Source organism: Neofelis nebulosa, chromosome 1 (assembly GCF_028018385.1).
Source record: "Neofelis nebulosa isolate mNeoNeb1 chromosome 1, mNeoNeb1.pri, whole genome shotgun sequence".
Taxonomy (NCBI): Eukaryota; Metazoa; Chordata; class Mammalia; order Carnivora; family Felidae; genus Neofelis; species Neofelis nebulosa.
In genome coordinates this window covers 231,838,452-231,982,630 of record NC_080782.1, presented here as the reverse complement: position 1 = coordinate 231,982,630, position 144,179 = coordinate 231,838,452, and the positions used below count along the sequence as shown (strand labels likewise).

General features: G+C 42.7%; 1 protein-coding gene across 1 annotated transcript; it reads left to right on the top strand.

The window, feature by feature from the left end:
* Nucleotides 1–83,352: 83,352 nt before the first annotated feature.
* KL (klotho) lies at nucleotides 83,353–130,355 on the top strand. The gene is made up of 5 exons (XM_058687861.1): nucleotides 83,353–84,207; nucleotides 120,919–121,429; nucleotides 122,173–122,441; nucleotides 128,217–129,318; nucleotides 129,878–130,355. Exons 1-5 carry the CDS (start codon nucleotides 83,392–83,394, stop codon nucleotides 130,213–130,215), a joined length of 3,036 nt encoding a protein of 1,011 aa, XP_058543844.1. The 5' UTR covers nucleotides 83,353–83,391; the 3' UTR covers nucleotides 130,216–130,355.
* Nucleotides 130,356–144,179: the final 13,824 nt, after the last annotated feature.

The following is a 144,179-nucleotide window of genomic DNA, read 5'->3' as shown; positions in this document are numbered from 1 at the left end:
AGGGGGGCCCCCAGCAATGTAGTCTTTTAGCTGGTAATCTTTACTTGTCAGATCAGATCATATTTCTGTTGCTAAGGAGGGATGGGAGAAGTCTCTGCCACAGTGACCCGAAGTATAAAGGACATTAAACAGAGTGATGGCAGAGAGGGACCAGGGGCAAGGCCACATCCAGGGATTCTGTGTGCCACTGGATTGGTCCCTTCAACAGTAGGCAAAGCCAACACTGAAAAATTCCATCAGCTGCATTTGGCGACACTGGGGATTCTGGTGCCTGTGGGTCTGTGCCATGAGAACAAATCAAGGTGAGGCAAATTGCACCAGCTGAGATCTTTTTCTTCTGAGGCTGATAGAGCCAGGTTGTCTAGAGCAGCCTGCAGCTACAGTCCCCCATGGCCTGGTGTAATTCAAGTGGAGCTGCTTCTAGAGAAGGAGGTCTTAGGAGATCTTGGCCAACCCTAACGTGAAGTGACCCTAGAAGTTGTCTTCAAAGTTCTATTATTTTTTATCAGGACCGTGGAAGGCAGGAGGTAGTGGGTGCTGGCAGAAGTGAAATAAGATGGGAATCTGGATGAAAGTGGAAGTCAAGGTCCAGTGTGATCCAAAAAATGAAGAAAGATGCTACTCTTATGGGGCAGGGCTGCCAGCACCAAGAAGACAGTAGGGTAAGAAGAAAGCCAAACAGGGGAGCCTGGGTGGCTCAGTCAGTTGCGTGTGCACCTCTTGTTTTGGCTTGGGTCATGATCTCACAGTTCATGGGTTTGAGCCCCGCATCAGACTCTGCTGACTACGGGGCCTTTTGGAGAGTCTCTCTCCCTTTTTCTACCCCTCACTTGACTGTGTTCTCTCTCTCTCAAAATAAAAAAAAAAAAAGAAGAAGAAATCCAAATAAAGCTGGAGTAACAAAATGGGGTTACCCAGAGGCTTTTAGAAATGGGAGATGAAAGCAAGGCATTGGGAGCTTGACCTGTGTGGAAGTTTTCCTTGGTTGTGCCTTAGGGAGCCAGAGGGGATCCCCAACTAGAATGGCTTGATTTTTTTGGGGGGGGGGGTTCAGTCATTCTCCCTCCCTAATTTTGGATATTACTTTTTTTTTTTTAAGATTTTATTTTTAAGTTATCTCTACACCCAATGTGGGGCTTGAACTCCCAACCCTGAGATGAAGAGTTAGATGTATGTTGCTCTGACTGAGCCAGCCAGGTTACCCTGTATATTACTTTTAAAATAAAACAATCTCTGGAAAATAAAACACTCAGTATTATTGATCAGTTAATACCCAAACAGGGACTAGTTGATAACTGCTGAAAACAATAGAACAATGATTATGGGGTGTGAGGACATGGGATGGGCATCTGGAGAGAGGACCCCAAAATCTTGGAGAGAAGGAAAGAAATTACTAGCCAAGGCCTGGCTCAGATTCACATGTTTGATTCCCTCCCCTAAGCAGTTTGGCAACACCCCAGAAGGTTAGAGAGACCAGAAAAAGTACAAACTGTGTCAGTTATACTACAAACCATTAGTCCAGAATCCCTGTGCAGCCCAGGTGGGTTCAACAATGAACAAAGCCAGGCTAGACTGTCTAAAGCATAATTTTGTTAGGTGCTTCTCAAAGTACAGAGATAAAGGACAAAACCAGATAGGGTGCGTTTGGCTGCAAATAACAGAAAAATCTAGATTCACTGCTCTTAAATAATATGGCTACTTTCAAGGCTGGTTATTCAGATACTCAACAACATCTTCAGGCTCCCACTGTTTTCTTTCCATCCTTCTGCGCTGCTCTGCCATTTTCAGTCTGCCAAGATGACTGCCACGGATCCAGACATGGAGTGGAGACATAGAAATGTCTGGTGGAAGAAAAAGTGTTTCTTTTCAAGTTCTGCTTGTGTCAGTACGGAAACTCATTTCCGGAGGCCCTTTGGTTGATTTCCTCTCATGTCTCATTGACAGAATTGCTCCTGCCTAAGCCACATACTGGGGGAGGCAAGGAGGTAGCAGCAATGGCTTACACGGATCATGAAGACACTCTGTAGGGCCTACCTCCCATGGCGATTAGCCATGTGGAGGAGCCTGGATACCTGAGGAAACATATCCTGTCTGAGCCTCAGTTCATCTGTAAAACTTTACAAATTGTTTGCAATGAATAAATAAAACCACATACATGATGTGTGAGCCACACAGCAAACCCTCAGTGATTATGGGTGTTTTCCGTTCCCTACCTTCAGTTCCGGAATGTGAATCCCTCTTGCCATGCACCAAAGACTTTACTAGGTGGAGAATCACAGAGAGAGCCATAGTGTCCCTGGCTTTCAGAGAAGATGTTCTTTCTGTTTTCAGTGCTGAAGCTCTAGCTTTGGCTCTTGTGTTGGAGCTGTAGTCTATTATCTCCCTTCAAGAACTCAGGGACATTTCAAGATGCTGGCATTATAATTCTCTTGTCAACTTCTCCACAACAGATGACACATAGGCTGCAGAATTTGTCCAGGAAATTAATGGAGGATTAAGCATATATATTCCCTGTGTACTGCCCAAAGGAAAAGCAATATTCTCTGGGGTCTCAATCACTGTGACTGAAGGTTTCAGTGAGCTGGCCTGGCAGATAAAGACCCTTCAGTAAATGAGTTCATCTTTGTGTATATGTATATGTGTATATATATTACGTATGTATATATATGTATATATATAAGTGTATATATGTGTAATACACACACACACACACACACACACACACACACAGGTTTATTGAGGTTTAATGTATGTATAATAAAATTCATTCATTTTAAGTGTATGGTTTGGGGAGTTGTAGCAAACATATATCCATATAATCATCACCATAATCAAGATCTAGAATATTTCTGTAACCACTCCCAGAACTTTCTTTGTGCTTCTTTAGAATCAATTTTCGACCCTCACCCCACTCCAACCTTCTATACCTGGCCTCAGGCAATCACTAATTTACTTCCTGCCATTAATGTTTTGTCTTTTCTAGAATTACATAAAAATAGAATCATACACTATAATCTTTTGTATCTGGCTTATATATCTTCACATAACGTTTTTGAGATTTATCCATATTGTGTGTATGTTAGTAGTTAGTCTTATTCTTTTGCCGACTAGAATTCCATGTTCCAGTTGATGGACATTTGGATATTTCCAATTTGGAGCTATAATTAATAATGCTGCTATGAACATTCATATCCAATGTGTGCACATTGCCTTAATTTCTCTTGGGTAAATATTTAGGACTTGAACTGGTAGATCATATGGTATATTTAATTTGGTAAGAAAGTACCAACTCTATTCTAAAATGGCTGTAGCATTTTGTATTGTCGCTAACAATGCAGACATTTATAGTTGCTTTTACTCCTCACCAGTACTTGGTATTGTCATTTCTTTTCATTTTAGCTGTCCTAGTGTGTGGATGGAGACACCTTATTGTGGTTTTAATTTTTCACTTCTTTCATAACTCATATGCTGAGCATCTTTTCATGTACTCATTGGCCATTAGTGTATCTTCTTTCGTGAAGGGTCCAAACTTTTGTCCATTTTAAAATTAGGTGGTTTGTCTTCTTATTTTCATGCTATAGAGTTCTTAGATATTCTGGATTCAAGTCTTTGGTCACATAGTACATTTTACAGAAGTTCTCTCCCATTTTGTGACTTGCGTATTCATTTTCTCAAGAGTATTTTTCAAAAAGCCTGTTTTTATTTTTTTATTTTGACCAAATCCAGTGTATTAAATTTTTCTTTCATGGTTTGTATTTTTTTTGTGTATGTCCCATTTAAGTACTCTTTGCTTATCCAAAGCTTACAGAGATTTTCTCCTACTTTAGTTTTAACATTTAGACTTATGATCCAGTTCAATTAAAAAAAATTTTAAGATGTATTTTCGAGAGAGAGAGACAGACAGACAGACAGACAGAGCACGAGCAGGGAAGGGGCGGAGAGAGAGGAAGACACAGAATCCGAAGCAGGCTCCAGGCTCTGAGCTGCCAGCACAGAGCCTGACACAGGGTCTGAACTCAAGATCATGACCTGGGCTGAAGTCTGTCACTCAACTGACTGAGCCACCCAGGTGCCCTGAGTTCAAATTAATTTTTATGTATGATGTGAAGTAAGGGTCAAGGGTCTTTTCCCATATAGATAGTAAGTTGCTCTAGCACCATATATTAAAATCCCTTCCCTATTCAATTACCTTGATATCTTTTTTTTTTTTTTAAAGAAAAAATCAGCACCTGGGTGGCTCAGTTGGTTGAGTGCCTGACTCTTGATGTAGGCTCAGGTCAAGATCCTGGGGTCATGGGATCCCCTTGTCACGCTCTGAGCTAGGTGTGGGGTCTGCTTGGGATTTTCCCTCTCTCCCTCTGCCCCTCTCACCTGCTCACCTGCTCTCTCTCTCTAAAAACAAAACAAAACAAAACAAACCAAAACCAAAACCCAAACCAAAAAAAATCACCTGACCATAAGTGTGGGTCTATTCCTGGACTATCTGTTCATTTTCATTGATCCACACACCCATCCTATGCCAGTATGACACTGTCTTGGCTAAGGTAGGGTTATAATAAGTTTGAGATCAGACAGTGGAAGTCTTCTAATTTTTCTTTTTCAAAATATTTTGGTTATTCTAGGTCCTTTGCATTCCCAAATACATTTATGCCAATCAACCTGGGGTTTTCTACAAGAAGTCTGCTGGGATTTTGATGGGGATTACATTGAATCTACAGGCTAACTTGAGAAATGATATCTTAACAAGACTGAATCTTCTGATGCACAAACATTTACCTGTTTATTTAAGTCTTCTTTAATTTCTCTCGGTGATGTTTTGTAGTTTTCACTATAAAGCTATTGTATATGTTGAATCAAATGTATTCCTAAGTATTTTATTTTTGGTGTTATAAAAAGAACTGTTGGGGTTTTTTTTCCCCTCAATTTCATTTTCTGCTTGTTGCTGGTATATAGAAATGGAATTGATTTTCGTATGTTGACCTCGATTACTGTGGCCTCACTAAATTTGCTTACTAGTTCTAGGAGCATTTCTGTGGATTCTTTGCATTTTATATATCCTTGATTTGGTTATCTGAAAATACAGATGGTTTGATTTATTTCTTCCTTTCCAAACTACGTGGCTTTATTTCCTTTTCTTGCCTATTGCATTGACTAGGACCTCTAGTAAAGTGTGTAATAGGAGTAGAGGTGTCAACTAAACGAAAGGCCAACCTCAAAAGAGGTTAGCAAATGCTTTACTCAGTTGTCTTACGGAGGACTGTGGCCTGGGAAACAGTCTGTGAGATTGCTCTGAAAGAACTGTTCCAAAGCTCACCGGTTAACAGGTGATTATATGCAAAAAGGGGAGGGGCTGCGGGCTTGCAAGCAGTTCTCCAGGGTATAGTTGCACATCACAAGGTACAATTTGTTCTGTTGTAAAAACTGGGGTTGACTGATTTCCGTGGGGACATGGGAAAGACCCTTCGGTCATCTTAATACGTTGTTTCTATCATTTCTGATTGTTCAAAAATGCCTCCACTGCATGCCTCCACTCAACTGGTTTTCTGGTTCTTGTTTTGGGTTTCTTCTTGAGGTTACTTGAGATGGTCACAGGAGGCTGACACCAGCCACCTACTGCAGTTTGAATGTGGGGGTGGGGGGTAGGGTTGGGGGGTGCTGGTGGCAGTGGTGGTGGGAGTAGTGGTGGGAGAGGTGGGGGTAGGGCAGAGGCAGTGGAGAGGGTGGGGGAGGGCAGGCATCCTTGCTTGTTACTGATCTTAAGTGGAAAAATTAGAGTCTTTCACTGATAAGAATGATGTCATCTGTAGCAATTTAATAAATTCAGTTTATCAGGTTATGAAAGTTTCCTTCAAGTTCTAGTGAGCTCAGAGCTTTTATTGTGAATGGGTGGTTAATTTTGTCAAATACACTTTCTGCATCTATTGAGATGATCATAGGGTTTTCCCACTTTACTGTATTAATATAGTGAATTATAGTTGATTTTCAAATGTTAAACCAACCTCACATTCCTGAAATAAATGCTACTTGATTTTAAAGTATCATTCTTCCTATCTATTGCAAAATTGGATTCGCTAATATATTGTAAGGACTTTTGTATCTATATTCATGGTGATGTGATATTGTTTTCTTTTGATGTCTTCAAATGTTTTTGGTATCGGTAATACTGGGCTTATAAAATAATGTGGAAAATGTGGTGTGGTGAAAAATAAGCAAAACAGTGGCCCTCAAAGATATGTCCAGGTCCAAATCCCCAGAATCTCTGAATATCCTCTCCTATAGAAAAAGAATCTTGCCAAAATAATGAAATTAAGTTTCTTGAAATGGGGAAACAGTCTTGAATTATCAAGATTGTGCTAAAGAATAAAAATTCAACTAATACCTTTGAAGATCTAATTGGCTTTCTTCGAGGATTCAGGAACCATTCCTTCTAGTAAATAGGCATTGGAGGAGCTATATGAGACACAAAGCTTTTATAGGGGGATCAAGACTAGAACGTTATTAACAAAAGAAAAGGAAAGATTATTTCAGGGGAGGTTGCCTTCCCTTAGGGGAAGGCAGGGGGTCTTATCAGGCAGATTACCTCACTGGTGCTGACCAGGAAATTCCAGACTGATTGGTTTAAAATTCCACTGCTGGGAGAGGCAGAAACTGCCAATTAAGACTTCATTTGCTATCCTGGAAGCAAGGGACTCCACCTTGGGCCTGTTATCTCTTTTCTTTTTCTTTTTCTTTTTAAGCAGCTATAAATGCAATCATAAATGTCCTTACTAGTGACAGGCAGACAGAGATTTCACACAGTCGGAAAAGGAAAAGGTACACAAAAGAGGTGTCAGTGTAACCATGGTGGTGTAGATTGGAGTAATGGGGCCACAGGCAGAAGAATGCTGGAACGGTCAGAAATGTTTCTGCCCTAGAGCTGCTGGTGGGAGCAGGACACCTTAATTTTGATCCAATGATGCTGATTTGGACTCCTGGCCTCCAGAACTCTGAGGGCATAAATTTCTGTTGTTTTAATATAGGAAATTTGTGGTAATTTGTAAGTAGCCCCAGGAAACAGAGGCGCTGTTTCCTTCTTCTGTATATTTTGAAAGATTTTGTATAGGCCTGGTATTATATCTTCTTTAAGTGCTTGGTAGAATTCACCTGTGAAGCTATCTGGGCATATATATTTTTACGCAAAGGATTTAAATGACAATTTCTAGGTTTTAAAATTAACATAGAGCTATTTAAATTTCCTATTTCATCCTGAGTTAGTTTTGGTGATTGTGGCTATTAAAGATTTTGTCCACTTCATTTATATAGTTGAATTTATTGCCATAAAGTTATCCATTATATTTCTTTATTATTCTGTTAATTTCTGTAGGATCTATGGTAACATCCTGTCTTTCACTCCTGTGATCATTCATATCTTCTCTTTTGTTCTTTGTATTGGCAGCTTTTAGGCAATAGGCTTGAGCAATGGAAATTTGATGAAGGCAAAAGGGCCCACAGCGACCACCTGGCTGAGTACAGACAGGCCCATCAGGCGACGCACTTCAAAGTATCCAAAAGCCTTAACTAACCAGTGGGCTACATATAATCAGGTGCAGTTAACCAAAAAAGGGAAAATTCCATAATCCCTGTACCTCCTAACCTTCCCCCTTTAAATTCAGCCCCCACCCACTCCCTCAAGGCAGTGTCTCCTATGTTGTCCTGCCCACCGCTCCCTTGTGGTGTATTCAATAAACTTCTATCTCCTTTATTCTGCCTCAGGTGAATTCTTTCACTGCCCCAGATCAGGCTGGCCCACATCTGGTGGCACCCATCTGATGGGGAGAGATACACATTTGGTGGCTCATGCAGGGGCATTTTGTGCGCACCCTCCAACCCCCCCCTCCCCCCCCCCCCCCATTTGGGGGACCCTGCATGAGGAGACTTTGCTGACCCAAAGCTCTCCTCAGATTCTCCAGGAATTTCCACGTACTTTCCCTTCGTGGACTGACTCTAGTAATCCTTGGGGAACTGACGACCTCCGGCAGAGGGCGAAGGTTACTCCTTGGGGAGAATCGGAAGCCCCAGTGGAGAACTGGCCAGACTGCCCTTGCCAGAAAGGGTGAGGGAGTTTTCCCTTTTGCCCTTCAGAGGGATACTTCTGTCCCTCTCCTTTCCCTTTATAGTACCCCTAATACTTCCCAGACAACTGAAGACCCCTGGCCAGGGCAGCTCCCTGCTGTGGTCTGAAGGTCTGAGAGCGAGCAGGTTGGACCGTGTGCACCTGTGAAGGAGAAGGAGCCCTTTCGTCTGATTTCTCATTACGTCCCCCTGAGTCTGTTTCCAAAGTCTGGCACAGCTGGCAGCAGAAGCTCTCTCAGGGCAAGTCCGCACATGTTAAGGACTTGGTTGGGACCCTCTCCTCATGCTGGCTGACTCTCAGCTGCCTTGTTCCTTATGGCTCCCGCCCTTTTTCCTTTGCTCCTGACGATCCAGCTGCCACCTTGATCTGCAGGCCAACCTGTTCCTGTGCATTTGAGCGGTGAGTCCTCCCCACTCCTTTTTCTAACCTGTTCTGCCAAACTCATGTCCGGCTCTCCCTGTTGTAGGGGATGCCCCAATAGGAAGTGCGGTGGCTATTTGCCATCTGTCCCCGCCCTCTCCTTGGTGGGACGCCCCAGAAGAGAGTTGTCTTGTAGAAGGTCAGGTCCTTTTTCAGGACACCCTAAGTGAAATTTCGGTCAGGAGTCAGAGCTCCATTCCCTTTAGTGGGTTGCCCCTTTGGGAACCGGCAGCCAGTCTTTCCCACTATTCCTCACTCTTCTGTGGAACTCTTATAATACTCTTTTCCAGCTTAACTTCCTTTGCCATAACTCCTCCGAATGGTTGGAAATCTTATAAATACAAGCCTTCATGTGTCCTCAAACCCTGGCCTTCACAAAAACTGTCTAGCTTGGTTTCATGGCCCTAAATCAGGATCCAAACTAAAGGCCTCTTGCAGAATGTGTTTGGCCACTAACTGGGCTAAAAAAACTCCTCCCAATATAATGGATGATTATCTAAATAGGCCTTCTAATAGACCCAAGTTGCTGGAGGAATCACATGCCATCCTTGGTGAGGGGGCACTCACTCTCATACTGTTCCTCCTAATGCACCCAGGATACTCTTGCTGAATGTGGGGGCTTCTCCCTCTTTCATTTCCTGGCTTACTGGCTGTGATAATTGGAGCCAACTGTTTCCTTTTGTTTCAGGGAAGCTCCTTGTCTTCTCTAGCCTGACATGGACTGCCTATTTCCCTTCGTTGGTAGAACAAACACCTGCCTTTTCATCTATCTATCCAAGCTGGTGAACTTTAGAAACTGGAGTCCCTTTTTTTCTGCTCCCTGGGTTTTTATCTGCTTCCAGCCTTGCTGTTGGCACCTCAGCTCTTCTGCCTCCCTCTTCCCCTGTTTCTGTACCACTTCGAGTGTGGTCTTCATAACTGGCACCTCTACCACCCCTGTTGCCTCCAGTGCCATTGGCTACTCCTCCTACCCTGACTCTGAAGGAGTGAAGAGCACCCCCTTGGGCTTCCACCGCCCACTTCAGATTTCCCTACCGGTGCTCCAGGTGAAAATTGACACCGGGGAACCAGTTGATTGACTTTTAGGTGGACCTAGGTGGCACATAATCAGCATTTAAACTAATTTAAGTTTGTTGATTTAATTAAGATAAACCTGTCTTTAGAGTTATAGCATTAATGATGAAACTTTTATTCTACCAGGGTTTACTGAAAGGTGAATAAGCTAATGATCTCTGCTGCAATTTGTCAGCAAAAAGACGACTTTAAAATGATGGTTAAATTTGTCTGTCTCAAAGTTCTCACGGGTAATTGTTAAGCTAGATTTCAAAGTCTTTGGTAACCTGAAACTTTAGAGTTTTGCTTGGGTGATGGATTGGATTGAATTCATTCATAAGTCTTTTTCAAATGAAATAAAATAGTAAAGCATTGGTTACTAAACGTATGTTTGTGCTTTTGGCTTTTTATTGCAGAGAAGCTGAAGATACTTGAGTCTGTTGGAAAACATGTTTTGTGCTTAACTGATTCATAAATTTGCCATATAAAGAATTCTGATGTAACAGTTCACAATTGATTACTACTTAGTTTTCACTAGAGAGTATGGTTTCTAAGAGTTAAAAATCTGCTAAAGGTAATTAAAACTGATGTAAATAAGGAAAACAACTCTGTATGTAAGAAAATAAGAAAGAGATGTGTAAGAAAGATGTAAAGAATGAGAATACATTGTGTTGTGGTAAGGGAAAGTAATTTTGTTCTAAAATGAGACTGGTTGTTTGGAGAGAAATAACTTGGGATAAAATCTGAATGTAAAAGAAAGTTGTAAAAGGTTTGTGAAGGGAAATGTTTGGAAGAAATTTTATATGTGGTCAGGATGGACTAAGATTGAAATGAATGGATTTTAAAAGTACACTGGTATAAGATTGAAATTCTGCATTTCTTTTTGTTAAAAAGATAAAGTTTTATTGGATTGTTAGTCTGCTCTTGATAAGAAAATGTAAACAAAGTTTTCTCTTTATCTGCCCAGAAAACCAAAGTTTCTGTGTTTTTTTTAAAAATCAGGTCTTTGATTATCTGCAATCCTGTTTAAGCATGTGCTTTAAAACTTTCTAAGGTTTTTAATAAACTTTCCTGAGATTTGCTGTGTCATAGCAGTAACTGAATTTCCTTGCCAATTGCATCATAATGAACTTTCATACCAGAAATAATAATAATGTCCATTTCTGAGTGTGTTTTTTTTTTTTTTTGGTCATTTATAGTTATTTTTCTGATGCAAAATGAATTTTGTCATCAGGAAGATTCATGAAAAGGACTTTTTTGGGGGGACAAATACAGGTATTTGATATCTTTAAGATCATAAAAACTAAAATGGGTAAGAATGGCCAAAACTAACTAAAAAGTTGCATTCAAACTGAACAAGAATTAGTAACATGGGACTAAATGAACTGAAGAAGATGATTATAGTTTTGTGACTTGTTTAAAACATAGTGTTTGCTCTTCTAGATTAAGGAAATTTTCTCTTAAGATATCAATGACTTACAGAAGTGGGATAAAGTATTCATTTGTGAACAAATTGAAACATTCAACTTTGTCCCTACCTGAACCCTCTGAAATTCAGAAATTCTCAGTGAATATTCTTTCTTTTATGGCAAGTATAGTTATTTGAATAAATTCAGTAAGACTCTGTTCTCCTTGTATCCTTGTAACAGGACACCATTAGAAACATGTATTATTTTACCAAGGCTTTGACTGGAATGTCATATTTGAGAGACGTGCATACATTCAGATATGACCGGACCACTTTAAGGAATTAAGGTCGACTTTATGGAGCCAAAGAAACCCCTCAGAAATGTTGGCCTGATACCTTGCTTACAGAGTTCCCAGCAGCCTTACCAGGTGAGTAAAGAATGTTATTTTCTGGCAGGTACAAGAACCTCAGGATATTTTAGGAATCTCAAGAAGAGGAATTCGCCCAAATCTATTGCATCATGTCAGATGGCAAGTATTTGGCTTGGCTTCTGGGCTTACGAGCCTACTAAAAGTTCTATCTAGAGATTCCCAACAAAAAATTCCAGCAAAGCAGATTTTAAAAGATCTATCTGACCAATCACTGTTTTCTTGCTGAACTTATGTAAATAATTAGGTGAAATTTGTTAAAATTGGATTTGTTTTTTGAATGAATTAGTCTTGATTTGGCCATCTCTGGAAATAAGGGTGATTTTAGAGAGAAAAACTATGTTTCAATAACACACCTTTGTAGATGTTAAATTCTAGTTCTGATTTGTTGTTTGCCTAAGCTAGACAACTCGAAGGAAACTTCAGAGAAATTGCCACAATAGCTCATGTATAGACAATCTTCATGCTTGTTATTCTGTGTGGAAAATAAATAACAGGGCCCCATGGACATATGATTATTTGAACAGCTGGATTTCCCAGCAATTGTATAACTCAACTATCACCTTGACCAATTCTGTGTGTCTGGGATGACAAAATCACTCCTTAAAAGCCAGAGTGTACCCCATTCTATAGGGTTAATTATGGACTCATGGAGATAGGTAATAGATGGCCCAACTTTCCTTATAATTGGATTGGATAATACACTTGGGGACCAGTCTTCTCCCACTGGCCAGTGATCTCTCATAATTAGGATATTGTTAAGGCTAGACAGCAAACAAAGAGGACTTCTTGATGATTTTATCCCTTAGTCATTTTTGTCCCAGGAGCTGCCTCTATTGAGGCTTTAGCCAAGCACACAGCAGCCACATTTAACCAAACCCAGTTCGTAGTCACCCACCAACTCAGAAGGTAGCCCTCCAAAACCAAATGGCCCTTGATACCCTGACTGTGACTCAAGGACCTATGCTTTATTAAAACAGAGTGTTATGTGTATACCGCAGATTACCACAAAAATGTGACAAGGTTACTAAAAGACTGAAATTCTCAAATTGGCGCTTTAAACATGCCCTCTCTTTCCTTTAGTGATTGGTTAAGCTTCTGGATTAGAGGAGGATTTTTGTCAGCCATCAAAGGACTCTGATTTGGGGTTCTATTTCTTTTTGTTATTTTAATTATGTTTCCCTGTTTCCTCCCACGTTGCTCCACCAGGTGCAAGACTCCTTCGTTGCCAGAACTTCAAGCCAATAGATGATCCTTTCTACTCAGGGAGATTCATACCTCTGGTTTACCTTGGATTCAGCTGCCTCTGCCTTTTATAACATATATAATTCCGAACTGACCAGTGTTGATCCACAGGAAGGAACATCTCTTTGCCCCTATTCAACAGGAAGAAGACCTTTCACCTTCAGGAAACTTAAAGATGTAAAGGTCATCAGGGCACCTGGGTGGCTCAGTCGGTTGAGTATCTGACTTCAGCTCAGGTCATGATCTTACTGTCCGTGAGTTTGAGCCCCACGTTGTGCTCTGTGCTGACAGCTCAGAGCCTGGAGCCTGCTTCAGATTCTGTGTCTCCCTCTCTCTCTGCACCTCCCCTGCTTGCACTCCGTCTTTCTCTCTCTCAAAAATAAATAAACATCAAAAAAAAAAATTTAAAGATGTAAAGGTCAAAATTGTTCAGGCAATAGCCTTGAACAATGGAACTTGATCAAGGCAAAAGGACCCACAGCGACCACCTGGCTGAGTACAGACAGGCCTATCAGGTGACCCACCTCAAAGTATCCATAGGCCTTAGCTAACTAATGGGCTACTTACAATCAGGCAGGTACCAAAAAAGGGAAAATTCCGTAATTCCCATACCTCCAAACCTTCCTCCCTTTAAATTCAGCCCCACCCACTGCCTCAAGGCAGTGTCTCCTTTGCTGTCCTGACCACCACTCCCTTGTGGTGTATTCAATAAACTTATATCTCCTTTGTTCTGCCGCAGGTGAATTCTTTCACTTCCCGGGCCACTGGCGTCCACAGGATCAGGTTGCCCCACATTTGGGGCCCCCCATCTGATTGGAAGAGACACCATATTCTTTTTTTTTTTTTTTTTTTGAAGTTTTTAATGTTTATTTATTTTTGAGAGAGAGAGACAGAGACAGAGTGTGAACACAGAAGGGGCAGAGAGAGAGGGAGACACAGAATCTGAAGCAGGCTCCGGGCTCTGAACTGTCAGCACAGACCCTGATGCAGGGCTTGAATTCACAGGCCGCAAGATCATGACCTAAGCTGAAGATGGATGCTTAACTGACTGAGCCACTCAGGTGCCCAAAGAGACATCACGTTCTTGATCAGTGCACTTAGGTGTGTGTCACTTTTATCGATCTTTACAAAAAAAACTGCTTTTATTTTCATTGATTTTCTTTATTGATTTTTATTTTATTTATTTCTGATATTACCTTCTTTCTTCTACTTATTATGGGCTTAACTTGTTCTTTTTCTAGCTTCTTTAAGGGGAATCTTAGATAATTGATTTTCGATCTTCCTTCATTTGAAACTGTAAATTTTCCTATAGGCATTCCCTTAACTAAATGCCATAAGCTTTACTATGTTTTGTTTTCATTTTCAGTTAGAGCAGAATATCTTCTAATTTTTTTGTGTGTGTTTTATCTCTGGGATCTATGTGTTTAGAAATATATTGTTCAACTGATACATATTTGGGTATAGTCCAGATATATTTCTGTTATTGAGTTCTACTTTTACTCTTTTAATAGGTCAGAAAACACATGCTGTATGAATTTAATCCTTTTACATTTATTGAGTGTATTTTTTTTTGGCCTGGCATATGTGGTCTATCTTAGTGAATATTCCACATGCCCTTGAAAATTCTGCACTTGTTGGGTAGAGCACCAGTAAATCTCAATTTGGGCAAGTTCGCTGCTGGTTTTGTTCAAGTTTTCTACATTGTTACGGACTTTCTGTCAACCTGTTCTATCAGTTGATTGGGAGAATAATGTGAAAGTCTTGGTTCTGATTGTTATCTATCTCAGTTTAGACAGTTTTTGTTTTATGTATTATGGAACTTTTTTATTGGATGTCATATATTTATGATTGTTCTGTCTTAACTTGTTCCTGTCTCTGGAAGTTTCCTTATCTTAAAGTCTATCCTGTCTGATATTAACAGAGTCTCTCCATCTTTCTTGTGCTCACTGTTTGCATATGTCTTTTCCCTCATGTTATTTTCAACTTATTTTGTCTTTGTATTTTAAGTGCTTATATGATAGCTTACTGCTAGATATGGTCGCTTATGTAGTCTGAAAATCTGTCATCTTCTGATCAAAGTGTTTAGTCCATTACGTCCAATGTAATTAATGATACAGTTGGATTTAGGTCTTCCATTCCATTGTTTTTAACTTACATCATTTTTTTGTTGTTGTTCCTCTGTCCTTCCTTTTCTGTAAATGAAATGTTTTCACTGCCATTTAAATTCCTATTGGCTTTTGGGGCACCGGGGTGGCTCAGTCAGTTAAGCATCCAGCTTCGGCTCAGGTCATGATCTCGCAGGTCGTGAGTTCACGCTCCACATCAGGCTCTGTGCTGACAGCTCAGAGCCTAGAGCCTGTTTCAGATCCTGTGTCTCCTTCTCTCTCTGCCCTTCCCCTCTCGTGCTCTGTCTCTCTCTCTCTCTCAAAAATAAATAAACATTAAAACAAATAAAAAAAAATTCCTATTGGCTTTTTAGGTATATTTCTTTGTGTTAACTTTTGGTGCTTGCTCTGGGGATTACAATATGCATCTCTTACATATCACAATTCAAGTTACTACAGGAACCTTGCATCAGTATATGGACCCACATTAGTATTTTAATACTCCTTTTGGTTTTTATTTGGTGAAATGTTGATGAATTTTCTGATATATGTTGGTTGCAGAAGAGAATGATTAACCTTACACAGTGGAACAGGTGACCTTACATAGGAAAGTCTGAGGTCATTGGAATGAGGGGAGGGTAGGTGTGACTTTGTAAGTAGAGAGACCACAAAAGGCAGAGGAGCTTCCTCCCAGCACTGTGGCTGTTAGAGACCATGAGAGAGGAGTGTTGTTTCAGAAGGCGGAACGACTAAGTCCAAATGTGCATGAGCTATGGCTTCAGAAAGACAAGGAAAATTGGGAAGTGGGTGGGTGGGTAAAATTTAGAAACTCAGTTGAGGCAATTTTTTTGTTAAGTTTATTTATTTTGAGAGAGAGAGAGCAGGTGGAGGAGAGGCAGAGAGAGAGAGAGAGAGGAGGGTGGGGAGAGAGAGAATCCCAGGCAGGCTCTGTACTGTCAGCTCCAAGTGCCATACCCAGCTCGAATCCACAAACCATGAGATCCTGAGCTGACTCCAAAGTCTGATGCTTAACCAACTGAGCCACCCAGGTGCCCCAAGGCACTTTTTTATTAATAGATAAAATTAACAAAACATTTGTGTTAGTGTGGAAAAGTATGTTTTCCTGGGACTCTATTTACACCTGAGTGTCAGCTGAGCTAGGTAAAATCTAACGGGGAAAGTGCTTGGAGACATTTATAGAAAGAAAAGGGATGAAATGAAACAAATACACAAAAAAGAATGGATGTCACATTGCCGTGACTAGCAAATCTAGTCATTAGCTTCACTTTACAGACGAGAAGAACAACTTTTGTTTTTGCACAGTGTGTAAATTTAGAGTGAATTAACAAATTCTTCTCTTGTTATAGATTTTTTTTTTTCCAGTGGGAAAACACTAGCAAGTCAATTCGGCTTCACACTGGATTTTTTTAAATGTTTGCTTCTAAGAAAAGTCTTAACTATTGCACCTGTTCCTCTAGTCAAAAAAACATTTTAATCACCAGCAGATGTGCCCGTGGCAAAAGAAAACGTGAAGTCCTGAGCGTCTCATTAGATGAACCCTGTGATAGGATAGGTTACATTTAATTCCCAAGGCCCTCTCATTATATTTCTTTTTAAAGGGCTTGTTGCAATATAGGTCTTATGAACAGGGAGGCTGTCTTACCTTGGGAAATTTTAGCATTTCATCCTGTCCTTTAATGTGCCTGCCACGGTATTCAAAAGGCAAGTAAAAATTACAGGTATTAGGATGATGAAAAGTGTTTTAAAACATTAAACCATTTAACTAAACTTTAAACTCTTTAAATCAGTTACCATTGGAGGTAAATTCAGGAAGATAACATTAACAAAGGAGCCCAGCAATGCTGCTACATGGTATTGTCATAGTTGAAATCGGACATGGTGACGTTCCAGAATGGAGTGGTTGACAACTGAGTGTAATTGCCTGCTTGGGGAGCCCTGGACACACAAGACTCACCAGTCAGTGGCACTATCAGGGTCATATCAACATCAATGGCTTACATTTCATTGTCTCTTGCCCTCACCTGCTGACAGAGGGCCTCCCACCTTTACAAAGTCTTCCCAAGGCATGTTTGAGTGTTTCTGGCGGTTTCTTTCTTTTTTTTTATGTTGTATTCATTTTTTTGAGAGAGAAACAGAGCATGAGCATGGGAGAGGCAGAGAGAGAGGGAGACACAGAATCGGAAGCAGGCTCCAGGGTCCGAGCTATCAGTACAGAGCCTGACATGGGGCTGGAACCCACAAACTGCTAGATCATGACTTGAGCTGAAGTTGGACGCTCAACTGACCGAGCCACCCAGGTGCCCCATTTCTGGGGGTGTCTTGTACGCATTCTTGAATGAGTGTCCTCGTGAATTGTCCGCGTCTTCCCTCTCTTCTATGTCAAGGGCTGATATAGATGTGTGCGTGTTGGGGGTGGGAATGTCCCTTCGCAGCCCACATTACACTCTGTGTAAGTCTTGGTGGAATGTGGGATTACTTGTACTCTCTCATGTTTTACAGAGGCTATCAGGAAACAGATCTTTTATGTTCCTTGCAGCCTTTCTGGAATGTGACCTAAGGAAGGTGGACATGGAGTTGTCTGTAGGATAAGTATTGCTGTACTCTAAGTAACTGCCCTCCTCTGTTTCTCAGCTTTGATTACCTGCCCAAGTGAGATGTTTCTGGCCGCTTAGTCCCTTAAGGAGTATTTTCTACAGAGTTAGGGTCTCTGCTCTGGGAAGGCAGATGCTATACCTCTCTTGTTCATCTCTGCATCACCAGAGTAGGCACACACTGAACACTTGTTATCTCTTTGCCTGGGGCTCTTAAGTCTTGGCAAATTGAATTCTCTTAGGGCTGGCCCCACAAGTTTGTCAGTTGCCAACATTTTGTCTTAGGCACAAGCTAAAACCCTCCCTGCATTTAAATTTTCTCCTAAAATATCATAGTTACTTTGGGCTACATTGCTTTATTCCTAAAAAGCTTGGAAATTGTGACAAAATTTTATTGCCCATTTTGTTACTGTTTCAACTCAGGCACCTCTTGATTTGCATCGTTATGTATTTGGTTTCAATACAGGCTAATGCGGGCATTTCAACAATTTAATCATGGTGAAATACTTGTCCCTTGCCTTGCCACTAACAAATCGGGCTAGGGTTGCCAGAGAAAACACAAGAGGCTCAGTTAAATTTGAATTTCTGGTAAATATAATGAATAAGGTTTTAGTATTGTTAAGTCCCATGCATTTTGGCAACGGAGCGTAGTCCCAAATTTATACTAAAAATTAATTTTTCTGAGATTCAAACTTATTGGCTCTCTCGTTTCTATTTTTCTGGAAAAATCATTTTCTGTGGTCCTACTTCATCTATAAAATGGAATATCAACCTTGTGTACCTCATTAATCTAAAGCTCAAATGACATCAAGTACATGAATGTTCTTTGGTAATGCCATAAAACTGTGAAACACTGCTAGCCATTTAACAAAGGTTTACTGAGTATCTATTATTTGCTCTGGCTGGTGTTAGTGCACATTTGCTATAGTGAACTTAAAACAAGCAGAAGTCAGGTTTTGCTTCTAAGGAGCTTTTTAGATCACTAAGAAGATAATCTCTGTGGTCTTTTAAACACTCTAGAAGATAACAAGTATGTTGCAAGGTAGTAAGAACAGTGTATACCTCCTGGAAGGCCTGAGAACTAAGTCTTGCGTTGGACTGAAGGGTCTTACGGCTTCTGGATTCCCTGCTGGGAATCCTCAGGAATCCTATGAGTGCCCCTATAGAATGCCAGAAACATAGGAAGCATAATGAAGTCCAAAAACAAGGCATTGGAACAGGGAGGGAATTATCCTGGTAGCATAATATCAGGGCCAGTTTCCAGGTTCCAATGTGAGTTAATATATGCTCATTTTTAATTTTAATTTCACTTTAAACAATACCTTCGAAAAACAAATTAGCATAATTTTCTTTTAAAATGTGTAAAGTATCCCATATAATCCATAAAATATCCCATATAATCCATCTACTAGTCATATTTAAAATGGGAGATTATGTTGTTTTCATTCATTCATTTATTCGCTCATTCCTTCTCTACTCAGTAAATACCTATCAAACACCTGTTATGTGCCAAACCAAGTGCTTCATTTAGAGGGTACTTAGAAATTAAAAAAGGAGACAATCTCACGGAGGTGCTCACTATACGTGTTTCAATAAATAGGCCCTGAAATCTTTAGCGATTCTAGTAGGACGGGTAAGCTTTGAGTGTGCCCTTGATCTAGGAACCCTCTTCATTCCTGTGGGAGGAATATCTTTTCTCAATGAACCTTACATTTGGGGAGGATCACATGATCCAGATTAGCTGACCGACTCTGGTATGCTAGAAAGTGACTGATGTTATGGCCAGTCACCCTTATTTCTTCAAGTCTAGGAGAAGACAAACATATATTGCATATAGTTAATACAGCATGATGAAGGGTGATGCAAGGTGCCATAGAAGCAGAGGAGAGAGGGTCAATGAGGGGTTTCTGAGCAGCTTCCCAGAGTAGGCAGCCCTGGGTTTTCAAAGAGCTGGGAGATCACCAAGGTGTAAACGTGGGAGAACACTGCTGGCAGGATGAACATCATGTATGGAATTTATCATATGCTGCTCTATGGCTTTCTGCTGTCCTGCCTCAGACTGTAGGCTCCAGGCCTGAGAGGGCTGTCTTGTCTTTGCATCCCATCATCTAGGAGAATGGCTTTCGAACTGCTACTTTAGCTCAGTGGGCTGAAGTTGCAGGAATAACTTTTTTTTTAATGTTTATTTATTTCCAGAGGGAGAGAGAGAGAGAGAGAGAGCGCGTGCACAAGCTGGGGAGGGGCAGAGAGAGAATCCCAAGCAGGCTTCAGCTGTCAGCACAGAGCCTGAAGCAGGGCTTGAACCCATGAACTGTGAGGTCATGACCTGAGCCTAAATCAAGAGTCAGATGCTTAACCTACCGAGCCACCCAGGTGCCCCACACTAATAACTTTTAACATAGACTTCACAGTAGTGAGATGGCATATGATAACAGGCACCATGAGGTCAAAGACTGGTTCAAACCTTGATTCGCCACCCACTGGGTCACTCAAGGGCACTTGAGCATGGTGCCTTCCAAACTTATCCTTATAAGAAAAATGAGAAACATCATACCTACTTCATATGTTGTTTTGAAGACCATATCCGGTGATGAGCATAATGTGACTAATATAATCACAGACATCTCATTCCACATTAATTCCCCATCCCCACCAGAATATGCTTCTTAGACTGACTTGGAATTCAGTTGCTACATTTGTTGGAAGAAAAGTTTAAGAACCTGGAATATAGCCCACCAAACAGTAAAAATTCTGCTAGTGTGAAAAATAACTATGTTTACAGCTTTGTACGCATTCATACATGTTTTGACATATGCACACATTGCAAATAGATTGTGTTTGGATTAATTCTCTTGGGGAGGATGCTTTTGTTGGCTTATGGTCATGCACGAGTCCCAGATGTGTTCTGGTGTGGCAGCATCTGGAAATCAGGAGGCTATTTGCAATACACCATGAACATTTGAAGTGTTAAAAAAAATACGGAATATATACTTTGCTGTGGAATCACTGTAGATAAAGAATAACCCATGAGAAGTGTTTAAAACCATAATTTTTGGAAAAAAATCTCTGTGAATCGGAAATAGCTGGCCATCGATTTAGGGACATGGTAGGACACCCATATTCCTTGGCATCAGAATTTGACAATCTCTGGTCTGTTAGATTAACCAGTTTCAGTGAAAATCAGTTCTAAATCATTTTAAACATTTCTTAAACTGGTATCTTTCTAATAGACCAGCCTTGAGAGAAGTGGGCCATTTTGGGAAATAGCTAATTTCTGGAATAATATCAGAATACTTAGTTTAAGCACACAGAACATTATTAAAAGATATGAAAGGCCCCGTTCCTCTTACCTTCCCATCCAATTCAACATCATTTTATTTTATTTTATTTTATTTTTTTAATTTTTTTTTCAACGTTTTTTATTTATTTTTGGGACAGAGAGAGACAGAGCATGAACGGGGGAGGGGCAGAGAGAGAGAGGGAGACACAGAAGCGGAAACAGGCTCCAGGCTCTGAGCCATCAGCCCAGAGCCTGATGCGGGGCTCGAACTCACGGACCGCGAGATCGTGACCTGGCTGAAGTCGGACGCTTAACCGACTGCGCCACCCAGGTGCCCCTCAACATCATTTTTGAAGAGGGGAATAATTAATCCCATGGCAAGACTCCTTACCTTACGAATCCTTCAACTACTTGGGCCCTCCTGGAACCAAAGAGAGGAAATTGACTCAAAAGCACTGTCTTTGACAAACTTTTCCACTTTCTATCCTGGTTCAGCAGCATCTAAGAGTCAACCTCAGACTTGGTCAGTAGATGGAAGTGTTTTAATGTCTCCTCCTCCCCTTATGTCATCTCTCTTGATTAAAATACCCAGGACAGAGGGTTTAAGAGGCTTGATCTGTGTGAGTTAACATTCCTGGAAAACACTTCCTAAGTAATAGAGGGCAAGTGGATCCTGTGGGACTAAAAAAAGCCTTGTTCCTCTGAGGAATGTCACAGCATAACTCCAAATTGTATCCTCACTGGCCACATCTCCCAACACACCCCCTGTCTCCCAAACATCCTGTGTTCCAGCTATGCTGAGCTGTTAGTGATGATACCATGACCTCAGGAGGAATTTACAGAGCTGCAAAACAAATATATTCCAAACACATTTTGTCTTTGCATATGCTATGTCTTTTGCTTGGATTATCCTTCACCCCACTATCTATCGGAAAGCTCCTATTCATCCTTCAAAACCTTCCTCAAGTACCACTTCTTTAAAGTTTTCTTCACTATTCCAAGGCACTTAGTCAGTTCTTTCCCTGGGCACATTTAACATCTCAATCATAATATTTATCACAACATTTTATAATTTACCTGCTTACCTGTCTGCTGCCTGGGACACCCATTGTTAGTTGCCTACCAAAAACCTTTCTCCACCTCTTCTTACTGATAGAATCGTGGTGTTTTTCAGGTATGCAGCTTCAAGGAAGACTGGACCTCCTCCTCTGCCCCTGGGGGTGAATTTTGATTACCTTATTCTAATAATGTCAATTTTAGCCTGCCTTCCAGTAATTGGTTTTAGCTTGCGTGTGTGATGCAATGGCTGCCCATGAGGTCAGCTGTGGAGGAGTTTCTCAAGTTGGCTTGTGCATATGCATCACCTGGGATTTTGCAGATTCTGATGCTGGAGGTCTGGGGTGGGGCCTGACAGTCCCCAGGGGAGATAGAGCCACAAGCTGCCAGTCTGAGGACCACCTTTTGAATAGTAAGCTAAAGAACTTCTAGGTTAAGTTTCTTTACCTTTTTTAAAAATTAATGTTCGTTTGTTTATTTATTGATTTATTTAGAGAGCAGGGGAGGTGCAGAGAGAGAGGGGAATGGGGGATCCGAAGCAGCCTCTGTGCTGAGGGCGCAGAGCCCAGAGAGCCTGATGTGGGGCTCGAACTCACGAACTGTGAGATCATGCTCTGAGCCAAAGAGTGATGCTTAACTCACTGAGCCACGCAGGTGCCCCAAGTTTCTTTGCGTTTAAAAACAGACACGAGAGGAGAACAGGTCCTTTGAGGTCTCCTAAATCAGCCCTGTTGTATGTGTTGCCTGGAGCTGCTGTAGCATCCTGTGAACACCAAGGAACCAGCCAAGATGCTGGGGACGGCAGAATGGAAAGATGGAGAAAAGCCTAGACCTAGGGCTCATGAGGTTAAAGTGTTGAATCAGTCAACCTGGAGTAGCCCATCCTCTACGCATTTTATTGTTTGTGCTCTGGGAGGCATCATTTTATAAAATCATATATTTTATAATTCAATTGTATATGCGTATGTAGGTACAGGGTCAGGATGTAAAATGTCTTTCTAACTCTGGGGTGTGGTCATGAATGTTTGAAAACGCCAGCCTGGTCAAAGGGCCGGTTGTCCCTCCAGGGCTCTGTGCACGTGCACTGTACTCCCCCAAGAGGCAAAGCTGGTTCCCTGAGCCCTGCCTGCTGGCTGGGGTTCTGTTACACCCCCTCCCATTCTCTCTCTTTCCATCCCCCAGCGCCATGTTCAACAGCCTAGCTTACAAGCCGGTTCCTGACTCTGAGGAAACAGCACTCTGTGCTCTCTTCATTAAACTGCTTCCTGTCCTTGGTGCTGAGGCTTGTCTGAGCCACGTGAGTGGACTGGCCTCTTGCTGGATGACTTCCCTCCAGACCACACGGATCCCAGCCAGGGGTTGTTTGAGCCCTGAGTCTAGCTGTCTATGCTCTGCCCCGGAGAGAAATGGACCAGAGTCAGCATTTGTGGCCCAGGGGGCCTTAACCAGTTAGTGGCCTGGAGTTTTGAAGGAGATCTTACCTGCTTCTGGGAGTGCTGATGAAGGCGCACATGTAATGATAGGACTTTGGTCCTAAGTCTGAGACATCACTTGAAAACCATTGGGAGGAACGCCAGCCCTATAAAGCCGCTGTTAGGATGGGGACAGAAACCCAGCTCCCCATCTCTCTCCTCCTTCCATATACCAAGCCTGGCTTGCCATCCCTGTGCCCAGGGCTCTGCCAATCCGGGCAGGTGTCTGAGGTGCTGACTGACGGGAGAGACATCAGTAACTTGTTCCTCCTGTGCAGTCTTTTCAACATTCAACCTGTGTGCCAGACAAAGCCAGACCTCCGCGATTTCCCACCTCTGAGCATTTTCCCACGATGTTTCCCCCACCCAGCTTCTGCATCAGGAAACCCTATCGGTATGCTAAGGTGGAACCCACATGCTACCCTCACTATGAAAACTGCCCCACTATCCATTGCCAGAATTAACTGTCCTTTCCTCTGGACCCCTCAAGGTTTTGTTTGCGCCTTTATGTGAGCACATATCACATGCTGCCTCATTGCAGTTATCTGGGTTTCTCTCTGGCCTCCTCCGAAGGCCTCCTCCTTCTGAGTTCCTCGCAACAGTGTTTTAATCAGCTTTACTTCACAAACTCCTGAACATGCAGCAGGCACTACACACATTATAGGACTGATATGCTATTATTTTCAGGGTTCAAAATGATTAGTGACGTATATGATCGATTGATTTTTAACAGGGATGCCAACACCATGCAGTGAGGGAAAGGACAGTCTTGTCAACAAATGCTGTTGGGAAAAATGCATGTCCATATGCATAAGAATGAAGTTGGACTTTACCTCATGCCATATACAAGATTTAACTCAAAATGGATTGAAGACCTAAATATAAGAGCTAAAACTATAAAATTCTTCGAAGACAACATTGGGAAGAATCTTCAGGACATTGGATGTGGTGATAATTTCTTGGAATGATACCAAAGCCAAAGCCAAAGCCAAAATATAACAGATAAATCAGATTTCATCAAAATTAGAAATGGACAATTAAAAATTACAAAAGTAAAAGGACAGTATAAAGAAAGTGAAAAGACAACCCATAAAAATGATAGAAAACACTTGAAAACCGTATATCTGATAAGGGATTAGTAACTAGAATACATAAGAAACTCCTGGAGCTCAACAGGAAAAATGCACACAATATGATACAAAAAGGGGCAAAGAACTTGAATAGGCATGTCTGAAGAAGATGTGCAAATAGCCAACAGTATGAAAAGATGCTCCACATCTCTAATCATCAGGGAAATGCAAATTGAAAGCACAATGAGATGCTACTTCACACCATTAAGATGTCTACTATCAAAAAACCAGAAAATAACAAATGTTGACAAGGATGTGGAGACATTGGAACCTCTGTGCACTGTTGGTCGGATTTAACATGGTGCCTCTGCTTAAAAAATCAGTATGGGCATTGCTCAAAATTAAAGTGGAATTATCATCTTATCCAGCAATTTCATTTATGGATACACATTCAAAAGAATTGAAAGCAGTGACTTGAACAGATATTGGTACACAAAATGCTTGTAGCAGCATCATTCACATAGGCAAAGGATGGAAACCACCTAAATGACCATCAACAGAGGAATGGATAAACACAATGTGGCATATACATGCAATGGACTATTTTTCAGCCTTAGAAAGGAGGGAAAATCTGGTCTGTGCCTCCGTCCAAATGAACCTTGAAGACATTATGCTAAGTGGAATAAACCAGACACTGAAGGATCAACATTGTATGATCCCACTCTAGGAGGCACTTAGACTAGTCAAATTCACAGAGATAGAAAGTAGAATAGATGTTACCAGGGACTGGAGGAGAGGGGAGCAGGGGGTTACTGTTTAATAGGTACAGTGTTTCAGTTTGGGATGATGGAAAAGTTCCTGATGTGGAAGGTAGGGATGGTTGCTCAACAATATGAATATATGTCACGCCATTGAACTGGACACCTAAAGGTGGTTAAAATGGCAAATTTACATGACAGTCCCTTTACCACATTAAAGCAAAATAAGCAAATGATCCGTCAGTTGGTAGTCTAGGTTAGTAGGGATGAGATGGTTTCTATCTTACTGAATGGAGAGAAATGGGGCATTTTTCCAGAGCTCAGGATCAGGGATCTGTGATATGCCTGAAACACAGCCCACTTCTCTGTCTGCCCTCAGAGTCTCTGGCGTCTATAGAGATTTGGAAGTTCCCAAATTTCCTGGTTGTGCTCTAAGCCTATGGGTTTGAGAGAGTTTGGGACTCCCAGAATTCCCAAGAATCACAGTCGGGGGAGGGGGGCGGAGACGGAGTTCCGTACAGTGTGGTTTTGGTTCTGAAATTCTGCCGTGGAAGGAGGCTAAGACTACTCCACATCCTGTGTTAGCTGGAACACACAGGGTAACTGAGTATTGGTCCAGGCGTCTCCTCAGGACAAGAGCTTCATGTAGGGTGCTGGGAAGATTCACCTGCTGCTATGATGCCCTGCATGGAATGCTGACATTTCCAGCGCTCCAGGAAAGCCACCAGAATTTGTGACTGCTAAGTTGGCAATACTTTTGGAGTGAAGACCTGGCTTTGAATCCCAGAACTTGAGCCAGGCGAAGGAGTCAGAGTCGTAAGAAAACACCTATCTTTGCCTTTGAAAGAGAAAATGCTCCCAGTTCAGCCAAAATAAAATAAAATTGTTCTTGTTGCTGTTGTTTTTAATCCATGGCTTTTGGTATAACAGTAGGTTTGCATCGTCTTCGTGTAGTTCTATTGCTCTTAACTGGGAGCCTCCTCCTCCCTTCCCTGAACACGGTGCAACCTCCTACCTCACACAGATTCCTTTTATTTTCGGAAGGTCCTTCCATTGTGGCCTGATGCCATAGTTGTCACATTCATGGGCCTTGTTAAAACCAGATTTCACCCTTGATCTTGATGGATCCGGGTTCTGGGGTGGGGATGTATACTTTAAAAACAATTTTACTGACATATAATTCACGAGGGTACTGTACTTTAAGCAGCACCTCTGGTGATTCTGATGAGTGGCAAGGTTTGGGGACCACTGGCCTGAGAGGGAAATCAGCCAGACCCGGCACTGCTCCAGGAGATACAGAGGGAACAAGTCTACCAAAAAAATAAAAAAAAAAATAATAATAATAATAATAATTCCCATTCTCATGAAACTTGCATTCTAGTCAGGTAATGATAGTCTAGTTCAGTAGGTAAATGAGATCAGTACGTAATGATAATCTATTTCAGTAGGTAAATTTCAGATGCTGAGAAGTACTATGGAAAAAACAGGGTCACGTGAGATAGAGGGGTTCTGGAGGATGCTTTAGCTGGAATCTGGGAAGATGCTCTGAGCAAGGAGAAACCTGAATGATGAAAAGAAGCAGCCATGTGAGGAGAGAGGGAAGATGGTTCCAGCCAGAGGTAATATCTGGTGCTAAGGCCCTAGGGAAGGATGAGCTTGGCAGGTGCAGGGGCGGAAAGCAGTCCAGGTGGCTGGAACATGGCAGGTGGGAGGAAGAGCGGGAGAAGGTGAAAGTTCAGGAGCAGGCATGCAGGCCCTGTGGGTCTGAGAGTTTGCGTTTTATGATAATTGTAATGGGAACCCCCTAGGATATTTTCAGCAGAGGAGCAACGTGATGTCGTTTATGAAGGTCATATGGCTGCGTGTGAAGAATAGACTTGTGAAGAGGAAGCGCTGTTGCAGAAATCTAGGTGAGAGATAATGGGGGTTGGGTTAGGGTTGTGCCAATGGAGATGGGGAGAAGTGGTTGGATTTGGGATTGGTTTTATAGGCACAACCTATTAATGGATTAGATATTGAGTATAAGAAAAAGAGAGGATTCGGAGATAACTCCTGGGGTTTTGGACTGATCAAATCAACAGAAGACTCAGGGGGTGAGATGGCAGATGTGGATGTGTTGGTTTTGAGGGTGCCTATCGGACATCCAAGTCAAGAAGTGAATAGGCAGTTGGCTTTGCAAGTGTGCATCCGACGGAAGAGTTCTGGGCTGGAAACTCACATTTGAGAGTAAACAGTGTGGACAGTCTGCCAGGCTGTAGGACCAGATAACATGGTGGAGAGTATAGACCCGGAAGAAGACCACAGACCCAGGATGACTCCAACATTCGAGGTTTGGTGTAGAAGGCTGAGAGCAGGATATGGACAAGGGTGAGCACGAGGTAGAAGAGAACCAGGGGGATGCGTTATGGGAGCCAGACAAGGCAGTGTTCAAGGAGGGAGCGGCCAGCCTTGCTGCTGCTGAGACAATGAGTAAAAATGCAGAGAATACTGACCAACGCTCTGGTCAACATGCAGGTGTTAAGTGGCCCCACTAAGCATCGTGTTAATGATATGACAAAAGCATAACTTTGGCAGGATGAAAATAAAGTCCCTTGTCCTAGTTCTATAAGAATAGTTGCTTCTGCATTTTGGGGAAGCCTAAGCCATCAAAGATAGAGCTTGGGATGGGGATGGGGTGGGGTGGGGCATAGTGGGGGCAGTCAGGAAGACTCGCAAAAGAGAGACGATTCCCTCAGGACAGGAAGGGACAGAGACCAGAGGGTGGAGGACCGGCTGCCCCTCAGAGACAAGGGCTGGTGGAGGCTCCACATCTCTAGGACTTGGCAGAGATTCTGTGCTTCACCTGTGGGATGGAAGGCAAGAACTTCAAGAGACCACACAAACTTGGGTCTGAGAGTACCACGGCACTTATCATAGACTGGAGGTAAAGGGCCTTCACTCCATTTTCCAGGAAGTTCTTAAGCCTCCTGGATTCTAGAGCAGGAATTCGGAGAGTGGATTTCTTCTAATCCATTGGGATAGACCTTAATTCAGAATTAAGATGACCTAGATAGAGTGATATTTCCTTTGCACCTGAGATTGTGGACTGAAATTCATTTCCACTAAGCTCTACAGTTTTCTTCAATCTCTTTCTCTCCTCAATGAAAAGCAGTATAATTAACTTACACATATCAGAGCATAGGGGTTTATAGAGCATTGTGATAAAAAAACGCAAAACACTTTGAAAAGTTATAAACACAAAATAAATGGAAAGGAAGAGAGAGCAATGCCCTGCTCAGAAAGAAAACCACTATCTCATTAAATCAGAAAGCTCCAATAAACCTGAGACCAGGAAAAACTAGCGTGAGTAACTCTTTAATAGCGTATGATCAACAATATTAGCTTGAAAATGTTAATATCTTTTATCATCAGAAGTCTCTGGAGAGCAGGAGCTATTATGGAGCCCAGCTAAATAAGTCATCATCTTTGTGTTACGATGTTTTGTTCAACAAAAAGAAGGGAGGGAAGAAAGGAGGGCAAAAGGTTGTTTTCTTTACCTCCTTTGTGAAATTCTTTTTTTCTTTGCATTTTTTTTCCCTGTGCTAAGGGTTGTCCTTTCACTTTTTTTCTTTTCTCTTTTCTTTTTGTCTTTTGTTAATTTCCTTTGTGAAATTCTATCCTGCATCCTAATAATGTAAACACTCCTGGGGAGAGTAGGGAAGAGCAGTTTATCATTTATATTTATACTTGGCTCTAAGGACTTGAGCAGATTTGCCAGAAAGTGTAAACTCGGTGAGCAGTTAGAGGAAGCTCCCTGCTTGGGAAAAAGTACCTCCTCTTGCCCCCAAACAATCTGGAGTGATGAGAATAAACTTGGGCTACTTTGCAATCTGGCTCAGGGCATTTCAATCAGTACCAGACCAATCTGCCAGTGGATGCCGACGGTAATTTGCTAACTTCTACAAGAAACTGTTCAGATTCTCATCCTACACTCCAGAGTTCAGGCTGCAATCCCCACACAGTTTAATTTTTAGAGGGCCTTTTTTTTTTTTTTTTTTTTTTTTTTTTTTGCCTGGAGGCATTCTTTAGGTTGGTGGCCATGCTCACATGAGCAAGGGCGATCCTGCACGTCGCAGTTGCAGTGTCCAAGCAGGAAAAAAGTCCAGAGGAAGCATTAATCAGGTGTGAATATCGCGGATGAGAAAATTGTCGGGGCTGGCGTGCAGCGGCGGAGAGGCATCTGTCTAGTGTTTGCTGGATCACCAAGCCCAGGAGGATGGGTTGCCTAGCAGCTCCCAGTCACTTCTGGCCAGCGCTAGGCAACAAGATGCAATCTTTCAGCTGCAGGCCGTCCGTGTGTTCTCCCGGTGTTTAGAAAACATGTAGGTATTTCAGAAGCATCTAATTATCTTTGGTCTCATTCACTTCACTCTGTGCCTCAGGTTTCCCATCTCAGTGTCCCCTCCCCCCCTCCCCCCCCCAGAGGTCCAGATGCTCTTCTCACATAGGAGAGGACCTAGACCTTGCAGGAAATTGTTCACGCATTGCAGAGAACAGGAAAATGAGAATTTGTCTCTCTGGGTATATGAAGCCAGCTCTCTGTGGTCATTTTCTTTTTTTTCTTTTCTTAATGTTTGTTTGTTTGTTTATTTATTTTTGAGAGAGAGAGAGAGAGAGAGAGACAGACAGAGAATAAATGAGGGAGGGGCAGAGAGAAAGGGAGACACAGAATCCGAACCAGGCTCCAGGCCCTGAGCTGTCAGCACAGAGCCTGACACAGGGCTCGAACTCATGAACTGCTAGATCATGATCTGAGCTGAAGCTGGAAGCTCAGTCGGCTGAGCCACCAGGCACCCCTCTGTGGTCATTTTCTTTTCTTTTTGTTTTTTTTTTTTTTTAATTTTTTTTAATGTTTATTTATTTTTGAGACAGAGAGAGACAGAGCATGAATGGGGGAGGGCCAGAGAGAGAGGGAACGGGGGAGGGCCAGAGAGAGGGCCGAAGCAGGCTCCAGGCTCTGAGCCGCCAGCACAGAGCCCAACGCAGGGCTCGAACTCACGGACCGCGAGATCGTGACCTGAGCCGAAGTCGGACGCTTAACCGACTGAGCCACCCAGGCACCCCTCTGTGGTCATTTCAAGGCTCCTCACCCACATACAAATTGTTAGATGTGCAAAGAAAAATTCACTGATGGATGCTAGGGAAACCAGGATCCTTTTGTTATTGTGTGAGCAGCCATTCTACTACCTTCTTGCTCCCTCAAGAAAAGGAGAGACAAGGATGTGGTGGGGCAGGTCTCTGATTTTCGTGGCCAACTGAGCAATAGTCTTTCTTGTGCACTTTCTCTGTGTTAATCCTTTTTTGACTTTTTATTTCTCATGATAACCCCATTGTTTCTTTTTTTTAAGATTATTTATTTATTTTGAGAGAAAGAGAGAGAGACAGAAATAACGCATGAGTGGGGAGAGGGGCAGAGAGAGAGGAAGATAGATAATCCCAAGCAGGTTCCGCACTATCAGTGCCTCTAAAGTGCTTCTTCAGAAACTGGGTTGAAAAAAAATATGATATATGATATATCTATATCTATATCTATCTATCTATCTATCTATCTATCTACCTATCTATCTCAATCCTTCCTAGCATCACAGTGCCCAACTCCCTAAGTAGGAACCTGGAAACAAACAGAGGAGATCAGGTGACTCTGAGAATGGAAAGAGGTGGGGAGGAAGAATCAAGAGGCTTGGTTTAAGGTCAAAGTGAGTAAGGTGAGAATTTACAAAAATACAAGCTATCTCTTCATTTGTAAAACAGCTCCCTTAAAAGTTCACTGCTTTTGAATAGGAGTTTTATGACATTTGGTTCTTCTAAGGTCTGGGCACCATCCCCTATACACATGTACGTACACACACACACACACACACACACACACACACACTGTGGCTTCATTAAGTTATTGACTCTCAGACCACCTATGAAGGGTATTATATAAGGCAATGACTCAAACTTTAATATGCATATAAATCATCTTGTCAAAATTCAGATTCTTGGATGGGGCTGGCAGATTGAGGCTGGGCCCAAGTGTTACCACTTTGGGTAGCAAGGCTGTTGCAGCTTCTTGACTGGAGAAGGAATTGGCCTGAAGACCTCACAGGTCTTTCCTGGCTCTTACTTGGGACCAAAATGTGGCTTAAACGCAAACCATCAAAGGCACAAAAATTAGCAGACTCACTAAATTTCACCCCCTTTGGTTGTCTGGAAAACTCCTTGTCAATATAACTTAATTTTTTCTCCAGCGGCTATACGATTCGAAGAGACGCCTGATACACGGTGTGGGATCTCTGTGAATCTTTGCCACAACTGTTTGAGGTAGCTGTTGTTATTTTTATGTCCAAGGCGAGGAAATTGGCGGTAAGCACTGAAGTCAAGGCTGGAACTCAGATCATTTGCCTTCATGTCATGGATTGTGCCTGTAAACCACAGAAAAACACTTCGCAGACCCTAGAGAAAGGGATGGGTAACAGGTGCTTATAAACTCAGCCTTGATAAGTTTGCTGCGGTTGGGACAGATTGTTTGGACTGGGCGCGGGAGCTGCAGGGAAAGCATAGATCAGTCAACTCTAATGGGAAAGCCAAGGAGGTGAGATTGTGTTCAGTGTGACCCTCTCCTCCTGGTGCTTCCCTTTTCTTGCCTCACTTCCTCTCTCTACACAGCTGGCATGCTGCCTTCAGCCTGGCCGTGGAGGCCTGGCCTGGTGAGCCCAGCGCGATCGGGCTGGAATTCATTCAAAATGAGATGCATTTATTATATCTCCTTGTTACCCAGAGGTAATTCGAAGACATTAATAATACGCACTTACCAGAGGAGTTGGGTAGATATTTGAAAGGAGATTGTTCAGCTTCAAGGACAGAATTTCTAAAAGCGGACTATGAGAGATTTTCATCGGTGTGCGTGGGAGGGGGTTAGGGATGGGGGAGAGTGCCAGGCGGGAACAGGGCTGCCCGCAGGTGCTCAAACCCACCCCGGGCAGTGCCAGCCCAGGTAGAGAAAGGGCAGGGGCCCCCCCTCAGCAGCACCATGCACCATGGCTTCCGAACAGTGCTTGACACCATTTAGAAAAACAAAGTCATACTAGGTGAGTTTATTCAAATGGGTTTGGAAAATGTCCCTGACGTGCGAACGCAGGCCTTGGAGAAGTAAACAATGATTAATAGCAATGTCTGCTGGGCTGCTCAAGGGGTCTTTATTACATTTTATCTAACAGCCTCATTAATGGCCTAGAAGAGGTAGATGCTAACCGAATTTTAATTAAATTCACGGTGAATATTAAATTGGGAGTGATTGTGAATCTCAGGGAAGGCAGGAAGGCAACCTAGGAGTACGTGAGAAGATAGAAAATTCAGTCTTAGCGGGTGAAGAGAAATGCCTTCGAAATGATTTGTGTGGAAGTAATAAGGCTTGCAGAGATTGGCTTATTGTGCACCAGACACTGCCCCAGGTGCTTTGGAAGTGTGGCTCATTTGTTCTTTCCAGTAACATGACAGGGTAGGTGCAGGTGAGGAGGGGCAGGAAGGGGTGAAGTGGTTTGCAAAAGGCACACACGTGGCAGATGGTCTAGAAATTAAAAAAAAAAAACCACCTTGGGTCTTTCTATTTTATATTTCTTTTCCTCTAGAGTAAAGCCATGCTTTAAAAATGTTTCTGGTTCTACGGTTTTAGTGGAAATGCGTATTTTGTGTATTAGCCTCAGAATAACCTATTTAAAGAAATGCTTTTTCAAAAGGAGATGATCCTAGTATCCATTTCACGACCGCCGTGAATGTGGCCTCCCTTCAGCCTGCTCTAAAAGGGGCAGGGGCGCCTGGGGGGCTCAGTCAGTTAAGCGTCTGACTCTCAATTTCGGCTTGGGTCATGATCTCACAGTTGGTGAATTCAAGCCCCCCATCAGGCTCTGCCCTGACAGTGTGGAGCCTGCTTCGGATTCCCTCTTTCTCCCTCTCCTTCTCTCTCTGCCCCTCCCCTCCTCGCTCTCGCTCAAAATAAATAAATGAACTTAAAAAATAAAAAAATAAAATGAAAGGGCAGCCACCAAGGACTCCACCTACAGAAAGCACTCGGTGCGAGCAGGGTGTCTAATCTGCTTGGGTCACTGCTACGGTGACCCAGCTCCGAGAAGCGTGCCTGGCATGCAGGAGACATTCAAGAAATAATTAATAAATGCATTTCTATTAGTCCACATTGATTTCCCATCAGCTTCAATTTGGAATTCAGAAAGCATTAGGTAGTGGTTTTAATGGCAGGGAGGAGGGCTGTGGACGCCAGGTAAGGACACACCTCCGCTCCACGCACTTACAGGTTTGAGCTGTGGAACACTTGCTGTTTGTGATATGTAACATGGGCAAGAAACTCACTAGTTTCCTTGCTCATATGGGAGATGGTGGCCATGACCCCTCTCCTGCCTTCACAGGGTCTGGGGAATCAAATGAGAGGTGGACTGAAAAGGCATCTGGCAGCCAGGAGGCACAGCATAAATGCTAGTTATCATGCAGTTAGAATCTTACACTGTGTTTATCGAATTTAAGATCATCCCTAGGCTACCATTTGGAAAACAAGCTAGTTTAACCACTCAAATGAATTTACTGTAGTACTGAGATAGTCCAAGGTAGTGTGGCTCATCACTTAGGAACAGATGGTAACAGTCTATGCTTTCTTTCCAGGTGAACTTCAGAGCCTTTGGGCATGGGGCCCGGGAATGTCGTTATTGAAAAGGGTACATGTGGTTGTGATGTTCCACCAGGTTTGAGAAATTCAGGGAAAAGTTGCTTCCTGAGGGGATAGCAGAAAGGGGTAGGGCTGGGGGAACAAATGGCCAGAAGGCAAGGAAGTGGCCAAGGAGGCCAAACGATGGGGGTTACTGGGGACCTTGATTCTTGGCAGGGAAGAGCTCAGAGGAAATGATGTCAAAGTCAAGGCCAGGGACTGTGCCTTGCAGGGTGAATACAGGGCCTCCCGTTGCCTAGCTGAGGGCCATTTGGGGTAACTGGTGTCTGTATCAGGAGAGGACGCAGAATCAGTACTTCCTAGTTCCGATAATTGAAGATTATCTTGCAAATGGAGGTGAGTTATTTGTAGGGTCAGCTTTCATACTGCTGACTGTGTTCCTATACCTGGAGAGGTTAATTAGTTCCCCTTTTCATTGTACCCTCCGACCCAGCCATTTCCCCAAGACCAGCGGTGAGTATAAATTGTGGTCACTCGTTGAGTCAACAGTCATTGGTTGAGCACTTGCCAGGCTCTCTGTGTAGCCCTGGGAATACAAGAGGGAGCAAAACAGACACATCCTTGCCCTCTTAGAGCTCACGATCAAGTGGGAGAGATGGATGTGAACGAAGTAATCAAATAAATGCATACACAATTTAAAAATGTCTGTATGTGGGGCGCCTGGGTGGCGCAGTCGGTTAAGCGTCCGACTTCAGCCAGGTCACGATCTCGCGGTCCGTGAGTTCGAGCCCCGCGTCGGGCTCTGGGCTGATGGCTCGGAGCCTGGAGCCTGTTTCCGATTCTGTGTCTCCCTCTCTCTCTGCCCCTCCCCCGTTCATGCTCTGTCTCTCTCTGTCCCAAAAATAAATAAAAAATGTTGAAAAAAAAAATTAAAAAAAAAAAAATGTCTGTATGTGCCATGAAGAAATGTCTAGGGTCCATGAGAGCTTATGGCCAGGTGTGGTGTAGTGACAGTGTCTGTGATGGTATTCCTAAAGAAGTGACGCTTGAGCTGGTATTAAAGGGCTATTGGAAACTACTAGGTGAAGGGAGTCAGGGCAAGAGTGTTCTGGGTGGAGGAAGAACTTGTTCAAAAGTGCTCAGGTATGAGGGATATGTCACAGGAAGACCAGTGTGGCTGGAGGGGAGAGGCGGAGGGTGACTACAGTGGAGGCCTGGCAGGGCCCTGCATGCCTCACAGGCTGACTGCAGGGTTTAGGCTGTAGTCCTAAAAGAAATGGGAAACCTTGGAGGTTTGTAAGGAAGAGTGGCAGTAGGGGTAGGGTGTGTGAGAGAGAAGGAGAGGTTGAGGGCTGAGAGAGAGAGAGAGAGAGAGAAAGAGAGGCTATGCTGGGGCTGCCATCATAAAGTACCACAGACTGAGGGGCTTAAACAACAGAAATTAATTTTCCCACAGTTCTGGAGGCTACAGGAGATGGAGGTGTCAGTAAGGTTGGTTTCTCCTGAGGCCTCTCTCCTTTACTTGTAGATGGCTGTTTTCTTATGTCCTCATGTGACCTTTCCACGGTGTTATGTCTGTGTCCTCATGGCTTCTTACAGAGACACCAGCCATACTGGATCAGGGCCCACCTAATGACTTTGTTTTAAATGGATTACCTCGTTAAAGACACTATCTCTAAATACCTTCACATTCTGAGGTCCTGGGGGTTAGGACTTCAACATAGAAGCTTGAGGTAGAGGGACACAATTCAGCCCAGAACAGAAGTGTGAGTGGATTTATGTTTGAAAAGGCTTCTCTGGCTGCTGGATGGTGGATGACTGCAAGGGAGGAGAGTGAAAGCAAGAGGCCCCGTTGAAGCTGCCTTGATAGGCCAGGCTTGGCTTGTGCCACACACCGTGACATGGAACACCCATTCCGTGGAAAGAGGCAGCCTTTCCGCCTCTTGTTAGAACTTCATTGCAAGTTCACGCAGAATATTCTAATGCTATGAAAATCTAAACACTGCTCTAGAAGCTATACTTTTCAAAGTAGTCAGAAGAGGGAATAGAAAATTTTACATTGAAGCAGTACCTCTATGTTTGAGTTTAAAAAAGAAACCACCCCAGCCCCAAAAGTTCCCCAGTCCTCTAAAGGCAAAAGGGAATGATTTTTGTAACTTAGTTATGAAAACACCAGATAAGTAAAATGATGCAAAATCATTTTTCAAAGTGATCAATCATTATTGATTTTTCTGCTGAAAAGTCACTTGAAATAAAAATAAGTGAACAGATACTAGTTGTCCTTTAAAATATGGTTCTCTAATTTGTCAGTGTTTTAGAGAAAGGAAGATGAGAGAAAATGATATCATTTAGCTATTGAAAGCTCATTTTCTTTCTCTATACTTGATTATATAAAAATTTGGAACAGCAAATCTGAACAGATCAGAATTGTCTCCGGTTCAAATAATGATACTCCTCAGCACATATTCATCATAAGGAGATGCTTCTCTAAATCCCTAAAAGGTAGAAGTATTGAAGCACATCCACAAAATAAGCTGTGGCCTAGAATGGAGGAGATGACAGATACCAGAATCACTGGTCACTCAACCGTGTCTCCTTTCTAGGCACTGTGCACAAGAGCAGGTCCCAGATAAAGCTGATGGGCCACCTGCCTTATGATCACTTGGGAAACTCGTCCCACATGCAAATTCTTGAGGCTCATCTCAGCCCAGATCCACATGTCTGCACAAGACTCAAAGTATCAACAACTCTAAGCCATCAGAAAGCTCTCCAGGTGATTGTTCAGCCCAGTGAAGTTTGAGGACCGCTGTTAGAGACAAATGTATACTGTGCTATGTGGACAAAAAAGGAAAATCAATTCCTCATGTCTGCCCTGAGGATTTATTATTGGCTGGGGAAACTTCATGGAGATGTGAAGTCATAAGGCAACAACCCATAGCATAGAATCTCTTGACTTAAGAGACCACCACTGTCATTTAGCCTAATCCTGTCATTTTGCAAAGGGTAACTAACACAGAGAAGGCTTACGGACCCAGGTCACATGCTTAGGGGGTATGCTGGGGTTTGAATCCAAGTCTCCGGTTCAGCATTTGGTCCACTCTGTGGTGATATGTTGACTGCTCCCCTTGCATTGCCTCGAATACATTCAGATGGATACACAGCACATGGTCCTTACAGAGAGGAGAGGGCTAGCTTCCTACATAAGATGCTTGGTTTTTGTTTTATTTTTAATTTTTTTTAAACATTTATTTATTTTTGAGAGACTGAGAGAGCTAGAGCATGAGTGGGGGAGGGTCAGAGAGAGAGACAGAAAAACAAAGAACGTGAAGCAGACTCCAGGCTCTGAGCTGTCAGCACAGAGCCCAATGTGGGGCTCGAACTCACGGTCCACAAGATCATGACCTGAGCCAAAGTCGGATGCTTAACTGACTGAGCCACCCAGGCGCCCCATGGTTTTGTTTTTTAAGGGGGCACACAATCCTTGCTCTTTTCCAAGTTTGAAATAATAAAGTCATTCATGCATTCTGCAAAGTGTGGCTCTGGGAAAAGCTTACCATCTGTGCTTTGTTGTTGACTAGAACACTGACTGGAAAAAAAAAAAAAAAGAAAGAAAGAAAAGGTCACCCAGGCAGTGCATGTGGCCTGTTGAGCCTCACCAATTCCTGGAAGGCTGCAGTAGCCTCGTGGAATTATTTTTTAACTTATCTAGGTATGCTTCTTAAAATAAAATTTTGATCTTATTGAGCTAAAAATAAAGGGATTGGAGTTTGTTTGTGTTTTTTTGTCCTAAAAGATTGAGAGGTTAATATCGTCAAGAATGCAAAGTGCTTTACATAAGTTAGAACCAGAGAAGAAATTATTATACAACATCATGAAGGATTTCTGCTCCAAAGAAGGGGACCGCTGAAAGATGGTGCTGCCACCCTCTTTTCCAGTGGACTTTGAGGACAGATGGACTATCACCCCTCCTATAGTTTTCTCGGGTTTTCTCAACTAAGGTCATGGCTTCAATCACCCTCTACATTCTAAAGTCCTCCGAAGCCCTTACGGCACTGACGATGCAATGGGGATCCTCTTCTTGGCGTAATGTATCCAAAGTGCCCTGGTGGCAGATGTAGCTGAAAGTTCAGTGGGGTTCTGGCTGTGTCCACCAGTAGCTGTATCCCCCTTTGAGAGCCAGAACCTGTTAAGGTACGGAGTTCAGAGCTGCTGGGATGAGAAGCAAAACTTTCCCACTTGGTGAAAAGGGAGGCCAATATTGCTCTCATCCCTTGGTTCCTGAGCCCATGCATTTTCCCTACTTGGGACAAAACACTATACTGGTCACTGGTTTAGTGTATATACTGTGTCCTACAGGATGCAACACATCCATGCAGGGTAGTACATCCTAACAGGCTCCTCAGATGTACCTTCAGCAGATAATTTTGTCCTTCTGTTGGGCCAGCAACTTCCCTATGATGTAGAATGTGAGAGATCAGTGGGTCCTGTGGTCATGTGCTTGCTGACATAGCTCCTGCTATAGAGTGGGGCTCTTGATGTTATGTGGGCTACAATGTTATGTGGGTTGTGAGAATGTGGATCACTCTAGAGCCTTCCTTCAGATAGTAATGCTGATTGAGTCCCTGTGAACAAGAAAGGCAAACCCATATCAGAATATTGTGAGTTCTCTCAAGAAGAGTCATACCCCTTCCAGGGGCTGGGCTGGTTGGTCTCCTTGAGGGAAGGTGCCATCTTGGGGCCCGGTGTGGATTTGTTTTGTAGGGTTTCATCCAGCAGTGGCATAGCCAGATCAGCCTTGGTGAGAGAGAGGCTGTACTGTTGGGGCCATGCATGGCCTCTATCCCTGCCCCATGGCTACTTTGTGCATGTGACTATTGGGTCAGTACAATAAAAACATAAATATTTAAAAATTTTCTTAGTTTAAATGTCAAATGTGGTAAATATGTATAAATACAGCTCATATACTCCAAAACTCTTGGGGTCCTTCATAATTTTTAAGAGCGTAAAGTGGTCTTGAGACCAAAATGTTTGAGAGGCACGTCTCTAAACCAATTGTAGTATCTCTGGTGGGTCAGAGCTGCTGGGCCTGCCCCCACTTACAGGCTGGGGCTGGGGCTGTCCATCAGCCCCCCCTTGAAACACAGTGGACTGTAAATGAGGGGCAAGTGGCTCACGGAAAGGAAATCTACAAGCTATTGTCAGCAAAAGGGGGAGTTCTTACTGTTCCCTGATCCAAACAAACAAAATCCAAAACCAAACAATGGGTATTTACCACCTTAATGTTCTTGGTTTCATTGTTTTGAAATCCTCAGGGCCTAAACCATGTAAAACAAATACTGTTTGTTCAATGACTGAAGGAAGGAAGGAAGGAAGGAAGGAAGGAAGGAAGAAACAAGTGGATGAATACCTGAGTGAGGGAATAAGTGAATAAATGAGTGAATCAACAAAAGCTAGGGAATGATCCAGATAACCTTTTGAGGTCCTTCTGACAGTATGATTTTATGTGTCTCCCATGGAATAACCATTGGAGTGTGTGTGTGTGTGTGCGTTGCATACATTAAGCAGGTGGGAGGATGGTGATGATAACTTGGAAGGTGGCAATTTTGAAGCCCTCTTAGCCAAAGGGCTTCAAGATCAGACCACGGTCTAACCGGGAATCTAAAATGGGCGAGAAGGTGGGACAATGACAGCAACAGCTGGCTCACTGCCACCCTCTCCCCATGCCCCATCAGGACACAGGCGTAACTGATCAGAAAGCCAAATGCTGGTAGGAGGAAGCTGGGCAACCCGAGGCAGCTCTGAAGAAGAGGCCCCATGGGTTCCTGGGTAAAAGACAGGGTTGAATATGATGCTTAAAAATTACAGTGCAAGAAGGCAAGTCCATGGGTCAATGAGCCACAGTTGTGCACTGAAGAGAAATTGCCTTTTGGCAGAGCTTAGGTATGCTGTTTATGTATCTGAATATAAAAGAATCACATTTAGGGATGAATTTACAGGGACTCAGAAAAAAAGTGCAACTAATGGAGTCCTGCAGGACTGAGTGGATGCCAAAGAGCTATGGGAGGGAAGTGACAGCAATGCTTTTAACAAATAATTGCACTGTGGGTGCCCAGGGCCGGGAGACTGCCGAAGTGAGTCAGAGCATGATGCCGGGCCAAGAGGGGTTAGTTGAGATTGCTGATCACATCCCCAATGCCCAGCCCTGTGCTCCTGGCCTCATTGGTGCCGCTGTTGGAACTCAGAGCAAGTCAGCATCACGTGAGTGTTTGCTTACTTCTCTTCCTTCTTTAAGAGAAGGGCCAGTGACTTCTCGGTTTCTAAATGCCTCAGACTGAAATGTGTGAAATTGGGTATTGCTGGCAAATTTACTGAAGCGCGGCCAAGTATTTTGGAATTCTAATAGGGATTTCATCGCCCAGCAGAGATGGGCAACTCCTCTTAATTGTAGGGATGGCTCATGTGACAGCCAAACCCAAGAGAAGAAGCCTAGGCTTCCGGGGGCGTGCTGATAGAACACGATGTATGAACCGTGCATGGCCTTGCCATCTGGGCGAGACTGGAGCTTGATGACTGCAATATGCAGTGACGTTATGATGAAACTTTTCACCTTGATCTGTCCTCAAAGAATAAGCCTTTAAGAACCATCCTCTGTCAGAACCTAAGGAGATATTGTTAAAACTGAGCCTGTACTTAGCAGCCACAGGAGTGTTATGCCTTTCAATCCTAGGTTTTGGATTTTTATCATTTTTATGAATCTGATGGGTGTACACTTACATGAGTAGGGAGAGTTTAAAAATATAAAGAGGAAAAAAGTCACTGGTAACCCTACCTTTCACCGATAGCTACTGTCACCATTTTAATGCATGCCTTTTAATGACATGCTAATTATATGCATTTAAAAAATAAAATGGTAATTGTATTTTTTTTTTTTTTTGCCTTTGGTAATTGTATTTTGAACAAGCAAACAAACTAATAAAAGTATGGTAAGGAAATATATATAAATACAAAAATTCTTCAAGTGAAGGTCACCTCAGAAACCAGCACCTCCATCAGGATAAGGGCTTGGAGGACAAGGTCTTTGAACTGGATTTTAGACTTGCAATACTGAATTACCCTACGTGCTCAAATGATCTGTCCAAACAAACAGAAAATGACTTTTTAAAAAAAACTAATGGGTGTTTAAACTAATGGGTCTCTGCCTGGGGGTGTACATATGTGTAATTTTAAAGGTAATAAAATTTCACAGTCCACAGCATGGATGTCTGGGGATGGGAAGACTGAAGCCAACAGAATAGAATGACATGAAGTAGAGGCCTGTGGCAGCAAATGGCAGGGCACCCGGATGTAGGAGACACTGACAAGTGAAACATAAGATGAAGGCAAGCACCTGTTATAAATGGCAGGACCGCACAAACAGCATGGACAGACAAATGGGCTAGGAAATCTAGGTAGGGCCACTGTGGGAAATGAAGAAACCAATGTACAGAAATGGACAATAGACAATCGCCGATACAACCTGGCCTCCTCGGGCCTGATTAGTCTTCCGTGAGCTTACGTTGGCTCTATCCTCATTAACGCTGCTTGTAATACTCTCTCACCAGTTACTTATGGTCACTGGGAAGTAAAAGAAAGCTTTCAGGGCTTCTGGGGATGTTGGGCGTTGGTGCCTTATTGCATTTGCGGGCATTTTCAGATCACCCACAAACACTTGTTCTGTCATTAAACTCTAGTTAAGGGGCTGTAGATACATGTAAGAAGGTAACTGAAATTTACTGCAGTTTGTGGTAGATACCAGATGAAAGATTTGAATGATGGGGTCTCAGGAGTTCAGATGTGAGAAGAGATCTTTGTGGGCAACACAGCTCCAATATTTGTGTCATATCTGAGCCTAGTTCTGATGCTTGCCTTGTCCCTTCAAACTGTTGCCTTCCTTTTAGTATGCCTTGTAATTTTTTGTTGAAAAATTTGGTTGATGTACAGGGTAAAAGAGACTTTTGTGAATTGGCTGCCAGTAATGTAGTGGTGAGGTGTGGGGGAGGGGAAAGTTTGTATAATCATGTGATTGGGTCTCAGTCTTTTAGTGAGACTCTGCCTCTGGACTGTGAACATCAAAAGTGCTTTTCAGTACCTGATTCTCCACCCCATTCCCATCCCATCTTAGATGGGACAAGATGGCTAGAGGGAGATAGAGTTGGTTATTTCCTAACCCCTGAGTCACTTAGATTCTGATAAGAACCCAATAGATTAGGCTCTGGTAAAATAGTTTCTCCTGAGGGTAGACCTTATTAAGAAGAGAATGCCCTGGTGTATTTCAAAATGGTTACCTTTTCCCTCTCCAGTGGGAAGCTCAAAAGGAATTTTCTTCAATATTCAGTGTGAGAACCCAGTAGAGCTCCTGGAGGTGAAACTTACAGAAAGGTGGGCAAATCCCCCTAAAACTGAGCCCTCCCTGGAGATTTTGTCTTTCAGACTTGTCCACTGTGAACCTCCAGCAATTTGTTAATTATAGTTCAGGTGTTCCTATCCTGTTACTGGTTCCCTTAGGGATTTCTACCAGTAGGCTTCTGCTCCAGTAAACAGTTTCCCTGCTCCAGATATGCCTCTCTGTATCTACCCATCTGTCTCTAGTTTAGGGGGCAGTAGTTTGTCTTATGCCCCAATTTTCTGACAAATCTAACAAGAGTTGCTGATTTCAATTTGTTCAGTTTTTTACTTGTTAGGGTTCCATGATCACTTGTGAATCCTTTCAGATTGGAGTTGGGGCTCCATAATTCTCTTCGTTACTCTGTAACACTTGGAGAATACCAATAACAGTCCTCAGTATTCAACCAGCACAAACAACAAACAAGTATTTAAGGTAACAACTTTGAGATAGTGGGGCATATAGAAAATCAGTATGTTCTGAGGGGTTTGTGGATGCTCTCCCACCGATTTGGATGGTATTCCCTGCAGAAGCCATAGGGCTTCTGCCTTGTTTTTGACTAGATCAAGTATCTCTACCCAATGCTTAGCACCTCCTCTGCCTCAGATAGATATAGGTTAAAATAATTTCTCCAAGTCTCAGCTTCCACATACATAAAAAGGAAATAATAATAATAATAATAGTTATAATACTGACCCCAACAGAGTGTTGTGAGTACTGAGATAATGCATGTTAAATATACAACTCTAGTCCTGGAACATAGCAAACACTCAATAAAAAGCTAGTATCATTATTATTACTATAATATCATAAGTTGGTTGTATTAATAAAATTTGAGAATGTAAGAGCTAGAAGGGGGCTCAGGCAGGGCAAAGATACAGACTGTGGTCTCTACACACTTAAGTGGGAACTCTGCCTCTGCTTCCTCCCTCCCGGCAGGATGACCTTGGGCAAGTGACCCTCCTGCCCAATAATATGTTAGACTCACTGGGCTAGTTAAAGTTTAGAGTCCAAGGTTCCTTGCCAGGTATTTTGATTAAGTGGTTTTTTCTGTGGGGCCCAGGGATCTGCACTGTAGAACGTTCAAGGGGATTCTGATCTATGAACCCCATGGACCATATTTTGTGGAATGTTGACTCAGTTTCTTTTTCTTTTTTAAGTTTATTTATTTATTTTGAAAGAGACAGAGACAGCACAAGTGGGGAAGGGGCAGAGAGAGCGGAAGACAGAGAATCCCAAGCAAGCTCCACGTTGTCAGTGTGGAGCCCGATGCGGGGCTCGAACTCACAAAACTGTGAGACCTTGACTTGAGCCCAAACCAAGAGTCAGACACTTAACTGACTGAGCTACCCAGGTGCCCCTGTTGACTCAGTTTCTTGAAGTCTCAGGCTTTCTCCCATACAGAGGACCAGTGACACCTGCTTTGTGGTTTGTGTATGGAGAGTATCTGGCCATGAATCCAGCATATTGCAGGTGCTCGGAAGCATTGGCTTCTTTTCCTCCAGATATTGTCTATTCAAATATTCCATCCAACCATGTGAGTCCAGTGCCAAAGAGATTAGATTCTCTAGAATGTGCCAGAAGTTGACAGAAATCAGCTAACAAATGAGGGAGCATCACACTGTAAAGTGTAGAGTCTGTGAAGCACATAAGCATATTTTGAAGAATATAGGCCAGTGATAGAATGAGTGGGAATCCCACTCCCATCCCGCAGATCAGCCACGTGTGGAAATCAAAACTTTCCCTCTGATGAGTGCATTTCCATGCTTCCAGAGGCCAGAAAGCATATGAGTGGCAAACAGGACCTGCACTATTACCATCGGCAGCAAACATTTGTAATGAGTTTTGGAAATTTGACTACTTGCCGGCCTCTGATTCATTAATGTAATATTAGAAAGAAATTAACAGGGTATGATGACCTCAGAGGACATTTGGGGAGAAGGCCGAGTCCATGCTGAACTGGCTCAGCTACAAAGAAATGAAACTTGGGTTTGCCCACAAGCACTGGAACTTTTAAGGCCCTTGTTTGCTGTGTGTGCATCCCATTATCTCAGCAGACAGTTGCTCCTGCTGTTGCTATAGAATGGAAACTTTGAAGCCGTGGTGTCTATAATAAGCCAGATGAGCTCACTTGTCAGTGTCTTTCCTTCCTGTTATACTTTTCAGTATGGTAAGCTGCTATTTAACTTTGAATTGTCACAATCTGTGGCATTACATACTGATATAATGTCTTTGCTGTATAATTGGTAAAGAGCATCGTGATACTTCTGATTGGAGGGGATAAAACTATACGGAAACATAAGAGTGTTTATAGAAAATGAAAAAAAAAATCAATTCCACCAGCTATCCCAAAAACAAGTTGGGCAAAAACATTAAGCCTTCTTTATATATTTTTTCTTTTACGCCAAGAATTTACTTTCAAATGAATTTTTCCCCTTTTCATCCTCTGTGGACACAGGATATATAGCAGCAGGGGAGGAGATGAGAAAAATCTACTGAAAGCTGGTTCTGTTTAACAGATTAAATTCAAATTTGCTTTTAAAAAGAAAGAGCTTGTAATGTTTTATTCAGGTTCAGCAATGGCAACATCATCAGAGTGGAAGCCTGCCTTAAGGAAAGAAGTTTGAATTTTTGTAATTAGAAATTGCGAAATAAAGCTTTGAAACAGAATCTGATTTGTCTATGGGGATCTTTTTTGTTGGTTTGTTTGAATTTATTCATATATTTGCCGATTCATTCAGCCACCACTGGCTCCCGCCATCTGTGCTAGTCAGAGGAAAAGGGAGGAGAGGGACAGTGCCCTCAAGGACACTCTGAGCTCTTGAACCCGTGACTGTCCGTGGAGTTCTGTGCTCCATCACAGCTGGTGCGACATTTTATTGAAACTACTGATTCAACAAACGCTTGTTGAGTATTTCCTCTGTGTCCAGCACAGGGCTCTCTAGTCCTTGCTTCCTGCCCGGGGCTGTAGTGAGGATTATTGGGGTTATTGCAGGTAGGTTGACCACAGGAACGACCCTGTGGTGGTGGGCTTCAGTGGGTGGGATGTGGAGAAGGAAGAAGTTTTTACCATGTAACCCTGCGTCTCTCCTACAGTCATGCATTTTGACCTTCTGTCTCCTCACCTTGGCTTAGGTTTCTCCTTTTGGCTTCCATCACTCTGTGACTTCCTTCCTTCCTGTCTCCCTCCCTCCCTCCCTCCGGATTTCTTTCATACTCATTCTATACATACTGCTGCCATGAAACTCCAGCAATATTTCACCCCACCAACTTTATTCAAGGAAATATAAGAGCGGCCGGTAGAGGATAGGTTGCCCAGGAGGGTGCTCAAGGGCTCCGACTCCTTGGCCTGTAGGAGTTAGGGCAGGGGCCCAGGCTCCACCCCTTCAGATCGGACAGGTCTGAGGATGGGGAACATGATGTTCCTGTTTCAGCTTCAAGTATCTAGATACATACAAGCACATTGCTCTGTACAGCTACATGTGAATCTTTTTCAGGAGAGTTTTGATATTCTGAGTTATGGAACTAAAGTGCTGGCTCCTCTCATGAGAAGCACTGAACCCAGGATGAGTGACAAGGATATTTGAAGTATTTGAAGTCAAGGAAATGAGGAGTTATGGATTCTTGGGGGAGGGGGAGTATAACTTGAAGAGTTCAGCTGTCATTTCCTTTGCACGCATTTAGATATTTTAATTATACAGGATCATAGATCAAAGAAATTATATATATTCTTCATTTAAGAAAATTTTTTTTTTTTTAATTTTTTTTTCAACGCTTTTTATTTATTTTTGGGACAGAGAGAGACAGAGCATGAACGGGGGAGGGGCAGAGAGAGAGGGAGACACAGAATCGGAAACAGGCTCCAGGCTCCGAGCCATCAGCCCAGAGCCTGACGCGGGGCTCGAACTCACGGACCGCGAGATCGTGACCTGGCTGAAGTCGGACGCTTAACCGACTGCGCCACCCAGGCGCCCCTCATTTAAGAAAATTTTTAATGAAGACAGGACCTTGTTTATTGCCTCCCAGAGGGTGAACCTCTGAATATCACTTTTGCCCTTCGTGAGGGCTGTGTCTCCTCTCTGGGTCTGCCAGTTCCATAAGGGCAGAACCAGGTCTATTTTTGTCACTGTAAATCCCCAAAGCCTGCTATGGTGCCTGGTGCCCTAAAGTGCTCAACACACATCTATTAATGTAAAATAATGAGGCGTATGAAGTCATTCTGAAATGCTGCATTGTATAGCCCAAGTACCCTTAAACAGGATTCTTGACCAAGTGACAAACTAAAAACCTCTAAGAGAACATAGCAAACCAGAGCACGATGTTGAGGAATATTCTACCGATGGGATTTTAAACCACTGATTTAAGTACCAGCCACATATTCCATTTTGAGGTAATTGTTTGAAGAACTCAGAAATGACAGGATGACACCCACACTCCTACAGGGATATTCATGGTGGGGGCCCAAGGTTGGTTGTTACCATGATGATCAAAACATTTATTGTGAAGGTGGGTCCAGTTTTCAGATTGGGGGAAGAGTCATTTATAGGGGAGACGTGGGGAAAATAAAACAAAATGAACCCTGACTTCAGCTTACTAGGAAAAATTTTCTGGTTTTAGCATTATCAAGTTCAATGGCCATACCCATGCCATTTGAGTAATCGCTGGGTATATGGAGCCCAACAACTGAACTCAGCTGAGTTGATTTACTGACTGACTTGAGTTACTATGTCGTCTGTGTAGTCAGTGGTGCTTGGTTTTAAACCAGATCAAAATATACTTGAAGGGCAAAGAAGTTGATTCAGCGGCTTACCTAAAACATGCACTCTAGCGACGACAGAGAAATCTAATTAAGCCTAAAAGAAATTCAGATGTGTCAAAAATTTCTAAAAAGATACAAATGGGGGGCGCCTGGGTGGCGCAGTCGGTTAAGCGTCCGACTTCAGCCAGGTCACGATCTCGCGGTCCGTGAGTTCGAGCCCCGCGTCAGGCTCTGGGCTGATGGCTCGGAGCCTGGAGCCTGTTTCCGATTCTGTGTCTCCCTCTCTCTCTGCCCCTCCCCCGTTCATGCTCTGTCTCTCTCTGTCCCAAAAATAAATAAAAAATGTTGAAAAAAAAAAAATTAAAAAAAAAAAAAAAAAAAAGATACAAATGGAAAATAAATGCTCAGAATTGTATCTGTCAATGAATTTCTGGATTACATTGATAAACTACTGATGAGAGCAGACAAGTATTTTGTTCTATTGGATGGATTTTCTTCCCCACCTACTAGAAAACATTTTTCATGATATTATGGTATTAATAGAGGGTTCCAAACCATAACTAACAAATAGTTGCTTCCTGTGTTAAGGATAATGACTTCATATAGCAGAAAAGTTTGTTTTAGGGAACTAACAGAGTGTGTCTGTAAACAGGCAGCTGAATTGGACACAATTGAAAGATTTGGTTCTCAAATTTGCTATGGCTCATTAAAATTGTATTTGGAGCAGAGGGCCTATTACTTCTTGGATTTTTGTCTTCGCAGAGTTGTATAAACAGGCTGTTGAGAAATGGAACAATCAAATCTTCTCCTTGCATCTATTTAACAGTGCATATATGCATATGGCTATTGTCTTCAGTGCCAGTGAACTGGAACATGAAAATATTATTTCTAAATACAGCCAATATCCTTAATGGAACTACTTATAAAATCAATCTTACAAAATAAGACTGTACAGGGTAGTTTGCTATTATATTGTTTTAACTTTTGTTGTTGTTCAGTGTCAATCTCTAGCAGTTTTTTGTTTGTTTTTGTTGTTGTCTGCTTGTTTTTTGTTTGTTTTGTGTGTGTGTGTGTGGATGTGTGTGTGTGTGTTTGCTAATTACTGTTGAAATGTGTAGTACTCACAGACAGAAGGAAATGTGTCTAGGGCATCTTTGTGTAAGGGTACAAGTCTGAACTGCCAAACCTGGGCACAGAATCTTGAGTGAATTGGTCATGACCTTGTCCCAATATCTTCTCCTTATGAAACCAGGAGGGTCTTTACTTACAATTTTCTGAGGACAATGATAGCACTAACTAAGGATGACTAAAATCATACTATACATTAGCATGAAAACTCTACACAGTTTACAAATAACTCAAGTTTGGTCATATGAAGTGGGATCCCTTAATGGGGGGCCCACCGAGTCCAATTTATCATTGAAAAAAATATATACATACCTACATATATACGTGTGTGCGTGTGCACGTGTGTGTGTGTGTGTGAGTGTGTTTGAGGTAAATGTGCCAGCAGTTTCTCTTATGGGCAGGAATAGGTAGGGGTCACCTTGGAGCATCTTTTTTGTGTGTGGTAAAATATATGTAACATAGAAGCTATCATTTTACTTATTTTTAAATGTAGAGTTCAGTGGCACTAAGTGCATTTATGATGTGCCATCATCACCACTATCTATTTCCAGAACTTTTTCATTGCCTCCAACTGAGATTCTGTACCCAATAAACGCTAACTTCCAATCCCCTCCTCCTAGCCCCTGGTAACCTCCCTTCCACTTTCTGTCCCTATGAACTTGACCACTCTAGGTAACTCATGTGAGTGGAATCACACGGTACTTGTCTTTTCGCGCTTGGCTTATTTCACTTAGCACATTGTTCGCAAGATCATGCATGTTGTAGTCTGTGTCAGAATTTTCTTCCTTTTTAAGGCTGAGTCATATTCCACTGTTTGGACAGACCGCTTTTGTTATCCATTCATCCATTAATGGACCCTTGTGTTGCTTCTACCTTTTATCTATCGAGAATCACGCTGCTATGAACGTGAGTGTAGAAATATCTTTTCGAGACCCTGCTTTCAATTATTGTGCATACAAACCCAGAAGTGGAATTGCTGGATCATGTGGTAATTCTATTTTTAGTTTTTTTGAGGAAGCTCCATGCCGTTTTGCACAGTGGCTGCACCGTTTCACATTTGGAGTGCATCTTTCTTGATGGAGTGCAACTCCTCAGGGAGTTACTGTGGAATTTCCTGCCCATGGTCCTGTGGGCTCTGGTATAAAAGAGCTCTCAGGACACAAAATTAAAATGTTTCCTTGATAAAAAGTGTCATGACAACATCAAGATCCATATTAATGGAAGAAATGCTTTGCCTCTCAGTGGAACAGTGCTTTGGGTGTGAAAATGACACAAGGAATTGAGCCGCATTCTGAGTCCTATTAAACAAAAATGAAGCTACCGTTTCATTTGTCTGAATGAGACCTAATGCTGTGGAAAAAGCATTGAGGAAGAGATTTCTGTGCATATTTAGATCCTTAAGATTGGGTCATTTTATCTCTTTTAAATGAAGATTCTCATCCCCTGGCCCCTCTCCCCACAACACACACCAGAGTCTCATAAAATAGTTTTTCTACACGAGTGATTCATTTCTTCATACACATTTTTTTTGGAACTGTCGTTTTGTGCCTATGAAACAAAAGAACTTTTGATTAAGAAGGTTAAAAACACGTTCTTGCCCATTCTGATTACAAAGATTAAAACTATTGGGCCTTATCTCAGCCATGAACTCAGGGAATGAAACGTATGTTTCCCTAGATGTGTAGAAAGCTTGCAAGAGCACATTTCATTTGCCCAAAACCTCACAGGATAGCGTGTTCCAGGTACTTGACCCTGACACCCACACGCTGTTAAATAAATAAATATATATATATATATATATATATATGTGTGTGTGTGTCTAAAATATGTATATTTTATATATTATATATTTTATATTTTTATATATTTATATTTTACATAATATATATTTTATATCTTCTATATCTTATATCTATATCTATATCTGTATCTATATCTATATATATTTCAGACACACACGAGCCCTCCAGTGTGTGTGTGTGTGTGTGTGTGTGTGTGTGTGTGTGTGGTGGGGACAATGACAGTCACTCCAGAACCGGGGGCCTAGTGAATGTCAAGAGGCACTAGAGGTTGAGCTATTTAAGTGGCACGAAAAAAACCCATTAGATATGTTGTTTTGTAAATGTTTATCTTTATGTTTCATTGTACTCAGATGAATAGCACTTCTTTTCTATGTGTCTGAATAAATGAAATGATCAAGAAAAAAAAATGTGTCCCACATGTGTTCAAAAGCAGAGGAAACTGCTAGCTAAATTTAGAATTCAATACATAGGAAAAACACTAAAAATAGTTTTTAACTGGTCTAATTACTTCCTGATCATTGAGGGTTCCTATATAGTTTTTCAATTATCTAGGTTCCTGTGATGGTTGATTTTATGTTACTTGGAGGGTGTTTTTGGATGAGATTAACATTTAAATCAGTGAACTTTAAATATAGCAGATTGTCCTCCATATTGTGAGTTGGCCTCATCCAATCAGACGAACACACGAGTAGAACAAAAAGAATAATATCCTCCGGGCAAGGGGGAATTCTCCAGCAGACTGCCTTTAAACTTTATTTGTACTATCAGCTTTCCTGGGTCTTTAGTCTGCTGGCCCACACTGCAGATTTTGGACTTGCCAGCCTTCACAATTGCATGAGCCAATTCCTTGTAATAAATCTCTCTCTCTCTTTCTTTCTCTCTCTGCTTCTCCCTCCCTTGTCTATCTACCTAGTTCCTATCGGTTCTGTCTCTATAGAGAACTCTAATACAGTTTCTTTCTTATGTTTACATTTCCTTTCTCCCTGAATTCCTACCTTTTGTAAGGTGAACTCCTATCAGTGTTTTATGCTTTTTTTTTCTTTTAGTGGGAAATTAAAATAGCTTATCTTATAAAACTATACAAAACAAATGTAAGAGTATATAGGAATAAAAAGATAGGAAGGTATCAGTCAGGGTTCTAGCAAGTAGGATTCCACTGGAAAGAATTTAACCGCAGAGTGACTATTTATAGAAGTGCAGAGGGTGAGGAAGCTAAGGAGGCATGGTGAGCCCTCAGGGAACTAGGGTTAGCAGGAAGTGGTTACCACACAACAGCTTGAAGAGAAAGGAAGAGAAACTGTTTGTAGAGCCCAGGAGTCCTGGAGGGGCCACTGGCTGGAGCTGTAATAAAGGAAGAAGGCAGACTATGACTGGAGCAAGAAACAGTGAAGAAATGCCCTGATTCTTTCATCCACCCCTCTGATCTCCTGCCAGCACCTCTTGCCGAACCCATAGGGATCTCAAGGGCCAGGAGCTGGGAGATGCAGTTCGGAGAGGCCAGCTTCCTGGGGCATACAGTAGGGGAGAGACAGTGGATCTGGGGAGGCCAACAGAATTGCTAGCACACCTTGAAAAATATCCAAAAGGTTTTGCTAAGGACTACACAATATCACGCTTCACCACCAGAGGACCTTCCGGCTTTGACGGCTGCATGGACACAGAACCTGGAACATACGCTGCGTTGCCCACTGAGATTGGACCAGACTTCTGCTTGTTCTACGCCAACCATCACTAACCCCAAGCAGAGTGGACAGATGTCCATTACCCTCGCTCAGATTGGTTTTGGCCTGCCTTCTGTCCCTGTGGGCTGCTCTGGGCACCCGAGGCAGTTTTTACCATCTCCTCTGCAGGTCCCAGCCTGGCTCCAGCCAGCCCCCAGCAGCCCTGAGAACCGAGTGGTACCTCTCGTGACCATCACAGAGGATGTGAGAGATCGCGTGCGCACAAGTTGGAAAGGGGCAGAGAGAGACCCGGGGGGGGGGGGGTGTGGAAAGAGAGAATCCCAAGCAGGCTCTGCACCACCAGCACAGAGCCCAACCAGGGGCTTGAACTCATAAACCATGAGATCATGACCTGAGCCAAAGTCGGATGCTTAACCAACTGAGCCACTCAGGCGCTTTGACAATTTGGTATCTTTTAATCTGTCATTTTACTTCAAGTTGGTGCCATATATAGTCATGTGGGCATAAAAGACTATCTGAAGTTATTCTGAGGGACACAAAAATGGATAAAAATCAATGAGCTTTTTCTAAAGTTTTTGGGGAGAGGCGTATATGTAAAATTCCAAATCTTCCAGTTCAAACAAGTAACGTTGCTTTATTGTTGTATTGGCAAAAAAAAAAAAAAAAAAAAAAAAAAAAATCTCCCAGTTCATACATACAGTGTTTTAAAATTATTTATATCAGCATTACCCAGTAGGTATGCAACAAGATCATCTGGAAACCCAACTTTAAGAGAATAGAGCAGATAGAAGGGGCAAGGAGAAGAGATGTGTTACCCGAGCCCATGAGAGCTGGGGTCCCTTGAATGAGGTCCACAGGATGAGAAACGTAAGAGGTGCTCACACTCTGGGTGGTGCGGTGCCCATTCTCTCCTGAAGAAAGCCCCAACTAGAGCTGCCCACCAACTTATTCTTTCTGGTTGATGGAATTCTACCATCCATCCATTCCTTCAGGTAAAAGCATCTTTGAAAAGGCAGACACTCTCGTTTAAGCTGGGAGAGCATGGGTGATATACTTAGGTTGCCAACACTGTTACGAATTAAGAGTTGAGATCATTTTGGGGTGCTGAGTGGCTCGGTCAGTTAAATGTCAGCCTTTGGCTCAGGTCATGACCTCATGGTTCGTGAGTTCAAGCCCCATGTCGGGCTCTGTGGTGACTGCTCAGAGCCTGGAACCTGCTTTGGATTCTGTGTCTTCCTCTCTCTCTGCCCCTCCCCCACTCCTTCTCTCTCTCTCTCTCTCTCTCTCTCTCTCTCTCTCTCTTTCTCTGTCTCTCTCTCTCAAAAGAGTCGAGGGCATTTTGGAGCACCTGTGTGGTTCAGTCAGTTAAGCCTCTGACTTTGGCTCAGGTCATGGTCCAACGGTTCATGAGTTCAAACCCCACAACAGGCTCTGTGCTGCCAGTGCAGAGCCTGCCTGGGATTCTCTCTCTCTCTCCCTCTCTCCCCCCACCAAATAAATAAATATACTAAAAAAAGGAGGGGGGGAGTTGAGATCATTTTCCATAAAAGGGGAGGTTGTAAATTATGAAGATACATTTTATATTCTTCCAAATAGTATTTCCTATGGTGAGCACAAGATTCCAGAAGCTCCAATCAGCCAGCCAGATTTGTTTGGTTTTGTTTTCTCCTCAGTATAGGACTTCATATGCAGAGCGGAGGAAAAGTAGCCCAAGAAATATTGAATAAAAATTTACATTAAAGAAATGCTGGGGGCGCCTGGGTGGCTCAGTTGGTTAAGCGTCCGACTTCGGCTCAGGTCACAATCTCACAGTTCGTGAATTTGAGCCCCACGTCGGGCTCTGTGCTGATAGCTCAGAGCCTGGAGCCTGCTTCACATTCTGTGTCTCCCTCTCTCTCTGCCCCTTCCCTGCTCATGCTGTGTCTCTCTCTGTCTCAAAAATAAATAAACATTAAAAAAAATTTTTTTTTAAGAAATGCTGAATGTATCTGTTTCAGTCCCCATGGTTATCACCAATCACATGTGTCTTAGTCAGCTTGGGCTGCTAGAACAAAATCCAACAGTTTGGGTGGCTAGAACAACAGATATTTATTTCTCACAGTTCTGGAGCTTGGAAAGCCCAACCAAATCGAGGTGCCTACAGATTTTCTTCCTGGTGAGAACCTGTTTCCTGGCTTGTAGATGGCAGACGTCTTGCTTGGTTCTCACATGACAGAAAAAGAGAGAGAGAGAGAGAGAGCTCCGGTGTCTCTTCCTCTTCTTATAAGGGCACTAATCCCACCATGGGGCCCAACCCTCACGACCTTATCTAATTACCACCCAAAAGACCCATCCTCAAATACCATCAACACTGGGAGTTAGGGCTTCAACATATGAATTTTAGGGTGTTACACACATTCAGTCCTTAACGACACGGTACAAATAACATAGTGTGAAGATGTTTGCAGAAATACTGTCAGGAAAATGGCTGAAATGTTAGCTTTTTGACTCCAGCTTGACTCTGATCCATTGTTCTAGTTCTGTAGATAGTTGGTCTTACGCATATGGTGGTGAAATGTATTGCATCCTTCTTCACTTGCAAAGAAAATATGTGGTCCTCGCAGCTCAGCGACAGATGGCCAAAGTTTACAAAACCACTAAGAAAACAAACTCAATGTATGAAAACAAAGTTCACTGCTAACGTTGGACCCTTTCTTTCATGTTTTGATTCATAAGGTAACAGTGTTCTAAACCGGAAAAAGAAAACACCTGACAGCATTTTTAAAAGCAACAACACCCCTAGTTAGCTCCTAAGAGCAGTTTCTTTTTTTGGATTAAAATGCACAAAGTAAAATACTTCTGGGGGAATGGTTACATGTGGCAACCTTAAGGGGAATGGCTGATGTGAAGGGCATCCCACTGCATTCGCTGTGGGATAAAATCAGCTTCCTCCTAATATTTGTGGCTAAAACTTTGTTAGGCAATATGGTGTTAATGAGAAATATGGAAAAGAATTAGGAAATAATTATTGTTTACATGAAAGCTGTTCAACTACTTGTGCAAGAAAACCTCTTGCTTCCATATGACCCCATTCTCCAAACATAAAGGGAACAGATACACATTAATGTCTGCTGACTAAGTGTGTAATTACAGATAGCACTCTCTTAGTTAATCATAGTATCTCAGGAATTGTAAGAATGGGAAATCTAGCTAGAAAATGCCTTCCTGACATCATAATCAATGCATTTGCCTAATTATATTTAATCGACTGAAGCACGTTTTTGAAAAAATATGTAAAAAACTATTCTGTGCACAAACCTGTCCAAGTCTTCAATAGGATGCTCTGAACAGAAGCTTTGGGTGAAAACCTTGTCGTGTTACACAGACACCACCCGCAAATGTCTGTAATTCTCTTGGTGCACCATCCTGCCCATTTGCATGATACAGGGTGTTCTGATCATGATGGGGGGCGGGGCAAGGGCAATGAGCAAGTTCAGACATGACCAGGAGGCGAAGGTGCAGCTCTGCAGAAGGGCTGAGGGTCCTTGTGGAGATGACAGAGGGGATTTTTCTTGGGGACACTTCAGTCCTTCGTGAAAGCCCGTGTTTCTAGGAATTGAACTGTGACAGCATTTACCAGGGATGGGGAATTTAAAGTGAGGAAAGGGTCATATTACCTGTGAGTTCTTGTTTTCTTTTTTCTTTTTCTTTTTTTTTTGACAAGAAAGTGATTCTCAGTACCTGGAATAAGGAAGTAAGGGGTCACCAGTGCGCCGAAAGTGGAGAAGCAGAGAGATAAATGCAATGGAACAGAGAGGCCGAAACTATGCCACAGGGTATAATTCTTTCTTAAAAGTTGGAAGATGCTATGATTTCTGTGCCATAGCTAACCCTCCAAACCCTAAAGATGATACATGAGTTAAAACAGTGGACTCTGTCTCCCTTATTTTTTCTTGTCTTCTAATAAATTTACTAAATAACTGAATCATCTTTCCTGGTAAACAATTCAGTGGGGATTCTGGGTGGCTCAGTCGATTAAGTGTCTGTCTCACTCTAGATTTCGGGTCAGGTCATGATCTCACAGTTGGTGAGAAGAGCCCCACGTGGGGCTCTGTGCTGACGGTGTGGGGCCTGCTTGGAATTCTCTCTCTCTCTCTCTCTCTCTCTCTCTGAAAATAAATAAACTTTAAAAAAAGTTAAAAAAATTCATAGTCACCTAAATTTTCAATCATTTGAATGTATCCTAAGGCAATTATGCTAGGTAGGTCATGTGAGACAATTCCCCTCAAGAAACATAAATTTGAACTAAATATGTGATGACAACAGTAACATACGTTGAGTGCTGACCATATACCAGATTGTTCTAAGTGCATCACTCATGTGAGTTAATTTAATTGAAGGGACAGAACAGGCAACATACAATTTTTATTGTATGGCAAGGTGATGCATTTTTAAAATTTAGAATTACTAAATATAATAAAGTGACAATAAAACATTTGTGGCCCCATGGATCACGCGTGACACAAAAGGGTGTCTATGTCTAATCTGTAGATATTATGTCTAAACTGACAAGGGACTAGTAACCAGAATACACAAGGAACCTGTGCATATCAACAACAAAATACTCCAATAGAAAAAAACAGGCAAAATATAGAAGAAGCAGTTTACAGAAGAGGAAACTCTTTGAGCTAATAAACACACGGAAAGATGTTCAAACATTACTAATAAGAGAAATGTGAATAAAATAATGAAACGTCACTTTGTGCCCATTAATGAGGAATTAATCAGGGAGCTGGATGATGTCCACCTTCAGCAAGGGTGTGAGGTTAGGGGTACCTCTGCCTTGCTGGTGGAAAAGCAGACTGGAACAGCCATCCAGGAAATGGTACACTACTCAGTGCAGTTAAGCTTATGGACGCCCTAGGGCCCAGCCATTCCTCTCTGGAGTCGCCCCTGGAAAATCTCATTATAGACCCTTAAGCGACACATCTAAGGGCTTTGGTAGCAGATTATAGAGGCATCTGAAATCCTTCAAGGAGAGTAGGTGATAAACGGTCAGGGTAAACACTGAGGGAGGACTGTGCCATAGTCAGAAGCAACAGATTCAATTTTCATATAGGAGCATGGATAAATGTTAAAAATATAACACTGAGTGAAAAACAAACAGAATGAGACATATAACATAATTCTGTTTATACAAATAAAAATATACCTTAAAGCTATAAAATTCTTAGAAGAAAATATAAGGCAAAAAAACGTAAGGGAAAATCTTCATGACATTAGCTTTGGCAATAGTTTCTTGGATATGACATCAAAAGCACAGGCAATGAAATAAATAAATTGGACTTCATCGAAATTAAGAACTTTTGTTCATAAAGACAGAAAGTAGAATGGTAGTTGCAGGGTTTGCAAGGGAGACAGTGTCAAACAGGGACAGAGTTTGAGATGAAAAAGTTCTGGAGATTGATGGTGATCATAATCACACAGCAATGTGATTGTACTTAATATCGTTCAACCATGTACTTAAAAGTTGTTCAAATGGTAAATGTTTTATTTTTTATGTTTTAAAGACAGAGGGAGAGCATGAGCAGGGGAGCAGGGCAGAGATGGGGAGAGAGAATCTTAAGGAGGCTCTACAAGCAGCACGGAGCCAAAATGGTATATATTATGTTATGTATACTTAACCACAATTACAGAAATAAAAAATACATTCAAAAAGACAAAAAAAGAAGAAAAAAATATGTGATTTGGATAGTTTTTAAAGTAAGCATGCAATCCTTTTTTTTAAAAAGGAGAAGGGAGAGGGGCGCCTGGGTGGCTCAGTTGGTTGAGCGTCCAACTTCAGCTCAGGTCATGATCTTGCAGTTCACGAGTTCGAGCCATGCATTGGGCTCTGTGCTGACAGCTTGGAGCCCGGAGCCTGCTTTGGATTCTGTGTCTCCCTCTTTCTCTGCCCCTCCCCAGCTCATGCTCTGTCTCTCAAAAATAAATAAACATTTATAAACAAAAAAAAAAGGAGAAGGGAGATTGTGCTTATGTCTTTACTTATGTGAAACAAAGCAACATGTAATAATTAAGTGGTCAATATTGTGCAAATATTAAAATTCATTAATTTGTTCAAAAATGTTTTGAGAGAAAAGATGTATCTGCACAAAACAACAAATACACATTTTAGGACATTTGTAAAACACACTAGAATGCTTGATGGGGGAGGGGAACAGTTTGGCTACAGGATGAAAGGGAAGAAACAAGTGAACGGAACAGCAAAGGACAATACTTGTGACCTCTCAACTCAATTCAGTTTAATAAACATTTGTTAAGACTCAACTTTTTCCAGGCACTTTATTTGTATTTGCTCTTTCGGATGGTATCTGAGCCTAAATATGATTTATGTACATGAAATAATGAGACTCCTTTTTAATTTTTGTTAGAGAATTGCATGTGCCACAAGAACAGAGCAAAAAGTAAAAAAATTATCACTGGAAAAAAGTGTCTTCTAAGATTCTTTATCTTGCTTACATGGTTTGAAAAACTGATGTGTAATACTAAACAAGATGCTATCTTCAATATAGCTTTTGTCTCAAGTGTTGCCATTAAACCATTAAAAGCCAAGAAATAGAATTAAAAATAAGCCACAACAAAAATAATGTGATAGACTTGGAGAAGATTAAATGTTATTTAAATTATTTGTATATTAGTCTCTGATGAAAAATAGAAGTTTAGAGATATATTTAGATATTGCTAAGTCTCAAGTTACTACAACCTCTACATGTCCTAATAAAACTAACCCTTAGTAATCCCCAGTCATTCGTTAATTCAACAAATATTTATTAAACTCCTATCACCTGCCGGATACTGGGCCTCAATAACCATTACTTTCCAGTTGATATCTCCACCCCAGGTTCTCTGAATTCCAAACCTCATAGCACAACCTTCTCTACATTTCTGCTTGACTGGCTCAAGAGTGTTTCTAAACCAGCACGTCCAAAAACCTGTGACTCGTCCCCACAACTGTTGTTATTTCTGGGTTTTGCTCTCAGAGAATGGCTCCACTTAACAGACACTAAGTGATCGTCCATGACACCTCTCTCCATCTCTCTCTGTTACTTAGTGACTTCAAGTCCTGTTGATTTTAACATTTAAATATTTCTCAAATCCATTCACTTTCCCCCATCTTCAGTCACCGTGAGTCCAAACAACTATTATTATGTCATTTCTTGACGGACTCCTGGCCTCACACATGTGTGTCCAGCCCTCCACCTCACTCCACATTGAAGCCAAATCTCGTCATGTCATTTCCTATCCTTCCTCCTCTCTTAAAAATCTGTGTCTCTTTAGTTGAAGAATCAAGTCTCTAAGGTGGCCAGGGATGTATTTATGGTATTGCTCCTTCCTGTCTCTATTCTCTCCCCCATTCTCATCCCATCCTCTTCCCCATTCTCTTTGTCCTTCCATACTGCCTTTAAGTCCCTTGAGTGCATCATGTTCCCTCTACGACAGGGTCTTTGCAATTCTTATGGAATTGGGGTGCTCTTTGTCTCCCTCCTTCCTCCCTTGTGTCTCCTCTTTTGCATAGTTCATCCATTCACTCACAAATATTTATTGAGGACCTACTGTATGCCAGGTGCTGATTTAGGGTGCTGGAGACTCAGTGATGAAATAAACTCCATGCCATCTTGAAGATTAAATTTTTGTGAGCTGCATTTGGACTCTGGGGGACTAATTCTGACTTAGCTCAATGATCCTTCTTCAGAGAAGTCTGATGAAAGCGGAACAGGTCTCCTTGTTACAAGTTCACAAAACCCTGTGTATTCCTTCCTAGTACTTATCACGGCTTGTGATTATGCATTTATTTGAGGGTTTAGCTGAATATCATGTGACTCACCCATTAGTCTGTAAGATTTATTTCGGTTTGGGACATGCCTGTTTTTTTCTCATCACAGTCTCCTCGGGGCCTTATCACAGATTCTGGGTGCCTAGAGCATCTTGGATCTAGTAAATATTTATTGATTGAATAAAATGTGGTAGAAAATGATCTCTGTCCTAAGGTTAATCCAGTGAGAAGGCAGATGAATGAACAAATAATACAAGCAGAGAGAGAATTCTGACTCAGAAGTACATACAAAGGCTGAGGGACACATAAGATCCCTCGTTTTATTATTTGTTTCTTAAATTGGGAAGACAAGCACATTTATATGCTGAAGGTTCGTAGCCAACGGAGAGAGAAAAAGATACAGGAAGGAAGGACCCTGATGAAGTGGCAACTTCCCTGAAGAGAGGGAGGGATGGGGTCCAGAGCTCCATGAAGGGTCTTGGTAATGTTTGGGGAGCTCTGTCCGATGGTTTCAATTTCTTTGTGGAGTCATAGGCTAGATCTGCTTGGGCTAGTACAGTAGCTATTTGCTACATGTGACCACAAGCCCTTTAAACATGGCCTGGAAGCAGATGTGCTCTAAGTGCAAAACACATATCAAATTTTGAAGTCTTAGCACAAAAAAAATAATACAATATATCTCATTAATCATTTTTATGTTAATTGTTGAAATGATAGGGTGCCTGGGTGGCTTAGTCGGTTCAGTTCGGTCATGATCTCGTGGTTTGTGGTTTCAAGCCCCGCCTCGGGCTCTTTGCTGACAGCTCAGAGCCTGGAGCTTAATTTAGATTCTGTGTGTGTGTCTCTCTCTCCTCTCCCTCTCGCACTCTGTCCATCTCTCTCAAAAATAAGTAAATATTAAAAATATTTTAAAAATTATTGAAATGATAATATAGTCAGCTCTCATTATTCATAGTAGTTATGTTCTGTAAAGTTGCCATGAACAGTGAATTAGCAAACGGTGACTCATTGGTCTGGGGAAATACAGGATGGGGTTCCTGAGAGTCTCTGGTCACATTTTCACCCATCGATCAATACATATCTTTGCTGTATGTGTGTTTCTGTTTAAGACAACCTTATTGAACATATATATATATATTGTCCCATTAACATTGAACTCTAACCCTCTAACCCACACCTGAAGGAAGCTTAGCCAACACATTTATTATCTCCATAAGGCACACCCCAGCCTTCTTGCTCTCAGAACACTAGACAGCGCTTCAGCACTATGCTTGGGAGCCGTTTTAACAACAAAATCACCAACCAAAAGCACAAAAGTGCAAAAAATGCAGCACTTACTAGACCACAGAAAGGACACTTGTTTCCTTATGACAGCTGAAACAGGAAGGCAGAGCGCTGGTTTCTCTGACCTCAGCTGGGAATGTGGGTGAACGTTTTTTTCATGAATTCTATTATTATTCCAAAAACCAAATTGCCTCCCAATGCCTTTGATGCTTCAGTCAGTTCCTGCTCATTAATGCACACAAACACTATTATTTTTCCATAGCAAGACTCTATATTCTCTTTGTAACATGGTCTGGTGTCTTATTAAGTTTCTGGCCAGCTGTCTCTGCTCGGCAGATGTCTCCATTCGGCCGCCTGTGACAATTCTAGGAGCTTTCCCTGTGAGTTTTCGGCAAAGTACAAGGCTATTGGTGCACGTGAATGGCTTACAGTTTTTTCCCCCCTAAAATGAACTTCCTTGTCTTTGTGAATCTTGAGTCTCATCAGGCAAAGGTGCCCGCCAGGAGTGAGTTTTGCTGCCTGCTCTTTAGGCTTTATGAACAGACTCAATGGTGGTAATTCCACAGATGCTGGTACCTCCCGGAACGGGTCTGAGATGTCTGGGGGGGTGGGTTTAGGCCGACCAACCCTGCAATTCTAGCACCACTGCATTCACCCTACGGTTTTGTTTTGTTTTTTTGTTTGTTTCTCTTTCTGCTCTGATTTCTGCTGGGGCTCTTCGCGACAGCAGCCCCCTGGCTATCTTGCAGACTTGATGCAGATGCTTTTTTTTTTTTAACGTGTATTCATTTTTGAGACGGAGAGAGACAGAGCATGAACGGGGGAGGGCCAGAGAGAGAGGGAGACACAGAATCGAAACAGGTTCCGGGCTCCGAGCCGTCAGCACAGAGCCCGACGCGGGGCTCGAACTCACGGACCTTGAGATCGTGACCTGAGCCGACGTCGGACGCCCAACCGACTGAGCCACCCAGGCGCCCCAGATGCAGATGCTTTTAATCAACCTTTTTTTCTGATTGTAAAACCAATAATCTAGAAATCTCGGACAATAGAAAGAACAGAAATAGTCAAGTAATTTTAATACTTATATCCTTGCCACACGGAGGGAACTAGTGTTAATATTTTCCTGCTGGGCATCACTAGCCCTTCATGTGGCTTCACCAGCAGCAGACAGTGTCTGGGGTGCAGGGACAGGACGACATGCCGGTGCCAGGTGGCCACTGCACCTGACAGTCAAATACGAGCACATGAAAGGGTCCCTTCTGGAGGAACTTTACAGGCGAGGCCCATGTTCTGCGTGTGCAGATGGAAACAGGAACAGAAACTTTGGCATAGAAATACTAGTGTGACAGCATTTGTGTCTGTGGGCTAGTGACGTCTTCGTTTATGGGCTAGAAGACGTATTTCTTCTTCCCATTTCTGTGTTAAAATGGGGATATATTCTATGTATACTATTTTGTATTCTGTTCTTTTTTACTTAGTAGTGTAATTTCCCCATGCTATTAAATACCTTTAAAAAAAAGGCTTAAGCTTATAGAGCAAGTATCAGAAAAAGAGAGACCATCCCTTGTCAGAAACCTCTCCAGACATAAATACTCTGCATCACCAATATTTAGTATATGGGGAAGGTAAAATAGGAAGAGGAGAGAGCATGGAGATCTGTTTATTTGCAAGTAATGGACATTCATAATCAGTGAATCTAGTTACTGAATTCTGACTTTTGTGAGGGATGCAAAAAGAGTAAGAACAGACTTTGTCTTAAGAAACTTCAAGTCTTGGGGCGCCTGGGTGGCTCAGTGGGTTGAGCATCCGACTTCGGCTCAGGTCATGATCTCACGGTTTGTGAGTTCGAGCCCCGCGTCGGGCTCTGCGCTGACAGCTTGGAGCCTGGAGCTGTTTCAGATTCTGTGTCTCCCTCTCTCTCTGCCCCTCCCCTGTTCATGCTCTGTCTCTCTCTCAAAAATAAATAAAAACATTAAAAAGAGAGAGAGAGGGGGAAAGAAACTTCAAATCTCGGGGCACCTGGGTGGCCCAGTCGGTTAAGCGTCTGACTCTTGGTTTTGGCTCAGGTCATGACCTCATGGCTAGTGAATCTGAGCCCCACATTGGGCTCCCTGCTGACCGTGCGGAGCCTGCGTGGGATTCTGTCTCCCTCTCTCTCTGCCCCTCCCTGCTCACATGCTTTCTCTCTTTCTCTCTCTCTCTCCCTCAAATAAATAGACCTAAAAAAAAAGAAACTTCAAATCTAGTTTGGGATACAAGATTTGAACTTATGAAAAATTGAATAATACAGAAGTTAAGTACTATTTAATAGTAGCATAAATATTTCACAGACAAGCTAATGCTAATAAATGGTACGGATAATAGTGAGTCATGAAATAATCATTGTTGGAAAGAACCTTTGGAATCGTGTCAGCCAAATTTCTCATTTGTCCCACTGAGCTGGCACACAAGATACTTGCTGGTTGTTTGCTTATCTGTCGCCTCCTCTATGACCCGGCCCTGCCACCCGGCCCCTTGAGGATAGGGCTGGGCCTGGGCCATCGCCGTAGGTCAGGGCTTCCTCATACAGAAGAAAAACTCATCTTAAGCACTCAATAAAGTTTGTGGGAATAAAATTGAATTGAACACGTCAGGTGCACCTTTGTACGCCCACAGTGCTTTCTAATAATAGGTGATCAGTGAGTGAAGACAAAACAAACAAATAATGACAGGTGACTTGGGAAAGAGGGAAGACCATGTACTCTCATGTTCAAAACATGATCCATCACATATTGATTGTTCTGTCTTGGGAAAATTAGTGAATGATTCTGAGTCTTTCTGGTCAGTGTATAAATCTAGCTGGTGTATATTTCTAACCCTAATATACAGTCATATATATGTATATATGTATATATGCTCCCCTTATTTCTAAACCTGCTTTAAAAGACTGCCTTTTCTCTTGTCTTTTGGTTTCATTTCATTATTAATTCGATTTATATCATCGGTAAAATTCTGATGATATTTTGAAGATGCTTTGAACTTGGGTGACCATGAGACCAGAGGCCACAATAATGGAGTAGGGACGCCAGAAGAATAAACTGGTTTTGGAGGAAGGTCATGGCTTGAAGCTGTGTGAGTTACCTAGGACTGCCCTAACAAAGGACTAGCTAACAAGAAAAGTGTCCTGAAGAAACCAAGCCCATTCTTTTATTGTCCCTTAGTTCACATTCCTCTCTCCTCTCTCACAGTGCATCTTACGTTTGTCAATACTTGCTTATATTTTTTTGATGTCTTGGTAAGGGTGTATCTTGCTTCCTTAATCAAATGTTAAGTCATCTGTGCATTTTCTTAGTTTTTTTTTTTTTAATGTTTATTTGTTTATTTTGAGAGAGAGAGAGAACAGGGAAGAGGCAGACAGAGAGAGAGAGAGAGAGACAGAGAGAGAGAGAGAGAGAGATAATCCCAAGCAGGCTCCACACTGTGAGCTCAGAGCCTGATGCAGGGTTCAAAACCACAACTGTGAGATCATGACCTGAGCTGAAATCAAGAATTGGATGCTCAGCTGAATGAGCCACCCAGGTGTCCCTTTTTCTTATGTTTGAGGACACACTGGAGCACTGTAAGGGAACCCTTGCTGGATGAGTATGGGAAGTTGTCCCCAGCTTGGCCCTCCCAGTGGCAGGTAAATGGAAGGAAGAGAAACCCATCATCGTTCATTGGTCAAGCTTTCTGAAAGAGGGTTTGGCAGCTAAAGTGGGAAGTCCGGTGTAAGCGGTTCCACTCCCTGACCTTGGACAATATGAGGAAAAGCTGTACCTGACAATGCGACCAAGAACAACGTGACCTAGTAAGTGCTGTAGGTGAAGGGCAGTGATGGTCTTCTCAGTGCAGTGCCCTGCTTACCTCCCCCAGTATTCCATTTGGAGGAGGAACACTACACTACATTTCTTGAGGAATTCTTCATTTTTAGGAGGTTCTGGAAAATAAATCTAAGAAGGTATTGGAATGTCCCTCCTGTCCCCCATTTTATACTCTTTGAACAGAACTTTGAAGAGAGAAAAGGCTTGGAATGTCCTATTCTCCAGGATCTTCTCAGACCCGTGGGTTCACCTGAGCCTGGGGGAGACCACCATGGTGGGTCCCGAAGCTGCTCTCAAGTTCTGGGGCTGTTCAGGGGCACCCAACCTCCTAATAGGCTGTACACCAATCCCTGGCCCAGTATGAACACTGCTGGCATCGCTGGTCTGAGCCACAGTGATGCTCAGGGCTTCATTCAATGCCTTAAAACTCCTTTCCAATTACTGCCTCAACTTCTCATAAGAAAGCCCTGAAGTCTTAGGGAGACAAAACCCAGCTGCAGGATGAAATTGCGTGCATGGTTCCATCAGCAGTTCACGCTGCCGCACTTCTAGCTGACTGTATGCCATCCTCTTAATTCCACCAGGGCTCTCTTTTACCCAGGAATTTCATTCGACTCAGTGATAATGATCTTCATGTTGTAGGTACTGCCTTCAACACAGGTATGTCATAAGCTGTGACTGTCCACTCGCAGAAATGCGGTGGGACTTTCAGAGATATGGCCCAGGGACCTTCGATTAGGCTGATGCAGAGATTTGTTCTGGTTTCCCATCTCATGCATACACCGGGCACCAGATAGAGACAGGCCATCAGCCATGAGCATTTTGAAGTCCCTGCTCTCATGGAACCTATATTCTAGCAAGATGAGACAGACCGTATACAAGGAAACAAATGAATATGCGCTATAATGTTTGGTATGTTTTAAAGACAATCGAAGGGTGCCTGAGTGGCTCAGTCAGTTAGGTGTCTGACTCTTGGTTTTTGGCTCAGGTCATGATCTCACAGTTCATGGGATTGAATCTCGCGTCTGGCTCTGCACAGTTAGTGCAGAGCCTATTTGCAGAGCCTATTTGGGATTCTCTGTCTCCCTCTCTCTCTGCCCCTCCCCACCTCAAAAACAAGTAAATAAACAAACAAACAAAAAAAGAAAATCTAGAAACTGATGAGATGAGGGCTGCTACTTGATATTGCTTCCTTAGGGGAGGACTTCTTCTGATATCAGTTAATTAAAGACTTGAGTGTAGTGTGGAAACAATTTGTGTGGATATATGGATAAACATCCTGAGCAGGGGGATCAGCAAATGCGAATGACTGAAGTCAAGGGCATGTCTGGTCTGTTCAAAGCAGAGTTGGGAGTCCCGTATGGGATGAGGGAAGAATAGCAGGGGTGGGGGTGAGGTTGGCAGGGTCTAGACCACACTCGAGGATTCAGAATTTCTCTGGGCATAATGGGAAGCCACTGGGGGATACTGAACAGGAAATGATTGACTTCACATTTTTAGAGCATCAGTCTGGCTGCTGCTTGAGGAATCAGGGAGCAAGACTGGAAGCAGAGAGAAGGTGATTGCAGTGACCTGGGATTAAACAACATCAGCTGGGGTGAGGGTGATAGCGGTGAATATGGTGAGCACCAGTCCAATTTGGGATAATTCATGAACATAGAGTCCAACAGAGTTTGATGATGGATTGGATTAGGGTTGCCAGAGGGAGACAATCAAGAGGCACTGATATAAATCAAAGTCATTGGTAATCTTCTGATTCTTGGGTTGGGTGATAGGTTTGTGGATTCATTAAATCAGTCTGTGTTACATCTTGCACACATAATTTGTATATTCTTTTCTATGAATAAAATGTTACATTTAAAAACATTTTACATTTAGTAGAGAGAGACCATGGAAAGAAAGGAATTGGAGACGGTGGATGCAGATCATTCTCTCAAGGAGAATTGCTGAGTGGATGCAGATCATTCTCTCAAGGAGAATTGCTGAGTGGTCTCACAGAGGTGTGGAGGGGGGTGTGGTATCCTGTGACACAGCACCCCGAGTGTGTATGTGCGGATGCTGATAGGAATGATGCCTCAGTAAATAAGGAAAAGAACGAGGATGGAGAGGGAACTTCAAGAATGGAGCTCCTTGTTATGGGGAGGGGATGGGGTGAGAAGCCAGTGAGGAGAAGAGGCTGAGCCCTGGACAGGGTGGGGCGTTTCTGCATTATGAGAAGATGGGAGGCAGAGTGTAAGCACAGAGCCGTGTGGGATGGGAGATTTGTTGTGAGAGGTTGTGAAGTTTATTTTCCAATCACTTCTGTCTTCTCAATGAAAGAGAAGCAAGGTCAGCCTCTGAGGGTGGGAATGGGGGAGGAGGTGTTAGAGCTTGAAGAAAGAGGAGAAGCTATGAATTAGGAAGTGGGGAGAAAGGACACAGGAAATGTGCAGGGTGGTTGGGCTGGGCTGAAGGCCCACGTGGGACTTGCGGTAACAAATTTTGAGATAATCCACCTGGTGCCTTTTTATTTTATTTTATTTTTTTGCCAGGCTACTACTTTGAAGGGAGAAGGGTAAAGGCATTGAGAAAGAATGCAAGGGCGTGATTAGAATAGCAACAAAGGAATCTCAGCTCTAGAAGGAGGGGAGTGATGTTGTGGGCAGGGTTGAGATGGTAGGACAGTGGCAAGGTAGTAGGGTCAGAGGATTCCCAGTCTTAGTGGGGCCGTCGAGTCCTTGCCAGGCAAGTACTGGGGAGTAAGACGGAAAGGTGGCAGGGGGCGGTTACGGGGTGGCGTGCGTAAAACTGAGATGTTAGAGGTGAAGTACTTACTGATAGCGACAAAGTCTAGGGTGTGGCGTGGATGTCTGTGGAAAAAGCAGGCTGGAGGCCAGGAGCATCAGAGATGAGGCGATCAATGAATTTAGAGGCCAGAGTGGTGGCGAGAGTGATAAGCAAAGTGGAGAGAAGGACCAAGTCAGGTGCTGAGGTCTTCAGTGAATGAGGGGTTGCTTATATGGTTGTCGAGGACCTTCAGATGCTGCGGTCCGATGGCTTTGGAAGCCATCCACCCCTCCCGGGGTCTGCAGGGAGGATAGAGAAACCATCGTCTGGAGGAGGCATAGGAAGAAGGATCCCTCTGCTCAACTCGACGTTCCCATGGTGTTCCTTGTCTGTTTTCTTTCCACTGCTCTGCTCAAGTGCCTGCTTTTGCATTCTGCTTTCACATCTCACATTAAGATTTGAGATACGTTTATTCTTTGAAACTCAACTGCCGAGGGGCACCTGGGTGCCTCAGTCGGTTAAGCGTTGGACCCTCGGTTTTGGATCAGGTCATGATCTCATGGTTTCATAAGTTTGAACCCTGAGTCAGGCTCTGCACTCACAGCGCAGAGCCTGCTTGGGATTCTCTTTCTCCCTCTCTTTCTGCCCCTCCCCCACTGATGTTGTTTTTGACTCTCTCAAAATAAATAAACTTAAAAGAAAAAAACCTCAACCGCCTTTGGAAAAGTGAGTAAATGAGTCATTTCTGAGTAAAAGTGTCCATGACCAGGGCTGGGCATAGGGAGGGGCATTAGGCTGTTCAGGAGAACTTTCTTGTGGAGTTAGGAGTGTGGCTGGCTGAGAAGATGCTTCTCTGATCACGCGTGGGGTAGTACATTGGGCCTGATGGAGTCAGGGCCTCGAGGCCAACCTCTATGTAGGGAAGGTCCTTAAAAGACTTTCTAAGCAGTTTGAAAAGAAGACTCTGGATTAATAACTAGCAGAGATTGGAGTGGGAGAGACTGATGACAGGAAAGCCAGCTGGGAGGCTTTGGCAGAAGTTATAGAGCCTGAATGGGATGGGGAAGGTGTGGAAAGAAGGAAGGAGGGAAGGAAAGGGCAATTAGAGAAGATATTTTGAGAAAAGAACCAAAATAATCTATTTGATCATTGCACATAGGAGATAAGGGGAAAGAAGAATGAGAGAGGACTCTAAGGTTGTTTTCCTGGAGACGGGAGACTGCTGTCAACCCTGGAAGAAACAGCAGTGAGCAGGTGGGCTAGATTTGGAAGCAAAATAGTTTTTTTCATTTTTGAAAACATTTTTTTTTTTTTTACTTCCCAAAGCAACACAGCCACTGTGTTCTTGTATTATAAAATATAAAATATATTTATACAACAAAACATAAACTCTTATATAAAATATAAAATAAAAAGAAGTAATTAGAGGTAAAATTTTGGTATACACTTTCCCAAATATGTACGGATATTTGTGTGAGAATTTTAGAGCATATGTTAGATCATAATTTAACCTAAAATTGCATAAACTGCTTTTTAATTTTTTATTATTTTTTAAAGTTTATTTATTTCAGGAGAGAGAGAAAGCAAGAAACAGAGTACAAGCCAGGAAGGGGCAGAGAGAGGGAGAGAGAATCGTAACCAGGCTCCACACTCAGCATGGAGCCCCATGTGGGGCTCAAACCCACGAACTATGTCATGACCTAACCCAAAATGAGAGTTGGATGTTTAACTGACTGAGCCACCCAGGCGCCCCAACCTACTTTTTTTTTTTAAACACTTAATATGTTGTAAACCTTCTTCTGTGTCATTGCATAGTGTACTACTATGCCATTTTGAAAAACCACACAGTAGTCCATTGCATGGATAATTTGTTATACCAACCCTCTCTTGTTGGATATTTAGGGTGTTTCCATTCTTTTGCTACATTCAACGTTTTTCAGTAGCTGTTTTATAGCTAAATATTTGTTCACAGTCATAATTTCTTCCCTGTCATTCCTTTATCCTCCAAATACATATTGAATGCTGAGCCCATGGGATCAAAAGTGAATTCGATCCAGTCTTATCTCCAAGGTTCATGTGGCTCAGGGCGGGGAAACAGACAAGGAAGCAGGCCTACATTTACAAGGCGAGCATTACAATCTAATTCTCTGATTTCTGAGATTATATTGTTTAGAATTTAATTTAAAATTCCTATCTTCAATGCTTTGTAAAATGCCACGATGAGTGCTTTAGGTTAATTTTCAGAAACGAAATTGTGATTCAACATTTTAAGATTTCAGTCTGCGTTTCCCAGTTGCCCTTCAGAGAGGCTGTGCCAGTGATACCCCCCAGGAAGGTGAGGCAGAGCCTGCTGCCCCTCCCCTGGCACCCTTTCTTGCCCTTTTCTAGGAGTAACAGACATCCTCAAGTTGTAGCTGGGCACTCTGCTTCCCAGCTGTAGATTTATTTCCTACTTCCCTTAGCAGCTCGGTATGGCCATATATCTTTGTTTTGCCACATGGGATGTGTAGGAAAGGATGAGTGCAACTCGTGGCTCCTTCCTGTAGAGATGCTTACTCTGGACATTCTCTTGTCAGTTCCCTGGTTGGTGGCTGAGGAATGGCGATGACGGGGGCCATCTTGGACACGTGGGCCGAGGATGGCAGAACCAGCTCAAACCCTGGATTGTCTCCCCCTGGACTCTCAAGTGAGAGAGAAACAAACTTCTATACTGTTTAAGCCCCTGTACTGTTGTTGTTACACCAGCTTAGCTGGCCCCAAAGTCATATACACAGCACCTAAGAGCATCTCTTAGCCTAAACCCTGGCTAACACTTTGCAAATTTAAGGCCAAGAGTATTCTCCCTTTTAATGTTTCTTTAGTGGCCAGAAAATTGTACCTTTTTTTGTTTACATGGCTAATGGTTATGGAATTATGCTGAACTTATTAATTGGGACTTTAACAAGCAGTAACATGGTTTGCTTCCTGGTCGAACCCTATGCTCCTAATTTAATTTGGAGTTAGCCTTTACTCCTCTCTCTCAACCGCACGTCTAATCTGCCAGGAAATCCTTGGCTCTACTTTCCGAATAGATCCAGAATCTGACTCCTTCTAGCCACTTCTACTGCTACTGCCTCACTTCCAGCCTGCTTACTTCCCATCTTTTCCTGAAGGAGCAGGCAGAGTGATCCTTTAGAAGCCATCCGAGTTCACATCAGGTGAACCCTCATCACCGAGAACCCTCCAGCGGCTTCCCACTGAGAAGCCGGCTTCTCTACTCAGTGAGAAACAACGTTCTCTGTTCCTGCCCCAATGGCCTCCTTGTTGGTCCTGAGTGGGCCAGGTCCACCCTGAGCCCAGCCCTTTGCCCTGGCTTTTCTCGGTGTCATTTGTTCTTTGTCCAGATATACCCGTGGTTCATTTTCTCACCTCCTTCAGGTCTCTGCTGAAATTCTACCCCTCAGCGAAGCTCATCCTGACCCTGTTAACTGCAGCCACTCCCCATCAGCAGGGCAGTCCTGTTCTCTTTCTTGACTACATAGTTACCTCCCTATAGCACACATCACCTCCTAATGTGCTATGTACTGAACAGTTTACTTAATACGCTTATTGTTTATTTTCTGTCTTTACTAGAATATAAATGACACGAGGGTAGGGAATTTGTTTATTTTGTTCACTGCTCGATGCCAAATGCATAGCACAATACCTGGCATGTAGTAAGCATATTTGTTTCCTATTGCTGATGTAGCAAATTACCCCAAACTTAGCGGCTTTAGACAACACAAGTTCATTAACTTACAGTTCTGAAATCAGGGTGTTGGCAGGGTTATGCTCCTGCTGGAGGTTCCAGGGGAAAATGTGTCTCCTTGCTCTTTCCACCTCTAAAGGCTGAGGCCATTCCCTGGCTCGTGGTCCCACATCACCACCAGGTCTGCCGGAATCACCTTACCTCCTTCTTGGACTCTGGCTTTCCTGCCCTCCTACTTCCAGTATAAGGGATTTCACTGGACCCACCCAAGTGTGTCAGTGTTTCTCCTGAAGGTACTAATCCCATCCTGAGATTCCCCACCCTCGTGACCACATCTAAACCTAATTATCACCCAAAAGTCTCATCTCTAAACACTACCACGTTAAAGATTAGGGCTTCAATGTATGGATTTTGAGGGGACACAATTCAGTTCATAGCACCCAGATAATCCAAGATAATCTCTCTCTCAGGATCCTTAAGGACATCGGCAAAGTCCCTGTTACCGTGTAAGTCCTTTTCATATTCATAGGTTCCAGGGATTAGAACGTGGGCATTTTTGTGGGCACCACATAACTGCCTATCACAGCAGGTGATCGGTGAATATTTGTTAAATGAGTGAATAAAGCCTTGTGAATATGAAATATATTTCTGGGTTTGGTCTGGTTGCTGTACATTTAATTCTATTTCAGGCCAGACTGTCCTCGCCTCTGGCATTCTAGTGGCTAATTGTTCCCAGGGGACTTTGGCTGTGGAAGTTCCCCCCTTGCCCTGGTCTGGTGACACAGCTCCAGGGCAGCTCTCTGAAACTCTTCCTTGTCAGCTGTCCATCCACAGAGCTTAAGTCAGCTCGCTGTAAAGTGTGAGCTGGTAACAGCTCTCACCTCATTCCCTACTTCTGCTTTTTAGGCCTCTCGATTCTCAAAATATCTTGTCGCCTGTGCCACAATATTGGCTCTCAACACTTCTCATCGTCTCCTCTAACACCATCCACAGGTCACGCTTCCTGAAAGGTGTGGGGAAGCCTCTCCCTCCCCTACTTCGGGGAGCAGGACTGACTGTTGGCACTTTGATGACCCTAATTTGGAAGAATGGGTTTTATAAGAGTGAGTGGTCACAAGCTCAATCGTGTTAGAGTCACTGCAGCACCCAAGCAGAGATGTTTATTCACTCCACCAGTGCTTACTGAGCGCTCTGCAGGGCATGAGGGCACCACACTCTGCCCTTGAGAAGTTCACTGTGGATCAGATGCTGCAGGAGCACAGATTTGAGTGAGAGATTAGCGAGTGCTTCCTCCGAACCGTAAAGAGCGTGACTCTAAGCTAGAGGCTCTATGTGGCTCTTGGGGACAGAACCGAGACCCTCTGGTAGAAGGTACAAGGAGGCAGACTCTATGGAACAAGTAAGATTTGGTTTGACACTGCGGACTCTTCACCAGGTGGTGATTTCCAGGTCAGAAGAAACGTTCGGGCAGCGGGCAGGAAGGAGGGAGGCAGAGAAGACTCCATACCTGGTGGGACTTGCGGTCCTGTGACCCCAAACTTCCTTCCAAGTCTAAGATTCTCTTTCTGATTAGGTTGGGGTACCAGGCTGATAAAGACACATGATTAGTACCTGGGTCACTATCAGCTGCAAAGGATGGAACCCACCCTGGCTGGTTTAAGCAGAGAAGGGATTTGGACTTGCAAGGACATTAAGTCACTCACAGAATGGGATACACTTCAAAGCACAATGGAGGCTGAGCTTCAGGGAACAGGAAACCACTCCCACTCTTGTTGCCGCCAAGAGTCGTCACCCAGATGGAGTGGATGCCCGCTGGAAATGATCTCAGACTCGGCTCCCCTCTCCCCTCTCCCCTTCCTTCCTTCCTTCCCTTCTGTGCCGCTTGCGTCCATTCCTCAACTCTGTGTTTGTTCTTTCTTTCTTTTTTGATACTGCTTTCCTAAGAATACGAGTTCCGTGTTCAGAATTTCTCTTTATATTCCCTCTCTTTTCTCTGGGACATAAAAAGAATTGAAAAGAAGAGGTAGGGAGATTAGTGCTTGTTTCCATTCATACAGCATCACTTTACCCACTGGTACTACACAACTGAGTTAATCCTTAGGTGATGACTTAGCCCACCTTTTCCTTTGTTTCCTTTTTTTTTTTTCTTTTTTTTTTTCTTCTTCAGAGGTGAGGGATGGGCAGAAAGTATTTACAAAGGAAAAATAAAAGGAAAAAAAAACCCCTCTCCTTCAATTCCATGCCTCAGAGGTGGGACGCATTTGGCATATCTTCAGCCAGGAGATTAAAAAAAGAACTCTAAATTTGTAACATAATTTATGTAAATTTCCCCTATTGAAGGGCATTGGGGATTTTCCTATTGTCTTTGGTCACATACAGTGTTACCAGGCATTTGTTCACATGTATCTTCATCCATTTGTTGCTGTAGGATAGAGTCCTTGAAGTGGCATTTCTGAATTAGAAGGTGTGGGCACGTGTATTTTTTATAGATAATGACAAATTACGCTCCTCCAAAGTTGCAATATTTACACATTTATCAGTAGTATATGAATGTACACATTTTCTAACACTAAATGTGTTTTTTTTCCCCTGCTTTTAGGTGAAAAATGGTTATCTCTTTTAACAATTTTCTTTTGTTGTCTATTAGTTTGATCATTCTTATTTGCTTATATTTATTGGGAATTTCAATTTTTCCTTTATGACATGCCTATTCACATTTTTTGATGATTTTCACATTGAGTCGATTGCCTTATTTACGGATTCATTTACAGAGACTCTATGGATCACAGCTATTAACTCTGCAGATATTTTCTTCCAGATATGTCATTTGTCTCTAATTCTAAGTAGTGTCTTTGATCACTCAGTGAACATTGTCAGTCTTTTCCTTTATGTTGTCTGGGTTTTGTTTCATGCTGGAAAAGGCTTTCTTCACTACGACATTGTAAACAAGGTCTCTTGCATTTTTCTAGTATTTTTACACATTATTTCACTTGTTAACTAGTCGCTTAGGAATATTTTGTTATTATGGTGTAAATTTGGAATCTAACTTTATTATTATTTTTTCAAATGAATGGTCATTTTCACCAATTTAAAAAAATCACCCCCTCCATTTTAGCTTATGTTAAACTATTGTAAAATTATTATATCTATGGATCTATCTATCCATCCAGAGCTGTTTTATATATTCCAGTATGTTTTACTATTTTTGTAAATGTTTATTTATTTTTTGAGAGACAGACACAGAGCACAAGCAAGGGAGGAGCAGAGAGAGAAAGAGAAAGAGAGAGAGAGAGAGAGACAGAATCTGAAGCAGGCTCCAGGCTCTGAGCTGTCAGCACAGAGCCCAACGCGGGGCTCAAACCCATGAACCGTGGGATTATGACCTGAGCCAAAGATAGATGTTTAACTGACTGAGACACCTAGGTGCCCCTGTTTTACTATTTTTTTCACTATCCCAGTAATACATTGCTTCCCTTATAGTAGTGAAAATTCTTCCTTTCACAATTTTTGACTGCTTTTGCACAATTTACATTTCTTCTCTGACACTGAATATTTTTTATGTTTATAATATATCTGATTTTTTTCTCCTGTCTGTTCTTTGTGTGCTTTGCCGACTTAAGCATGTTGAGTTTGAGATGGGAGCTTGAAATTTCCTGGTTGGAATGCAGGGCAGGCACTGTAGGTATGGAGTGGGAGCAGAGGCAGATCACGGCAGAGATTCCAATTTGTGAATCACCCTCACAACTGCAACGAAGGAATAGATGAGCTCTCAGAAGAAGGATGTTGGGAGAGAGATGGATGGAGGGCCAAGGACTAGGAGATGGGGATGGTAAATAAGGGGAGAGGTGTCAAGTGAGGATCACAAAAGTCACACCATAGAAAAGAAATTATAAAGATCAAAATGCCCAGGCTACATAGAGGTTCTTGTTGAAAAAAAGAAGACTTTCAGGTTCTCTGTTTAGAGGGAGATGGCCCAAATAGTGTGGGTTCAACATCAGCACTATTGGCTGAGGATTTGTAGGCAACTCAGCTGTCACTCGGTCAAGGGCTCAGACCCTACATCCAAATCATATTAGTTACACTAAAGAGTGATATATTTTCTGCCATTTTTCCATGCTGGTGATATATTCCAACTGATTAATTCACTTTCTGCTTCAACCAATTCCCCTGGTGACTCAGGACATCAATTCAAGCGTGTGGCCAGGGGCAGAGGGACAATCATTGAGTAGACCAAACGATGCTAATTGGGCCCATCCAACTCTGAACCATTGGCCTTGGTCCTAGCCAACAACAGAGACTGGCCATATGCAAAGAAACAGCAAATTCCATTTCATAATGTATGAGAAGTACAGCTATACATCTCAGTGAGAAACAGGTCATAATATTGTGATTTTAAACACAGGCATTTAGACAACCTGAAGTACTATATCAAATATTTGTGATAAATGTGGTTTAGATAGTTACTTTAAAAATGCATGCTGTGGAGCCTTAATCTTGCTGGTCAGCAATATTTTAATCATCTTTTGTTGACTCTTCAGGAAGTTCCCTATGGTGGCTTTGACTTTTTTTCATAGTCCTCCAGCTTGCTCCCTCTTGGCAGCTGCCCTAGCCTTCTATTGTACTAGAAGACAGAAACCATTAGTGTTAAGTTTCATGGCATTCCCCTGCCCACCGCCATCAGCCTGTCACCTCAAAATATATGTGTATGCCTTCGTTTCTGCCTCCAACTCTGTCTGTAGCTGTACCTACCTTTCTTCTTTTCTTCTCTCAAGAAGATATAATCCTTCCTCACTTTGGACCAAAATGTATTGACTTGATATTTCCTTTAATTTGCATACAAATTTAAATGTCAGATAATGTTGAAAGGTTTTATTGTGAAATCACCAAACCTCCTGATTTTGCCCCTTTCAACTCTTCCAGTTGTTTTTTCTTGGTATTTCACCACACAGTTAAAAATGATGTGTATGTACCCCCTTTCTCTTGAGGCATTGATACGATTGCCCAATACAGTTATAATCATAATTCTCTATTACATTCATATAAAGTATAAATAAGTAAAAATCATTCACAGTGGAGCCAAGTAGTGTACTATAACTTTTCCTTTATCATACAACTTTTAATTTTTTTTTCCTAAGGAAGGGATTACTTCATTTTTTTTCTTTCTTTGAGTGCGGTTCTGATGCTTGTTTTGTCTCCTTAGATTGTCTTTGGTTGTTTTTGCCTTCTAGCATGTAATTTTGTAATGTTTTGTTGAACACCGGACATGATCTATGTGGTCAAAGGAACCGAGAGGTTTGATTGTGAGGTTTTACTTTACTCTGGCTAGGAGTCAGGCTGTGTTTTCCGTTTGCCGTAGCTGTGGTATCAGAAGCTAAAATTTCTTCCAGTGTCTTTGTTATTTGTCTCTCTTATCATCTTTCATTTTTTTCTAGAAACTTCTTTTGTTTTAAATTTTTTTAATGTTTATTTATTTTTGAGAGAAAGAGAGACAGAATGTGAGCTGGGGAGGGGCAGAGAGAGAGGGAGACACACAATCCGAAGCAGACCCCAGGCTCTGAGCTGTCAGCACAGAGCCCGACATGGGGCTCGAAATCATGAACCGGGAGATCATGACCTGAGCTGAAGTTGGACGCTCAACCGACTGAGCCACCCAGGAGCCCATAGAAACTTCTTAGAGTCTGAGGCTCACAGTACTGTTGCTTATAATCCCCTGTTATTATACAGGAGTCCTTTGATGTGGCGGTAAGGTGTGGGGGGAAGGGGAATCATTCTGTAGTCCCATGACTGGGTCTCCATCTGTTACTGAACCTGATTTGGATATATCTCTTCCTCCATGTCAAAAGCTAGTGGGAGCTGAAGTTGGGTATTTCCTGCCTTCTAGGATGGTTAGGCATTGGTAACCCCCAAGTTGGTTAGCTCTGGTAAAGCAGTTTGAGAGCAGGTCTTATTAAGGAGAACTGAGAGGTATGAGCTGTTTCAGAATTGTTACTTTTCCTTCCTCCTGTCAGAAGCAGGAGATGCCTTTTCTCCTGTCTTCACAGTGAGAATCTTGCAGGGCTGGTGGAGGCAAATTTCACAGAAGTGTGGGGGGCCCCTTCAGAGTTTTAAACTCCCAAGCTTGTTCACACTGAATCTTCAGCTATCAATTACAGCTTAAAGGTTGCTGCCTCAAAGAAGAATTGTTGATTTTCAATTTGTTCAAGGTTTTTCTTGTTGTGAGGATGGGAGTCCTGACTTCTAAGCTTTTTACATGTCAGCCTAGAAACCTGAAATCCTGCACTTTGAATTTCTTGCTAAGCTTTCACATTTACTCCGAAAACCCTATGAAATCTCTCTCAACAAAGTTTATAAGATATCTACCTTTGGTGCATGTGTTTGTTTCCTGGAGACATCCCCCTTGAAGCCCTCTGTTCTCCCGCTTCCGTCTGGAATGCTTGAGCTCTAAATTGGCTAAGTCCTGAAGCTTCCTTTTGCTACAGCCTTACAAATTCCCTTCATGTTTTATCTGCCTTCTTACCTCTGTTTCATGCAACTCATGTTTTCTCCTTTTTTGGCTTACTTCCTTGTGTTAGTGGAGCACATATTTTCATAGCTTGGGAAAAAAGATACATTGAAAGCATCTTTTAAAAGATCTTCAGGGGCGCCTGGGTGGTGCAATCGGTTAAGCACTCAGCTCTTGATCTCGGCTCAGGTCATGATTTCACAGTTTGTGAGTTCAAGTCCTGCTTTGGTCTCTGTGCTGATGGTGCAGAGCTTGCCTGGGATTCTGTCTCTCCTTCTCTCTGCCCCTCCCCTGCTTATCCTCCCTCCCTCCCTCTCTCTCTCTCTCTCAAAATAAATAAATAAACTTAATTTTTTTTAATTAAAAAAAAGATCTTTCTCCTATTTTCTAATGCTTTATTTTTCTTACTAGTTTTAAAGGTATTTTCTTATTTTCCAATACTTGTACCAAATTTAAAGTCTTATTTTTATTTGGCATATTTTTAACTTCCAAGAGTTCTGTTTTGGATCTCTATTGTTCCTATTTATTTTTACCCTGTTCTTGTATCATAGATGCAAAATCTTATCTTACTTGAAAATATTAAAGACACTTTTGACTCTTGCATGAGGAGTTTTCCTTTATATATCTGGTGTTTCTTGGCTGTTCTTTTATATTCAAGAATGAGTCACTATAAAGCTGTCTGGAAGCTTTATGTGCAGAGGCAGGGCTTGTGGCAGAGAGAGCTTTACTGCCAGCTGCTCTGATGGAGTCCCGGAGCCAGCTTGGCGAAAAGGGTTGTGGGTCCCACTCTTGCTATGCAGAATTTGATCTACTTTCCTAATTGCCCCACCCGTGCTCTTCTCCAAATGTGCTGTCCCCAAAGCTGCTGCCTTCTTGGATCCATTTCTTCAGAGAGAATAAGTTCCCTGTAGGGCTAGAGAATGGGTGGTGCCAGACTGTGTTAAGAGTGGAAAATTGGAATAATTGATCCCGTTTTCAGGCCTCCAGCTGCCTGTTCCTTTCATAGTATCTCAGACCTTGAGCCTTTCTGGAGCGATGCCAGGCGAATCATCTTGTTTCTCATACATATCCTCCTCAGCTAATTTCACAGACCAGTCCTTCACTTTCCTTTCCTTTCCATATACCTCGCTCAATTTCAGTGAAAGCAGATATGCCTTTTATCCTCTTCATATTGAGGGTAGTTTTGAGAGAAAGGGAGCAAGGTATCTTTTTTTTTTTTTAATGTTTATTTATTTTGAGAGAGAGAGAGAGAGAGAGATAGCATGAGTGCAGGAGGGGCAGAGAGAGGAAGAGAGAATCCCAAGCTGGCTCCCCACTATCAGCACAGAGCCCGACATGGGGCTCCATCCCACGAACCGTGAGACCATGACCTGAGCCGAAGACAAGAGTTTGGAGCTTTACCAGCTGAGCCACCCAGGGACCCCAGGGAATAAAGACATCTTGACTCCAGCAACTCAGTGCCCTCAGCCCCTGGTGCCATGCTTCTTGCTTCTAGATATAAGCCTTGTGTCAGAACATGTTTAATTGGGGTATAAATTAGTTCCAGACTATGGAGGCAGCAGTGTCACTTAGAAGGACACGGTGGGGAGGGGGAGGAGGTGCAGGATTCAAGCCCTCAGGCTCCCTGCTCTGCTCAGAAGAGATGGAACCATCCAGAAATGCTCAGTTTCCATAGGCTACAGAAGCAGCCAGAGCCCAATCTAGTGTCTCCATGAGGTACTTCAGCTCTAGAGAGTTTGGCAGGGCTTCAGCTCCCCAGGAACCCATTTGCTGGCGTCTTGAAGCCTTCATAGAGTTCTCTTTGTCACCTTGGTAGTAGCTTTTGGTCCACTGCCCTGGGGCGCTTGCATAGGCTGCCTTCTCCATCTTTTGAGCGTTCCAGCTGCATGCTTTTGTTTCTGTGGTCTTTTTACGGTCTCCCTGTTTATTTTGCTGGGACCCTAAAAGTCTAGAATCATCTACTATAGATCACAGCTGGTGCTGCACAGTATTTTGCTTCATCGAAAAGATGAACTCCCGGACTCCCAATTCTCCTTCTCCTTGACCTTTCCTCCTCTATGCACAAACAGGTGCAGACCTCCTCACCTTGAAAAAGTTTCTCTGTACGCTGTGAACCCCCCCAAGTGACCATCTTCTTGCACTCCTTCCACTGGCCAACTCCTCAGACGAGGAGGTACAGACGGCCTTTATCTCCTCGCCTCCCACACTCTCTGATGCTTCACACCGCAGTCCAGCTTGAGCCCTCTTTAGTTGTCTTTTCTCAACAAGTTTGATCATCTCTCCTTTTTGAAGTGCTCCTCTCCTTAGCTTGAAATGCACATTATCCTGGGACCTCTGGCACTTCCCTGTGGGTTGTTTTTCTTTTCTTCTCCTTTCTTATGCCACCACCTCTCCTCATAGATGGATACCCTTACCAACAGTCAGCCCTTGGCTTTTGGTTGTTTCTTTCTTTCGGAACACCCTTATCTTATCTGCCATCCCAGCATCAGAATGTCTGGTCCAAATCTCCAGGCTGCATCTGCCCTTTTAGTCTATTTCCCTGCACAAATAGGTGTTTTTACTACAAATACACTGTGAGCCCTCTTTTCTTCATGTTTTGCTTTTCTACTATCCTTGCCTCCAGATCTCCTCGTAAATTTTATTCTATAAACCCCAAATATTGTCACATTTCTTATGAAATTAAAAAAATTTTTTTAATGTTTATTTTTGAGAGAGAGAGAGAGAGAGAGAGAGACAGACTGTGAGTGGGGGAGGGGCAGAGAGAGAGAGGGAGACACAAAATCTGAAGAAGGCTCCAGGCTCTGAGCTGTCAACACAGAGCCCGACGTGGGGCTCGAGCTCACAAACTGTGAGATGATGACCTGAGCTGAAGTCTGGCACTTAACTGACTGAGCCACCCAGGTGCCCCTCTTATGAAACTTGTCCATCCAATTCAAAATAGGATAATTTCTCTTTCCTCTGAATTCCTGGAATGGGTATCATGTGTGTCATTTGTGAACACCCAACAACGTATTATCAACATTCTTTATCCTGTTTCTCCAGTGCAGTATTGTCTTTGAAGGCAGGGTGAGGGGTCAGCTACGATTTGAAGTCTTCAGCTCCTCACGGTTGCTTTGCCCATGGTTGCTACCCAGAGAGATTGTTGGTGACGATATCCATTCCTCCCCATAGAGGCTGAATGTTGTGGCTGAGGAGCTGAGAGCTTGTGAGGTTGGGGTTGTGTTTGGGCCCATGGAGGTCAGTGGACCTCCTTCTGCTCTCTTGCCTGGCATGGGCTGACAGAGCACACAGAGAAGGACTTATAAGAAGGGACTGAAGGGTGAAGGAATGTGGATGATGGGTGGCTTGAGAACCACCTTGTGGTTGTTGAAAATCATCACCGTGACAGATCTCAGTAAGTAAATGTTAAAATTTCCCTTCCTTGGATGCATCAATAACTTCACCTTCATATTCAAAGCACAGCAAGTAATTAATCTCTTGTTTGCCAGAGAACAAAGCACTAAATGAAACCCACATTTTAGAATTCGAAGGTGGCTGTGAAAGACAAGAACCAAAATAAAACTGAACAAATGAGGGGCAATGCGAGCAGTTACTCACACTTCAGGAACCCGCCGGTCAATAACCACAAACAGAAACTTGATAAACAGCAAGTTCTGGAAATAAACCTTAATTATCATGAATGTTCACCTGGGAATATCTCTGCAAATTCGGAGCCTTTGATGTCCAACTTAGGAGAGATGAACTTCAAATGTGAGCATTAATCAACTTGGTCATTCTTTTTAGCCACGGCTCCAAAAAAAAAACCACAAAAAACCAAAACAAAACAACAACAACAACAACAAAAAACCACTTCTCTCTCTCTTTTTAAACTGTTGGTTAAATAAAAGTAGCAATAAATACAATCTGCCCTGAACAGACCATACATCAATAAGTGAACACTTAGCCTAAGCTACTTTTCCATGAGACCCATGATGCATTTCTAATTGAAACTTAACAAGCTACGATCCAGCAAATGTTCTAGTCGTCAGCTCTAGAAGGGAAATGTGGTCCTGCATGCAGACATAAATGCTTTTTGATTTAGCGGGGAGCGAGTGTGCCTGCACAGTTGTGTGGTATAATTTTTTTAACTGCTTAAGTGTCACTGTTTGTTATTTCACATTTATTGAAAAATGTAAATGCCACATGTAAAAGAATAGCAGTATGTCTTGTTCCAGTCCGATGGCTTAATCTTACTAATCACGATAATATATGCTAGCTGGAGTTGGGAATATTTAATAAAATATTGGAATAAATTTATTGTGCTAACATTTAAAGGAAATTAATAAAAGCACCTGCATTTGCAATGTTCAAAACTTCACCAATTTTAAATGTGTAAGAAACAGCACAGGGATGATCATCCCACAAGAACAGACGTACTCATACCTCGGCGGAGATCTTAGTCATTCAGCACAGGCACAGGTGTGCTGGGAGTGAGTCCCACGGTACTGGAGGGGGAGGGAGATATTTGCAGGATCTTACATTTGTCTGTTTTTTCTGTGATGGAGTCATCTGTGTACACATTTTTACGTTTGCATTTCACAGGCCTCAAAGGTGGCAGAGCAGACACAGACATCTGCATTTTACATATGAGAATCTTAAGCCTTGGAGAAGAGATTGTTCCAAGATCACAGAGGTGGAGCCCAGGTCGCTCCACTCGCCACCAGATGGACATCAGTTATTTGTAGGTCATGTATACACATCTTCAAATGGATACTGTGTCCCCACAACCTGTCAAAAGGGCTCTCTCTCAACTGGGTTGAAGTCACCAATCTCTTTTGTTGTAGTGGGTGGGAGTGGTTGCTTGGGCTAAATCCCTCCTCCCCTTTCCCTTCTCCGTTCAGGAGGCATTGGTGGGACCCTGGGACCCTGGGCTCCAGCAGAGCTGCGTGCAAAACTTTACACAGATAAGTGACTTGCTAAGTCAGAGCTGAAAGCTAAACCGTGATTATTCATAAAAGGATTTGTTTTTTAAATAGGTAAATAACAGTTACTCAAAGTTGAAACCTTGGTACTTCGTTTTTTCTTAAAAAACAAAAATGTGTAATAAGAACAATCAAAACTGTCGTGACAGGAACTCGCCACCTTTCCCTTCCTTTGGGCCGTGGGCAAGTAATTCTGCAACGTCTAACTCAACAGCCGGTGCTGGTTTGAAATGGTTACAAGATAACCGTATGAGGGAGAGTAAAGCAAAGTGTCAATGCAACCCACGCGTCTCCTTTGTCTTCCTTGAAGGCTTTCTACACGGGTCCCTGGGGACCGACCCTCCGTCCCTGCACGTCCCTGCTCTCCCTAAAGACTCTAAGAAAGCCCGCCACCAGTCGCTGTCTCAAGGCATTCCGAGTTCCCACCTGGCTTTCCCCACCTTACCCTCCCAATCGGTTTCAGGCAAACGGCTCTAACAATGTCGGCCTAAAGCTGTTCTCGGCCTTCGAGTGGAGGCCACGAGAAAGCAGGTGCTCCCCCACCGCCGGGCTCCGGGAGGGCAGGCAAAGAGCCCGCGCTGAGCTCGGGGAAAGTTGGTGGGCCGCCTTCCCTCCTCGACGAACACCCGCTCCGTGGCTTCTCCCAGGGGAAAGAGAAGGTGGCCGGGAGGCCGCTTGCGTCGCCAAACATCCCCCCGCGCTCCTGGGAGCAGCGAAGGACAGGTGCCTTTTCTCCGACGTCCCCGAGAGGCGCCCGCTGCACCTCGCTCGCTGCCGCGCCCCCTCCGCGGCACGCGCTCGCCCTCTGCGCCCCGCGCCCTCCCCATTCCCGGGAGCGGGGAGGCTCCGGCTCGCAGGTAATTATTGCCAGCGGGGCCCGGCGGGGAAGCGGGGGTGGGCGCGGCGGCAGGGGCGGGCGGCGCGGCGGGGCGCGGGCATAAAGGGGCGCGGCGCGGTGCGGCGCCCCAGCGCCCGGCTCCCGCGAAGCATGCCCGCCCGCGCCCCGCCGCGCCGCCCGCGGCCTCTGCCGCTTTCGCTGCTGCTGCTGCTGCTGCTGGGCCTGGGCGGCCGCCGCCTGCGCGCCGAGCCCGGCGACGGGGCGCAGACCTGGGCCCGCTTCGCGCAGCCTCCGGCCCCCGAGGCCGCCGGCCTCCTCCACGACACCTTCCCCGACGGCTTCCTCTGGGCCGTGGGCAGCGCCGCCTACCAGACGGAGGGCGGCTGGCGGCAGCACGGCAAGGGCGCGTCCATCTGGGACACGTTCACCCACCACCCCCCGGCGCCCCCCGGCGCCCCCCCGGTAGCCCGCCCGCCGTCGGGCGCCCCGTCGCCGTCCCCGCCGGCTACCGGGGACGTGGCCAGCGACGGCTACAACAACGTCTTCCGCGACACGGAAGGGCTGCGCGAGCTCGGGGTCACCCACTACCGCTTCTCCATCTCGTGGGCGCGGGTGCTCCCCAATGGCAGCGCGGGCGCCCCCAACCGCGAGGGGCTGCGCTACTACCGGCGCCTGCTGGAGCGGCTGCGGGAGCTGGGCGTGCAGCCCGTGGTCACCCTGTACCACTGGGACCTGCCCCAGCGCCTGCAGGACGCCTACGGCGGCTGGGCCAACCGCGCCCTGGCTGACCACTTCAGGGATTACGCCGAGCTCTGCTTCCGCCACTTCGGCGGCCAGGTCAAGTACTGGATCACCATCGACAACCCCTACGTGGTGGCCTGGCACGGCTATGCCACCGGGCGCCTGGCCCCTGGCGTCCGGGGCAGCGCGCGGCTCGGGTACCTGGTGGCGCACAACCTCCTCCTGGTGAGTTCGAGGGGCCGGGCAGAGGGCCACGGGGGGAGAGGGCCTCTGGAGATGCCAGGGGCGAATGGGGGGCCGAGACTTCAGCCTAGAGGATGTTCCATTTGAACACATTCCTGAAGTCACCTAGGGTTGGCATCTTGGTGGGGGGGAGCTGAGCAGCTGGGGCTTTCCTGGGAAGCCAGGCATTTGGGAACGGGGAGAGAAAAAGGAAAGTTCCTTTCTCTGGGTGTATGGGAATCCCTAGAGGTAAGGAGGGGACGATTTCCCAATAGTAGCTAAGGGGAGAGTGAGGAGGGTGGATGAAAGAAACAGGTTTGTTAGGAAGACGTGCAGGTGGCATTAGTCTCTGCTAGTTTGTGGAGATGTCATGGGTTCAGTGTTACTCCAGTAAGATCTGGTGTGTGTGTGTGTGTGTGTGTGTGTGTGTGTGTGTGACAGAGAGAGAGAGAGAGACAGAGAGAGAGAGAGAGACCCATGTTCACAGTGTAGCAGATGCAAAGGTCTCAAAAGGGCATCTCCTGGAGAACTGAGCTTAAACTGTCTTTGGAAGTTCTTTCTATGGCAGGCAGAACTGCGCCCATCAACCATACTAATCATCAGGGCAGTGAAGACCCCTTGGACAATCGTAAACAGGGCTGTAGCCGTAAAAATACAGAAGCAACTACAGGATGATCTAGATTGTGCCCTACAACAACAGTATTCCCAAGATCCTTTCTCCAATTCAGAGGACTCCTTGGTGATGAGATGATCATTAGCCTGACGAAATTGATTTTGACACCCTTGTGCAGAAGGCTTAGTACATCCTGACAGCAGGAGTTCTTGATAGGCCATGATCAGGTTGTCTCTCAGTTCTTCTTCCTAGGTCTTCACTCAGTGCTCAAGATTAGGTCCCACTGATTTGAGGGTTCCTTTATGATAATGTCAGTCGTTGGCACATTTTGTACAGAGTTTTATACCATGAGAGAAAGAGGTTTTTTTCTGTATATGTGCAAACATTTTAATAAAAGTGTTTACATGTCTGACTTCTCGTACTCTATTTTGGTGACTAGTGGGCTTACGGAAGACCTATTTTAAATTGAGAATTAAGCCACAGATTTTGAACAAATTCAAGATGAAAACCACTTCTACACACTTTTCACGGAAGCCACTGAGGCAGAACAAGACTGGGTTGTTGAGGTCACTAAGCACTCTGAGCTCCTGGTAATGTTGTAATAATGGCTAAATAAGATTGGATGTCAGCTCCTGTGTGCTACCACGGGGCATAGAAGAATGTTGGATTTGTTTGACAACAAAATTGTGATTTCAGATTGATACATATTCTTCTCGTTAAGATACTTTAGGGCAATAGTAAGAAACTTTATCAGTCTGTCAATTCTTTAAGGAACCAAAATACCTTAAACACCACCTGTTCATTGTTGGTGATGGAAAAGGTATGGGAAGAAATGGTCCCTCTTTTGAAGAGAACAGAAGCAAATTTTAGTTCATACCAGAAACAAACAAGAAATTTGTAGACCAGTTGGAGGATCCGATCGACCATTCCTGCAAAATCACTACTTTAGATTTAAATCATACAAGTTCTATTTTTAGAGTGCATGTATTAAACTCTGTATGTATACAAAAAGTCATCAGTTTTTATTGCAGTGACTTACATGATCCTTTCACGTATAAAATCAGGACTGGGGACTGAAGGAGCTTTCTAGTAGACTGGTATTTGAAATGGTAAACATGCTTTTTTTTGATCCTTGTTCCCACTCTTGGCCCTCTGATTAACTTTTCAGTTATATTTTTGTGTCTTTACACACAAAAAACTTGACAAACACCAACCATCCTTCCCAGAAACACAGTGGACTTTGTATTCATAAGAAATTAGTTAACAGGTGGACATTTGGTTTTGCTGAGGCTGCAAACAAAATGCTAGTAGCTGTAAAATATTAATTTTGCTTTCAAATTTCTTTGGTTTGGAATGTAGCCATTCTTACATACTATGAAGAGGTAACTTGTCGTTATCAAAAACAATAGCTTAATTTTATCATATGAGATATTTTCATTGTGTTTTCAATGTTCTTTCTTGGTGGCTGTGTTAGGGAGAGGAAGGTAGGGAAGTTTGGACCTTATTTGAAAAGGTAAGACATATTGTGCATATATGGATAATAGAACATTTCAGCCAGGGCTTAGATATTGCTGTTAAGGCCACTAAGCCCCTAGCATATTCTTTTGCATTTGGGGATCTGATGCTGGTGAAGGAGCAAAGTGGCCAGCACCCCTTCCGTGCCCCATTGTGTGCTTCCACTAATTTGCAGACTAAAGAGACCCCCCCCCCCCACCGCCGGGGAGACTGGGGATTTGAACCAACCTTCTCTCCTAGCCGCCCACCCTCACCCCTGCGCTAATCCCGAGTTCAAGAATCCAAGAATCGTTGTCTGATGGCCTGGAGGACAGGAGGCAGGTCAAACAAACAGCAGGTTGAATAATGGAGGGTTCTGCTCAAAATGGAAGTCTCCATATTCTTTTGGGTTCCTGGTACTGAGATAAACCTTGAAAAATTTGTGTGTGTGTGTGTGTATGTGTGTGTGTGTTTAAAAGAGAGCCAGAGTCAGAGACTGGGAGAAACAGAACTAAAAGGTTTTCCCCAGAGAGCTCTAGGACCCCGGGTTGTTTTGCTCATCTGAGTGTAACCCAGAAAGAGGATACACCTTTTCTCTGTGACTTGTAGACAGACTGCTATACCTTCACAGCTCCTGATGTCCCCTGAAAAACTAGCATTGAGGCCTGTAGTTGGGGTTCTGGCCCAGCAGTGCCTCTGAGTTTTTATTCTGCCCATGGGTTTCTGAGAGGGCCAGGACCGAGCTGAAGGTATGCGTGGGCCTCCCATATGGGAGTCTTACAAATGTTTGTACAGGGAACCTGTGGAAAAAGACACTTTCTTTCACTTAGGCAAGAATAGTTGGGATGCTAATGGGTGGTACAGACATGATTGGCATCGAGCAGGCTATGCGTTAACATCAAAGCTCACATCTTAGCCGATCTGTCTGCAGCATTTGTCTAGACACTGTTCTCTTTCTTGACACACTTCCTCAACTTGACTCTCTTGCTTCCCCTCTCAGCTCACTGGAGATTTCCGTGTCCTCCTCACCTTGCCTCTAGATATTGGAGGGCTCAGGGCTCCATCATGGCACCTTTTCTCTAGATTCACTCCAGGTGAACTCTTTGAATGCTCTAAATCCTGATGACTCCAAGTTTGGAGTCTCCAGCAAGAACTTGTGCTCTGAGCTCCAGATGGTCCTGTGCTTCCCATACCCATTATGGCAACTCTGAACTTTCAGTTGGCCGGGCCCCAAGCCTTAACTCTTCCCTTTCTTTCACATCTTACTTGCAATCTATCAACAAATCCTACTGCCCTACCTACCTTCAAAACGTACCCAGAATCCAACCACTTCTCCTTCTATCTGGAGCTACAGATCCAAGTCCCTGTCAGATTCTGCCTGGATAATTGGAATAGACTCGTAGCTGATGCCCTTGCTTATGCCCTTGCGCCCTGTGGTGTTTCATGATGGACATTCTCAAGGATATCGTCCTGTGTGAGCAAGACAAAGTCCCTCATTTATTAAAATCCCACCTTTCCTTGAAGAACCAGTTCACATTTGAACTGGTCTTCCCTTTGGTTCCACACCCAAATGCCGTATCTTCCTTCCCTGGAACCCCACTGTGCCTCATTTCTGATGCCTTCTACCACACGCCTCCTTCATGTGACCATTTCCTCCTTTCCTTGCCCCACTGGGTGGGCAATTCCTTAAGTAAGGAAGTCATATTCACTTGATCTCTCCTAAAGTGCCATCTTGTCCTTGGTAGGTGCTCAGTGAGTGCTCCTGGCCATTTAATAGCCTGACTTTGCGTTTATAATCTGATGCTGCTAGGGTTTTCTTTCTTTGTCAGTCTTTCTAGCCACTCTCCAATGGGACGAGGAGTGCCAAATCCTAACTGTGTAGAAGATCAGCAAGCATAATGGGGCAGAACGTGACATTTTCAGTAAAAATTTAAGGTTCATCAGATTTATGATTCCATTGTAAAGATTACCAAACAATTAAAAACTATAGTCCCTATGCAATATTATGAAGAAGTTTCCAGAATTGGAGGTGGGGGAAATCTCCTGGCTGGCTTTAGTAGTGTGTTGAAGTAGCTTTGTTATCTAGTTGAGTTTTCATTTCCCAAGTAATAGTGGAGGCAATTTATCTGGCAGATACATGCTCAAATTATATATGCCACGTACTTTTGGGAGGCACTTTACCAATTTTCCTCTCACTGAAATATATTTGCTGCATAGATGGAATAATCAACTGGGTTGAACGCTAAAGTATTTTATAGAATACTGCTGAATTCCTTAGTGTGCTTAATCATAAATAGTTAAAAATATCTCCCAAAGAGCTTGACTCACTCTTCTTTGAATAGCTGACTGAACACGGTGTTTTTTTTTAAAGGTTACAGTCAAGTCCAAGAAGAATTTTAAGAATAGAAAAAGGACTATAATAATTTCAAATAATTTCAAAATGGTAGCAATGTTTAACAGTGTTAATAAAAAAGAGGAAAAGTACAAACTACTCAACCCTCAAATAATGTCCACGTGTACTTCTTAAGTACAAAGTGAATGAATGTTCAACTGTGTACCTGGCTGTGTAGTTAGTCATGACTTTGGCATATAGAAGTCTTATGAGTTCTATTAAGTGTTCAGACAATATGGTTGCTCTAAGCCAGAATTTTATTATAATTAACTCGTACAAAATGTGCCTTTCTTTCCATGAATGTCATCTTTTCAAGGCACCAGGGAAAGTTTAGGTGTAGGAGGAGAATAGAATACATGCTTAATGGGAGGACAAGAAACAAAGAGTGGATGAGTAAAAATACACAGTGTTAGTGAGTCCTCCAGGGTCCACACCTCCTCAGAAACTACTAAATTACACTTGTCACTCGTACTTACACAGAGAAGCACCATCTGCCTTTTGTATGCTCCATCTTGGTGCAAAGTCAGTCTGAAGGATCACTCCACTTCTTTGCCGCTCCATCTTGGGATAAACTGTTATTTAGCCTTCAAAGACTCCACGCTGATATTTCCGTTACATGCTAACAACAGGAAGAGTGGATTGTTTTACTCATTTGTGACTCCTTGAGGTCCCAGACTGTAAGATCATATTTATTTTTCAATTTTTAGTGCTTACTTCACAGAAGAATACGATCGACAGGATTTTTAATGAAGGAATAAATGTAGATGTAAAATCATCTCTACTTATTTCAGTATGTATGTCCTTTTTTTTTCTCTCTTCTAAATTGAATACTTAAAGTCTGTTTTCTCACACAGCGTCTGGGGAGGAGTTTAAAACCGTGAGGAAGAACAGGGAAAAAATTCCTGCCCAGACGGGTGTATGACCTTTGTGCATTTCCAGGGCAAATAAGACCTGCATTTCATCCAGTGACAAAGAAAGAGGGGAAGGGGAAGAATGTGGCTGTGTAAGTGCCCCACCTGGAGGCTGTACGTCCTTTCTACTCACATCGCGTTGGCAGAATTCAGTCACGTGGTGTAAGGAGCCTGGGACTTATTGTCCTGCTGCATAGCCAGGAGCTCAGCAGATAATTCTAGTTGTGTTGAAACCAGGTGGAACCAGATCTTTCAGGCAACCAGGGGTCTCTGCCACACCGCCTATCTCCCAGGTATATTGTGAGAAGGAAAACAAAATCATAAATGTCAACATGTTTTGAAAAATGGAAAGAACTCTACAGAGGTGAGGTATGAATTTATTGTCAATCACAATAATAAAAAAAGCAAAACCACGAGCTATTTAGGAGAGAGGAATTAGACAAATACTTTAGAAATTGTTGCCCTACTTAACTTCTCCACATGCAACTTATAGCACTCAATGGAACAAAATTTTCACAGTTATTGCAATAGCGTTTGACCAAAGATTATTCAAATCATTTTTGGAATAATCTATTTTACCCAAAACACATTACCAACTACCTTTGTTTGGACCCAGTTTGGTGTTTGAAAGAAATATACTCAAGTTTACAACTGCTATAATTTGAAATGTTGACCAAACTAACGATAGCTATTTCGTGAACTTTTGTGGTCTCAGTCTGAGTAGATTTTTTTATTGATAACATTATTGTTTAAAGTATAGATGTCAGAACATCATCCATGAACCATTATCTTTGTGGTTTGATGAAATACTCAAAATAAACTAAAAGTTGTGATGTACGTTAAGTGAAATACAGTGGTTAAGCAAATACTATTTCCATGCCTGTAGTGCATCTTTATTTGATGGTTAGAAGGTTAGAAATATAGGGGCTCCCGGGTGGCTTTGGCTCAGGTCATGATCTCGCCATTCTCAAGTTTGAGCCCTGCGTCGGGCTCTGGGTTGACAGCTGGGAGCCTCAAGCCTGTTTTGGATTCTGTGTCTCCTCTCTCTCTGCCCCTCCCCTGCTTGTGTGCTCTCTCTCTCTCTCTCTCTCTCTCTCTCTCTCAAACATAAATAAACATTAAAAAAATTAGAAAAAAGGAAAGAAATACAAGGGGCTGGGGAAATCCCAGGTCACATTTCTTCTCAGGACAAACCACTCACAGTGACTCTCCTGGGGTCCTCTAGCTTCTGCTCGACTATTTGCAGGAAGAGGAACTCAGTTCCTCCCAAGTAATCCACTCATTCTCATCTTTTATATTGAGTGGGAAGCCTGTCTCTTCATTTTAGGACTTCAGTACAGGACTTACTCCTGGTTGGCTCTTGGCCTTTCCAAATCTCAAAGAATAAAATGAACTGCTTTTTGATGAGACAGCCTTTCAAATATCTGAAAAGGCCACTTTGTTCTTCCTAAGTATTTTCTCTTCATGCTGAAGTCTGCCTCAAGGAGAATTAGAGGAAGCCGGACATTTAGCCAAGGCCCCCTTCTTGGGAGCCTGCCATGTGGCAGGCAGGCATGTTGTTGAATTCTGAGAATGCAAATATGACCCTAGAGAGGCCTCTGTATCTTCTCACACTTGAGGATAAGGTCGAGTGGGAGGTGGAAAAGTTGACCCTCCTGTTTCTCCAGGGGTGGGAAGAAAGGCATGGTCTTCAAGGAGCAGAGCCCTCCAGGGTTGGTTGTCAGACCTGCGTGTGTCCCACCATCCTCAACAAGGGGCTGGAGATGGGTGTAGATGTAAGGGGCCGGAGGTTTCCAGACTCCGGATCCTGCCGAGAATAGGGACCTCTGGCTGTATTTACACGTTCTTCTTGTGAGGGACCAGGGGATGGCTCCAGCCCCTTCCCCTATCAGTGACATTACTTCTCTCCTGGTGCTGGCCTCTCTTTACTCAATGTCAGGCCTTTCTGCTGGGGCTTGGCAGAGGCAGGGGGAGGGAAGGGTGGCAGGCTCTTACGTTCTGGGATCAGGTACATCTTCCCTGAAGTGATCTGAAGCCAAACGGAAGTCATAGCACAGATATTTTCAAAGTACACTCTTTGGGCTGCGTGAGAGATTCAGCTTCCTCTTGTTTACCTAATGTGGGCTGTGTTTACCCTGAACCAATCGCTTGGCCCTTTCCACCCTTCCTGGTCAGGGTGACATGTCACAGCCTCCCTGGACCCACAAAGGACAAAAACTTCTCTCTGAGTCTGCAGGTCTGCTCCAGATATACAAGAGGCTGTGGCTGGGGGGAGTGATGGCGGTTTAAGGGTTTAAGGGAAAGGCTCTCACATTTCCACAAAAAGAAGGATAAGGTAAGACCCCTGCCCTCATGTCCTTTACAGATTAGTAGGGGAGATATGGTTGTCAAATAATTACATCGAAATGTGTAAGTGCCTTCATAGAAGTAAGTACCAGGGACAGCGCGGGTGCCAAGAAAGGAGGGATGGGTAAGAGTTTTGGGGGTAGTCGGGGAGAACTATGCTGGTGAGATCAGGGGCTGGCAAGCACTTCTGCAGAGAGCCAGGTTTTAGGCTTTGTGGGTCATGCAGTGTCTGTCACAAGCACTCGCTTGTGTCCGTGCAGTTAGAGGGTGGCCATAAGCAACGTGTAAATGAATGGGCACGGTTCCTTTACAAAAATAGCTGTGGGCTCCTATTGCTGGGGCTGGTGTGCAGGCACCCAGCATAAGAAGGGCTTGTGATGGTCCGGGAGAGCGGCATGCGGTTGGGGTAGGTGGCAATTCGCCCCACAGGATCAGTCGTTGGAAGGGCTGAAGCATTGGGGGGAAAGGAGGGAAAGAAGCTGGAAAAGCAAACCTAGAATTTTTCAAGTCCTCTCTTAGAATTTGAGGTACAGAACCAATTGTAGCTGGCCCAGATGTTTAGGGCGCATTTCTTTTCCTGGACGCTGACTGAGGATAATGCCGTCCAAGACTGCATTAACCGTTTTGGCTGTCACTTCCCCGTGGGCTGGCTTAGTTTGTAGTCAGTTAAAGCCTCTCGGGCTTTTTAATGTTTCCCTGTGTAAATTGCCGTTAAGCCAGACCTCTCCTGAAATCTTTTGTTGTTTATTTTTGACCTTTTAATCTTAGTAAATCTCATCTTCACTGTGCAACAAAGGCAGTTACCACCGATGGATGATTCAGTTAAAGGAATAGCGGGACGTGCATACAGTGGAATAGTATTTGGGTATTAAAAAGTTGATATATGGTGATTAAAAAGTTGCACATGGTATGTTGTTAAGAGAAAAATGCCAGTTGTATTATGCTTCTTACATAGCTCTGCTGATAACGACATGTGACTAAGTAGTGAGCACTTTACAGTTCTTGGGCTGTGCGGGGCTCTCTCTAGCCCCTTCTTGACATAACCAAAACTAGATTTGGCATTCCTGCTTGGTGCTTCCATAAAATCCTGTATTACTTCTCTAACCACACTTGACCCATTTTACTGAAGTGATTTGTTTGCTTGTCTTCCCTCGACAGACCTCAGCTTTGAGGTGCCAGGGACCATGTTTATCTTGCTGTTTTATACCTGGAGCCTCACAAGGGAGGCACGCAAGGGAGCATGCAGATGTTTGTTGCAGGAATGAGAGAATACACCCCCTCCAAGAACGGGGAAAGGAAAAAAGTTAACAGTGGGTTATTTCTGGATGGTGGGATTACAGAAGACTTTTAAAAATTTGTATTTTTGAGAGAGATAGAGCGTGAGCGGGGAGGGGCAGAGAGAGAGGGAGACACAGAATCTGAGGCAGGCTCCAGCTGTCAGCACAGAGCCCCACGTGGGGTTCGAACCCACAAACTGAGAGATCATGACCTGAGCCCAAGTCGGATGCTTAACCACCTGAGCCACCCAGGCACCCCCAGATGATTTTTTTTTTTTTTTCTTTCTGGTTATATGGATTTTCTAATTTTTCTATAAGCAAAATGTATTACTTTTGTGACAGAGAAATAGTAAGTAGTATTTCTGGAAAAAGATGGCAGATTGAATTTACCCACTACATTTTTTTTCTCTTCCTTGAAACCCCATGAAACTGTAGTAAGGAAACTGCTAAAGAATGAAGGTGGGGGAGGAGTGAGGGCAGGAGAGAAGGAGGGAAGGGGGTGGAGACAAAGACCCACACAGTGGAGACAGCAGAGTAGCAGCAAAGCTTTGGAAGCTGAAAAGATGTACGAGTGTTATTGACTGAGCAGGCCTAAGAAGGTAGACTGTTGGCAGTAGGAGAGGCCAAGAACAAATCCTAGGATTGCAGAATCTCCAAGAGGCTCCAAGAGTAGCAAGACCAAATATTCTGGATCTGGAGGAGAAGGGAGTTAAGTGCTCACATGAGGAGAACCGGCTGAAAGTTATTTAAGAAAGAACTAGATTCCTAGATCACCCCCTTCTCCTCACTGCTGGGCATCTGCCCCTTCTCCACTCAGGAGAAAACTAGAGGTTAATTTTCTAGAGAGTAAAAAATGGGAAGTGTCTGGGCTTAGGGACATCAGGCACATTTGAGGGCATGAGTCCTATACTGAAAATAAGGAGTAAGTGAACATATGCAGCTGACAGCTGAGACACCCCCAGCCTTCCCCCCACCCCGCCCTCCATCTTCCCTACCAGGGTCTCAGAAGGCTGACAGTGTGGCCTACTCTCCAGGTAGAGATTGGAAGAATCTTCTCCAGGGAATCTGATGAGTTCATGTGGAAAGACCTCAGATACTGATCCTAATGTTTTCCACAACAATTAAATGAGACAGATCCCTCTACAGTGAAACTCAAAGTCAGCAAACCCCACCTACACTGTAGCTCAGACCTTCCAGTCAGGTTTTTTGTTTGTCCTTCTTAAATATGAATAGACAGTCAAAGATCAACAGACATCTGAGGAAAGCCTCTAACATGAAAGATTGAGACCCACACAAATAAAGAAACAACAACAGAACGATCAACTAATTTTGAAGGAAACTTGGAGAAACCAAGAATATGCAGGGAGAAAATGCTCAAACCCCCCTACCAAACCCTCAGTCAAAACGTACAAACTTCCAGTTATCAAATAAGTCATGGAATGTAATATACAGCATGGTGACTATAGCTCATAACATTGTATTGTATATTTGAAAATTGCTAAGAGAACAGATCTTAAAAGTTCTTAACTGAAGAAAAAGAATCGCAACTCTGTGTGGTGACGGATGTTAATGAGACTTATTGTGGTGATCACTTATAGTATACACACATATTAAGTCACTGTGTTGTATACCTGAAACTAACATAATGTTATATGTCGGTTATAGCTCAATAAAGAAAAACAAATGTTAAAACCCCCAATGGGAGTCTGAGATAAGAGAAGATACTGAATACAGGATATAAGAAAAGGATAATATAACAAGATGGGGCGGGGGGGGGGGAACACTTGGAAATGAAATACATTATAACAGAAATGAAAAATTTAATAGAAAAGTTGGAACATAAAGGTGAGGCATGAAACCTAATAATGTAGCAAGAAGACAGAGAGATGAATGGAAAAAAAGTCAAAGAGGTGGGAGATAAAGGTGTAACATTCAAATAATGAGAGTTCCAGAAAGAGAAAGCATGGGTGCAGTAGGGTGTTAGGCTGTGGCCCTCAATGAACCATGCTGGCCACTATCCATGATCTGTGCCTCCCCCTTCCCGGACTGTGGGCTTGACAGCATATGTGTTTTGTTCCATGGAACATAGTGAATGTGAAGCAACCAAAAGTTTAATTAAAGTGCATTCACATTGGAAGTCTTTCTGGATTGCTCCGTCATGAGAACTGGTGTCAGCACGTGGGCTGGTTTACTGAAAGGTAAAGACAGACTTTGGAAGATCAAAGATCACCCTGGATGTTCTCGCCACCGGTGAGATCCCAGCTGAGTGCAGCTATATGCGTGACCTCTGCTACATCACATGGAGCAGAAGAACTGTCCAGGTAAGCCCAGTTAACCCACAGAGACCAGAGAAATCATAAATCCTTGTTATTTCAATCCCCTGACCGGGGTGGTTTGTTTTATAGCAATAGATAACTGATAGAGAAGGAAAATGATGAAGTAATTCCAAGATATTTCCTAGAACTGGAAGGTGTGAATTCCCATACTGAACATGAGGTACTTGGGGAGTCATTATAGAACAAAGCTGCTGTGGTACAGCAGGGCCAATGGGTCCATGAGCAAGGGATCATGGCTTTTTATTTTGCCACATTCTATTAAACATCTTCACAGCTCCATGTGAAGCATGGCAGTCCGCCCAGCCATGCCAATACCATGTTATGGCAGTTGTGGCCTCCTGGCTTCTGGCTTTAAGCACCACTCACTGCCTGGTCTCTGTTACTTCAGGGTGTCATGGCCTCCATGGATGATAACAAGCCCAGCTCTGTGATGGCCTCTCCAACCATCAGCCTTGACCTGCAGAGAACTGCCACCACACCAGTCATGCTTGTGCACCCTCACTGGCATATTCCCAATAGACTTGGTGCATGGTGTCTCTCCCTCTGGCGCTCAAATGAAACGCCAAACTCTAGTGGGTTGTTTGGCCTTACATAATATCCTCATTCCAGTACGCCTACGTCTCTCAGCTTCTTGTATTCCTTCCTTTCTCAGCTGTCAGGGAAACTCAAGCATTTCTGCCCACTCAGCGTTGGCCATCACTTTTTCTAGGCTTCTCAGAGCCATTCGAGCAGCAAGTTTGCCCTGGCCAGAGCATTAACACACATTTCTGGAAAGAGTGCTCCCTAGTCAACAAATTCTGTCTTGTCTTGTCTTGTCTTACATTCCAGTTCTGGAATCCAGGGCCCTCCAAATTCAATCCCGGTAGTACTCCTTGGGTTCTTGCCACTACATTCTAAATCTTTTTTTTTTTTTTAAGTTTATTTATTTGACAGAGAAAGCACAAGTGGAGGAGTGGGCAGAGAGGGGGGCGGAGAGAGAGAACCCCAAGCAGGCTCTGCTCTGTCAGCACGGAGCCCTGACGTGGGGCTTGAACTCCTGAACCGTGAGATCATGACCTGAGCTGAAGTCGGACGCTTAACCAACTGAGCCAGCTAGGTGCCCCACTACATTCTAAATCTTGAAGCTACTTTGGCATATAATGTCTTGCCTCCTCTGTAGGCCCAGCTGCCTCCAGGTTTTAAACCTGGGATTTAACCCTACTTAGTGGCCTGTCAACTTCTGAGGGAGGCACCTGCTGTCTTTTAAGGGTGAGGCCTCTTCAGCATAGGGAAGTGCTATCTCTAATTAGGCAAGGGCCGGCCACCTCTGTAATCCCCCAGGGTTCCAAGGGTTCTGAAGATCCCAGCAACTATGGCCCATGTTCCAGAGTCCTAGGTTTTCCCAACCAGGGCTCTGACCTTGGCATGACAGACCCACCTTAACTGAGCATTTAAACATCTCTGCAGGGGCGCCTGGGTGGCGCAGTCGGTTAAGCGTCCGACTTCAGCCAGGTCACGATCTCGCGGTCTGTGAGTTCGAGCCCCGCGTCAGGCTCTGGGCTGATGGCTCGGAGCCTGGAGCCTGTTTCCGATTCTGTGTCTCCCTCTCTCTCTGCCCCTCCCCCATTCATGCTCTGTCTCTCTCTGTCCCAAAAATAAATAAAAAACGTTGAAAAAAAAAAAAATTAAACATCTCTGCAGCTCTGCATCTCTACCAGGTCCTAGGACTGAGGCTAAGCTGTGTGTATACTTCCACTTCAGCAGATAAGCTACTAGTGAAACCCTCTGGCTCTCATCTTGAGTCTTTGCTTCTTAAAGGCCCTTCGTTCCTCGTGATCTCTCTGTGGAGACTCAGTACAGTATGATAGGAACCAGTCAGTTCGCCCCTCCTTGTGGGCATTGGAATGCCTGGATCATTGCACCTACGATGCATTCCCCTTCACCATGACATTTCCCCAGGTTCCACTGGTGAAATATTTGGCAATTGGAACACCGTCTTGTGCCAGGAAACTATCTGCCCCCTTAATATTACCCAGAATGGCATTTTCTTTCCCTTCTAGGAAGTGAAACCTGACTTGTGTTTGTTTAGGTCTTCCGAGATGCAAATGTCAGAACAGGATTAGATATGTAAAACATTTATTGAAGGAAACAACTGTGAAGGATAAAGAGGAAGGAGCACAGAAGGCAGAGCCTTTAGACCATGACTTGCCTGACATCTGTGAAAGAGAGTGGGTTTAGGTGGGAAGAGTCTCAGATGGCAATACAGATCTAAGAAAGATACAGCCAGGCCAGTCAACATTGCCTATTAGAGGGGTCCCCATCCTGCAGGAATGGGTCTACATTAGTACCCCTGCTATGTTCAGTCATAAGGGAGTAGCCTGTGAAAAGCATGACCTCAGGGCCAATGAAGCAGTGGGTCCAAAGGGGTAGCAACTGGTGCTATGGGTCAGTTATGCTTCTCAGAACAGGAAACTGAGCAGTGCATTTTCATGGCTACTACAAACACTCCAAACACCAGTGAGGAATGCCACTCCCAAGAGGGGAATTTCCAACCAGAATTTTTCTAATATATATTTCCAACCAGATTTTGATATTTATTTAAACTATCAATCATTTATGAAGGTAAAATAATGAGATTTCAAACTATTCAAAGTCTCAAAAGCTAAATCTTCCATGCACTCTCCATCAGGAGCATGATGGAGACAAGAAGGAAGAAGGAAGAAGACAGAACAGTAAATCTAATCCAGGAATGTGACGGTGAATTGTAGACCCAGGAAGTCAACTGTGCAGCAGAACTAAGAGCAACCAGTCCAGAAGGGGAGAAGATTCTAGAAGTGTGTCTCCAAGCAAAATATTGGAGGCTGATGTGAACTTGTAGAAATTTATGCTGACAGGCTGTTGGAAAGTGTGGGAAGAATTAGACACAAGCACGAAGAAAACCAAGGAAATGAAAAAGCAATGCAATTAGTAACTTTAAGGAAAACAAAAATAAGAAAGAAAACAGTCTTAATTACCATGTTATAAAGCCCAGCTGTGAGTAATAGTCACATTAGCAGAGTAATGTCAGTTATGGAACATTAGTCTTTTAAACCAAACTCTGCTGTATAGCTAAGTCCTCACCTACCGTAACAGGAAGTCAGTGGATACTGCCTAAAGTGTGGAAGTATGGAAGTGTGTAAATTTCAAAAGTTATAAGAGTCAAAGGTATTAACTTCTGCCAAGGGGACCTGGGGAGATTGTAGGGGGTTGGAGAGTAGGCAGAACTGCAATTATTGTCACAAGTTGCATAAAAATTAAAAAAAAATTTATCATCGCTTAAAAAAATTTTTTTTAAATGTTTGTTTTTGAGAGGCAGTCAGATTGTGAGCAGGAGAGGGACAGAGAGAGTGGGAGACACAGAATCTGAAATAGGCTCCAAGCTCTGAGCTGTCAGCACAGAGCCTGACACAAGGCTCGAGCCCAAAAACCGTGAAATCATGACCTGAGCCGAAGTCGGTCGCTTAACCAACTGGGCCACCCAGGCGCCCTGAAATTTTTATCATCACTTTAAAACTTAATTTTGTGGGGTGCCTGGGTGGCTCACTCAGTTTAGGGTCCAACTCTTGAGTTTGGCTGAGGTCATGATCTCATGGTTGTGAGATTGAGCCCCACATTGAGCCCCAGGTCAAGCCTTGCACTGGGCTCCGTGCTCAGACTCTTAAGCAGAGCCTGTTTAAGATTCTCTCTCTCTCTCTCTCTCTCTCTCCCCACCTGTCTTCCCCACTCTCTCTAAAAAATAAATTTTTAAAAACCTTAATTTTGTTAGTTATAGTGCTTATTTGTAACATTTTGGTCTGTAGAACACTTTTTGAATTGAGCTTGGCAGAATTTCCAAATTTCCAGATTAATACTTTGTGAATTTTCATCCTTTTGATGATAAAAATGTTGAAAAGAAATAGGACTGTGAGTAAACTCTGTTTACTTGTTGTTAGTGACCTTGCCTCAGTGGGACAGCTCCTATTAATTAGTGTTGCAAACACCTGTCAGTGTTAGACAGGAAGCAACCAGTAAATTTTTGCTTCATCAATGGATACTCTTAAAATATAGCTTTCAAACATCAATTATTCAAGAAGCAACAATACTATCATATAAATTCATTTCTGACTAGTTTTTAAGTACTTTTCTCTCAAATATGAATGGACAGCCAAGCATCAAAAAGTATTTGAAGAAAGTGCTCAACATGAAACAGAATAAAATAAATAAACAGAAAAGCAAACCAAGAGAAGCAAATTGTGCAGGAAATTAAATACACACAAACTGAAAAAAGAACAGAGAATATTAAAAAAAATTCTTGGACCTCCACAACGTGATTGTTTAGTAAAAAGTTTGGAGAGTAAAGTAAAAGAAATGCCCCCAAAGTAGTGCAAAATGACAACGAAATGGAAATGTTAGAGACAAGGGGAAAAGATTGAAAAGGTCAAGTACAAAAGTCCAACATCAGACTAACAGGAGTTTCAAAAAAGAGAATATGGAATAGAGGGCAGGAAATTACTAGAGAAATAACATAAGAAAATGCCCCAAAACTGAATGTGAGCCTTCTGCTTTAAACTGAGATCCTAGAACAATGAACGCACAGTTGTAGAGGGATTTCGAAAGCTTATCTTCAATGTAATCTGTTCTAGGACTCTAATGGAAGGTATGCACCAGCAAAATTACAGAGCAAATAAGAAGAAGAAACTGGATCCAGAAGAGTATGGCTCCCATCCATGAGAAACAGAGAAAAATCCTAGGACAAGCACAGCTCTAGGGAGCATCTAGTCCAGATAAAACCAGGAAGATGGAAAGGTCTAGCAGAGCAGGTGGAAATGTACTCAGTGGAACAGGTGGTATGGCAGTGAATAGGATGGAGAATCATGAAAGCATTTAAGCGCACGGAATATTTTGCAGGTTTAATAATGAGGTGATTGTTTTTTCAGGGGAAAATAAAAAACTGTCCAAAAAAGGCGGTGGGGGGCAGGGGGATATTGTTAGTGTCCTATTTGGCTTTGCAACGACCAATATTTATATAAAAACCTTGAACTGATTAATGATTTAAATAACAACAGACATTTGGGAGAATAAAGGAAGAAAGTTGGGGAATGTAAAAGTGCCTTGTCTTCCTTATCATGATGCTGTATTAAATTTTGGAATAAGCAGGTCATTTAGGATCATGATGGTAATTACTGGAGGAAACCAGCTAAAAGTTAAATGTGGCTGCCTGCAGGGAGCAGGAGAGGGAGTTTGAGGGGGTGTGGAAAACACTGTTTTTCATGGTTGGCCTTTGGTACTATTTGATTTCCAGCTACATGAATGGATTTATGTAATTAGAATAATTTTTAAAAACCTGTACCACTGAATAATGCTTTATGGAACTTGAAGTGCTCTTGTGTATATTGGGGGGGGGCAGGTAAATTAGTTGAGAGGCTCAGAGTCTAGCTGACTTTCCCGTGGCTGCCAACTGGGATCAGAACCCAGCTTTCCTGAACCGGTTCCCAGCACGCATTCCATTAATCCAGGCTGCCTGAGCACAGTTTCATTTGGGGGTGTGCTAGTGAATGTCTAGACTGAGAGAAAGTTCCCTTCTTGTCCACATATTAGCACTCTGAAATGGAGGAGAATGTGAGCCCTAACTTGTCACCAGTGTTTTTTACCTTCATTAAATATCTAGAGACTCACCACTACTAATATTTAAAAAAACTCTAAACCATATACATCAGCTCCACTAATTATCGCTACGTCATTCCCCAGGACTTACTGGATTCCACATGGTGGGTTGGGATTAGGGAAGTTTTCTCTGCAGTCATGTCACTTCGACCGGGCTGGGCTCTCGCATGATGGGCAGTTAGTGCACAGTTTGTGAGCCTCAAGTCGGTCACATTTCTTATGTGGAAGCTAGCTTCAGCTTAGCAAGCACCCCAGGAGAACCAACTAGAAGGAAGTGGTGTCGTGTAGCTTCACTTCTGTCAGATCAGTCACAACCCCCGGAGTCAGGGGGAGGGGGAACACAGACCCCTCAGGGGGAGGAGTGGCAAGGTCACGGTGTACTGGATCGTGGGGGATGTTCTGTCTTTGAAAAATATGAGTTGCCACACATCACAGGCTTTCCAGCTCCCAGTGATCTGTCTGAAAGGTCTTTTTCCGTCTCCCCAGGACCTACACATCTTTCAATATATGGTTTGGAAATTACCTCCTACGTGAAGACCTCTCCACAGGAAGGAGCCTTCCTTTTCTCTGAAGCTCCATTGTATTTTTTTTTTTAAATCCTTCTTATGGCCCTTTCATTCTCTTTTTTTTTTTTGAAGACCTTATTTATTTGAGAGAGAGAGCGTGCGAGAGAGCGAGCGCAAGTGGGGGCAGTACAGAGGGAGAGGGAGAAAGAGAATCTTAAGCAGACTCCATACCCAGTGTGGAGCCCCACCTGGGGCTCGATTCCACGACTGTGAGATCATGACCTGAGCCGAAATCAAGAGTCAGATGTTTAACCTAACTGACTGAGCCACCCAGGCACCCGGGCCCTTTAATTTTCCATCTTATGTCACAATCATTTTGTGTACGTGGGCTTTGATCCCACACTATCTGCCCTGCACAAATTGCCTGTTGCTTAAATGTTTGCTTGGTGAAATAATGATTACACGATAACACATATAATAGTTGTGAAAAAAGTGTGTTTCAATTCAGAGGTCTTGTTTGATTTTCCTTTGCAATTCTAATTTCAGAAACATTGGAAGGAAGCAATCTCTCAGGAGTTACAGCAGAAACTGCCTAAGGCTGCCTCCCTGTGTTTATTGCTAATCTGTGAGAAACAAGGGGTGTGGGGGTGGGGGTAAAAACCATGCCATTTACAATTTGATTAAAAAGCTTCTTTTCGTTTCATGTTTAATCCCCTTTAAATTTTCCCTTTCGTCACAGAGCGGGGCTAGATCAGGCATTTCCCCATTCTGGAAACATTCTTGCAGGCACTAACACATTTGGCCTCAACTCTAACTCCTGCCCCTCACTCACTGTCCTCCAGTCCTGCTGAAGGTCTTGCTATTATGCCTTGGGAATGTTTCTCCCATCCCACCTGACCCCCAAATCCACAGAATCAGCTTCCTCACCTGTTTTAAGCTCATGCTCAGAAGCCACTTTCTCGAGTGAGGCACAGCCTGACCACCCCGTCCAAAACTGCTTCTCCCAGAGAGACCTGGCCTGTGAAGGAAGTAGAGAGACCCACTTCCTGGCTCAAGAAGTACATCCCGGGAGGCTTGTGTAGAGGGGCGTTCGCCAAATGTGTAGGTACTGCAAATGAAACGTGTGAAGAAGAATTTGGGGGGGCTTGGCTTTTAGCTTCAGAATAGAAGACCCTATAAGAGCTATTAAAAAACAAAACAAGCAAACCAACAAAATTCCTCTGGCATAATAGCGGCTATTAAAAATGCAATCTTCCAGGGGCGCCTGGGTGGCTCAGTCGGTTAAGCGGCCGACTTCGGCTCAGGTCATGACCTCACGGAGTCGGGCTCTGTGCTGACAGCTTATAGCCTGAAGCCTGTTTCAGATTCTGTGTCTCCCTCTCTCTGACCCTCCCCCCCATTCATGCTCTGTCTCTCTCTGTCTCAAAAATAAATAAACGTGGGGCGCCTGGGTGGCGCAGTCGGTTAAGCGTCCGACTTCAGCCAGGTCACGATCTCACGGTCCGTGAGTTCGAGCCCCGCGTCAGGCTCTGGGCTGATGGCTCAGAGCCTGGAGCCTGTTTCCGATTCTGTGTCTCCCTCTCTCTCTGCCCCTCCCCCGTTCATGCTCTGTCTCTCTCTGTCCCAAAAATAAATAAAAAACGTTGAAAAAAAAATTTTTTTTAAATAAAAATAAATAAGTAAATAAATAAATAAACGTTAAAAAATTTTTTAAAAAAATGCAATCTTCCATTTCTTACGCAATCCTCAGAAGCTCCAGGCCTAGTAGTTGTTTGAGTGTCATATACATACTAATTAATATCCCTTGAAGATTATTGGAAGGTCTCTAGATCATAAATGAATCCTACTAAAGCCCAAGGAGAGCAGTTTGGGGAGGGGCAGTGGCGGATAAAGAATACTTTTTGAGGGGTGCACCTGTGGCTCAGTCGGTTAAACGTCTGACTTTGGCTCAGGTCATGATCTCATGGTTCACAAGTTCGAGCCCCGCGTCGGGCTCTGTGCTGACGTCTTGGAGCCTGGAGCCTGCTTTGGATTCTGTGTCTCCCTCTCTCTCTGCCCCTCCCCCCCACTACCTCTCAAAAATAAATAAAACACATTAAAAATTGTTTTAAAGAATAATCTTTGAGGATTATTTAAGATCACAGAAAAACTTTCCTAGATATGGGAATGGGGCCGAATGACTGGGTATCTTCCTGAGCTGAGGCCTGAAGCTGGACTACCCGGGTCAATCCCATTCTCTGATCCTTATTTCCTGGTGTGCCTTTGCTCGATTTGTTATTCACTATGGATTAGGGGTACTTTAAGTTCTGTGAGGGTAGATGTTAATGGAGATGATTCTTACCCAATAAGAACACGTATGGATTTTGCCCTATAGAGATGTCAAAGGAGACTAACACCACAACATATTTAATGGGGGAAAAAATGAAAGATTGTTGCATGCACCACCAAGAAAATGCATCTCCTCTCCTTGGCGCCCAGACCACCCTTATTTTGTTCTGAATTTTCTGTACCACTTACCACCTTCTAACATTCTTTATAGTCATGTTTATTATGTTTGCCCTTTATTATCTCTTCTGCTAAAATAGAAGCTCCATAAGGGCAGAAATTTTTGCCCAATTTGTTTGCTGTTGCCTCCCCAAATGCTAGAACTGAGCCAGGCAGGTAAATAAATGCTTAGTATATAATACATATTATATAATAAATAAATATACAGGCAGCTCAAAATTACTTGCAGAATGAGAACATCCCTTAACTTAGACCAGTGATTTTCAGGTGCTTGGAACTTGACCCATGGTAAAAAATTGACATAGTCGTAACTGAAACGGAACTTTCACGAAGCAGCACTTACCTACCCTTACTATACACGGCACACTCTGATAATTTCTAATGAGTCCTAGTCTAGGTTTTCCAAATTGTTGTAGCTCCTCATAACTGGATGTCACGACTGGACTCTGCCGTGAAAAAACGACAAGGAACTGTGGTAGAAATTGTCACCACATGAGGTAAATGGGAAAGAGGGCGGAAATGGAGGGGTAGTAACCTTCTACTGGCTACTCCACAAAACATATTTTATATTTCCATAATCTTACCCCATCTGACAACACAGAAACCCTCGCACGCTTACATGTCACTTTTTCTTTGGGTGGAAAGTGTTCTCTACCTGCGAGGGGAATTGAGTTATTTTGAAAGCAAAGAGCCGTAAATGAGTCTGTGAACTGATAAATGATCTTAAAGTCTCAGAGAGAGTCACTCAGTTGGCATCTGCTGTTGATAATTCAGAGCAGGAGAATTAGGAGAAGAGGCAGAGGTAAAACATTTAGAAAGTAAAGCTGACTATTACGAGGAAAATACTTTTCTCGGTTGTGTGGAAATTGGAGAGCAGCTGTGTCATGAGGGTATTATAGATTTCCGTTGGTGATTTTAGTAATGGATGTTTACTGAAAAGATTCTAGCTGATGGATGAACCACAGGATGCTTTTGCTGACTGTGTGATAAACATCCCTTATATGAGTTCTTTATCTTCTTGTCCCTTTTTCTCATCTAGCCTTATGCCTCCCTACCTGTTCCTTCACCATTCTCATTTTGTTGCTGTTAGAAAAACAGAGATACAAAATCCAGGGATTGGAACTCCTCTATGTCTCCGATAACATGGTGATTAGTGGACTAGGTGGGTTTTGGTCACAAGCCAGATATTTTGTTAACAACCTGGCATCAGTGGTTTGGAAGGATTTTTAGAGCAGCATGATTTAGTATTAAGTAGAATGAATTAACTGATGTTGATTAGTTCTGTACAGATAAATGAGGCAAGAAACTTGATCTCTGATTTATTGATGTATTTACTCAAAATGAGTTATGAAATGCCTTTTACTTCATTTGAAGGAAGTTTATGCTTAAAAACAAATGAATAAGGCCTTTTATGTAACCTGCTTTGGAAAAATCCAGACAAAATGCTTATAGGTAACAAAACTCCAAAATCATGCCATGATTTAAAAAATCTACCTTGGCTTTTGTCTTGACTAGTTTAAAAGCGTACCTTTACCTGAGTGAGGTCTTATAGAATCTCAAATTTGGTTATATGTGTATTTAGGGATTCTATATTTGCAAATGACCAACCCCAGCTAAAACTAGATTAAGGAAGAAAAGAGATTTTAATAGAAAGACACTGGGATAATTCACAGAATTGGAGAAAAGCTCCAGGGACTTTAGGAATTGGACTTTCAGGTAATTATTACCATGTTGGGGGGGGTGCTGAGGGTGGCAATCTCTCTCTCCCTCCCTCTCTCTCTCTGTCTTGCACTTGGGTTTGCTTGGCTTCTTTACATCTCACTGCAGAGGGTCTCTTCCTATACCAACAACCCCAGATTTACTCCAGAAGGAGGGGAGAGCCTTGCTTCTACTACAGCAGAAAAATCTCAGGGAGAATCTCTCATTGGTCTGCCTTGGGTCATTCACCTTGAAGTTGAAACTGAATCCTCTTTTGTGTCTATTTATTTCATATAAGTACAGATGAGTCCATAAACTAGGTAATACTACACAGGCTTTATCTGTAGCTAACTATAATTTATGAAAACTATTGATGATCATTTGTTTTTTGATGATCATTTGATTATTTGCTAACAAATAATTTGTTCCATTTAATCCCTCAGTCCTGGATTATTTCAACTACTCCTTATTGTTTTCCCTTTAGATTGTTTCACCTAATCTAAGAACTATGTCTGACACATAGTAGCTACTCAATAAATATTTGACTAAAAGGATAAATAAATAATCTCATATTGTTAGATGTTCAGGCTGGTTCAATTCAACTCTTGTTGATGAGGAGTGTAGAGCCTTGCTGAAGAGCCACTAATTTATGAAGAACTATGAAGAAGCATGGTTGTACTCCAGCTACATATGTTCAGGGTGTGGTGGGAAAGGAACGTCTAAATGCATCCAGGACGCCAAACAAGTCTTCACAGAGGAGAGGAGAATTGAGCTGAATTTGGAAGGAGTGGACTTTTACAGAGAGTAACTCGGGAAAATATCACTAAGAGTAAGCAGGGTTAATTATGAACTCCTCTTAGAAGAAACAAATTCAAAACAGGAGGCAGGGAGGGCCACAGATAACAGAGGAAAAGTAGAATGCCATTTCAGGATTGACAGGCTGTCATCCAAGGTAGAGCCCCGGGTGAGGGGTATCGAGAAATTGACTTGTCTGTGGTAAAAGAGCTGGTCGGGAAGGGATGAGATATGAACCTCATATGGATATGAAACTGTACTAGTCCTACTTCTTAACTTGTGAGAGGCCATGAGGCTTGGTGCTCAAGCTAGAAATTCTACTTCCTCGGAAGTCGGAAGTGAAGGCGAGAAAGGCCAGCGGCTGCTTATTACCATACATGTATCTCACTGGGTGTCAGGGAAGGTGGAGCTGAGGCCCTGGGCACAGGTCGGGACTCGGATGGTACAGTCAGGTCCTGAGCAACATTTGAGGAACCACACACAGAGACTACTGGTCCTGGTATTTTTGTGGCTAAACATTGTAGCAGGTTATGTTTGGAAATTATTTTTGTGCTCTCTTAAATTGTTGTTTTGTGGAGGCTGCTTGAAATTCCATCTGTAGTAACAACAGTTTATAATCCACAGAACTGTGCTCATAGAAACAAAAGGATTACTTTGGTCTACAAACACGAACACTGGATAGTTGGCATACTTGTGTAACAGCACAGGGTGGCAGTGACTTTTAGGAAAGTCCTTAGACAAGTGATCGTGATACTGTTCTTGTAGTAAAAGGATGCCAAAAGGAGAAAATAGCAAATCTCTGGAGCTCTCCAAAATTTGGCTAGTCCTTTGACCTTTCTTAAAAGAATGTACCTCTAATTTAGAACTACACAACACTTCGAGGTCTGTTCTTGGGTGGAAAGTAGACAGATATTAGCTGCTTGAATTATTTTTTGCTTATGGGCTGCATTTCAGTTCTTTAGCCACTGGTCTCAGTCAATTTAATTATGATTATTTGTAGGATTAAGTTAATCTGTTAAGAATTATTCCATTTCATTTTTTAAAAAATATATCTGAGGAATGATAGCCAAAAGTGACCCTGTCAGTGTTACCTCCGAAATGTATTTGAATGATTGTTAGTACCATCCATGTCTTCTCCAACTTTTGACACATACACCCAGCCATCAACCAGGCGTCTTCACCCAAATATCAGACCCACGGTCCAAACAGAACTTGATCACTTTCCTTCCCAAGTCCCTTACTTGTTGCTTTCTCTGTTGTCCTTGATTCTTTCCCTGCCTCACAAGTCACGTGTAATTCATCGGCTAGTTCTACTGATTGATTCCACCTTCAGTGATAGCTGAAATCTGGCCGCTTCTATCGACCTCCTTTGGTCCAAACCAACATCATCTTTTACTGGGACCACAGCAATAGCTGCCTAACTGCTTTCCTTGTTCCTATGTTGCCCTCCTGGAGTCTGTTTGCCACGTAGCAGTCAGTGATCTCTTAAAAATCATAAATTAAATTCCATTACTACCACACTGACTCATAAACTTACCCGATGGGTCACAATCATAAGTTTTTTCATATATTGACTTATTTAATCCCTGTAAGGATATGAATGTAAGGTGCTATACTTGTTCTTATTTTACAGATGAGGAAACAGAGGCACAGAGAGTTAGATTATATGTCTAAGGTCACACAGCTAATAAGGGTACAGATTTAGAACAGTCTGACCTAGCCCATGTTCTTAATCACTAAGCTTAACTATCTAGTGAATTTCACCTAACTTAGAATGAAATCTACCCTATGACACAGCAATTGCACTGTACTAATAGGTATTTACCCAAAGGATACAAAAATATAGATTTAAAGGGGCACATGCATCCTGATGTTTATAGCAGCATGTTATCAACAATAGCCAAACAATGGAAACAGCCCAAATGTCCATCAACTGATGGATGGATAAAGAAGATGTGATGTGAGTGTGTGTGTGTATGTGTGTGTGTGTGTGTGTGTGTGTAATGGAATACAACTCAGCCATCAAAAAAAAAAAAAAAAAGGAAATCTTGCCATTTGCAATGACATGGATGGAGCTCAAGTGTATTATGCTAAGTAAAATAAGCCTGTCAGAGAAAGACAAATACCATATGATTTCACTCATATGTGGAATTTAAGAAACAAAACAGATGAACATAGGGGAAGGAAAAAAAAAGAGAGGGAAGTAAACTGTAAGAGACTCTTAACTGTAGAGAACAAACTGAGGGTTTCTGGAGGGGAGGTGGGTGGGAGATGGGCTACATGGACAATGGACATTTGTGATGAGCACTGGGTGTTTTATGTAAAGGATGAATCACTAAATTCTACACCTGAAACCATTTTACCATATATGTTACCTAGCTAGAATTTAAATAAAAACTTGAAAAGAAAAAAAAAATGGAATAAAATCAAACTCTTCACTGCGCCCTATGAGGCTGAGACAACCGCGTCCCAGCCTGACGCAGGTCTGGCTCCCCAAGAAGCAGATCTTGAGTCAAGAAGTGCTTGCAAGAGAAGTCAGTGAGGGCATGAGAGCAGAACAGGGAAAGGGAAAAGACAAGCTATGCTGCCATTTCAGCTTGATCCCTTGCGGGACCTCTGGACTGTAAGTTGTATCCCACAGTTGCCTTTCAGGTGGACTTTTGAACTCCCACACCTGTCTGTCATTGCCAACAGCCCACTCGGCTTGGAGGTGGGAGGAGTGGGGGCTCAGTGTCTTGTCTGATCTTCTCTTTGAGGAGATTCTCCCTTTGCCTTCTGTACGGTTTACCTCCAACCTGCCACATGCCCACAGGACCCACAGATCTCTACACTGGCCCCATCCTCTACCCAGAATGCTTTTCCCCTCCTGGGCTCCTTTAGCAGCCTTCATTTGTCATGTTATTGATAGACCTCTCCTCAAACATCCCTGCTCAAAGAAGGCTTTCATACTGTACTCCCCCATCCTGACCCCTGCCACCTCCGATTCTCTTACTCAGCTTTATTTCAAGGACCTCTCTTCCTCCCTAGAATGTAAGCTGCATGATATCAGAATCTTATTTTGAATCCTATTGATTTCTAGAAACTTAGACAAGTGCCTAGGACATTTGTTGAATGAATAAATGAGTGAGTGAATAAATGAGTATTGATCCCCTTAATTAAAAGCTAAATAACTACAAATTAAAAAAAAATTTTTTTAATGTTTATTTTTGAGAGACAGAGCATGAGCAGGGGAGGGACAGAGAGAGAGAGGGAGACACAGAATCTGAAACGGGCTCCAGGCTCTGAACTGTCAGCACAGAGCCTGACACAGGACTCGAACTCACAAGCCATGAGATCATGACCTGAGCTGAAGTCGGATGCTTAACCAACTGAGCCACCCAGGCACCCCAGCTGCAAAATTGTTTTAAGCAACAAATTACTACTGTAGTTTCAGAAATAAATTAGTGTTTCAGAGAAAATCAGTTTTCTCTTGCCATGTAAATCTTAGATAACTCTATTTCTGTCCCCGAAATAGCTTCGCCTGTGACTAAGGTTTTCTTTCTTTCTCTATAGATCTTTAAAATTGATGCACATATTTTAATGTATACTTTGATAAATTTTGGCAACTGCATACACTTGTGTAACCAACATTCCAATGAAGATCAGAACATTCCCATCACCCCAGAGTTTCCTTGTGACTCTTTTTTTCTTTTTTCTTTTGTTAATGTTTATTTATGTTTGAGAGAGAGAGAGAGACAGACGGAGTGTGAGCAAGGGAGGGGCAGAGAGAGAAGGAGACACAAAGTCCAAAGCAGGCTCCAGGCTCTGAGCTGTTAGCACAGAGCCCGACTCAGGGCTTGAACCCATGAACTGTGAGATCATGACCTGAGCTGAAGTCAGACGCTTACCCTACTGAGCCACCCGGGAGCCCCCTTTGTGACTCTTTCTAATCAATTTTCACCCACCATAGGCAACCACTGTTCTGATTTCTATCACAGCAGGCTAATTTTTGAATTTTATGTGAATGGAATCACGCAACCATAGGCATGTATTCTTTGTGTCTTGGTTCTTTTGCTAAATACAATATTTTTGAGGCCAATCCCTATTGTTGCATTTAACAGCAGTTCATTCTTTTTATTGCTGAGTAGTATTGCATTGTAAAAAGAGACAGGATTTATACATACTCCTGTTGATGGACATCTGTGTTATTTTCAGTTTTTTGCTATTGTGAATAATGCTATTGTAAGCATCCTTGAACCGTTCACTCTTATTTTTATCCTGACATTGTGTCTTTTTGTGGACCTATTTTGTCATTTCTTTTGGGTAAATACCTAGATGTGGAATTTCTGGGTTATAGAGAAAGCCCATGTTTAACTTTATAAGAAACTGCCAAATTATTTTCCAGAGTGGTGGTACTGATTACACTCCAAGCAGCAATGTATGAAAGTTCCAGCTGCTTTTAATCCTTGTCAGAATTTGCTGTCAGTCTTCAGCTGTGGCATTCCTGTGCATATGATAGCTCACTGTGGTTTTAATATGCATTTCCCTGATAATGTTGGTGTTGAGTACCTTTCCATGTGCTGATTGAACATTGGTGTAGATGCTGTTGTGAAAATGTCTGCTCAGATCTGTTGTTCATGGTGGCGATATGGTTGATTTCTTTTTTTGTTATGAATTGATAGGATTCTTGTATTTATTTTGAATACAACTCTTTTGTCAGATATATATATATATATACATATATATATATTATACATATACATATTTCTCCTCAGTGCTTTGTCTTTTTTGTTAACTTTTTTGAAGAGAAGATTTTAATTTTGATGTAGTCCACTTCATCTGTTTTTTCTTTTATGATTAGTGCTTTCTGAATTCTAAGAAATCCTTACTGTGAGATCCAGAGGCTATGTTTTATTCTGTGAGTTTATAGTTTTATATTTTACATTTGGGCCTGTGGTCTATCTCAGATGAATTTTTATGCAAGGTGTAAGGTTGGGTTCACTTTTCCCCATAATGGTTTCCCAATTGTTGCAAGAGAGTTTGTTGAAAAGGCTTTTTTTTTTTTTTTTTGCCATCTAAGGATTTGTTCAAAATCAATTTGCATTAGGTCTATTTTTGAATTCTTTATTCTTCTCCTTTGATCTATTTGTCTATTCTTATGCCAATATCACACCATATTGAATATTATAGCTTTATAGTAAGTCTTGAAATCAGGTCCTGTGAATGTTTCAACTTTGTTCTTCCTCTTGCAATTTATTTTAATTTATCGATGTCCTTTGAATAATCACATACATTTTAGAAACAACTCATTAATGTCTACAAAAAAAATGTATTGGAATTTTGTATGGGATTGTGCAGAATCTAGAGATCAGTTTGGGGAGGATGGATAAGTTTCAGTGTTGAATCTTCCAGTGAGTAAACATGGTGTCTCCCCCATCCAACCTTGTACCAGAGATCTGAGCCTAAACAATAAGGAAATCATACACCGAAAGGCAGAACTAAAAAAATAAAATAAAATTTAAAGAAAGTGATATCCTTCTCCTTTTTCTATATCTTCTTGAGCCATTTTTAGTACTTTGTGTATTTCTAGGAATTTGTTCATTTCATCTAGGTTATCTCATTTGTTGGCATACAATTTTTACCATCTTTCCTTATAATCCTTTTATTATGGAAATAGATATACAGAAATGATCAGTAATAGCGTCCCCACTTTTGTTTCTGATTTTAGTAATTTGAGTCTTCTCTCTGTTTTTCTTAGTCTAGATAATTTATCAGATAATTGTCTAGACACTCTTCTCTATCTTGTTTCTATCTACTCTAATCTTCATTATTCCTTTTATTCTGCCAGCTGTGGGTTTAGTTTGCTCTTCTTTATCTTTTTCCTTAAGGTGGAAGGTTAAGTTCTTGCTTTGAGGTCTTTCTTTTTTAATATAGTATTTACAGGTATAAAATTATCTCTGAGTACTGCTTTTGCTGCGTCTTCTAAGTCTTGGTGCATTGTGGTTTTGTTTTTATTCAGCTTTTGTTTTTATTCATAAGTGTTTCCTAATGTTCCTTGTGATTTCTTCTTTGAACTGTTGATTTTTAGGAGTGTGTTCTTTAATTTCCACATATTTATGAATGTTACTGATTTCTTGTTTCACTTCACTGTGGTCAGAGAAGATACTTTGTATGATCTCAATCTTTTAAAATTTATTAAGGATTGCTTTGAGTCTTCACATATGGTCAATTCTTGGGAATGTCTCGTGCACTTGAGAAAAATGTGTATCTGTTCTCGTTGGGTGGGGTGTTCTGTGTGTCTCTTAGCTCGGATTGACTTCTAGTAATGTCCAAGACCTCTGTTTACTTGTTAACCTTCTGTCTAGAGTTTCTGTCCATTATTGAAAGTGGAGTATTGAAGTCTGCAACAGTTATTACCAAATGATATATTTCTCTCTTCAATTCTATCAATTTTTGTTTCATTAATTTTCTTTTCTTCTTCGTGTGCAAATGTTTGTAACTGTTACATATTCTTGAAGGATTGACCCCTTTACCCATATGTAATGTTCTTCGTCTCTTGTAACAATTTATTTATTTATTTATTTATTTATTTATTTATTTATTTATTTTAATTTTTTTAATGCTTATTTATTTTTGAGAGAGAGAGGGTGTGTGAGCAGGGGAGGGGCAGAGAGAAAGGGAGACAGAATCCAGAACAGCCTCCAGGCTCTGAGCTGTCGACACAGAGCCTGATGCGGGGCTCGAACCCACAAACTGCAAGATCATGACCTGAGCTGAAGTCAGACGCTTAACCAACTGAGCAACCCAGGCACCCCAAGTCTCTTGTAACAATTTTTGACTTAAACTATATTTTGTCTCATATTAGTAATGCCATGCCATTTCTCTTTTGGTACATTAAAAAAAACCTTTTTTTTAATGTTTATTAATGTTTAATGTTTATTTATTTGAGAGAGGGACAGAGAGACAGAGTATGAGCAGGGGAGGGGCAGAGAGAGGGAGACACAGAATCTGAATCAGGCTGTGCTGTCAGCACAGAGCCCCACATGCGGCTTGAACTCATGAGCTGTGAGATCATGACCTGAGCCAACATTGGGTGTTCAACTAACTGAGCCACCCAGGCACCCCTCTTTTGGTACATTTTAAAAAATATTGTTGTGTTTGAACTTCAGTTACTTTTTGCATATCTATTCCAGGGATGTTTGGTTTCTAATTTTCGTTTCTTAAATTTTTTGGCAGATTTTTACATTACTGTTATACTAACTTCACAAGTTGAATTGAGAACGACCTCTCTTCTATTTTCTAAATGAATTTTTGTGGAATTGGTATATTTTTTCCTTAAGTCTTTGATAGAACTCACTAGTGAAATTACCTGGGGTTAGAGTTTGGTTTTTTTTTTTTTTTTACGTTTATTTATTTATTTTGAGAGAGAGAAAGAGAGAGGGCACATACACATGAGCTTGAGTGGGGAGGGGCAGAGAGAGAGGGAGGGGGAGAGAGAGAGAGAGAGAGAGAGAGAGAGAGAGAGAGAGAGAGAATCCTAAGCAGGCTCTGTGCTGTCAGCAGCAGACACTGTCTTTTACTTGGAGCATTTAGTCTATTTTCATTTGAGTAATTATTGATACGATTGGGTTTGTGTTTACCATTTTGCTGTTTGCTTTCTATTTATTTCATTGGTTTTTGTTTGTATCTTTCTTTAAGCATTCTTCTAGGTGAATCAAATATTTTTTAGTATTTCATTTTTGTTATCCTACTGGCTTTTAAGGTAAACATTTAATATATTTTTGTGGTTTCTTTAAAGATTATTCATCCTGGGGCACCTGGGTGGCTTAGTCGGTTAAGCATCTGACTTTGGCTCAGGTCATGATCTCACAGTTCATGAGTTCGAGCCCTGCTTTGGGCTTTGTGCTGACAACTCAGAGCCTGGAGACTGCTTCGAATTCTGTGTCTCCTTCTCTCTCTGCTCACACTCTGTCTCTGTCTCTCTCTCTCAAAAATAAAGAAACATGAAAAAATTTTAAAATAGAGATTATTCACCCTAATTATATAGTTTATGTAGAATTAATATTATTAATCCCCTTTGATAAAATTTTCACTTTATATATTTTACTTTTCAGTTCTAGAATTGTCATGCTTTCTTTGAGTTTCCGTTTCTCTGTTGTTATATGCGGTTATTCCACATCATTCACTTTCTATATCTATCTTTTTCTTGAAATCTTCGAACATACTTGTAATAGCTATCTTAAAATTCTTGGCTTTGGTTTCTGTCCTTTTGGTTTTTTTTTAATTAAGATTTTTATTTCTTGCTTTTTCAATGTCTAGTAATTTTTTTTATTATGCCTGGACAATATAAATAACACATGATAGGAAGTCTGGCTTATGCCACTTCCTTTAAAGGGTGTGGTATTTTGCTCTGCCAGGCAATTACTTTACCAAGGATTCTCTTGAACCCACTAGGCTTGGATGTAGTTTTTGTTAGAGCTGGTGTGTCTTAGTTTTGTCCTTATTCCTCACGTATGACCTTTATGGATTTCGGTTGAATGTCTGAAGTATTCAGCCATGTTTCTCTATTGTGGCTCTCTAGGTACAGCCTTTTGTATTCAGCTTTCAGACCTGTGGTGTCTGCTCTTTGTGAAGCCCTGCAGAATCTCGTCTTCTTCATAGTTAGCCAAGGACTGCCGGAAAATCCTCATGCAGAAATCTGGGCCCTCCCTCTGTGCCCTTCTCTTCGACATGTGGATCTTCAGCAGCCCATATCACTGAGCTCTGCCTTCTCAGCTCAGTAGTGCTGCTGTGTGTTCCAAGTCTGGAAACCGAACCACGGTAGAATGCTGGAGTGGATGTGGGGTTCATCTCCCATGTTTCCCATCCCTCACTATTTTTAAATACCCAGTTTGTGTGAAAGTTTTCATTGAGCTCTGTGAAGGGTACAAATAGGTAAATGACAAGGAGTCATTTAACCAGAGAGAAAATGTTTATATGTGTTTATGGAATTTAGAATATTTCAGTTGACTTCTAAAATGTGGTGATACTAGCTGATTGGCAGAAAGAAATACAAGATTAATTTTTTTTCTTAGATTTTTCAGAACGTAGATTGCAAAATCAACAATGAGGCTAGGAAGGAAGTGGAGAAGACATTATACACCGTGTCATATGCCCCACATTAGATCATTAGCACATCTTGGGACTATGCAGTATTATTCTTAAGAGCTTACTATGCCAAATCCATTCTAATTTATTTTTGTGATGGTGTGCACCTGAAAGTTTTCTGTCTTTCAAGGTCTCAGAAATAAAATACAACCAGGGTATATGATGAGAGTTTTCCTGTTCTGGCTCAGAAAAATGTTTGCTTGTGTCGACACTCTTTGGTCTGTTTTTCACTGCCAGACTTCATTCCTCCATATCTGTTTGTTATTCTGCCCCAGACACTTTGCTAGAATCTGGGAATAGACACATAAAAGACCTAGTCAAAGACTTGGAAACACCTACAATCTAGACACTTGAATGAATGCAACCCAATATGGTGAAGGTCTTTTAATAGAGGGCAGCTGTGGAGACACATGTAGTGGACACTTCAGGGCAGAGAGAGGGAAGATGTCAGGGAAGACTTCCCAGAAGGGTGATGTCTGAGCTGAGTTTTGAAGTGGGGTGGAACTGGAGGGACTGGGGATAAGAAAACTTGAGAGAGATGCACCCATGAAGGCATGGGAGCCTAGCGATTTCAGACCTTCGTGGAGGGTTCCATGCACCCGGGATTCAGGACTTGAGGCAGAGACCATAAGGCACAACAAAGAAAAATTAGGCAGGGGTTATTTAGATCACGGCTTTTAAATTACTATCATGGACAGTTCAGCAGGGCCAGCCATCCAGCTCCTATGAGCTATTTTTCATTTTTAAATTTTAAGTAAAAAAAACCCCACAAAACTCTAAAGCAATACATGTGTATGGTAGGAAATGAAAAAATATAGATAAGCAAATTGAAGAGAATTATACCACCCACAGTCCTGCTACAAAAGCTCTTTTAACAACTTATAAATCATTTCAGATTTGTATGTGTTTTCCTTTAATAAAAAATTCTGTTAAACTCTACTTACTAGTTTGTAGCCTGCTTTTCTGTTCAGTTAGTATTTTAGAAACAGTTTTAACATGTAAATGGACGTTCTCCCATATTGTTTATAATGTCTGAATAGTAGTATATCTTTATTCATACCATAATGTGTTAAAAAATGCACGTATGGGTGTGAATGTATTTGAATATTGGACATTTCAATTGTTTCAATATTTCGCTATTGGAAATAGTTCATAGATAAACAGTCTTACATACACCCTTAATTACTTCCCTGAGTCTATGTCAATAGCTTTATTAAATGTCAATCTTAAAATAACAAGTTTGTAAGATTAACGTACCTGGAATAATTAGAAAGCAATGCAAAACCAAACATAACCATGTGTCCCTCTTAATCGTCCTTAGTTGTTGCCACACCTTAAGTAGGGACCGTCCCACACCTTGCTTTATAGTAGTCGACTACTCAAATCTACCATCAGAAAATGGAATGAAGGTGAATGAAGCGGGGTTCAGTTCAGTTTAACAGGCAATGGAAGGGGATAAGGGAAGCCAGGGAGCTCAGTCTGGGGAGGAAGGCATCATTACCTACAGTAGATGCAAGAGAGGTATGCCTGAGACTCAGAGAGCACCCAGAGAAGGGACATGCAGCCCAGTGTGGCAGGTTGGGTTGGGGTGAGGGTGGGGGGCCTCCATGAGTGGGATGACCACCAAGTTGGGCTGTGGTGGAGAGCAGTCAAATAACAGATCAAGTAGGGGTTTGGGGAGTAGGGTGAGTGGTTAAGACAAGTGACATCCAAGATGCTTTTTTTTTTTTTTTTTTTAATTTATTTTTGGGACAGAGAGAGACAGAGCGTGAACGGGGGAGGGGCAGAGAGAGAGGGAGACACAGAATCGGAAACAGGCTCCAGGCTCCGAGCCATCAGCCCAGAGCCTGACGCGGGGCTCGAACTCACGGACCGCGAGATCGTGACCTGGCTGAAGTCGGACGCTTAACCGACTGCGCCACCCAGGCGCCCCCCAAGATGCTTTCTATATTTGTTTGCAATCTCCAGAAAAATAGTTCACCCTTCCTTCCCTTTTTGGTTCTCTTCAGCCCAACGCATGGGTTGATGCCAGTCCACATTGGTGAGGGTGGTCTCCTTTACTCAGCCTTCTGATTCAAATGCTAATCTCTTCCAGAAATATCCTCATAGACACACCCAGAAATAATGTTGTTATGGTTTTGTTAAATTAAGATTTGTTAAGTGGAACATAGTGCTGTATGGTGAGCCCCAGTTCAACAACAGAGCACAAGAGAACTTGAAATAGAGAAGTCTGTTACTCACAGGTCCTGGAGGAAGTACTCGGCCTTAAGGGGCCACATGGGGAGGTCAAGGCAGAGTACAGACAAAGAGAGAGGCAGAACCCAAATACATGGCTTGATTAGGGTTCTTAGGCAAGGGCCAGATAGGTCAATTCAAACCAGAAAGAGGATTTTAGTAAGCTCCATGGTGGTCTACCTAAAGGGCCCATAAGGCATACAGGGGCTGGGAGCAAGGGCAGATTCTGGATCACAAGGGCGGTTAGGGAGGTCATGTCAGGACCTTAAATTTGATTGTGACCCTGCAGGCTGCTGTCTAGGGCATGCACTTGCAGGAGGGGCTGATGTCAGGTCAAGGTCCCTCAAGGCTGCATGGCCAAACAAAATGGCTGCTGAAGCAGCATTACCATGGCATAGTTTAGCTAAACCCTTGACAAGCATTTTACCAGCTATCTGGGGGGCCCTAAGGCCAGTCAAATTGGCACATAAAATTAACCATCAACTTCCCAATGCTGCAAATATATACTTCTCTAAAATAATAAACTACTTAGTAGACATTTTTACTTGCATCATATCACATGATCCCCATCGTGTCCTTGCAGGAGAATAGATGCTGTCCCCATTGATACTGAGAAGTACCTGAGGCTCACACTGGTAATGGATGGGGGAGATGGGATCCCAACCTAAGCCCTAAGCCTCTTCTAATCCAAACCCCAGGTGGTATCAGTACCTCACTTGGGTGCTCTTGGGCTGAATTCCTTAGCAGGTGATATTCCCTGGACCTGCTATGCTTTCCTTTTTTTTTTTTTTTTTTTTTCTGTTCATCCTTTAAGGAGAGAAGGAGTAAGCATTCATGGAGACCTTATTGAATGCAGACTCTGTGTTAGGTGTTTTATGTACATTATTTAATTGTCATAACATCTCTGTGAAAGACACAAGGAAGTTAGTCTCACCTGCCAGGTTAGGTTAATGTGACAGGGCAGGAAGTTTATCTGACATTAGAGACCATGTGTACATTTCTGTGTGGCCCAGGGCATTGGTTTCCTAGCCAGACTTCCTCTGCACCGTGTCAAAGTATCCAAGGTTAGAGGAGTGGTCCATTAGTGTAGGCTATTCTATGGTAGGACTCTTCTGCTACCTGCAAAACTGACCCAGATTAGGAACTTCTTGGGTTGCTCTCACTCTTGCCTGGCCTCTTATTTCTATCACAGCAGCTGGTCTGTCGAGGTGTGTCTGTCAGACTTAGAACACGAGTGCCTGTGGGCCTCAGTTGGGCCAAGTTAGGAAAGTGCCCTGATCTGACATTCTGAGGACCAGCCTGAGATGTTCCTTTTCTTTTCTATTTAACTGTTAAGCGACATGACGAGATGTCTTGACAATGGGGAAGAGAGATATCGGGTGGTGGAGGGGAGTAAGATAAAGGTGGGGGACACCACAAGACCAGCAGCGTAGCATGACTGAGCCCCCCCTTGAACCACATGGGTGAATGCTACTATTCTTCTGATCAATCTTTTATTCTCCCTTTCCTTCTTAGCATATGGGTGGATGCTTCAGGTCATGAAAAAATATATTCAGTGGAATGAAACATAGTAGATATTTACTAAGAAACTAAAAATGAAAGTTAGACATAAACTATTTTATTCCACTGAAATATTTGGCTGAACTCATAAGAACAGTGATAAGATCATTCTTGGACACCTGCACTGAAATGAACCACGAGAAGAATATTTAGGGAAAATGAAGAGCATATTTGGCATACTGAGTGAAAGAGCTTCTTCAGGCCCAGGGAGCGGGATGAAATTGGCATGATCATTTTGGAGAATATGAGTCAAACAGAGAACTGGAATGAGGTTTTCAAGGAGGATATATTAGGGGAGTAAAAGGCCAATAAACAGCCCTTGTGTTTGTAGAAAAATATGGAGAGTAAATCAAGGAATTCAGAGTGAAGAGAAAATTCAAACAAGGGAGGAAAAACCCTGTAATCCTCACTGGTCTTCATAAATACAAAGAAAACAAGAGAAAATGAGATATCAGAAGTCAGTAAGATTTTATGGGAGTATAAAGTTAATCTTAAGCAAAGCCCATTTCATTGCTGTAGGAAACTCCCAGCTGAGTGCTGACTAACTATGGACAGCTGATCTCCTCAAAGCCAAGTTTGGGTGATTCTTGCTCTTGGCTCGTACCCTCGCACTTCTGGGTCCTGTGCGAACCAACACTGTCCCAGAGTTCCAGAGGGTGGGCCGAGGCTAGATATTGGAGTTGGCCCTTTACTTTATTGTGCTGATTCTTCTTAAGGAAGAATAAAAATTAAGAATAAAGGGACACATGTTAGAATTTTAGCTGTGAGAGATGAATACAAAATATCAAATTGACTCCAACAACTTGAGTCACCTCGAAAACTCCCAGTCTCTTAGGATAAAAAATATATAATCCTATTTAGAAATTCCTGGTGTGATCATAATGCAGGATTGGTTCTTTTCACGAAGCCTATTAATTAAAAATTACATAATCCAAAGTCAATTAAGTAGTAAGACATTATAACAAATTCTTATTTCATTAACTTCTCAAAGTATGAATAACGACTTCAAGACAAGAAATTCACATTTTCCACTGGCTACTGAAAAACAATAGAAATAATTCCAGTCGTGGTAGCAGCTCACTGTGGGCTGACCTACCCCTGAAATAATTTATTGTTTCCAGGTGACTTTTACATTGTGGGGTGATTCATTAAGTTAGGCTTGATGTGAAACAGACACCAATAGAGTTGAGGATTCAGAAATGTATTACATATTTCTTCTCGCAATCAGAGATAAATTCACCATGGCTTTTCTTTTATAGGCTCATGCCAAAATCTGGCATCTCTACAATACTTCCTTCCGTCCAACTCAGGGAGGCCAGGTCTCCATCGCCCTAAGCTCCCACTGGATCAATCCTCGAAGAATGACCGACCACAGCATCAAAGAATGTCAAAAGTCTCTTGACTTTGTACTAGGCTGGTTTGCCAAACCCATATTTATTGATGGTGACTATCCTGAGAGCATGAAGAATAATCTTTCACGTCTTCTGCCTGATTTTACTGAAGCTGAGAAAAAGTTCGTTAAGGGAACAGCTGACTTTTTTGCTCTTTCTTTTGGACCAACCTTGAGTTTTCAACTATTGGACCCCCACATGAAGTTCCACCAGTTAGAATCTCCCAGCCTGAGGCAACTCCTTTCTTGGATTGACCTTGAATATAACCACCCTCAAATATTTATTGTGGAAAATGGCTGGTTTGTCTCAGGGACCACCAAGAGAGACGACGCCAAATATATGTATTACCTCAAAAAATTCGTAATGGAAACCTTAAAAGGTAGGATTGGGGATAAAATTCTAATTTCTTGCCGAAAGCAACAGGAAAATCTTTCAGATGATCTGTAATAAACTATGTGAATTTATAGATTTTAATTGTAATGAAGAAATTCATTTTGGCAATAGTAGAAATGCACTTATGTAACACCTTTCTCATTTGGGGACTTGAGGAACTTAAATTCATTTTTAAACTCATTTTGAAAATGAGAAACTGGGTTATAATGTGTGAAAACACTTGACTTTCAGAGTTAGTACTCTAGAATTTTAGATTATATTAAGGATTAAGTGAATCCCAGGACATCTAGATCTCTGTACATGTTTTTGGGTTCTTATTATTTGCACTGAATAAAACAATTTTTAAAGAAAAACGAATATCAACCCTTTCTGAAGAAAATATTAAGTAGTTTATTCTTTTAAAGATTGTGTTCACTTATTGTGGCAAGCACAATGCTAGGATAGAAAATGGAGCAAGACCATCATCTCAGGCCCAAAGAACACCTACTGGAAATAAAAATATTCCAAGTAAAAACATACTGGAGATAAGCATGTTGGTGAAGACATTTGTTTGTAGAATTACCCAAGTGTGACAGCCTTTTATTAGTAAGAAAGGTCATTGGTTTACCAAACAGTGACCATTATACGCAACTTATTTCTGTAAGTAGTAAACCCCTCAAATGCTCTTGACACATGAGGCCAGTGCCTGGCTAGGGGTCACATTGTTCTTGTCCTCTCTTCTCTTTGCAGCCATTAGGCTGGATGGGGTGGACGTCATTGGGTACACGGCCTGGTCCCTTATGGATGGCTTCGAATGGCACAGAGGTTACAGCATCAGGCGTGGACTCTTCTATGTTGACTTTCTAAGCCAGGATAAGAAACTGTTGCCGAAATCTTCAGCCTTGTTCTACCAAAAGCTGATAGAGAAAAATGGCTTCCCTCCTTTACCTGAAAATCAACCTCTAGAAGGGACATTTCCCTGTGACTTTGCTTGGGGAATTGTTGACAACTACATTCAAGTAAGTCAGCTGACAAAACCAATCAGCAGTCTCACCAAGCCCTATCGCTAGTAAGTAGTGCTTCCTTATTAGGTTGTCATGACACATTGTCCATTCTTTGGGCCAGACGTGATTCCTTAATGAGAACATTAAGGGCACAATTTGGAACATTGCACCCTTCTCTCCACAAATCTTCCTAGCTTCATCTTGCACTTTAAATCAGTCCCAAAGGAGGAACAGATTTAAAATATATGAATATTTAATATCTGAAAAGATAGTAAAACGATAAAAATACTCCCTTTTAATACAGTGGTTTTGGATGCTTTTTAAAGCAGTTGAGTTTTTCCATAAACAAGATAGGACAAACAACTTCAAATGTTCTGAGATCTCAGTGGAGCTGCTGAGTCTGAGGCAGGAACATTAGGCAGAGCCCTGCCGGGGCTTGGCTGCACCCTGTTGCAGAAGCATCTCAAGCGGTGAAAACTCTTGCTCCAATGGTTCACTGCTTGAAGTTTCATTTCTAGAACTAGTTATCGAAAGGGTAAGGAAGTTCTTCAAAATGGTCAACCAATATTTATTGAGCACTTACTATTTAGTTAATCCTCAGTATATTTTTAACTTCCCAATTTTAAAGGAATTTGTTTTCTGGAGCTTGATGGACTATTTTAGGAGGCACTTATTGGATGCTTAGCATGCACAAAGCCCTGTGTTCATTGTCGGGGATGCTCCGTTGAGGGGAGTGCACACTGACGTGGGTAAGATTGACCCCTGATTTCAAAGATGTCTACTGCTGGGCGCCTGGGTGGCTCAGTTGCTTAAGCATCTGACTTCGCTTCAGGTCATGATCTCACAGCTTGTGATTTAGAGTCCCGCATAGGGTAAGCTTGAGCCCCGCTTCAGGTGAACACAAGCCCTGCATCGGGTGAGCCCCTCTCCTCTCTCTCTCTCTCTCTCTCTGCACCTCATGGGATTGTCTCTCTCTCCCTCTCTCTCTGCCCTCGCTTATTTGCACCCTGTCTCAAAACCAAAAAAAAAAAAAAAAAAAAACAAACCAAAAAAACAAACAAACAAAAACCTCATAGAGGTCTACTGAGGGAAAATGATTGATGTACAAATAATATAATAGAGTGCATGGGGCATGGTGTTAAGTGAGCAGGTGCTGGTGAGGTGTTGTTGAAAAGTCTGAGTGTGAAAATAGAAATCAAGACAGAGACATGGGCGCCTGGGCCGCTCAGCTGGTTAAGCATCCGAATCTTGATTTTGGTTCAGGTCGTGATCACTCAGGTCATGATCTCACAGTTTGTGAGTTCAAGCCTGTGTTGGGCTCCATGCTGACAGCACGAGCCTGCTTGGAACTCTCTCTCTCTCTCTGCCCTTCCACCACTTGCACACACACACACACACTCCCTCTCTCTCAAAATAAATACATATTAAAATAAGAGAGACAAAGTGTGGTATCCATAGACAAGCAAAGGCATTTGGCACTTAGCATGCTGTCGGATGCTTCTAGCCAACTCACTGGTGCAGTAGGAGAGGAAAATCACTTTCCCTCTACCCTTCTGAGTTCTTTAATTATAGGGAAAATTAAAAACAGACTAAAAAGAGAAACACAAGCAGGAGTATATTAACATGTGTACCTGATATATACATGAGAGATACTCAGACAAAAATGAGTTAAGTCCTTGAGGTGACTTAGAATTCAGGCTTAAATACCAGCTTAATAGAAAAAGCTGGAAGCAGAGGTAGGATATATGTCTCTTAGGGAAGAATAAGCAATTTTTAGGAAAGATGGATGGGCCCTTAGAAGGATAGATGGGAGCCACAAGAGTTTCTGACAAAGTCTGTCTGGGTCTTACGGTGGCCTCTGGTCTCCTGTGACGTGGCTTGATCTTCCCTGGGTGATGAAACTCCTGGGAGGGATTGATGAGAACAGAGTTCCTTCTGGAGCATCTGTCTTTAGGCAGGTAAGGGGAGTTCAGAGAAAGCCTTTCCCTGCATGTTATTATTTGAGTGCCTACAGCTCAAAATAGTATACCAGAGGGGCATATTTTGGGGTGGCAGGCCCTGAACTACGGTCACATTTTGGGGTGGCATATTCTGTTACCCTTCAGTTCAAAACAAGTATTTGGAAGAATGGTTGGATCTGAGGGAGGGTCTTTCAGTTGAGCTGGGTTGCTGTTTTCTTGTAAACATCAAATGGCAGTCCTTTATAAGGAAATAAATAACACATTCCTTCATACATTTTTTGCTGGGTTGTATTATTCTTAGGTCTTTTGAAGACCTCAGTTTAAAAGACTTAGTTTTTTTTTTTTTTTTTAATTTTTTTTTTTTTCAACGTTTTTTAATTTATTTTTGGACAGAGAGAGACAGAGCATGAACGGGGGAGGGGCAGAGAGAGGGAGACACAGATCGGAAACAGGCTCCAGGCTCCGAGCCATCAGCCCAGAGCCTGACGCGGGGCTCGAACTCACGGACCGCGAGATCGTGACCTGGCTGAAGTCGGACGCTTAACCGACTGCGCCACCCAGGCGCCCCTAAAAGACTTAGTTTTAAGGCACCTGGGTGGCCCAGTCAGTTAAGTTTCCAACTTCGGCTCAGGTCATGATCTCATGGGTTCGAGCCCCGTGTCAGTCTCTGTGCTGACAGCTCAGAGTCTGGAAACTGCTTCGGTTTCTGTGTCTCCCTCTCTCTCTCTGCCCCTCCCCTGATTGTGCATGCCCCTTCCCCCAAAAATAAATAAACATTTAAGAAAAAACTTACAGTTTTAAGTCTCAGTCTTAAATCCCTTCTTACATTTAAAAGGCGACTGAGGGACATGTATTAGCCAGGATGTCTGAGTGTAGCTCTGCCCTGTTGGGTTTGGGGTTTTCTGCCCTCCTTCTCTCTCCTCCCTCAGCCTCTGCTCCTACCTCCTTTTCCTAATTTCTCTCCTGCAAGTGGGAACCACAGTGGGCTTCAAATAGGGTCTGGAGGTGCAGAAGTGGCTGGTGAGATGGGCTCCCCATCCTTCCTCCCTCCCCTGTATTTCTGCTCTGGACAGGTTAGTCCCTGGTCTTTGTTCTCTCTCATGACCTTGTGCCAGGCCCCGCTCCCTGCCAGGATCTGTGCCCTTGGTCACTGAGGGCTCATGCTCCGCCCTGATGTCTAATAGCAGGGCAGGTAGTTCCCGCTTCAGTTTTCCGCCAGCACCTCTGTGCAGGCAGCGTGAACTTGGGAGGGACTGCACATTGGAGGGAACTCCTTCCCTCCTGCTCTGCTCCCCACCCCAGGACTGTGTTTGCCTTGGGAACCCGTAAGTAATGAGAAGGTTTTAAGAGGACCACCTATTTCCTCAAGAGAGCAGGGAAACTCTAGGCAGATGCAACAAGTATGGCAGGGGGGAGGAGGGCAGAGGGGGAGAGAATTGCTTTTTCTACCGCTTGGGGACAGCTGTTTTCAAATCTGATCTGATGCCAACGAGACATTAGCCCCGGACCCTTCCCCTGAGGCTGCATTGCCATTTTACCTCATCACTTCCGGGGTTGTGGTGGTGGTGGTGGTTGGCGGGGGGGGGGGGGGGGGGGGGTTCTGTTCCTCCACCCACTGGAGCTCCCCAGTCTCTCCCACACCGAACCAGCCAAACACAAAACAACTCACTCTCAGACCCCCGGTGGGTGAACTTCTCCAGAAGCTCTCTAGTGGGAAAAGGTTGCCACTGCTCTTTTGTTCTTCCTGCTTTTCACCTTGAGCTTGGCATTATTTTGGCAGGGCCCTTCCTGAGGGAACTTCCTAACCGACAAAGTAAAATTAGGACAGTTCTGAGGAGTGTGTGCCTATGTTTTCATTTACAAGCTGTTCTCTCTACTTTTCGTACATTGAATTAAAGTCCTGAGAATTTTTAAACCATTGAAAGTTATCTTTTCCCTCCTGGCTGGTATTTCAGTGACTCCCAGGGTCACTGTCCCTGGACCCAAGTACAATCACTGTCCCTGGACAACCACTAATGCTCATAGTCAATATAGGTACAGAACCTGCCACATGCTGGGGACATAAAGCCTGTTTAACATTGGCCACTAATAGGAGAAGGTTTCTTCCATGATAAAGGAAATATATACTTTATATCCATTTCTGAAAGGCTGCCCTTTATTTTTTCATTTTTTTATTAAGAAAAGTTGACAAATTAATAGAGGTTAGATAGAATTGTGCCTAAGTACTTATTTCTAAGCATCCTGTAGTTTCAAGAAACAGATCCCCGCCTCCCCCCTCCCCCTAGAAATTGTACCTTAGTCTCTCATATTTATTTGCAGATGGACCGAATAAAACCTGTTGTTTTGGAAAAATTGTGGTAGAAAATGTATAAGTTTAGTCAACTCAGAGCTCTATAAAAATAAGCCAAAGAATTCCTTCAAGCTATGAACACTTTCACTTCAAAAGAGCATGCAAATATTTTCTCTTGCAAAGCTGAGGAAACAAGATTTTCGGGTGCATCACAGTGGAAAAATACTTCTCACAGCATTCCCACCCTACTAGGGGACACGCATGCGTGGGTGATCTGCAAGAGACGGTTCTCCAGAGGAAGCCATTTCCCTCTGACACGCTGGGTTTTTATTACTTTTCCTTTATAAACACAGCACTGACCCCCTCCAGAGGAACAGCAGCTCAGGCCCTCAAAATGCAACAAAACTTCTGCTAGAGGTCCCTAAATGGAGTTAGACCCCAGCTTGCATACAGAGGGTCAAGCCAAGGGGCCTGTTTGAACAGGATTGTTTCTGAGGAGAAAACTGGTCCATCAAGTGGTTCCTTGGGATGAACTTTCAGTTTGCATTTTCCTCCATGGTTTACACGTGGAGGGAGGATTTTATGATTTCAGTTTTACAACGCGTCTGCTCTTCCTCAATACTTATTTCCATTTTGGAGGCTTATGGATCAGATGATTGACAACCATTATTGTCATGATCATCACAGAAAAATAATGTAGAAAAACTTAAAAACTATGTTAAAATAGCCCGATATGTGGAAATGACAACATCGTTCCTCATTACCACATTCTCTATCACTTTTACCATCAGATTGAATTGGTTAAATCTGGTCTTTGACACTAAAGGCAATAAAAAGCAAGTCACTGGTTTTTAGCATGGTCTCTACCTACAGCAAACTTCAGTTTGGAACATGATTTTAAGAAGTACAATTTAGTTTAATTTTTTAAATTTTTAAAAATATACTTTTTAACGTTTATTTTGAGAGAGAGAAAGGGGGGGATGGGCATAGAGAAAGAGGAAGAGACAGGGGATCCTAAGCAGGCTCTGAGCTGTCATCGCAGAGCCTCTCATGGGGCTCGAACTCAGGAAACATGAGATCATGACCTGACCCGAAACCAGGAGTCCCAGGCTTAACCGACTGAGCCACCCAGGCGCCCCCACGATTTGATTTCTTAGATACCATTCTGCATTTTCTGATGCTAACTCAGGTTTTAGGCTTTATCTTTTCATCCATTTTTTTTTAAATTTGGGAGTCTCATAATATTAGTAATTTTTTTTTATATTAAAATGCAATCGTTCAAACATGCTTGCTTAACACAGACCAGAGGTGTGTGAGAAACATCGTCATCTGAAATGATCAAGAGTTAGAGCTAGGGGTAAAACAAATATGCATCAAAGAGTGGAATGTTTTTTGTTTTTGTTTTCCAGGAACTTAACGACTTGGGAGGAATGGTTGAAATGGGTAGGGAGGTTCTATTTTTGCCCCTCTTGCTTGTTAGTTTCGTGGAAGGCGTGGCGTGGAATTTCGTGAAGCTAATGCTTACTCCTCTGCTGGCAGGTGGACACCACTCTGTCTCAGTTTACCGACCCGAACGTTTACCTGTGGGACGTCCACCACAGTAAGAGGCTAATTAAGGTGGACGGGGTTGTGACCAAGAAGCGGAAGTCCTACTGCGTGGACTTTGCTGCCATCCGGCCCCAGATAGCCTTACTCCAGGAGATGCACGTTTCCCATTTTCACTTCTCCCTGGACTGGGCCCTGATCCTGCCGCTGGGCAACCAGTCGCAGGTGAACCACACGGTCCTCGACTACTACCGCTGCGTGGTCAGCGAGCTCGTGCGCGCCAACATCACCCCGGTGGTGGCGCTCTGGCGACCCGCGGCCCCGCACCAAGGGCTGCCGCGGCCCCTGGCCAAGCACGGAGCCTGGGAGAACCCCCACACCGCCTCGGCTTTTGCAGAGTACGCCCGGCTGTGCTTCAAGGATCTCGGCCACCACGTCAAGTTCTGGATCACGATGGGCGAGCCGTACACACGGAACATGACCTACAGCGCGGGGCACAATCTTCTGAAGGCTCACGCGTTGGCCTGGCGCGTGTACGATGAAAACTTTCGGGGCTCTCAGAAGGGGAAAATATCCATAGCCCTGCAGGCCGACTGGATAGAGCCGGCCTGCCCTTTCTCCCAAAAGGACAAAGAGGTGGCAGAGAGAGTTTTGGAATTTGACATTGGCTGGCTGGCCGAGCCCATTTTCGGCTCTGGGGATTATCCGCGTGTGATGAGGGACTGGCTCACGCAGAGAAACAATTTCCTTCTACCTTATTTCACTGAAGATGAAAAAAAGCTGATCCGGGGTTCCTTCGACTTTCTGGCTGTAAGCCATTACACCACCATCCTCGTCGACTGGGAAAAAGAAGATCCAATGAAATACAACGATTACCTGGAGGTGCAGGAAATGACCGACATCACGTGGCTCAACTCCCCCAGTCAGGTGGCAGTAGTGCCCTGGGGCTTACGCAAAATTCTCAACTGGCTGAAGTTGAAGTACGGAGACCTCCCCATGTATATAATATCCAACGGCATAGACGATGATCCGCAGGCAGCGCAAGACAAGCTGAGGGTGTATTACATGCAAAATTATGTAAATGAAGCTCTGAAAGGTAAGGAGCCCCGGAAACAGCAGCCCCTCGAAGCATATGTCACGCGAGGGCGTGGTACTCCATAGGCACCCTCAAACGAATACACCCACTGTCGCCTGGGAAGCAAAGTGCCTGCTATCCATTCCTTGCCACACTGAAAAAGTCCAAGAGAGAGTATTTTCCCTTCAGGATAATGGAGTTTAGCTAAAAGTCGAAGACCCTAGGCTGGGGGCGGGGGGGGGGGGGGGGGGCGGGGCGGGGGATGCCTAGCATCTGCTGGGGCCTGTAAAAGCATGGACTTTCTTGTCCCCCATTTCAGACGGCTTCACAGCAGTCTTACCTCCTTCATTGTGCATGAAGATTTAACCCAAGTACATCATAGTAGGTTTAATTATGTAAAACCTTCTACGTTAACTGTAGCTCAATGTTTGTCCTCGCATGAAGGAAGCCTGTTGTGATCAAACCTAATTTAGTTTTATTAAATAGTATTGAAATTTTCTCCGATGCACCAAGGCTGTGTAAAAGTGAAGTGCTGCGTGCAAAAAATTTTAATAACTATTCTGTCCTTTTGTTTTTCTAGCCTACATATTGGATGGTGTCAATCTTTGTGGATACTTTGCTTATTCATTCAATGATCGCACAGCTCCAAAGTTTGGCTTCTATCATTATGCTGCAAATCAGTTTGAGCCCAAACCGTCCATGAAACATTATCGGAAAATGATTGACAGCAATGGCTTCTCGGGTCCTGAAACTCTGGGGAGATTTTGTCCAGAAGAATTGACCCTGTGCACCGAATGTGGCTTTTTTCATACCCGCAAATCTTTACTGGCTTTCATAGCTTTCCTACTTTTTGCTTTTATTATTTCTCTTTCTCTGATTTTTTACTACTCTAAGAAAGGCAAAAGAAGTTACAAGTAGTCCTGACCTTTTTCCTATTCATTTACTTTGAAATGATTATGCACACACATCAGCTGTTCACCATTTGCACTTCTCAGTGTCGTAAGACTGGATTTCACTTATCTGACTTCTAGAAAAAAAATGTGTGGCGTATGACAGAGGTATGGTGATTATAAAATACTGAATAATGTGAATAGTGCCTGGATTTGTTCTTTCTTGGAGGATGATCAAAAACGGTTAGGGGCCATCATCTCTGCAACACATTCTGTAACAAATGTATGGGAAGTGGGACCCATTCTGGAACATTTTTATAGAAACGGAATAGCAAGATCAGTGCCCGTTCCTAAATTATCTTGAAGTAAAACAAATGTGGAAATAAAAAGTTAAGTCCCAAATAACCATCTCTAAACTTCCATGATATGCCTAATGGTCTCTGTTGGACCCAGTTTCCCTTGAAAAAGAAGTGGTAGAATATTAGAGACATGACAGAGGGCCCTAGGCTAGAACGTTCCTTTTAAAAGCAGTGTTTCTATCAAATGCTGCTAATATTAATTTACATATCTGGTTAATGATGTACTTAGCAGAGCAAATTGTAGAATTTTATTTTATGTGACTTTCAAGGCGCTTTTCAGGCCCTGGGGTCCTTGAGGGCTTTGTGTCACTGGGGCCTTGTCAAGGGTCTGTACATAGAGGGCTTTAAATGTGTGCAGAAAAATAAATATGAATCATGAGATGTCGGACTCTTCAGGAAGCATAAACTGATCGTGCAATTCATTATACTGTGTGGCGAGGAGGAAAGGAGGAAAAAGTGCATATTATGAGCAACAGTATGATTAATTTGATTAGAAACCCTTTGATTTTAGAGCACTCCTTTCCATGAATGATGTGACCTTTCCTGAGTGAACAAGAACGAAATAATCACTCATCCTATGAAGAGTGACTTCACTTGCTGTTCTTTAGAAAGTGCCCTGATTTCTTTGAATCGAGTTTTTAAAAATTCTTACTAGGTTCGCATTTGGTCTGATAACACTGGAAGATTTATTTCTGTGATCGCTGAGGTTTATTTTCTATTTTTGCTGCACCTTCTGTGGAACTAGCTTTGAAGTAGTTTTGCTTTGAACTTTCACACTGAAACATGCTACTGATTTCTAGAAAGGGCTAATGAGGTCTTATCTTTTAATGCCCCTTAAACAAGTTTTGCTGATTTTCAGACAGGGGTCTTTCTATGACACTGGAGTTGTGGACGATCATAATGTTTGTTTTATAGATAAGCCAGTATCGTATCAGGCAAGGTAAACCACTATCGTATCAGGCATAACTAATCTTGCCGACACAGGGTTATAGTGTATAATAAAATGTTGTACTGTATTATGTATCATCTTTAGAGGTGGTATGATTTTTTTCCATGAAAGATAAGCTTTTGTTGGTATTCTTTTAAAAATGGGACTTATTATTAAAATTAGAAACTAGAGAACAATAGTTTCTCTTATGTATATATATTTTTCTGATTATAAGAGTAATATATGTTCATTGTAAAAAAATTTTAAAAACACAGAAACTATACGTAAAGAGAGAAAATTACCTGTCATCGCACCCAGGTAGTCACTATTACCGTAGCCTGTGTATTTTATTTTACATAATTAGAGTCAGATCATATTGTAAATAGTTGTGTATCTTTATTAATTTTTATTGTGTGTTTCCTTTGTCATTAGTCTTCAAAAACATGATTTCTAATAGTCGTAGAGTAATTCCACTATACAAATTTATCACAAGTTATTTAACCATTCCTATCAGTTGAACTAGTTTCTTATTGTAAATTACTGTTAAATAATGTTGTTTAAAAGTTTTCTTGCTACCATATTAATTTTCATTCCCTTGAGTGTAGACAGAAGCAATTCTGTCCCTTGATGAAGTATTGTAATAAATCTGCCTGCAACTTTACTGCTTTCATAATCATTTGACTGGCTGCTGGATGAATTTCTTTAAAAAACAGGTTTTTGAGTTGACTGAATTACATAGGCTATGAGCAGTGAAGAAACGGGTGGACAGCCAGGGTGGAAGGTGGAAGGGGGTGGAGGGTGCCTCGTGCTCATCCCTGTGGTTGAGCGGAGACTTTCAGACACTGAGGAGGCAAAATAGAGGAAGAGCCGAAAGAGACCAAACAGACATGCCAAAGCCTCAAGGAGAAATGACATCTCAAAACCATCCACAGTGAGAGCAGCATATTAACATTGAGTCCTCACTGACCTTAGGAGGAGGTCAGTGGCTCCCTACAGCAGCGGGAAAGGAGCAAATGTCCGCCCAGACCGTGGGAGGGGGGAGGGGGAGGGAGGAGGGGGAAGGGGGAGGGAGGAGGGGGAAGGGGGAAGGAGGAGGGGGCGGGGTCAGGGGCGGGACTTCCTGTCCACCGCTCTCCTTCCGCATCAGTTCTAGTATTTTACTCACTAGTGTTGGGTACTTCACCACTTTGCATATTTTCTTGAAGGTAGAGACTCTTCCCCTGGAACTCCTACACCTCTCATTAGGTTGTGGGGCCAACTCTGCAAGGGCATTAGGTGGTACTGTGGTTTTCTGAGGCCTTTGGGCTAATTTCTGCCACACTTGTATTTGCTCTGCCTTCACAGTTCCTTTCTTGGACCCCGGTGTACCCCTTGCACTTCTGCCCAGTTCCTTTTGCCTGGGTTTGCATGGACGGTTTTTCAGATTCAATACGGACACTTTTCATTTTATTTTCATCTTCCACAGACAAGAATTAGAATCTATTAATGCCTTGGAAGCTTTTCCTTTATACTGTTTATACCAAATGCGGTCCAACACAGAGATAATGCAAGCTGCATATTTTAAATTTTCTAGTAGTCACATTAAAAAATTAAAAATGTGGAAAAAATAAAGATTAATGGTATACATTATGTTTCCAACATCATCAAAATATTAACTTCAATAGGTAATCAATATAAAAATGATTAAGATTTTTACATACTGTTTTTTTTTACTAAGTCTTAGAAATCTGGTGTGTGTTTTACAAGTATGGCACATCCCGTGCTCAATTTGGATTAGCCAGACTGCAAGTGCTCAATAGCCACGTGTGGCCTAATGGCCGCCCCACTGGACAGTGCAGGTCTGTAAAGAAAGCCTTGCTCTGCCAAGTCAATTACTAGCATAATTAAGATACCCCAAATATTTAACGAACTATAAGAATAAACTCTTCAAGAGTCTTCCAGCTCTACAGTCCATGGAAATAAATTGGCAAGTAAGTTTACAATTAAGCTAAACTATTGATTAAGACAAATATTTTTAAACATCTTCAGGGAAGGGAGAATTCCGTAACTAGTTCTGAATCTTGCAGTATTTCAGGTGGTGGAATTCAACTGCTTTTGTTTCTACATAAATCTACAATTCCATTTTTTCTCTCATTCAAATTGCCTTTTTCCAAATGAATAGAGCAGTTATATTGTCTTGTAGCATCGCCATTGAATATTTAATATTGAGCAATGCTGCTCAAAATTTCTGTCTGGGAAGGAGAATGTTAATTTAGATGACATGGACCAACCTTGGCAGAGAGTCTTGGTTCTAGAGGAAATCAGAGGCCATGTCTTCTTGTTTTGTTTTGATTTTTAGTATTTAGCCTGGAGCCTCCTATAAAATATTGTTCAGTAAATGTTGTTTAGTTGAATAAATGTATGAATGAATGACGGAATACAGGAATTAACAGAATTAGCTCCCTGACATCACCTTTGTCCAGAGACACATTTAATAGAGACTGTCAAGAATCCGAAATTGCCATGTGTTAGATGCCACACAGCATCAGTTCTGTGTATCCAAAGGAACACAAGTTTCCATGTGATAACCTTTGATAGCCTTTCTAGGTAACAAGGCAGTAACACGGCTTTCCTAAGTCATCACCCCTAGACCAATCACAGAGTGAGAGGATTATAACTTGTTTTCTTTCTTATTCACATTGTCCCTTAGCCAATCAGTATTCTATTTGCAAGTACTGTTATAGGTTAAGTTCTTTATATGCAAATAAGTACCAGGGTACTCCTCTTCTAGCAGGAACTCCTTTATGTCATCTTGAAATACAATTTCCAAGAGTATGTTGCTTTTTTCTCAGATCTGTTATATTTTTCCATTTTTATAACCATTAAGTATTGTTAGAGTTTTGTTTGTGGCCGTGCATTTCCTGGGACATTTTCGTTTCATACATCTGTGGTAAATACTCGTTGTTTGATATCAAGGAGAAAGAGGTCAAGAAAAACCACAAGGAACCTTGAGTAAATGGTGGAAATACTCTACAGCCTGTGATAGGACGCCTGCAAATGAAATTTATTTTGTGATGTAATTGCTACCTACCAGAAAAGGCTTGGTGACTGATATTCCAGCCTCAGTTTGAGAAATAGATTAGAGAAGAAAACAGATTAGAGAAGGAAAAAATTTCAACCTACCTATTAATCGATGCAGAAAGGCAGACAGAAAAGAGTCAGTAGACCTGCCTTCAAAATGTCACTGAGCCTCAATTTCTTCATCTTTGAAATGGGAATGTCTATGATAGCAAAGTGCTGAGCATACTAACTATTCAATAAATAAAGCACCTCCACCAGACATGTTTTTCTGGATTGATTCCACTTATTTTTAATGTGCGTATGATTTTTTGTTAATCAGATATTCAGAGCTCAGTAAGTAAGACGCTAAGACCAGGGACTATTACAGTTAATACAATTCACCCTGAAGTCCCTTCGTTGTTTCATTTGTGACTTTGAATAGACGTCGTCCTAGGATGCCCACGGGTGAAACCAGGCTAAAAATACGAATCCCCACAGTTGCTTAATAATACCAGATTACTTTCTTGGCTGTGAATTCTATGAATGTTGAGTTGATAGAATCCTGAACATAATTTGGCAGAAGATGCTTCTATATCAGTGTGCTCCACCTTCTGCTCTTTGGAAACAATCTAATGACACACACGAAACACGGAAATTTGTATATTGTTATTGAATAATTGAAGACCCGTTAACTAACTTTTCATGTGATTCAAAGATCCTTGGTAGAGTTTCTAATTTTGCTTATAATCTTTCCCTATGCTTATTTTATGGTAAAAACGAATTAACTTTTAATGAGCTTATTTATTTTTTATAAATTATTTGCAATGGAAACATTGCTCCTCAATAAATTACTAGAATATGCTGATTTCCTTTTTTCTGTTTAAAATCTCAATTGATTAGCTTATACATTTTGGGTTCCTTTCACTATTATAGTAGTTATTGTCTAATGATGACCTTAAGCGTAAACATTGCTTCAGACATTTCAACCTGTTTTGATCTCCAGCTGCATGCGAATCAAAGCTTTGGCTAATTTAGTTCCAGGTTATCAGACTACAAGTTTTATAGTGTTTCAAGGCCGTGTCATTTAAGACATGAAGGTTTTATCACTCCCCTCCCCCCCCCCGCTTTAAATTATGGGTGTTATGAGTCTCCAGTAAGTAGCCCAAAGGCTTCAAAATGTAGCATTATCAATAGACAGGGGCAGGAGTGGTAAGCGTAAGCCACAGAGCAGCAAAACAGATACACTTTGAAAAAGATTGACGGGTCAGGTGAAAATATTCCATTAGTAAAAGATAACAGATGAGACATGAACATGATTTTATTTCAAACTGTACCACTCTAAAATATCCTGATTCTATCCGTGCCTTCTCCTGGACCTAATACCCCACCAAAACCAACACAGTGGGGATTACTCGTCCATCAGACTGACAATACCAGAGCTGTGAGATTCTGGCAGTATTCACCTTGAGAGGAAGGAAGGAGACAAAGGAAGCCAGAAAGCATGGGAAGGGCCTGCAGGACTGGGGAGCGCCCATGAAAGAAACATTGGAAACAATGACAGAATTTTTCCATTATGGAACATTAGAGTGGGCTAAGGTTGGATATCTCCCTTCTACCAGGTCAGCTGGGCATTGATAATAACACGCAAGAAGGTTAGGCCCCGGTTAGCTAGTTTTTCATGAAGGTAGGACGTGTTAACAACAGAGTGCTCTCAGGCGCCTGTCCATAAAGCGTGACACTCTTGTTCTCTGGGTCGTGAGTTTTGTTTTAATTTTTAAAAAATGTTTATTTATTTTTGAGAGAGACAGAGCGCAAGTGGGGGAAGGGGCAGAGAGACAGAGGGAGACACAGAATCCAAAGCAGGCTCCAGGCCCTGAGCTGTCAGCGCAGAGCCCAAAGTGGGGCTCGAACCCACAAACTGTGAGATCAGGACCTGAGCCGAAGTCGGACGCTTAACCAGCTGAGCCCCCCAGGAGCCCCCCGGGGTTGTCAGTTTGATAGCAGAATTTACATCAAACAAACAAATAAACAAAGTGCACTGGCATATTCCAAAATGGTTCCTTCTTCTCTCCCCTTAGCAGAAACAATCTCCAACATACTATAAGAAGTTGGTACAGCTCTGGAGAATATCTAACCAACTGTGCACCTCCCCCCACTGCCATGACTGGGTCTCCTCAGAGTTTTTTATCCTTCGAGTTGTCCACACTGAGCCTTCGACAATTCATGAATTCCTACCCCAGCACTGGTTCTTGAGGTGGTTCCCACCCATGAGTCTCTGCTTGGCTATGCCACAACTCCCTGTATTTGTCTGTCTCTCTGTTTTGGGGGCAGCGATTTGCTGTGCGTCTTCTCCTCTCTGACAGATCCAAGAAGAGTTGCTGATTTTTCAGTCTGTTCAGCTTTTTGCTTGTTGTCAGGATGAAGAGGTGACTTCCCTCCCATCGCGTCTACAGAGATAGAGAAAGAAAGGAAAGGAAATGCTGCCATGTTTATGAAGCAGACTGGGGGCAGGGGTGGGGGAGGTTATCATCAACCTGATTGTGATGCAGTTGCAAAATACAGTCTCTGTCATCTCGATGGTCTCTCCAGCTTTGGTCAGGAAGGCACAAATACCTAAAGAACCCCAAGGATCGTCACTGGTCATATAATGGACATGTGTGAACGGGTGGATCTGGAATTCTCCAACCTCATCCTAAAAGTCTGGATGACATCATCATCACCACTGTGACTTTGTCAGAGGGAGGTGAAGGCACTACCTGTGTGATGCTTGCGTGAATGGCACGGCTATTTTTGAAAGCCTTTATGAATATTGTGCTAACACAAGAATTTATATTTTTATTCACAATATTTTGGACTACAAATGACAAGTGTTTTATTTCTGGCTACAGTTACACAAGAACAATCTTACAAAAAAGAAAACAATTTGGCAAACAGTGAGTGTTGCAGTGCGCTCACCGTGGATGTTTCTTGTTGGGTATCTCTCTAGCCTTCAACCAGACATGTCTGAAGAAGAATATTCATTTTGTTTCCCTTCAAACTAGCTCTTCTTTCTGTTTCCTTCATTTCCCCCGGCCCTCCCTGGGGGGACATTTAGCATGAAATTCTATGGATTCTTTTCACTCTGATGTTTCTGGCATCCACCTGGCATTTGACTGCTGAAGTTGTCCTCTTTGAACTGTTTGCTTAGGCTTCTCCCAGACCCCCTCAATGGTTTTCTGGCTTGTGTCCATTCTGCACGTCAAACGCCATCTTGATTCAGTTCATTTCTCTCTTCAAGTGCCTACAGAGGGTGTCCTTGTGCCTCACCATCCCCTGGCATGTGCTCTAAATCTCCCTCTGCGTGTCCTCTGACCTGGTCATCCACAACCTGGCTGAACATTAGGATCAGCACCTACTACCATCTACTACCAGGATTTGTTTGTCTGATCTCTGCCATCGGACTATAAAGTGCTCTGAGGCAGGTACCTTGTCTTGTTATTCTCTGGAATGAATATTAATTAGTTAATAAATATTTCTTGTATGAATAAATGCTTGATGAAAAAGGGCTAGAAACTTATTACAGGTGGTTCTTTAAAAAGAGTTAACTGTTTGTTTGTTTGTTTGTTTTCCAGTTACCGAGGCTTAGTTGACCTTTATTACCTGGAGTTTTGCCAATCAGACTTCTCGAGTCAACAACATTTGTGATGATAATTGGTGTTCATAGTGATTGCCCTGGGGCTGGACAAAATCTTGAACTGCCTTCTCAGTCATTTAAGAGAAGATCATATTAAGATGTTTATTTCTAGTTAACTGGTTCATTACATGTATCATCATGGATTATCCATTTTAAAAGAATTAAAATACAATAAAAAATTATGATAATATCACACTGAACATTAATTTTCCTTTGATGATCAGTCCATTCAACAAATAACTAGCACACACTTAATATGTGCAAGTTGATAGAGTTATTACCCAGGAATGTTCTACTCCAGTCATATTTATGTATATCTGAAATGCCTTGTGCATCGATTGTGCCAGTAATTGGCATACACTGTGATAGTTCATCAAGTTTTGCCAACAGACGTTTAGCAAAATATGGCTCTTTAAAATAGTGTATTTTGTAGAGCAATTACTAAAAAGTTGCCTATGACGCAACGTTCTATAAATCAAATCCAGCTCTGTGATGTATCTTCAAGGTACAACCTTCGAGCAGGTTGGCTGCCTATCTAATCTCACTGGTAACTTCGGTCTCTGTGGTGGTGTCGGTAGCTCCTCTCCCCACGTCCGCACCGCCCAGGAGAGGTGTAACACTAGGTAAGCAGATTCTAACTGGATGCTTTGAGCAGTGGTTCTCAAGCCTGGTGGCACACTGGGATCACCTAGGGAGTTTTAAAAACCCCTGATGCCTGGTTCCATTTGCAGGGATTCTGACTTGGCTGGTGTGGGATGTGGCCCTGTGTGCCTCTTTCCTGGCTCTAGTGCACATTGGATGGGCTCGCAGCCTCCCCCAGGGGACCCTGGCCCTGCGGTCCAGGAGCACCTTCTCCTTCAGCTAGTAGCTCAGGTGAGGCCGTGGCTTTCTGCTGCTGCTCCTCCCTGCGTTTCCTCTCTGTCCCTGCTGGCTTCTCGGCCCTTCCATCACATCTGTAACCAACTCTGTGGATTCCATTCTCCCTTTTGTAAAATCTCAAAGGCCTTCCTCTTTTCCTTGTTCTGGTTCTCAGAACTTGGAACGTGACTGAGACAGCTGGCAGTGAAGACAGTGAAAACCGCGAAGTAAGCACAAGATGAGACACCCTTGGACAGCCAACCTGAGTCCTGCCTGGGGGGCAGAAGAAGCCCAGGCGAGAGGGGATGGGGGAGTGGGAAGGACACAAATTTGGTGACCATTTCCAGACCATTCTTTTAGCAGCACACTTTGCAGATATTCTATAACACAAGTCTCATGGGAGAATGTCATGAAATGTTCTCATTTCATCATTTTCTGATGATTTAATTTCCTTGTCATAGGTCACACTTTTATTTTGTAAAGTCTATAGGGAAGAAATTAATTTTTTACGTGATGCCTATCTTCTGGTATGTAGGGTTGACTGCTTGTAATCTTTTAGTCCATATTAGTGTGGTGGAAGAAACGTAAATGTGAGTTTCTTTTTACGTTTGCAATTCCTTTTTACCAAACCCTGCTTTTGGCTTATGCTTCAAATTCATGACCAACCATAAGGTAGGTTTGGGAAGTCTCATCCCAGTTAAAAAAAAAAAAAAATCAACCTCAACAACTGCCTGTTCTTTGTCTTGTGCAAGCAGGAGTGCTCTGTTCTGTATTACCTGTGTAGTCCTTTGGAGTTCTGTTGCCGGCTGCTGTGTAAACAAGAGGAAGCAATCCCAGTAATCAGAAGGAAGTTCAAGGCTGATCACATGCAGACCCATAGCCTTTTCTTCACACATGCATACACACACACACACACACACACACTCACACATAACTGCCACACCTCCAGCTAACCTTACAGCAGCCTTCGTCCAACTGTACTTTCTGAAATGGTCTTACTGAACGGGACTCTTTTTCTGTTCCTTTGTAGACTCCTTCAGAAAGCGGTTGTGAACAACTACATTTTACACAAAAAAATTGTCAGTCAAAGCCAGCGTTTTTGTTTTCTTAGGAACAGCACTGCTATAAGCAGAGAGATTGAACCCCGTTTACCTAGAAGTGAATATTAATAATAAACATTTGTTAAGCCCCATCTTAAAAGGTGTGCTACTATCACCATTTTACAGATGAGACAATTGAGGCTTACAGAGGTTAATACCATGCTGAATTTGAGGCTTACAGAGCAGGGGAGTGGAGGTAAGAGTGGGATCCAAGCAGTCAGGACTGCTCCAGACCTTGTACTCTGAATTTATGTCCATCACGTTTTAGATGGCTGGATGAATGCAAAGCTTCTCTAAGCCTGAGCTAATCAGTCTTGGGAAAATTAGAGGCTCAGAAAGACCCAGCAACTAATTTAAGTCATTAGTGACTATTTAAGGTTAGGTTCACATTGCTTTCCTAGGAAAGGTAGCCAACTGATTTACAAGGAGAAGAGAGACAATCGCTGGCTAAGAGAGCTACACAAGGCCTCTGGAAGGAGAGACTGTAAATGGCAGATTTATAAGACAAATTACGAGATTGGCAATAAAAAGTGCATTAACCACTCCAGTCCAAACCACTAGTGGGTGGAAAACCAGAAATTATGGTTGCTATGAGGCAGAGGCCACAGTTACAAAGGGCCCAGGTTGAGAAGGACTCTGTGCTTGGGTTAATGTTCTTCTACGACTGTCTGGAAATTCTTCATCCACGTCTATCTTTGAATTTGTGTTTTGTGATGATGCTGTTTTGTGATGATCCAATGCAATATGCACATGGATGATGCACCAGGTGGCAGCCCGCGTGTAGATGGCAGTGGTCCAGCACAGTCCATGGGCACACAGCGGTTGGCCCAGAGCTTCCGTGCACGCCTCAGGGCAGTTCAGCCTTCCCAGGGCTGTGGCCAGGACAGAATCTGGGTCCATCGGTGGTGGGACCGGTGGCCGCAGGAGTGGCAACCACAGATGTGCAAGTTCAAGGAAATGTCAGAGGAAACGTTGAAATAACATCGTATAAATTCTCATGGAATGTTCCACTTATATGAAACCCATTTGTACAGACAGATAAATCTTTTAGAAGAATTTATTCTGTTATAATCCTCAGTTCCAGATGTAATAAAATGTATATTTTGATACAATTTATCAGAAGCTTATCTGCATATATCTCCAATAATCCCAACAATGTTGTCACAGCATGTAAAATAGCTCAGTAACAGATGCATATGCAGAAAGAGTCTTCTCAAAATTAAAAGTGATAGAAAATATTTTTGTAATCTTGCAAGAGGGACTAATATTGTTTTATATATTTTTAAAATTTTTTTAACGTTTATTTATTATTGAGAGAGAGAGACAGAGCATGAGCATGGGAGGGGCAGAGAGAGGAGAAGACACAGAATCTGAAGGAGGCTCCAGGCTCTGAGCTGTTAGCACAGAGCCTGAGGCAGGGCTCAAACCCACAAACCCAGCTAGATCATGACCTGAGCTGAAGTGAGTCGCTTAACCGACTGAGCCACCCAGGCGCCCCGGGACTAATGTTGTTTTAAATCAATAGCTATTAAAAATAAAGTTGCGGGGCTCCTCGGGGGCTCAGTCGGTTGAGCATCCGACTTCTGTTCAGGTTATGATCTCCTGGTTCGTGGGTTCCAGCCCCGTGTCTGTGCTGACAGTTTGGAGCCTGGAGCCTGCTTTGTTCTGTCTCCCTCTCTCTCTGTTCCTCCCCTGCTCATGCTCTGTCTCTCTCCTTGAAAAATAAATAAACATTAAAAAAAAATAAATAAATAAAGTTGCTAGAAGTATGGATTTTGATGTTCCAATAAATTAGCCAAAAAGTCAGAAAAATCATACGATCGATGGAGATATCTAACAAAGCATAATCATTATGACATTATATAAAATGATGACACCAAAATATCATTCTGCAAATTTGCAAGTTTGTATTGTTACTCGTGCATCGTTATTACTCCTGTTACTCTTTTGTAGGTAACACAAAACTTTTGAAGGAGAACTTTTTATATTTTAGTATCTTCAGTAGCACTTTTCCCTGCTCTTTCAACCGGAGCTTTCATTTTCATTTTGCGTGGGGTCCTTTACGTTAGGTATCTGGCCCTGCTCCCAGCAGAAGGAGATGATACTATAGAAGAGACAAAGAGGGTGAGGTTCCTTACCAAGCGTCCAAGTTTCATTTTTACCCTGATGAGATATATAGCTCCAAGCAGAGGGAGTGGTCAGCTCAGGGCTGGGGTTGAGAGAGTGCTGAGCCAGGTGCTACCTTCTGGCGTCTGGCCAGGGCGAGTCTCGCTTTGGAGGCGGCGTGCTTTCTCTGGTTGCCAAAGTAGCACATTAGGTGCTGGACGGCATTCCAGGCAGAGACAATCCGAGAAGGGATTGTTTCTTTCCTTAGTCACTCCTCTAGTACAAAGCACTGTATGTTTTATGTGTATTTTTATTCTCATCTTCTTTTCCTTCTCCCCAGAATTAGCGCTGCTTCCAAGGGGAGAGGGAGATGGCCGAACAGTCTGGTGTCTGTTGTGCTGGGCTGGAGAGCTGGATGTGGGCCTGGCTTTGCCCTTTGCTGAGACCTTTAGAAGCTACTCAAGTCTTTACTTCTTCATTGGTGAAGGATGCAGTGACAGCTGATGCATATTAGTGACACTGCTTTGACTCGTTGCTTTTGTGTCATCAGAGCAACTGTCAACAGCGGGAGAAAGGCAAAAACACGGTAGGATTATTACAACAGTGCTTGGTCGTGTACGTGCCCTGAACGGGTCTTGGGGACCTGCAGGGTTCTGTGGACCACACTTTGAGAACCACTGTTCTGTGGCATCGTTTGAAGATGACAGAAGCCCCAGTGTTCAGAGGAGACCCAGGAGCCCGAGAGAGGAAAACCCAGCAGAACACACAGGACAAGCCCCTACATGAAAGATTAAAGTTTGAACCAAAACACAGAAGTATGTCAACGTAGTCAATTATGCTTCATAAAGACTTTTTGCATGCTTTTTGAACTAAAACTGCTAGCAAATGAATTGGAGGGCAGCAGTGGTCACTACTGAGACTGTTAGTGACCTGGAAATTCACCTGGAAGTAATATCTTAAAACAGAGCAAACGAACGAGGACAAGATAATCAGGAGAAAAAAAACTGGATTGTTGGCAGCTGTATCTGGAAGAATTAACATGTGAGTAAAAGAAGATTTAGAGAAGAGAAAAGGAACAGATGGAGAAGAGGCAATAAACTAATGGAAGAAGAAAATGTCCTCAAGATTAAGAAAGACCTGAATGTGCAAACTGAAACTATTCACAGAGTTCCAAGCAGAAGGAATGAGACAAAAATGTCCCCAAAGCTAGTCTGGAAAATTCTTAAACTCCAAGAATGGAGAGAAACCGTTACCAACTTCTAGACAGAAATAACTGATTGCTTAAAGAATCAATGCCATTCGATGTTTCATATGCAACACCTTAATTTTTTTTTTTAATGTTCATTTACTTTTCAGAGAGAGAGAGAGAGAGAGAGTGTGTGTGAGAGAGGGGAGGGGCAGAGAGACAGGGAGACACAGAATCCGAAGCAGGCTCCAGGCTCCGAGCTGTCAGCACAGAGCCCAACACGGGGCTTGAACCCACGAACCACAAGATCATGACCTGAGCCGAAGTCGGACACTTAACCGACTGAGCCACCCAGGAGCCTCTCAAATGCAACACCTTAAGCATAAGATGGCGGGTATCTGACCACTGAGAGAAATGAATTGCCACAAAGACCCTTTCTTCTCTGAGCGTGTCAGTCACCTTTCAGGATGGAGGTAAAAGCAAGTGTGCTGTGATCCAGACAGCGTATCAGTTGTGCACCTGGGACTCTGGAAGAAACTACTAGGGGAGGATAGAGCAGGCAGACCTCCACCCACTGCCTGTACCACCACCGAAGGTACCAGAGCACGGGAGGAAGAGAAGCAGTGGTGAGCAATGTGTGCCCAGATGGACAGCAAGAGACCAGGATTGAATACTAGCAACCCCAGATAAGAATTCTTAAAATAGAAAGGAACTATGCAAGGGTAATTCTAAGAATAATCTGG

Bases quoted from the DNA above. Each gene is read 5' to 3' on its own strand.
- KL (XM_058687861.1), top strand. From the start codon at position 83,392: ATGCCCGCCCGCGCCCCGCCGCGCCGCCCGCGGCCTCTGCCGCTTTCG. The intron at 121,430-122,172 runs GTAGGATTGGGG...TTCTCTTTGCAG, and splicing joins CGTAATGGAAACCTTAAAAG to CCATTAGGCTGGATGGGGTG. The intron at 122,442-128,216 runs GTAAGTCAGCTG...CTCTGCTGGCAG, and splicing joins TTGTTGACAACTACATTCAA to GTGGACACCACTCTGTCTCA.